Here is a 144,179-nt window from a genome sequence, read left to right as displayed (position 1 = left end):
TTGTTAGAGGAAAATGAAACATAGAGCATAAATTCATGTATTGGAGAAGAAGAAACAACTAAAATCAATAACTTGAGCGTTCACCATAGGAAAGCAGGAAAGGAGACCAATTTAGACCTAAAGTAAACAGGAGAAAATAAATAATAAAAATTAGAGCAAAAATCAAGGAAAGTGTAATCTGGAAAACCATAGCAAAAAGTAATGACACCAAAAGTTGGTTCTTTGAAAAGATCAATTAAGAAAGGTAAACCTCTATCTAGCAAAGAGAAGAAAAAGGGAGAAGACACAACTAACCAATATCTGAATTGAAAGAAGGGATATCACTACTGATCTCATGGGCACTAAAAATATACTAAAGGAATACCACTAACAACTCTATGCCTGCAAATTTGATACATTAGATGAAATGGCCAGATTCCTTGGAAGACACGAACTACCAAAACTCACAGGGAAAAATAGATAACCTGAATAGTTATATATTTATGCACTGGGCCCAGAAATTTTTCCCTGGCGAATTCTAAACAAACATTTAAAGGAGAAATATTACCAATTTGCCACCTTCTCTTCAAGAAAATAGAAGTAGAAGAATGCTTCCTAACTCATTCTTTGAGGTCTGCATTCCTCTACTAGCAAGACAGACAAAGACATTGCAAGGAAGGAAAACTACAGACCAGTATCTCTCATGAACATTGACACAAAATTCCTCAGCAACATATTAGCAAATTGAATCTGACAATGTATAAAAAGAATTATCAAAAACCATAAAATGTGAAATCTTTCAGGCATACAAGACCCCTTCAACATTAGAAAATTAATCAGTGTAGTTTGCCACGTCAGCAGGCTAAAGTAGAAAAATCATATGATCATATCAACTGATGCAGAGAGCATTTGATATCATTCAACAGCATTCAGGTTAAAAACTCTCAGTAAACTAGCAAGAGAGGGGAACTTCTTCAACCTGATAAAGAAGATCTATGAAAAACCTACAGGTAACATAATACTTAAGGGTGAGAGACTGGACGCTTTCCCCCTACAATATGTCTGCTGTCATCACTCCTATTCAACACGTAAGGGAATCTCACTTTGATTAATAAGAAAAGAAAAAGAAATTAAAGAAGTAGAGATTGGAAATATTGTAATAAAAAGATCTTTGTTTGCCAAGGACATGATTAGTTGTGTAGAAAACTCCAAAAAATCTACAAAATTACTGTTGAATTAACAAGGGAGTTTAGCAGGCCCACAGGATCCAAGGTCAACATACACACAAAGATTGCTTACCTATATACGAGCAGTGAACAACTAGAATTTGATATTTTTTTTCAAATTACCTTTTAAAAGAGCAATCTACATACGAAGCACTTAAGTATAAATATAACAAACGTGTCCAGGAATTGTTTGTGGAAAACCACAAAGAGTGATGAAAGAAATCAAAGAAGATCTTACTAAAAAGAGAGATATTTCTTTTTTGTATACATGGACTGGAAGGTTCGTAGTTGTTAAGATTTCAATTCTTCCCAGACTTATCTATAGAAACAACAGAATACCAATCAAAATTGCATCAAGTTCTTTGTAGATATAGACATACTGACTCTCAAATTTATATTGAAGACCAAAGACTTTAGAATAGACAAAGCAATTCCGAGAAAGAAAAGCAAAGTTACAGGACTCTTATTATCCGATTTCAAGACTTACTATAAAGATATAGTAATCAAGACAGGGTGGTGTTGGCAAAGCAGAGACCCAGAGTTCCGTGCAACAGAATAACAGCCTTAGTCATAGATTGCACAGATATTACTCAATTGAACTTGAGAAAGGCACAAGCACAATTTGATGGAGAAAGAACATTCTTTTCAATGAATGGTGCTGGAACAATTCAAAGCCCAAGGTCAGAAAAATGTAACCTAAAAAAAAAAAATGTTAACCTATATGTATATATACATATGTATATGTATAACCGAATCACTTGGCTGTACACCTGGAACTAACACAATCTTGTAAATCAACCATAGTTCAATTAAAAAAAATTAACCTACACACAGACCTTACACGTTTACAAAAAATTAACTCAAAACGGACCAAAGTCCTATATGTAAAATTCAAAATATAAAACGTCTGGAAGAAAACATAGGAGAAAATCAACATGTCTTTGTGTTTTTTGATGAGCTTTTAGACAGAATACCAAAAGAGGGATCCATATCAGAAAGAAAGGATTAGTTGGACTTTATTAAAAATAAAATGTGTGTTCTACAAAAGAGAATGTTAAGAAATGAAAGACAAACCAGAGACTGGAAGAAAATTTTTGCAAAACCCATGTCTGATAATAGGATTGTATCTAAATATACGAAGAACTGATACAACTCAACAATTAATAGATAACTCGATTATAAATGGGCAAAAGGTCCGAACAGACACCTCACCAATTAAGATATACTAAGGGCAAATGAGCATACGACAGGATGCTCAATATAATTTGGCATTTGGGAATTGCAAATTAAAGTCATAATGAGATAACACTACACATTATTAGAATGGCTAATATCTGAAAAGCTGACAAAACCAACTGCTGGAGAGCATGCAGAGCAACACCAACAGCCATTCATTTAAGGCTGGAATTCTAAATCGCACACAGACTTCGGAAGACAGTCTGACAGGTTCTTACCAACTTTACACAGAGTTTTACAGTAATATGGTACAGTAATTGTGATATTAAGTATTTGCCTAACAGATTAAAAAACTTATACCCTGTCAAATAAAATACGAATTCATAATTGGTAAGGAGAAACTTTATTCCAAAGATTATTTTAAGGTAAAGGGTGGGGAGAAGGGACTATGTAACAGGGAGAACACTGAGACGACAGGATCAGCAAGCGTCTCAAGAGTTAGGCAAAAAAGGCACTTTCTTTTATATGGAGGATACAAAGAACCAGTGTGGGGGAATGGAATGAAGGGGTGGTGTGAACCGATAATGAATCAAAGAGCGTTTCATCCCTCAGGAGGGGTTGTGTGCTGGCTCAGGCTGAGGGTGGGTCAAAGTGCAGAAGCCTAGAGGAAGGACGGAACCTTAAGCACAGTCTGATTAACAAGTATTTTGCTCCTGTTGTCCCTTGGACATAAAAAGTACAGCTAATTATTTGTGAGTTGAGGAATGGAAACTTGGAGAGACCCTGTCTGGTGCTATCACAGGTACAAAACGGGGTGGGGGGGCAGTGAATGTTATCTAAGTCATATGAGGCAGGAAGGCTCCTTGCAGTAAGCAGTTTCCTGAAACACAAAGTTTGGGCAGATCTCTTAACTTTCACTGTTTTCCAGAATCACAGTGCTTGGGTAAAGTCCAACGTTGTCAGTGCACACAAAATCCTGCACACCAATGCGTATAGCACATTTATTCACAATTGCAAAAATGGGGAGCAACCAAGATGTGCATCAATAGCTGAATGAATAAACGATCTTGGTACATCCATACGGTGGAACATTATTTGGCAAAGTAAGGGATGGCTTTTCAAGCCACAGACAGAAATGGATAAATCTTACATTCATATTGCAAAGTGAAAGTAGCCAGACGAAAATGGCTGTATACTGTGTGATCCAATTATCAGAAACTGTGCAAAAGGAAAAAAACAGAAATGAGTGCCTTCCAGGAGTTCGGGAATGGGGACTTGAATAGGACTTGAAAAACACAGGTAATATTTTAAGCCTTCGAAACTATTATGTGTGCCTTATGGACTGAATGTTTGTGTCCTCCCACCATTCATATGTTGAATTCTAACCCTCCAGTGTGATGGTATTTGGAGGTGGGGCCCTTGGGAGTCAATTAGTTTCAGATGAATATGTGGCCCTCATGATGGGATTAGTGTCCATATAAGAACAGGAGTCCAGACCTCTCTCTCACTCTGTCAAGTGGACATTATAGCTAGGAGGATGCTGCCTTCACGCCAGAAAGAGCGTATTCATCAAGAACTCCACCACAGTGGCACCCTGATGTTTGCCTTCCCAGCCTCCAGAATGGTTAGGAATAAATGTCTGTTGTTTAAGCCATCCAGTCTATGGTATTTTGTTATAGCTGCCTGAGCAGACTAAGACTGTGTGACATTTTAATGGTGGTTACATGACTCTATGCATTTGTCAAAATCCATGGAGACTTACAGCTTACAGAGTGAAACTTCAGTATCCAAAATTTGAGATCATCATCAAGGTCGGGAATATCAGGATGGAATGCAGAACGTGACAAAAGAAACTAACCATATTTCGAATGTATGAAAAAATTCACTGAAGGTTGTGAGGGAAACAGTGTTGAACAAGTAACCTTGGAAATGAAAGAAACACCACGTTAAAATGATAAAATGACAAGCTACATCCTTAGAGAAAATATTTTCAAACCACATATCTTACAAAGGATTAGTAGTGGAATATACAAAAACTCTCTAAACGCAACAATAAAAATAACATGGAAAAGAATAAAATACTTAAAAATAAACTTAACCCAGGAGGTGAAAGTTTTATACATTGAAACCTACAAAAGAAAATGCTGAAAGGAATTTAAAAAGACATAAATAAATGGAAAGAGATACCATATTCATGGATTTGAAGACTTAATCATGTTAAGATGTCAACAGTGCCCAAAGCATTCTATAAATTTAACAAATACCTGTCAAAACCCCAGTGACATTTTTTTTTTCAGATATAGTCAAAAACATTGTAAGAATCGTATGGACTTTCAAGGACTCCCAAATACCCAGAAGAGTCCTGAAAAAGATGAACAAATTTGGAGGATTCACATTTCCTGATTTCAAAATTTACTACAAAGGTACAGTCATCAGAACAGTGTGGTTCTGGCCTAAAGACAGAAATATAGACTAATGGAATAGAAAAAAGCCCTTATGTATATAGTCAATTGATTTTTTTTGAACAAGGGTGCCAAGGATATTCAACGGGGAAAGGACAATCCCTTCAACAAATGCTTTTGTTGAAACTGGAAATCCACATGCAAAGGAATGAAGGTAGGCCATGTGGTGTATGCATACACTGGATTACTATTTGGCCTTAAAAAAGAAGGCGATTCCGCAATATGTGACATGCCTGAACCTTGAGGGCATTATGCTTGATGAAATAAGCCAGAGCAAAAAGGACAAGCACTGCATGATTCCACTTTTATGAGGTATCTAAAATAGTCACATTCATAGAGTCGAATTGGAATGATGGTTACCAGGGGCTGGGGAAGGGGGAAATAGGAAGTTATCAATCAACAAGGATAAAATTTCAGTTATGTAGAGATCTGCTATACAACATTCTACCTGAGCCAACAGTAAAGTACACTTACAATTGGTTAAGAAGATAGAGCTCACATTATGTGTTCTTAGGATAAAAGTTGCTTTAAAAGGGTTGCACTTCACAAAACAGTCTCACTTGTATTGACAATAAATGCTGACTAAGCATTTGTTCAGTACCTAGTATGTTCTAGGCACTGTGAATTTCATAACCTTCAAAATGTGTTCCCCTCAAGGAGCTCAGATAAATGGAAGAGATGGTTGAATAAATCGATTATTCCAACAGAACATGGAAAGCACTGCTGTGGAGCATGTAACCCTGCCAGCCCATCAGGACGCTCGAGAAGGCTTCCTGAGCAGATGGCATCTGAACTGTCTGGAAAGAGAAATAGAAGTGAGAGCAGTGAAGATCATTTCAGGTGTAGGGAAGAATTGCTTAACCCACAAAACCTGGGTTCTGATTGGAACCTATTCCATGTCATAGTCAAAGAGTTTTTTCCATTATGGATTTTCTGATGTCAAACAAGATGAGATTTCCAGCTGAAGACCTTTTCACACTCTGCATTCACAGGGGTTTCCTCCACTGTGAATCTGATGATGGCAAAGAAGAGGAGATCTCCTCACAAAGCCTTTACCACACGTGTTGCACTCGTAGGGTCTTTTCCCATTATGCATATGCTAATGGTCATTAAGAGCAGAACTCCACCTGAATTTTTTTTTCCGCATGGGTTACACAAATACGTTTTCTCACCACTATGAATTCTCTGATGTCCAGAAAAGGATGAACTCCAACCAAAAGCTTTTCCACATTTATTACAGTCAGGTGTTATTTCTCCACTTTTCTGATGCTGAATAAGATGCGAGCTCCTAATAAATGCTTTTCCACCTCCATTGCACTTATAAGGCTTTCCCCGACTACAGATTTTCTGATGCCCAATAAGAGATGCCCTCTGACTGAAAGCTTTCCCACAGTCATTACATTTATGAGGTGTTTCCCTAGTATGAATGCTGTGATGCCTAGTAAGATGTGAACGTCTGCTGAAAGTTTGACCACATTCATTGCATTCTTAAGGTTTCTGTATATTCAGACCTCTTATGCATCTTAGATACTCCGAATTGGGCTCAAACTTGGATGATGTGAATCATAATCTGGGACTTGATCACACATAGGATCTTCCTCTGATGATACCAGTTTGCCCTCACATCAGAGCTCCTTTGTGGGGCTTAGTCCATAGGCAATCTCTACAATCTCTACAAGGGATGTGTCTTAGTCTTTCCCATGCTGAGTTTCCCAGGGATATCTCTGAACTGCCTTCATCAAGGCTGGGTGCTGAAGAAGGGCTCGTGGGATTCCTTTCAGCAAAATCCAGTTTGCTTTAATCTGTTCAAGTACTTTTTGGTTAAAAAGAGATTCTATATTGTCCATTGGAGGGTTGTCAACTGAAATGATAAAAATAAAATTCAAAATATCAACTGTTTCCTATACTGAGAACAGATCAACAGCTGGTCTGAAATCGTGGGAAAGGGTTTGCCTAATTTAAAGAAATGCCCATTTGCCATCATGTTAAAGGACCGGATAAGCAAGCTAAAAAACAGGATTCTGCCCCTGCCACCACCCTACACACACACACACACACACACACACACACATTGTATGTTGCTTTAAAATTTCCCATATACTATCATATGTTGTAAAGTGTCCAGGGAAGAAAGATTCCGTTTCATAAATCAGGAAACAGAGACTAAAAGAGGATAAATGTTATATACTCACAATGACTAGCAGTGACAATTCTTGGAGTAGATTCCATATCTGATAACTGTTATTTTTTTTTCACAACAGACTAAATTTGCATTCAAATTTGAAAAAGAAAATTTCCTCCTATACCTATAAAACTTGGAAAATTACAATAGAAATTTGAAACTTGTGGGGGATTTTAAAGAGAGAGAGAGGGGCAATAAAGCAAGAGTATTTGCTTTTTGCAATGTAGCAAGCATAAGGAAGCAAAGCTGGATCCCACTCAGCCTTGCGAGTGCATTCCAGTCTGTTAGAGAAGATGGAGTTGGGACTGTGGGTGAAGGAAGTGATGGAGCCTGGGCAGAGTGTCCTGTACAGTTTAGACAATAGAATTATCCTGGGTAGACTTATAGCCTTACAGTCTTGGTTTAGAAGGAAGGTTTCGGCCAAAATCTCACTGTGCACCCTGTGTTCCCTCTTAGATATCCCAAACTATGTTAATTTAAGGTAGCCCAAAAGCGTTTTCCATCTTGTGCATCTAAGTTACTGAGTCTCCAGAGTTAGACTGAACTAGGAGGAAGGAGGAAATCATTATTAGCGTTATGAGCATGTACTAGTCAGGGTCACACCAGGAAACAGATGACACCCAAATTGAGTAATTTGAGGAGAGTTTAATAGAGGAACTCATGACAAAGGTGGGCCAGGGGTATAAGGAAAACAGAAAGGACAATCACATCCCCTGGCTAGTAACTGAAGGATCATTTGGTAATTCTGCTCCTGAAGGGATGGGGCAAAAGAGCTTTACTGTATCTCCCAAGATCAAGAGGGCTGTGTGTAGAGGGCTGTATGTATAGAAGCTGAGACCTTCATGCGAGGGATGTAGCCAGCCAGTGATGGGCCTGCAGAGAGGTGTAAATATCACACCACTCTCCGACCCTTTGATCTCCTGCCAGGGTTGCCCACTGAAAGAGCTCCATCACAAGCCAAAGGGCAAAGTCCCCTCCTGGGGCACAGAGCAGGGTGCAAAAGTGTGGGGAATGGATCTGGAGCGGCAAATGAAAGACATACAGCAGAGGATGTTTAGGTCGTTTGGATAAATTTACCTAGTTTTGTCTGGGTAGGGATTGAACTATATGACCCAGTGATTCAAGCTTTTTAACCACCTCCAAAAGCGATCAATAATCTGCTTCTGTGAAACTTTGACAACATTTGAAACAAGAATCTCAGAGCAAGGCTTAAATACAAACAGTTAAGTTAAGGAGAAAGGACGTAGGAAGGGGAAAAACCATTCCATTTATTACAGTGAAACAATATAAAATATTCAGACATCAATTTAACAAGAAAAGCAGAACGAGAGGAAGAAAACTATAAAATCTGATTGAAAGACAGAAGACAAAATCTGAGGTATTAAAAAGATAAACCATGTTCTTTGATGAGAAGATTTAATTAATATCACAAAGAATCAAGTCTCCCAAAATTAAAATATAACATTCAATAGTAACTAGAATACACGGGATTTATTATGTGGGAATTTTATAAAATAATCAAAAGTTTATCTGTAAAAGTAAATGACCAAGAATAAGCAGGGACACTATGAACAAGAAGAATAGTGAGAGGACTTGCCTTAGTGGATATCATTATATTATAATGCTAATATAATTACGTATATATATATATATATATATATATATATATATATATATATATATATATATAAAATAATTTAAAATAAAGGTGGTACTTGAATTCATGGTATAACTAGTAATAAAACTGAATTGCCATCTTATAGCACGTACCATACAGTACATCACAGAATCCAGATGAGCTAAAGTATTAAATACAGAAAATGAACAAAATAAATGTTGCAAGAAGAACTAGGAAGCTATATGCACAATATAGGAGCCAGAGAAATCTACACTGGAAACTCTGAAGGTAAAAATAAATAAATAAATAAAACTGACACATGCAATTTTAAACTTTTGAATGACAAACAACGTCATTAATATAAAAACAAATCAGGAAATATAATTTAATAAAGATCACAGAGGTTGAATATCCAAACTATATAGAAAGTACTCTTACAGTTTGACTAGAAAAAGGGCAAGAAACCTAAATTTTTTTTAATTGGGAAAAGAATAAGAATCAGGAATTCACAGAGTCGCAAATCTAAATAACCAATAAATCAATAAATATTGGGGGGAGGGAGCTAAAATTCTGTAGTAGTCAGATAAATACAAATTAAAGAAATGATGAGATTACTAGTTTATCTACATGAGATTGGCAAGCACTAAGAGTTATAATTTCAATTATTGGCAAGGATGTGAGGAAACCTTTATTCATTTACATTAGTGGTAAAACCATGAAGCGTTAAGACTTTTGGGACTTAAGAAGGCAAAGTATGGGAAATTATGTATTAAAACTACACACACACACACACACACACATACACACACACACACAGACACCCCTTGAATCAGTAATCTAGCTCCTGGGTATCTATTCCATAGAAATAGAAGCATAGGTATACAAAGTCATATGTGCAAATATATTATTTAGTACTGGAAACGAAATTAAAGCTAATCAAAACAAGAAGGGCTGAATAAAGTATAGTATGTCTACACCACAAATATTATATAACCATTAAGAAATGAGTTAGAACTATACAAGTTGACATGGAGACATTCACACAAGGTTATCATTACATGTAACATACAAGATCCAGCAAAGTGTGATTAATATGACACCATTTTGTTAGCAATGACAGAAAACTGTGTATATGTTTATATACACATGCATGTGTATATCCATCTGTAAAGGACTATAAGAATTTTGAAAAACATGAAACAATACATGGTAGATTGTTAAAATGGGTTATTGAGGCAGCTGTTTTTAGAGAGGAAGGAGGTGAGAAATTCAAGCAAAAAGGTAAGGGAATAATAGAAGACTGAACTAAAACGGGGGGCATGTATATATAACAAAATTTATGTTGTTATACGTGTTTAAATTATAAATAATTAAAAAAATTAAAACAGATGATGATAGGATGATTTCAAAATGAAGTGTTCAGCAACCTTGAAAATTAAAAGTATGATAAATGCCCAGTAGTGGAATTGCTGATCATATGGTAGTTCTATTTTTAAATGTTTGAGGAATCTCCATACTGTTTTCCATACTGGCTGCACCAATTTACATTCCCACCAACAGTGCACAGGGGTTCCCTTTTCTCTACATGCTTACCAGCACTTGTTATTCCTCCTCTTTTTAATAATAGCCATTCTAACAGGTGTGAGATGATATCTCACTGGGGTTTTGATTTCCGTTTCCCTGATGATTAGTGATGTTGAGCATCTTTTCATGTGCCTGTTGGCCATCTGTATGTCTTCTTTGGAAAAATGATTGAGGTCCTCTGCCCACTTTTTAATAAGATTGTTTGTTTATTTGCTATTGAGTCATATGAATTCTTTATATTTTTTGAATATTGACCCCTTATCAGATGTATGATTTGCAAATATTTTCTCCCATTCAGTAGGTTGCCTTTTCATTTTGTTGATGTTTTCTTTTGCTGTGCAAAGCTTTAAAGTTTAACGTAGTCCCACTTGTTTTCTTTTGCTTTTATTGCCTTTGCTTATGGAGTCAGATCCAAAAAATCATCACCAAGACCAATGTCAAGGATCTTACCATGGTGTTTTCCTCTAGGAGTTTTATGTTTCCAGGTCTGACATTCAAGTCTTTAATCCTTTTTTGAGTTAAATTTTGGGTATGGTGTAAGGTAGTGTTCTACTTTCATTCTTTTGCATGTGTCTGTCCAGTTTTTCTGACACCATTTCTTGAAGAGACTATCCTTTCCCCACTGTATACTCTTCCCTCATTTGTCATAAATTAATTGGTCAATACATTCGTGGGTTTACTTCTGGGCTCTCTATTCTGTTCCATTGATCAATGTGTCTGCTTTTATGCCAGTACCACACTATTTTGATTACTATAGTTTTGTAATATAGTTTGAAACCAGGGCGTGTGATACCTCCAGCTTTGTTCTCCTTTCTCAAGATTGCTTTGACTACTTGGGGTGTTTATCTGAAGAAAACGAAAATGCTAATTTGAAAAGATATATGCACCCCCATGTTCACTGAAGCATTATTTACAATAGCAAAATATGGAAACAACGTGAGTGTCTGTTAGTGGATGAATGAAAAAAAGAAGATGTGAGATATATACTGGAATACTACTCAGCCATAGAAAAGAATGGAATCTTGCCATGTGTGGCAACATGGATGGACCTTGAGGGCATTTGCTAAGTGCAACAAGTCAAACAGAGAAAGGCAAATACATATGGTTTCACTTATCTGTGGAAACTAAGAAAACAAAACAAGCAAAAAAACAAATCAAAACAAAACAGAACCAAACCCACAGATACAGACAACAGATTGGTGGTTGCCAGAGGGGAGGGGCGTCGGGGTGGGCAAAATGGGTGAAGGGGGTCAAAAGGTACAAACTTCCAGTTATAAAATAAATAAGTCATGGGGATATAATGTACACCATGGTGACTTTAGTTAATAATACTGTATTCTATATTTGAAAGTTGCTAAGAGAATAAATCTTAAAAGTTCTCATCACAAGAAAAAACATTTTTGCAACTATGTATGGTGACAGAAGGTAACAAGATTTATTGTGGTGAATGAGAGCTCCTGTTGCTCCACATCCCTACCAGAATTTGTGTTTTTATTTTTTAATTTTTTTTTGAATTTTAGCCACTGTAATAGACGTGTAGGGGTATCATAGGTAGAGATGTAGAGCAACAGGAGCTCTCATTCATTGCTGGAGGGAGTGCAAAATGGTACAGCCACTTTGGAAGACATTTTGACAGTTCCCTACCAAGTTAAACACAGTTTTACCATATGATCTAGAAATCACACTTTTATACTTTTAGGTAAAAACCCTGCATACAACTGTGCAGCTTTATTTATAGTTGCCCAAACTGGTAAGCAATCAAGATGCCTTTCAATAGGTGAAGGGATAAACAAACAGGGGTACATCCATACAATGAATCATTATTCAGTGATAAAAAGAAATGAGCTATCAAGCCATGAAAAGACATGAAGGGACCGTTAGTGCATTTTGGTATGTGAAAGAAGCTAGCCTAAAAAGGCTACAACTGCATGATTTCAACTATATGATATTCTGAAAAGGCAAAACTATCAGTGGATAACAGTTTCTCAGCACAGTGGTGGGTGGTGGCTGAGGGATGAATAGGTAAAGCGCAGGAGATTTTTAGGATAATGAGACTATTCTGTTTGATACCGTCATGATGGATGCATGACTTTATGCATTTTCAAGCCCATCAAACTGTACAACACAAAGATCAAACATCAATGCAAACTGTGGACTTTAGTTAATAGTAATGTGTTAATATTGGTGTATTACTTGTAATGAATGTATCACATTAAGGCAAGATGTTAATAATAAGGGAAACTGGGGGAGGCGCTATGAGAACTCTCTGTGCTATCTGCTCAGTATTTCTGTCAATCTGAAAGTATTCTAAAAAATAACATCTTAATAACATGTTTTTTTAAAAAAATAACGTGCTGATTTTAAAAAGTACTGAGTTGTCTGTCACGCTGACATGACACTCACTTCCATCCCAGAGTATGCTTGCATCTCACGCCCCACAGGGAAGTAAGTCCAAACACAAAAGGGCTTTGAATAAGACAGAAAATGGAGGATGATTGGAAAATTGCAACTAATAAGTTCCCAGAAATTCCTCCAGTTTGGCAGCAACTTTGAAGTATCAGTCCCCAAATTCCTACTTAGCTCGGCATATGACTTGGCCTGGAGGAGCTTTCCCAGCCATAGAACTAGTTAACTTTTCAGATATCCCCCCGGCCCAGACACCTCACACCCCCATGCCTCACTGTCTTGTCACAGGGCAACAGCTCACGCTATTGCTGTGACGTGGAATGCCCTTCCTCTCCCATCTCCACTTGCTGAAATCTTAACCTCCTAAGACCAAGTTAAAATACCATATTCCCTAAGGCTTCAAATTATTTATTGACACAGCACCTGCCACATTCCTCTGCCCTTCCTTGACATTCCAAGCCTTGCTGAGAGCATTTGACACATCAGTTGGTGTTCCACACATAACCTATGTTTATCTCTCTCTCCTCCCATTCAATCATCCATCCTCCTTTTATCCCCCAGGGAGGAAAGAGAAACCTCAATAGATGAAATGGATACCAGTCAAAATAACTGAAGACTTGGATGTTGCATTTAGGATTCTCACCACATGCAATTGAGAAAGAAATTAAAATGAGAAATATAGAAGCAGGGAGTTTTAAGGTGGTTCAGAAGAATAGAAGAGAAAAAATGGAGATGAAACATTTATGATATAAGCAGTATTTCCAGAACTGAAGAAATACTTCAGCCTTTATATAAAAGGAGCCCACCAGGTAGGCACCAAGCTTCATAAAAAAGGATCCACACCAGAGAAAAGGGAACCCTCTTGCACTGTTGGTGGGAATGTAAACTGATACAGCCACTATGGAGAACAGTGTGGAGGTTCCTTAAAAAACTAAAAATAGAACTGCCATACGACCCAGAAATCCCACTACTGGGCATACACCCTGAGAAAACCATAATTCAAAAAGAGTCATGTACCACAATGTTCATTGCAGCACTATTTACAATAGCCAGGACATGGAAGCGACCTAAGTGTCCATCGACAGATGAATGGATAAAGAAGATGTGGCATATATATACAATGGAATATTACTCAGCCATAAAAAGAATTGAAATTATTTGTAGTGAAGTGGATGGACCTAGAGACTGTCATACAGAGTGAAGTAAGTCAGAAAGAGAAAAACAAATACCATATGCTAACACACACACACACACACACACACACACATATATATGGAATCTAGATAAAAAATGGTTCTGAAAAACCTAGTTGCAGGGCAGGAATAAAGAAGTAGACATAGAAAATGGGCTTGAGGACATGAGGTGGGAGGGCAAAGCTGGAGCGAAGTGAGTGTAGCATCGACATATATACACTACCGAATGTAAAATAGTTGGCTGATGGGAAGCAGCAGCATAGCACAGGGAGATCGTCTCGGTGCTTTGCTATGACCTAGAAGGGTGGGATAGGGAGGATGGGAGGGAGGCTCAAGAGGGAGGGGATATGGGGACATGTATGCATATGGCTGATTCTCTTTGTTGTGCAACAGAAACTAACACAGTATTATGAAACAATTACACTCCAATAAACATCTATTAAAACAAAAAGATATTTGTTTTTTTTTAACCAGACATAACACAGACTCTTTATTTCTAAATAAAGAAACTCCAGCAGTTGGCAGTCCCCAACCCCCATACCTATTTCTATGCGGGTGAGAGCATTTGTATCAGTGTGAGTGTGTGTATTAGTGCGTGTGTGGGGGTGTTGTTTAAATTAATTTTTGTTGGATTATAGTTGCTTCACAATGTTGTGTTAGTTTCAGCTGTACTGCAAAGTGAATCAGCTATACCTATACATATATCCCCTCTTTTTTGGACTTCCTTCCCATTTAGGTCACAACAGAGCATTGAGTAGGGTTCCCTGTGCTATACAGTAGGTTCTCATTAGTTATCTATTTTATACATAGTAGTGTATATATGCCAATCCCAACCTCCCAGTTCATCTCACCCCCACCTTCCCCCCCAGTAGCCATATGTCCATTCTCTATGTCTGTGTCTCTATTTCTGCTTTGCAAGTAAGTTCATCTGTATCATTTTTCTAGATTCCACATATAAGCGATATTATACGATATTTGTCTTTCTGTTTCTGACTTACTTCACTCAGTATGACAATCTCTAGTTTCATCCATGTTGGTGCAAATGACACAATTTCATTCCTTTCTATGGCTGAGTAATATTCCATTGTATATATGTACCACATCTTCTTTATCCATTCCTCTGTTGATGGACATTTAGGTTGTTTCCATGTCCTGGCTATTGTAAATAGTGCTGCAATGAACACTGGGGTGTGTGTGTCTTTTTGAGTTATGGTTTTCTCTGGGTATATGCCCAGGAGTGGGATTGCTGGGTCATATGGCAGTTCTATTTTAGTTTTTTAAGGAACCTCCATACTGTTCTCCATAGTAAGTTCTTATAAGATACTTGGTATGCAAAGATTTTCTCCCATTCCACAAGTTGCCTTTCATTTGTTGATGGTTTCCTTCCCAGTGCAGAAGCATTTCAATGTGATGTAGTCCAACCTGCTTATTTTTGCTTGTGTTGCCTTTGCTTTTGGTGTCAAATCCAAAAAATCACTGACAAGACCATTGTCAAGGAGTTCATCCCCTATGTTTTGTTCTAGGAGTTTTATAGTTTTAGGTCTTATTTTTAAATCTTTAATCCATATTACACTGATTTTTGTGTATGGTATAAAATAAGGGTCCATTTTCATTCTTTTGCATGGAGATGTCTGATTTTCCAAACACCATTTACTGAAGAGCCTATCCTTTCGCCCTTGTGTAGTCTTGATGACTTTGTCAAAAATTAATTGAACATATAGGCATTTATTGGGTGACTCTCTATTTTGTTTTATTGATCTATGTATCTGTTTTTATGCCAATGCAATAATGTTTTAATTACTATACCTCTGTAATATACTTTGAAATCAGGAGATGTTATGCCTCCAGCTTCCTCTTTTTTCTCAAGATTGTTTTAGCTATTTGAGGCCTATTGTGTGTGTGTGTGTGTTTAATTTTATAATTGTTTCTTGTGTTTCTGTTAAAAATGACATCTTAAATTTGATAGGGATTTCAGTGACTCTCAAGGTCATTTTGGGTAGTATGGATATTTCAACAATATTAATTCTTCTGACCTATGAACATGGGACATTTTTCCATTTATTTGTGTCTTCTTCAATTTCTCTCATCAATATTTTACACTTTTCAGTATACAGATTTTTCACCTCCTTGATTACATTTATTCCTAAGTATTTAATTGTTTTTGATGATATTGGAAATGGGATTGTTTTCTTAATTTCTCTGATAGTTCATTGCTAGTGTATAGAAACACAACTGGTTTTTGTATATTGGCTTTGTATCCTACAACTTTACTGAATTTGTTTACTAGTTCTAGTTTGCCCCTTCAGATGCCTAATGCAGGCTAATTAAAAGGCTGACCTTCAGGATGCTGCTGGGAAAGTCAGGACATTAAATATGCAGTCTAGCCCCTATCAGGGAAAACCTGAGAGCTGGATGTTTGTGCCATCTCTGCTGAGCCGGAGGGAAGAGTTGCTGGGGCTGCCTGTGTGCCATGTAGAAATGCCTCTTTGTTTTGAGTGATCCTGGTAGATTCCTGAATGGCAATCCCTGTTGGCTCCCCAAGCTAGGTGATTTGCGAGCCAGTCACTCAGGTGGCATCCATAACAGGTGGGGTGCTAGATGTATGGACAAGTTCCTTCTTGGGAGAAACTGGAGACTTGGTTTTACTGTGAGTGAGCCAGAGGAAGGAGGTGCCCACCATCTCTTTAAGGAGGATCCTAGTCAGCTCTCAGTTGCAGGCTGATTAGAAGCCAGGTTCTCAGTCACTAGTTGGGAAAGGATGAAATCAAATCCCTTCCAGGAAGAAAGTAGGAAATGGGCATTTTTGCCTGCTCCGTCTGCACTGAGCCCCAATATAGTTGGGAATGCGGGGAGAGCCCTGGGACATGCTCATGCACACATTTAAAAACTGTCTCTTTGTTTACTATGGTCCTGTGGGACTCATGTATGCCAAGCTCTGTCGTGTCTCGGACAAGGTGATTTGCATGCCCATTTCTCAAATAACAGCCTTTGTTGGGGTGCTGTATGTGTGGTCCAACCCCTCTGCTCCTCAAGGAGAAACTGGGAGTTGGGGATTCCTTACCAACTGTAAGGTGCTGTGCTGGGGGGATGCCTTATGGTGAAAATGTATCTCAGCCTTTCTTACCTATTTCTATGTGGGTATTTTTTTAGTCACCCAATGTGTAGGAGTCACTTAACTAGTTTCTGGACTTCTCACAGAGGGAATTGATCTACATGTAGGTATATTCGGTTTGTCCATAGAAAGAGGGAAATATGGGAGCCTTCTATCCCACCATCTTGATTATGTCCCCCTCACAGTATTTTCTAATTTCTAATATTTCTAATTTTATATTTTAGGGCAATGATACTATTACAAGTGCTAATGTAATGGTGGTTACATGAGACTATGCTTTTGTCAAATTCCATAGTAATTTACAGCACAAAAATTGAGATTTAATGTATGCAAAATTTAAACATATTATTAATGATAACAGGGAATATCAGGATGGAATGCAGAATGTAAAAAAGTAACCTAACCATAATTCAAATGTATAGAAAAATTGCACTAAAAGGGGGAGGGAAACAGCGCTGATGTAAGTACCTGTGGAAATGAAAGAAGTTTGAAAATCTAAAGAGAAAAGAAAATTTACATATGCAATAGACTCGAGTGGACAACTTTTCTGCCTATGGTTGTATAGGTTTAAAAAACTGATACCGTTATGCATGTGTAGTGAAATTGGACAATCAATAAATGGATTGTGGATGGTGAGGGGCAGATATCTTACTGCTGGAGTGGGAGATTACAGATAATAAAGGGGCAGAGGCAAGAATGATCCATGAAATAATAGATTAGAGTTGGTGACATCAGTATGAATTCAGATTAATATAGAGGTTGATGCTTACATATAGACATATTTATAGAAATGTACATATACATGAGCTAATATATACACCTATATTTCCTTGTTTTGTCAGCTGAGAGGGACTAGAAGCCAGTTCATCCTACTAGCAGCGCCAACATCTGTTGCATAGATATTGGTTTCTAATATCATTTCCTAATGAAAGGAAACAGTGTTCCTTGGAGAACTGGCTGATTCTAGGAGCCTGAAAATTTGGAAGATGAGACTGGAACATATGCAAGATGAAAATGTGCAAGATGAGTCAGAAAGTAAGTCATTGTTCAAAAAGAAACCCAATGCAAGAGGGAAGAGATATGGGGACATATGTATATGTATAACTGATTCACTTTGTTATAAAGCAGAAACTGACACATCATTGTAAAGCAATTATACTGTAATAAAGATGTTTAAAAAAGACCAAAAAAATTTAAAAATTTAAAAAATTAAAAAAAAAAAGAAACCCAAATATACCAAAGGGGCCTAGGAGCCAACTGGAAGTGCTCCCAATGGCCAAAACTGGAATGATTTAAGGAAAAAACAAAAACCAAACAGAAAAAGAAAAAGAAATGACAAAATATTGGCTTATAGGCCAAATCTTTTTAAAAATCCACTATGATATTAATTAGTTAATTTGTTAATAAATAAGGAAATATAGGTAGGTATTTCATGCAGAAGAATTCCAAATAATTTATATATATGCTCTGCCTTGGTGGAAATATGCATAACTCTCCACCAGTTAAGTGCCATTTGTTCTTAATGACTTCCTTCCAAAGAATAAAGTGTGAAAAAGGGTAATAAGAGTCACTTTACATTGGAGAAACCTGAAAAACACTATTTCAGCCAGGTGATTAGGATCAGCTTCAACACTCAAAAATTATTTTATTATGTATTTGATATGATTTGATGAAAATGGCATTTTACCTCTGTGGGTTTTGTCCCATAACTCATAACGTCAGTTTAATCATGAGAAAAACATCAGACAAATCTCAGATGAATGATATTCTACAAAAGATGTTACCTGTAACCCTCTAAACTGGCAAGGTCATCCAAAACAAGGGAAGTCTGAGAAACCATCACAACCAAGAGGAGCCTAAAGTGACCTGACAACTAAATGTAATATGGTAGGCTGGATGGGATGCTGGAACAGAAAAGAGACATTAGATAAAGATTTTTAAAATCTAAATAAAGTGTAGACTTTAGCTTTTTCTGCCTCTCAGGTACCACCAGCATGGAGCAGTTGGGGCCACAGCAGCACCAGATAAAACAAGCAAGCAATTAGCACCTCAAAGTCTCTGAAAATTATATATTTCTTAGGAACCAGAGCCTCAGAAAGGAGGCCAGGATCTGCATGCTAAACCTAAACAAGGTGACCGTCTTCTAAAATACAATATTTAAGTAGGCTCCAAAGACTCCTATTATAATGGCCAAAGTATCTGGGTTACAACAGAAAACAACCCATGATAGCAAGAACCAGGAAAATCACAACTTGAATAAGAAAAGATAATCAAGTAACACCAACAAAGAGATAAGTCAGATGTTGCAATTACCTGACAAATATTTTAGAGCACCCATAATAAAAATGCTTTAATAAACAATTACAAATTATCTTGAAACAGCTGAAAAATAGAAATCTCAGCTGTAAACAGAGGTTATAAAAACCAAAAAGAAACTATGGAACTGAAAAAAAGAACAGCAACAAATTTTGAAATATTGCTGGCTGGGCTTAAAAGTAAAGTGCAGATTATAGAAGTTAGCATTACTGTACTTGAGGACTGATCAATAGAATTTACCCAATCTGAGCAAGAGGGAGGTAATAAACTGGAAAATAAATGAACAGATCCTCCCTCAGGGAATTTTAGGACAATAAAAAAATTCCAAAATTCCATATAGTCAGAGTCCCAGAAAAAAAGACAGTGGAAATGAAAAAGTGTAATAAGAAAAGAGGGCTCAAAATGTCAAAAATTTAGTGAAAAAATATAAACCATGAGAGTCTAGAAAATGAGTGAACCATATATATGACAAAGCTAAATAAATCTACACCAGTCTAGACTAAATCTACATCATATTATAACTGAAGGCAAAAAAAAATGCAAGCTGTGATACCAATATGGGACATAGATTACAAGGAAACACCAATTTTAGTGACAGCAAATTTCTCATCTGATTAATAGGGGCAAGTAGGAAGTGTCATGACATTTTTTACGTGTTCAAAAAAAGTACTGTCAACTATTAATTTTGTATCCAGTAACACTACACTTGAATTTAGGAGAAATCAAGACATTCTCAGGCAAAGAAAACTAAAGAGATTTTATCACTAGCAGATCTATGCTGAAAGAATAGTTAAAGTAGGTGTTTAAAACAAAAGAAAATGACAAAGGGAGGACTTGCAGAGAATGAGAAAGGAATAAAGTGTGTAGAAAGAGCATATATATGGGACATAAAATAGTCTATCCTTTTCCTCATGAGTTGTAGAAATCATATTATATGATTAAAACAAAAATCATAAAAACATCAGATAATCTAGATGATTTTGTTTAAAAGTGGGAAAAGAGGGCTTCTCTGGTGGCACAGTGGTTAAGAATCCACTTGCCAATGCAGGGGACACGGGTTTGAGCACTCATCTGGGAAGATCCCACATGCCACAGAGCAACTAAGCCCCTGCACCACAGCTACTGAGCCCGTGTGCCACAACTACTGAAGCCCACGTGCCTAGAGCCCATGCTCCAAAACAAGAGAAGCCACTGCAATGAGAAGCCTGCACACCACAATGAAGAGTAGTCCCCACTCGCAACAACTAGAGAAAGTCCATGTGCAGCAACAAAGACCTAACACAGCCAAAAATATATAAAATAAAATAAATAAATTTAAAAAAATAAATAAATAAAAATGGGAAAGGAAAAGGGACCTAAATGGGAGTGAGGTTTCATTATTCAAAGTGATGAAACTTGATACCAGTGAACTCTGGTAAGTCACATATGTATACTGTAAATCCCAGAGCAATCAATGAGAAAATTTTACAAATCAAAACACTCAAAAACACTATAAAGAGAGGGCAGACAGCAGAAGCGAGAAGAACTACAATCCTGCAGCCTGTGGAACAAAAACCACATTCACAGAAAGATAGACAAGATGAAAAGGAAGAGGGCTAAGTACCAGGTGAAGGAACAAGATAAAACCCCAGAAAAACAACTAAATGAAGTGGAGATAAGCAACCTTCCAGAAAAACAATTCAGAATAATAATAGTGAAGATGATCCAGGACCTAGGAAAAAGAATGGAGGCAAAGATCGAGAAGATGCAGGAAATATTTAACAAAGACCTAGAAGAATTAAAGAACAAACAAACAGAGATGAATAATACAATAACTGAAATGAAAAATACACTAGAAGGAATCAATATCAGAATAACTGAGGCAGAAGAACGGGTAAGTGACCTGGAAGACAGAATGGTGGAATTCACTGCTGCAGAACAGACTAAAGAAAAAAGAATGAAAAGAAATGAAGATAGCCTAAGAGACCTCTGGGACAACATTAAATGCAACAACATTCACATTATAGGGGTCCCAGGAGGAGAAGAGATAGAGAAAGGACCAGAGAAAATATTTGAAGAGATTATAGTCGAAAACTTCCCTAACATGGGAAAGGAAATAGCCACCCAAGTACAGGAAGTGCACAGAGTCCCATACAGGATAAACCCAAGGAGAAACATGCCAAGACACATAGTAATCAAGTTGGCAAAAATTAAAGACAAAGAGAAATTATTGAAAGCAGCAAGGGAAAAACGACAAATAATATACAAGGGAACTCCCATAAGGTTAACAGCTGATCTCTCAGCAGAAACTGTACAAGCCAGAAGGGAGTGGCATGATATACTTAAAGTGATGAAAGGGAAGAACATACAACCAAGATTACTCTACCTGGCAAGGATGTCATTCAGATTTGATGGAGAAATCAAAAGCTTTACAGATAAGCAAAAGCTAAGAGAATTCAGCACCACCAAACCAGCTCTACAACAAACGCTAAAAGAACTTCTCTAAGTGGGAAACACAAGAGAAGAAAAGGATCTACAAAAACAAACCCAAAACAATTAAGAAAATGGTAATAGGAACACACATATCAATAACTACCTTAAATGTAAATGGATAAAATGCTCCAACCAACAGACATAGACTGGCTGAATGGATACAAAAACAAGACCCGTATATATGCTGTCTACAAGAGACCCACTTCAGACCTAGGGACACATACAGACTGAAAGTGAGTGGATGGAAAAAGATATCCTATGCAAATGGAGATCAAAAGAAAGCTGGACTAGCAATACTCATATCAGATAAAATAGACTTTAAAATAAAGAATGTTACAAGAGACAAGGAAGGACACTACATAATGATCAAGGGATCAACCCAAGAAGAAGATATAACAATTATAAATATATATGCACCCAACATAGGAACACCTCAATACATAAGGCAACTGTTAACAGCTAGAAAAGAGGAAATCGACAGTAACACAATAATAGTGGGGGACTTTAACACCTCACTTACACCAATGGACAGATCATCCAAACAGAAAATTAATAAGGAAACACAAGCTTTAAATGACACATTGACCAGGTAGATTTAATTGATATTTATAGGACATTCCATCCAAAAACAGCAGATTACACTTTCTTCTCAAGTGTGCACGGAACATTCTCCAGGATAGATCACATCATGGGTCACAAATCAAGCCTCAGTAAATTTAAGAAAATTGAAATCATATCAAGCACCTTTGGAAGCTAAACAATACATTATTAAATAAACAAGACATCACTGAATGTATCAAAGAGGAAATCAAAAAATACCTAGAGATGAATGAAAATGAAAACACGATGATCCAAAACCTATGGGATGCAGCAAAAGCAGTTCTAAGAGGGAAGTTTATAGCTATACAAGCCTACCTCAAGAAACAAGAAAAGTCTCAAATAAACAATCTAACCTTACACCTAAAGAAACTAGAGAAAGAAGAACAAACAAATCCCAAAGTTATTAGAAGGAAAGAAATCATAAAGATCAGAGCAGAAATAAATGAAATAGAAACAAAGAAAACAATAGCAAAGATCAATAAAACTAAAAGCTGGTTCTTTGAGAAGATAAACAAAATTGATAAACCATTAGCCAGACTCATCAAGAAAAAGAGGGAGAGGACTCAAATCAATAAAATTAGAAATGAAAAAGGAGAAGTTACAACAGACACCGCAGAAATACAAAGGATCCTAAGAGACTACTACAAGCAACCTTATGCCAATAAAATGGACAACCTGGAAGAAATGGACAAATTCTTAGAAAGGTATAGGCTTCCAAGACTGAACCAGAAAGAAATCGAAAATATGAACAGACCAAACACAAGTAATGAAATTGAAACAGTGATTAAAAATATTCCAACAAACAGAAGTCCAGGACCAGATGGCTTCACAGGTGAATTCCATCAAACATTTAGAGAAGGGCTAACACCCATCCTTCTCAAACTCTTCCAAAAAATTGCAGAGGAAGGAATACTCCCAAATTAATTTTACGAGGTCACCATCACCCTGATACCAAAACCAGACAAAGATACTACCAAAAAAAAAAAAAATTACAGCCCTATATCACTGATGAATATAGATGCAAAAATCATCTACGAAATACTAGTAAACAGAATCCAACAACATATTACAAGGATCATACAGCATGATCAAGTGGGATTTATCCCAGGGATGCCAGGATTCTTCAATATATGCAAATCAATCAATGGGATACACCATGTTAACAAATTGAAGAAGAAAAACCATATGATCATCTCAATAAATGCAGAAAAAGCTTTTGACAAAATTCACACCCATTTATGATAAAAACTCTCCAGAAAGTGGGCATAGAGGGAACCTACCTCAACATAATAAAGGCCATATATGACAAACCCAACGCAAACATCATTCTCAATGGTGAAAAACTGAAAGCTTTTCCTCTAAGATCAGGAACAAGACAAGGATGTCCACTCTCACCACTATTATTCAACATAGTTTTGGAAGTCCTAGATACGGCATTCAGAGAAGAAAAAGGAATCCAAATTGGAAAAGAAGAAGTAAAACTGTCACTGTTTGCAGATGACATGCTACTATACATAGAGAATCCTAAAGATGCCACCAGAAAACTACTAGAGCTAATCAATGAATTTGGTAAAGTTGCAGGATACAAAATTAATGTACAGAAATCTCTTGCATTCCTATACACTAATGATGAAAAATCTGAAAGAGAAATTAAGGAAACACTCCCATTTACCATTGCAACAAAAAGAATAAAAAACCTAGGAATAAACCTACCTAGGGAGACAAAAGACCTGTATGCAGAAAACTATAAGACACTAATGAAAGAAATTATAGATGATACAAACAGACGGAGAGATATACCATGTTCTCGGATTGGAAGAATCAATATTGTGAAAATGACTCTACTACCCAAAGTAATCTACAGATTCAATGGAATCCCTATCAAATTACCAATGGCATTTTTTACAGAACTAGAACAAAAAATCTTAAAATTTGTATGGAGACACAAAAGACCCCGAATAGCCAAAGTGGTCTTGAGGGAAGAAAACGGAGCTGGAGGAATCAGACTCCCTGACTTCAGACTATACTAAAAAGCTACAGTAACCAAGACAATATGGTACTGGCACAAGGACCGAAATATAGATCAATGGAACAGGATAGAAAGCCCAGAGATAAACCTACGCACCTATGGTCAACTAATCCATGACAAAGGAGACAAGGATATACAATGGAGAAAAGACAGTCTCTTCAATAAGTGGTACTGGGAAAACTGGACAGCTACATGGAAAAGAATGAAATTAGAACACTCCCTAACACCATACACAAAAATAAACTCAAAAGGGATTAGAGACCTAAATGTAAGACTGGACACTATAAAACTCTTAGAGGAAAACATAGGAAGAACACTCTTTGACATAAATCACAGCAAGGACTTTTTTGATCCACCTCATAGAGTATTGGAAATAAAAACAAAAATAAACAAATGGGATCTAATGAAACTTAAAAGCTTTTGCACAGCAAAGGAAAGTACAAACAAGACCAAAAGACAACCCTCAGAATGGGAGAAAATATGTGCAAACGAATCAGTGGACAAAGGATTAATCTCCAAAATATATAAACAGCCCATGCAGCTGAGTATTAAAAAAACAAACAACCCAATCCAAAAATGGGCAGAAGACCTAAATAGACATTTCTCCAAAGAAGACATACAGATTGCCAAGAAGCACATGAAAAGCTGCTCAACATCACTAATTATTAGAGAAATGCATATCAAAACTACAATGAGATATCACCTCACACCAGTTAGAATGGGCATCATCAGAAAATCTACAAACAACAAATGCTGGAGAAGGTGTGGAGAAAAGGGAACCCTCTTGCACCATTGGTGGGAATGTAAATTGATACAGCCACTATGGAGAACAGTATGGAAGTTCCTTAAAGAGCTAAAAATAGAATTACCATATGACCCAGCAATCCCACTACTGGGCATGTACCCAGAGAAAACCATAATTCAAAAAGACACATGCACCCCAATGTTCATTGCAGCACTATTTACAATAGCCAGGACATGGAAGCAACCTAAATGCCCATCTACAGATGAATGGATAAAGAAGATGTGGTATATATACACAATGGAATATTCCTCAGCCATAAAAAGGAATGAAATTGGGTCATTTGTAGAGACGTGGAATGATCTAGAGACTGTCATACAGAGTGAAGTAAGTCAGAAAGAGAAAAACAAATATCGTATATTAATGCATATATGTGGAACCTAGAAAAATGTACAGATGAACTGGTTTGCAGAGCAGAAATTGTGACAGATGTAGAGAACATACGTATGGCCACCAAGGGGGGAAAGTGGTGGTGGTGGGGGTGGGGGTGGAGTGATGAATTGGGAGATTGGATTGACATATATACACTAATATGTATAAAATGGATAACTTATCAGAACCTGCTGTGTAAAAAAATAAATAAAATAAAATTCATAAATTCAAAAGAAAAAAAAATGATCAGGAGAGATATTGTGTCATTATGTGGATTTTGAATATTTGATAAAACTTTATAGGACTACTTACTTCCGTGAGGTGACTTTTGCAAAAAAACATTTATCACTGTTTTGATTTTTCATGATCCACTCATGTTTTCCACTTCTCATGTCAATTTTGAATGTTCATTTTTTAATCAAGAATATTATCCATTTTACCTATATTTTCAAATTTACTGGCAGATGAAAAAGAAGTGCTCTTTTATTTCCCAGAACACATGGGATTTTTAAGCTATGTATTATCATTGATTTCAAATTTCATTGCAGTCTGATCCAATAACATAGCTTTTATATATAAGTTCTGTAAAATTGTTGAGAATTCTTTTATGATTTCTACATGGTCATTTTTTAAATTTGTGTTTGATACAAGTACATTTTCTATTGAGGTATAAAATTCCACTTTTTAAATCATATTATCCAAAATGTTATTGTTGCTTATTTTTATATGCATGTCTCAAAAGTTCTGAAAGGACTGTATAATATCTCAATAGTATAGGTTTTTTTTCTGTATCCTTTCAATTTTTACTTTACCTCAAGGACATAACATTGCTTTTATGTACATGACACTTAAAATGACATCTCTTGTTGCATAATATGGGAGAGGGAGAAACCTAGTACGTGGTCATAAAAAGTGTTGGGTGGGAGGAAAAAAATGACAGCATCATCCCTGGTTTAGTATACGAGTGTTTATCAGGTATTATTGAGTTTATAAAAGATGTAATAGAATTAGCCTCCCTTCTGCAATAGTTAACATTCTGGGCTTAGAGGACAACATTAATCCTGAAATCAATTTCAAAATAAATATAAAGGCATTGAAAAAAAAGTCAAGGAGGGGGGAAGAAGATGGTGGAACAGTAAGACGCGGAGATCACCTTCCTTCCCACAGATACATTAGAAATACATCTACACATGGAACTGCTCCTACAGAACACCCACTGAACGCTGGCAGAAAACGTCAGACCTCCCAAAAGGCAAGAAACTCCCCACGTACCTGGGTAGGGCAAAAGAAAAAAGAAATAACAGAAATAAAAGAATAGGGACGGGACCGGCATCTGTGGGAGGGAGCCGTGAAGGAGGAAAGGTTTCCACGCACTAGGAAGCCCCTTCGCGGGCAGAGACTGCGGGTGGCAGAGGGGGGAAGCTTCAGAGCCACGGAGGAGAGCACAGCCACAGGGGTGCGGAGGGCAAAGCGGAGAGACTCCCGCACAGAGGCTCGGCGCCAAGCAGCACTCACCAGCCCGGGAGGCTTGTCTGCTCACCCGCCGGGGCGGGCGGGGGCTGGGAGCTGAAGCTTGGGCTTCGGTCGGATCGCAGGGAGAGGACTGGGGTTGACGGGCGTGAACACAGCCTGAAGGGGTTAGTGCACCACAGCTAGCCGGGAGGGAGTCCGGGAAAAAGTCTGCAGCTGCCGAAGAGGCAAGAGACTTTTTCTTCCCTCTTTGTTTCCTGGTGCGCGAGGAGAGGGGATTCAGAGCGCTGCTTAAACGAGCTCCAGAGACGGGCGCGAACCGCGGCTATCAGCGCGGACCCCAGAGACGGGCATGAGATGCTAAGGCTGCTACTGCCGCCACCAAAAAGCCTGTGTGCGAGCACAGGTCACTCTCCACACTGCCCCTCCTGGGAGCCGGTGCAGCCCACCACGGCCAGGCTCCTGTGATCCGGGGACAACTTCCCCAGGAGAACGCATGGCGCGCCTCGGGCTGTTGCAACGTCACGCCGGCCTCTGCCGCCGCAGGCTCTTCCCGCATCCGTATCCCTCCCTCCCCCCGCCTGAGTGAGCCAGAGCCCCCGAAGCAGCTGCTCATTAACCCCGTTCTGTCTGGGCAGGGAACAGACGCCCTCAGGCAACCTACACGCAGAGGCAGCTCCAAATCCAAAGCTGAACCCCGGGAGCTGTGTGAACAAAGAAGAGAAAGGGAAATCTCTCCCAGAAGCCTCAGAAGCAGCGGATTAAAACTTCACAAACAACTTGATGTGCCTGCATCTGTTGAATACCTGAATAGACAACGAATCATCCCAAATTCAGGAGGTGGACTTTGGGAGCAGGATATATTAATTTTTCCCCTTTTCCTTTTTTTTTGAGTGTATATGTATATGCTTCTGGGCGAGATTTTGTCTGTATAGCTTTGCTTTATAATAGCTTTATTTTACTTCACTATATTTTATCCTCTTTCTTTCTTTCTTTCTATTTTTTCTCCCTTTTACTCAGAGCCGTGTGGATGAAAGGCTCTTGGTGCTCCAGCCAGGCATCAGGGCTGTGCCTCTGAGGTGGGAGAGCCAACTTCAGGACACTGGTCCACAAGAGACCTCCCAGCTCCACGTAATACCAAATGGCGAAAATCTCTCAGAGATCTCCATCTCAACATCAAGACCCAACTTCACTCAACGACCAGCAAGCTACAGTGCTGGACACCCTATGCCAAACAACTAGCAAGACAGGAACACAGCCCCATCCATTAGCAGAGAGGCTGCCTAAAATCATAATTAGGCCACAGACACACCAAAATACACCACCAGATGTGGACGTGCCCACCAGAAAGACAAGATCCAGCCTCATCCACCAGAACACAGGCACTAGCTCCCTCCACCAGGAAGCCTACACAACCCACTGAACCAACCTTAGCCACTGGAGACAGATACCAAAAACAACGGGAACTACGAACCTGCAGCCTGTGAAAAGAAGATCCCAAACACAGTAAGATAAGCAAAATGAGATGACAGAAAAACACACAGCAGATGAAGGAGCAGGGTCAAAACACACCAGACCTAACAAATGAAGAGGAAATAGGTAGTCTACCTGAAAAAGAATTCAGAATAATGATTGTAAAGATGATCCAAAATCTTGGAAATAGAATAGACAAAATGCAAGAAACATTTAACAAGGACGTAGAAGAACTAAAGAGGAACCAAGCAATGATGAAAAACACAATAAATGAAATTAAAAATACTCTAGATGGGATCAATAGCAGAATAACTGAGGCAGAAGAACGGATAAGTGACCTGGAAGATAAAATGGTGGAAATAACTACTGCAGAGCAGGATAAAGAAAAAAGAATGAAAAGAACTGAGGACAGTCTCAGAGACCTCTGGGACAACATTAAATGCACCAACATTCGAATTATAGGGGTCCCAGAAGAAGAAGAGAAAAAGAAAGGGACTGAGAAAATATTTGAAGAGATTATAGTTGAAAACTTCCCTAATATGGGAAAGGAAATAGTTAATCAAGTCCTGGAAGCACAGAGAGTCCCATACAGGATAAATCCAAGGAGAAACACACCAAGACACATATTAGTCAAACTGTCAAAAATTAAATATAAAGAAAACATATTAAAAGCAGCAAGGGAAAAACAACAAATAACACACAAGGGAATCCCCATCAGGTTAACAGCTGATCTGTCAGCAGAAACTCTGCAAGCCAGAAGGGAGTGGCAGGATATACTTAAACTGATGAAGGAGAAAAACCTACAACCAAGATTAATCTACCCAGCAAGGATCTCATTCAGATTTGATGGAGAAATTAAAACCTTTACAGACAAGCAAAAGCTGAGAGAGTTCAGCACCACCAAACCAGCTTTACAACAAATGCTAAAGGAACTTCTCTAGGCAAGAAACACAAGAGAAGGAAAACACCTACAATAACAAACCCAAAACATTTAAGAAAATGGGAATAGGAACATATATATCGATAATTACCTTAAATGTAAATGGAATAAATGCTCCCACCAAACGACACAGACTGGCTGAATGGATACAAAAACAAGACCCATATATATGCTGTCTACAAGAGACCCACTTCAGACCTAGAGACACATACAGACTGAAAGTGAGGGGATGGAAAAAGATATCCCATGCAAATGGAAATCAAAAGAAAGCTGGAGTAGCAATTCTCATATCAGACAAAATAGACTTTAAAATAAAGACTATTACAAGAGACAAAGAAGGACACTATATAATGATCAAGGGATCGATCCAAGAGGAAGGTATAACAATTGTAAATGTTTATGCACCCAACATAGGAGCACCTCAATACATAAGGCAAATGCTAACAGCAAGAAAAGGGGAAATTGACAGCAACACAATCATAGTAGGGGACTTTAACACCCCACTTTCACCAATGGACAGATCATCCAAAATGAAAATAAATAAGGAAACACAAGCTTTAAATGATACATTAAACGAGATGGACTTAATTGATATTTATAGGACATTCCACCCAAAAACAACAGAATACACATTCTTCTCAAGTGCTCATGGAACATTCTCCAGGATAGATCATATCTTGGGTCACAAATCAAGCCTTGGTAAATTTAGGAAAATTGAAATTGTATCAAGTATCTTTTCCGACCACAACACTATGAGACTAGATATCAATTACAGGAAAAGATCTGTAAAAAATACAAACACATGGAGGCTACACAATACACTACTTAATAACGAAGTGATCACTGAAGAAATCAAAGGGGAAATCAAAAAATACCTAGAAACAAATGACAATGGAGACACGATGACCCAAAACCTGTGGGACGCAGCAAAAGCAGTGCTAACAGGGAAGTTTATAGCAATACAAGCCTACCTCAAGAAACAGGAAACATCTCGAATAAACAACCTAACCTTGCACCTGAAGCAATTAGAGAAAGAAGAACAAAAAAACCCCAAAGCTAGCAAAAGGAAAGAAATCATAAAGATCAGGTCAGAAATAAATGAAAAAGAAATGAAGGAAACAATAGCAAAAATCAATGAAACTAAAAGCTGGTTCTTTGAGAAGATAAACAAAATTGATAAACCATTAGCCAGACTCATCAAGAGAAAAAGAGAGAAGACTCAAATCAATAGAATTAGAAATGAAAAAGGAGAAGTAACCACTGACCCTGCAGAAATACAAAGGATCATGAGAGATTACTACAAGCAACTCTATGCCAATAAAATGGACAACCTGGAAGAAATGGACAGATTCTTAGAAATGCACAACCTGCCGAGACTGAACCAGGAAGAAATAGAAAATATGAACAGACCAATCACAAGCACTGAAATTGAAACTGTGATTAAAAATCTTCCAACAAACAAAAGCCCAGGACCAGATGGCTTCACAGGAGAATTCTATCAAAATTTAGCGAAGAGCTAACACCTATCCTTCTCAAACTCTTCCAAAATATTGCAGAGGGAGGAACACTCCCCAACTCATTCTACGAGGCCACTATCACCCTGATACCAAAACCAGACAAAGATGTCACAAAGAAAGAAAACTACAGGCCAATATCACTGATGAACATAGATGCAAAAAACCTCAACAAAATACTAGCAAACAGAATCCAACAGCACATTAAAAGGATCATACACCATGATCAAGTGGGGTTTATCCCAGGAATGCAAGGATTCTTCAATATACGCAAATTAATCAACGTGATACACCATATTAACAAATTGAAACAGAAAAACCATATGATCATCTCAATAGATGCAGAGAAAGCTTTCGACAAAATTCAAAACCCATTTATGATAAAAGCCCTGCAGAAAGTAGGCATAGAGGGAACTTTCCTCAACATAATAAAGGCCATATATGACAAACCCACAGCCAATATTGTCCTCAATGGTGAAAAACTGAAACCATTTCCACTAAGATCAGGAACAAGACAAGGTTGCCCACTCTCACCACTATTATTCAACATAGTTTTGGAAGTGTTAGCCACAGCAATCAGAGAAGAAAAAGAAATAAAAGGAATCCAAATCGGAAAAGAAGAAGTAAAGCTGTCACTGTTTGCAGATGACATGATACTATACATAGAGAATCCTAAAGATGCTACCAGAAAACTACTAGAGCTAATCAATGAATTTGGTAAAGTAGCAGGATACAAAATTAATGCACAGAAATCTCTTGCATTTCTATACACTAATGACACAAAATCTGAAAGTGAAATTAAGAAAACACTCCCGTTTACCATTGCAACAAAAAGAATAAAATATCTAGGAATAAACCTACCTAAGGAGACAAAAGACCTGTATGCAGAAAATTATAAGACACTGATGAAAGAAATTAAAGATGATACAAATAGATGGAGAGATATACCATGTTCTTGGATTGGAAGAATCAACATTGTGAAAATGACTCTACTACCCAAAGCAATCTACAGATTCAATGCAATCCCTATCAAACTACCACTGGCATTTTTCACAGAACTAGAACAAAAAATTTCACAATTTGTATGGAAACACAAAAGACCCCGAATAGCCAAAGCAATCTTGAGAACGAAAAATGGAGCTGGAGGAATCAGGCTCCTTGACTTCAGACTATACTACAAAGCTACAGTAATCAAGACAGTTTGGTACTGGCACAAAAACAGAAATATAGATCAATGGAACAGGATAGAAAGCCCAGAGATAAACCCATGCACATATGGTCACCTTATCTTTGATAAAGGAGGCAAGCATATACAGTGGAGAAAAGACAACCTCTTCAATAAGTGGTGCTGGGAAAATTGGACAGATACATGTAAAAGTATGAAATTAGAACACTCCCTGACACCATACACAAAAATAAACTCAAAATGGATTAAAGACCTAAGTGTAAGGCCAGACACTATCAAACTCTTAGAGGAAAACATAGGCAGAACACTCTATGACATAAATCACAGCAAGATTCTTTTTGACCCAGCTCCTAGAGAAATGGAAATAAAAACACAAATAAACAAATGGGACCTAATGAAACTTAAAAGCTTTTGCACAGCAAAGGAAACCGTAAACAAGACCAAAAGACAACCCTCAGAATGGGAGAAAATATTTGCAAATGAAGCAACTGACAAAGGATTAATCTCCAAGATTTACAAGCAGCTCATGCAGCTCAATAACAAAAAAATGAACAACCCAATCCAAAAATGGGCAGAAGACCTAAATAGACATTTCTCCAAAGAAGATATACAGATTGCCAACAGACACATGAAAGAATGCTCAACATCATTAATCATTAGAGAAATGCAAATCAAAGCTACAATGAGATATCATCTCACACCGGTCAGATTGGCCATCATCAAAAAATCTAGAAACAATAAATGCTGGAGAGGGTGTGGAGAAAAGGGAACCCTCTTGCACTGTTGGTGGGAATGTAAATTGATAGAGCCACTATGGAGAACAGTATGGAGGTTCCTTAAACAACTACAAATAGAACTACCATACGACCCAGCAATCCCACTACTGGGCATATACCCTGAGAAAACCATAGTTCAAAAAGAGTCATGTACCAAAATGTTCATTGCAGCTCTATTTACAATAGCCAGGACCTGGAAGCAACCTAAGTGTCCATCATCGGATGAATGGATAAAGAATATGTGGCACATATATACAATGGAATATTACTCAGCCATAAAAAGAAATGAAATGGAGGTATTTGTAATGAGGTGGATGGAGTTAGAGTCTGTCATACAGAGTGAAGTAAGTCAGAAAGAGAAAAACAAATACAGTATGCTAACACATATATATGGAATCTAAGGAAAAAAAAAAAAGGCCATGAAGAACCTAGTGGTAAGATGGGAATAAAGACACAGACCTACTAGAGAATGGACTTGAGGATATGGGGAGGGGGAAGGGTGAGATGTGACAGGGTGAGAGAGTGTCATGGACATATATACACTACCAGATGTACAATAGATAGCTAGTGGGAAGCAGCCGCATAGCACAGGGAGATCAGCTCGGTGCTTTGTGACCACCTAGAGGGGTGGGATGGGGAGGGTGGGAGGGAGGGAGATGCAAGAGGGAAGAGATATGGGAACATATGTATATGTATAACTGATTCACTTTGTTATAAAGCAGAAACTAACACACCATTGTAAAGCAAGTATACTTCAATAAAGATGTTTTAAAAAAAAAAAAAGTCAAGATGGAATAGTTTTCAAAGTAAGGCACAGAAAGGCAAGAAACGTGGAACAGTTGAATGAGATACAAGGGAAACAAAAAATAAAATAAAACAAAATAAATTGCCAGACATAAACACTAGCATACCAATAGTTACAATAAGGTAAATTGACTAAATGAATAAATTAAAAGGTAGATATTGGCAGTATCAGTAAGACACGCAACCTAACATTACAATGTTTATATGAAAATCATTTCAATTTCAATGATATAGGTAAATTAAACATAAAAAGGATAGAAAATGTCATATCATGTAAACATTCATTATAAAACAGGTGTGTTTGTCAGGTCTGCCCACTGTAATGTTACCTTCCCCCCCTTTCCATACTGTACCCTTTGGGAAGAATGACTATGGGCAGTCCACACTTAAGGAGTGAAGACTTATGCTCTACCACCTTGAGGGCAGAGTATTTACATAAAATATTTGGAATTCTAATGCACAAGAGGTTTGTCTCTCTCCATTTATTAATTTATTCAGGCATTACTTCTATCAGTATGGACTCATGGATTTTTTATACTATGAATTACAGTAATCCAACACTATTTTTTTTTAAACATCTTTATTGGAGTATAATTGCTTTAAAATGGTGTGTTAGTTTCTGCTTTATAACAAAGTGAATCAGTTATACATATACATATGTTCCCATATCTCTTCCTTCTTGCATCTCCCTCCCTCCCACCCTCTTTCTCCCACCCCTCTAGGTGGTCACAAAGCACCGAAATGATCTCTCTGTGCTATGTGGCTGCTTCCCACTAGCTATCTATTTTACATTTGGTAGTGTGTATATGTCCATGCCACTGTCTCACTTTGTCCCAGCTTACCCTTCCCCCTCTCCGTGTCCTCAAGTCCTTTGGTTGTTTAAATTTCTATTTGGGCCATAAAGACAAAACAAAACAAAAAGCAGGAGTGTCTATATTAATTACATAATGTAGACTTCATTGCAAAGAAAATTAGTAGAGATCAAAACAAAACATTATATAATAATAAAAGAATCAATCCTACAAAAAGTCTTTCCTGATTCTATCCGCTGCTCCTATTAGTGTGTGTGGGTCTTTCTCTGTGTTCCAGACTCACCTGACCTTACTCCTGTCAGAGCGAACATCACGCTATTTTGGTAATTATATATTTTTATAACTGACCCTAATAGATTGTAAGTGCTTTGGAAAGCCTTATCCATCTCCACATCATCAGACTCCAACATGGTACCTGGTGCCCAGCAGGTGCTCAGTAAATTATTGCCTTACTGAGGTAGAAGATAGATAGGCCCCATGCTGAGCAGCTGCAACTAGTTTCCTGCTGCCCTGAGACCAAAAATAGGCACAAATGAGATGACTGGCCAAAGACAACCCAGAAAACTACCCCCATATGAGCAACCTAAGCTGCCCCTATTACACACAACTCACTCCAAATTCACCTGTGTGCTCTTCCATAAGTACTTTGCTTCTAATAACTGTTGTCTCTATTTCACAATCTTGGTCTCTTTGCTGAATTCTTTCTTCAAAGAAGACAATGATTGGGGTCCTTCTTCCAGCCATCTCACCAGTGGAATCATTACCACTGAAATTCAAGCAGTAAAGGTTGTTTCTCTTTTTTTTAATTGAAGTATAGTTGATTTACAATATTATGTTAGCTTCAGATGTAGAGCAAAGTGATTCATTTATACATATATATACATATTTTTTCAGATTCTTTTCTATTATAACTTATTACAAGATAATGATTGTAGTTCCCCATGCTATAAATACTTGTGTTTTTAATCTATTATATGCATAGTGGTGTGTATCTGTAAATCCTATACTCTTAATTTATTCTTCCCTCCCTTTCCCCTTTGGTGACCCTAAGTTTGTTTTCTATGTCTGTGTGTCTATTTCTGCTTTGTAAATAAATTCATTTGCATTATTTTTTTGATTCCACATATAAGTAATATCATATAATATTTGTCTTACTCTCTCTGACTTACTTTACTCAGTATGATAATCTCTAGGTCCATTCAAGTTGATGAAAATGGCAATATTTCATTCTTTTTTATGGCTGAGTAATATTCCTGTGCAGGAAGAATCAGCACCAGACACTTCCTCATCCCAGCATCATGCTTCATCTTCCTCCTGGGTTCTGAGAGCATCACCAGGCATGGATCCCTCACACACAGGGTGCTGCACAGCTTCTGCAACAGGTGCAGGGTGCAGAGTTTCCACACATCAGTCTCTAACCCCAGAGTTTACGGCATCACCCTGCACTGCCTGGACGCAGGCACCGTGTGCAGCATGGTCGTTGAAGAGGTCACCATTAGCGATGTGGGGGAGGAGGCCATGAAGGAGCACAAAGCCGTCCAGAGTGGGTCCACCAAGTGAGCCCCTGCCCCTCTTCCTGAGGAGGGGCAGGCACTGGGCCCACAACACACCTGAATCAGAAGGGAACCACCTCAGTGCTTGTCAAAGACAGTGTGTGAAAGAGGTCTGTTTCTGGACTGGTGAACCCATGATGCTGCTCCAAGCTTCTACCCCTTCCCTGCCAGTATTTTTCAAGGGACTTGCTCATAATAATAATAATAATAACAAAAAACCTGAGCATGAATTTGTCTGGATACAACGATAATAATTTTCCAGTCCAATCAGCAAGTAGTGGCTCTACTTTTTCAAGTCGTCTTTTACATCACCCAGTTCTCACAAATCACTTGCAGATTGTTCATATGTACTGTACAGTTATGGCGCTATTGTGAACAAGATTCTCTTTAGCAGTTGCATCTGGTACATAGGACCACTACATCCAAGTGGTTTCCTAAACATTTTTAGGACGTTTTCTATTGCTTATCCCTGTGTGTGTTCTAGGCAGGCACTCACATTTTTGCTACTTAGACATAGGCTTTATTTTCAGCTATATTGTTTATTTAATGTATTTTATATAGTATGTTTAAGATTCATTAGTGTTACATACCTAATTGTACTTATTTTTCAAATGATGTTGTTATTTTGCTTGGTTTTGTTTTGGAATCTGTCTCTGGGTAGGGGGACAAGGAGACGGAAGAGTGAGAGAGATGTCTGTGTACTGTATGCCCTGTTTGATGTTCTGAAATTCCTACCTTGTACATGTGTTAAGTATTCAGAAATTAGTAAATACTTTTAAAATGAGATTAGGTATTTTGATTTATATACAACAGGGCTTGTCTATGGGAATGGTTGGTTGTTCAATGTATTTGGTCTCAGATTATTTGAGAAAATGGTGGTGTCCAGATCCTCTAAATTCTTGAAAAGGAGAAATAGCAGAATGTTTACAGATTCAAACTCTGGGGCAGACTACCTGTGTTTGAATCCAGGCGCTGCTACCTACTAGTTAAATGACATGTCAAGTTGCTTAAACTCTGTATTCCTCAACTTTATCTTCTGTAAATAATGTTAACAACTAACAGTTTTGTCTTCAGGGTAGCATAGTACTTTGTACTTACTAAGTTGTTAATGAATGCTTGTTTTCTTTTTTCCACTGATTTAAAATCTCAAAACCTCCTCCTATCAAGTCATCCCACAATGTAGGAGCATCTCCATGATAGCTGAGATTTAGCCATAATATTTACACCATCTCATGCTGGGTTAATATTTAGAGCAGAAGGCACAATGATACTAGGTGAAAGTAATTAATATGGCAATATTTTAAAATCCTAAATCCAGACAGAAATCAGGAGGAGGCAATTGTTTCCATAAAGATCATTTAGAGGGCAACAAGGAGGTACTCTCAGAAAAACTGAAAGGAAATAAGATTTTTCTCTACATGTGAAACACAAAAATCAGAACAAAGATATTCAAATTTTCTTTAAGGAATTAGACATATTCACAGTGTGATTGCATGTATAAAAAGATTTTTGAAAACAAGCAATACTAAACTGTATTGTTTAGATGTATATATGGTTGGACAACTCTAATGAACTGCAAGGAAATAATTTAAACAAGGATCTGATTAGGGCTTAAGTCTATGGAGGAGGGATGGCTTTATGACTTGAGTGGGGAACATGTCATATGTTTCTGTTACTCTTGCTATATAGCAAACTACCCCAAACTTAGTCCACAAAAAAAAAAAAAAACATTTTATTATATGCTTGGAGTTTCAGAGTAAGTAATTCAGAAAAAGCATAGTGGATATGACTTATTTCATATGATGTCTGTAGCCTCAGTGGGAAAAAACCAAATGGCTGGGGGCTGGAACCATCTGAAGGCTCATTCATTTGCATGGCTGGCACCTGTATTGAGAACACTGGAAGACTAGGACTGACAAATAGAGTGCCTTCATATTACGTCTCAGTGTAATTTGGCTCCCTCACAGCATGACAGGCTTCACAGTAGTCAGGCTTCATATTTCATAATTCAGGCTCTAAACAAGACTGTTCCAGTAAATGAGGTAGATGTGGCATCACTTTGTATGATCAAGACTCAAAAGTCATGTCATATCACTTCTGTCACACTCTATGAATTACAAGTGAGTCACAAGCCCTTTCAGATTCAAGTAGAGGAATTAGACTTCATCTCTTAAGGCAGAGAGATGGTAACTTTTATAAGAGCATGAGAGGTGGAAGATATTGTTGTGGCCATCTTTGGAAAATCCAGTCATTCACAGTGGGTTTTTAGGTAGCTCTTTATGCTTTATTCAGCTGTTTTCTGTATAATTATTTAACGGTTCACATAGAGTTTAGGTACAATTAGTGTATGATTTAATTAACAATGTAAAAAAGGGTGATTCTGACTCTAATCTCAGAGCAAGATCAAGACCAGGCTACATGTATTACTGGAGTTACAGAGAGAATATGACAGCCAGAAGGAGGCTGGTTGGTTAGGCCTAAAGGAAACCTTGGAAATGCCCATATAAGAACAGTCCAGGGTAGAAAAAGTCTTGTCCAGAGGATTATAAATATTCCTCATCTCACTGGAAAAGTTTAACCTATTACTACTTGGACCTATTGGACTACCTTGACATGATGTCACTGAATGACACTTACTCTGTCCTTTCTAAGTGTTTATTCACTCCAAAAATATTTACTGTTTATCATGTACTAAATAGAATGTTAGAAGGACTCAAGGCTATGGGAAAAAAGTGGAGATAGATAAAGATGCTCAAGTACCAATGCTTAGGGTAAATATTAAATGAGTGTTGGGTTAGACAAACTTAGAAAGTCCATAATGACCACAAAGAAAAATATCTATAGAATACACACAAAAGGAAATGAGAAGGAAATGAAAGTATGTCATTACAAAAAAAAATAAACTAAACATAAAGGAAGGCAATACAGCCAGAAATCAGAGACATTAAAAGCTATAAGATGCACAGAAAACAATTAACAAAATGGCAATTCTAAGTCCTTCCTTATCAGTAATTCTTAAAATGTTAATGGATTAAACTTGTCAATCAAAAGACATATTGGCAGAATGGATTTTAAAAGAAGATTCAACTATATGCTGTCTACAAGAGATTCACTTTAGCTCTAAGAATATCCACAGGTTGAAAGTAAAATGATTGAAGAAGATATTCCATGCAAGTAGTAAAGCAAAGAGAACATGGGTGGCTATATTAATATCAGATAAAATATACTTTATGTCAAAAACTGTCACAAAAGACAAAGAGGTACATTATGTAATGATAAAAGGGTCAGTTCACCAAGAAGGTATAACAATTTTAAATATACATATATCAAAGACCAGAGCTATTAATATATGAGGCAAATAATGACAGAATTGAAGGGATAAATAGGCAGCTTTTTAATAATAGTAGGATATTTAAGTACCCATCTTTCAATAATGGATAGTACAAACAGGCAAAAAATCAATAAGGAAACAGAGACCTTGAATAAAACTATAGACCATTTGGACCTAATAGTCATATACAGAACATTCCACCACCAACATCAGAAAACACATTTTTATGAAGTTTACATGGAACAGTTCTCCAGGATAGACTATATGTTAGTCCCCAAAACAAGTCTTAGTAAATTTTAAAAGGTTAAACTCATACAAATTATCTTTTCCAGTCACAATGGAATGAAACTATAAGTCAATAGCAGAAGGAAAACATAAAAATTCACAAATATGTGGAAATTAAATACTACACACTTAAACAACAAATGGGTCAAAGAAGAACACAAGGAAAATTAGCAAATACCTTGAAACAAATGAAAACAAAAATACAGCATAGAAAAACACAGGTTGAGGTAAAGTAGTACTAAGAGGGAAATTTATAGTTATAAATGCATCCATTAAAAAAGAGGAAAGATCTCAAATCAACAGCCTGACTTTACACTTCATGGAACTAGAAAAATAAGGACAAACTACATCCAAAACTAGCAGAATGAAGGAAGTAACAAAGATTGGAGAAGAGAGAAATGGCTAGATAATCAACAGAACCAAGTGTTGGTTCTCTGGAAAGATCAACAAAGTTGACAAATTTTTAACTAGATTGACTATGAAAAAAAGAGCACTCAAATAATTAAAATCAGAAAAGAAAGAGGGCACATTTCAACCTATTTTGCAGAAATAAAAAGTACTATAAAAGAATACTATAGGGCTTCCCTGGTGGCGCAGTGGTTGAGAATCTGCCTGCCAATGCAGGGGACACGGGTTCGAGCCCTGGTCTGGGAAGATCCCACATGCCGCGGAGCAACTAGGTCCGTGAGCCACAACTACTGAGCCTGCGTGTCTGGAGCCTGTGCTCTGCAACAAGAGAGGCCGCGACAGTGAGAGGCCCGCGCACCGCGATGAAGAGTGGCCCCCGCTTGCTGCAACTAGAGAAAGCCCTCGCACAGAAACGAAGACCCAACACAGCCAAAAATAAATAAATAAATAAATAAATTTATTTTTAAAAAAAAGAATACTATAAAGAACTGTACACCAACAAACTGGATAATCTCGATGCGACAGATAAATTCTTAAAAATACACAACCTATGAAGACTGAATCATGAAGAAATAGAAAATCTGAACAGATCAATAACTGGCAATGAGATTGAATCAGTGATAGAAAATCTCCCAACACAGAAAAGCCCAGGACCAATGGCTTCATTGGTGAATTCTACCAAACATTTAAAGAATTAACATGAATCCTCCTCAAACACTTGCCCAAAAAAATGGAAGAGAAGGGAACATTTCCAACTTCATTATATGAGGCCCGCAATACCCTGACACCACAGCTAAAGACATTACAAGAAAAGAAAATGACAGATCAATATCTCTCATGAATATTAATGTAAAAATCCAGAATAATATACAAGCAAATAGAGTTCAACAGCACATTAAAATGATTATACACCATGACCAAGTAGGATTGATTCCTGGAATGCAAGGATGTTTCAATACAGGAAAATAAATCAAGGTAATTCACCACATTGAGAGAATGAAGAAAAAATTACCACATAATAATATTAATTATACAGAAAAATCATTTGAGTAAATCAATACTTCATAATTAATGCACTCAACAAAACAGGAACAGAAGGAAACTACCTCAACATTTTAAAGGTCATATATGAAAAGCCCACAGCTACCATCATACTCAATGATGAAAGACTGAAAGCTTGGCCCCCTAAGATCAGGAGCAAGATCAAGAGGACTGCTTTCATCACATATATTTAACCTAGTACTGGAACTCCTAGCCAGAGCAACTTTGTAAGAAAAAAGAAGGCATCCAAATTAGAAAGGAAGAAGTAAAATTATCTCTGTTTGTTGATAACATGATCTTATATGTACAAAACTCAAGATTCCACAAAAAATTATTAGAACTAACCAATAAATTTATCAAAATTGCAGGATACAAAATAACCCTCAAAAAACTGTTATGTTTCTAATACACTAACAATTAAAAAAATCTAAAAAGGAAATCAAGAAAACAATCCCATTTACAATATAGCATCAAAAATAACAAAATATTAAGAAAAAAAATTACCAAGGAGCTGAAAAACTTGTACACTGAAAACACAAAGCATTGCTGAAAGAAATTAAAGAAGCACACACAAAAAATGGAAAGACTTCCATATTCATGAATTGGAGGACAATATTATTAAGATATCAATACTACCTAATGTGATCTAAAGATTTAACGCAATCGCTATCAAACTCCTAATGGCAATTTTTTGCAGAAATAGAAAAATCCATGCTAAAATTCATGTGGAATCTCAGGGGACTCCTAATAGCCAAAACAATGTTTAAAAGAGACCAAATTTTGATGACTCACAATTCCTGATTTCAAAGTTTACTACAAAGCTACAATAGTCAAATCAGTGTGATATTGGCATAAAGACAGACATATTGGCCAATGGAATAGAATGGAGACTCCAGAAATAAACCTGAGTCTATTTGGTCAAATCACTTTCAACAAGTGTGCCAAGACCATTCAATAGGGAAAGGGGAGTCTTTTAAACAAATGGTTCTTGGAAAATTCAATACTCCCATGCAAAAGAATGAAGAGGGTCTCTTACCTTACATAAAAATTAACTCAAAATGGATCAATGACCTAAGCATAAAAAATAAAACTATAAAGCTCTAATATGAAAACATACGGGAAAATCTTCATAACACTAGATTTGGAAATGATTTCTTTTTTTTTAACATCTTTATTGGAGTATAATTGCTTTATATTGTTGGGTTAGATTCTGCTGTATAACAAAGTACATCAGCTATATGCATATGTATATCCCCTTATCCCCTCCCTCTTCCGTCTCCCTCACACCCTCCTTATCCCACCCATCTAGGTGGTCACAAACCACCGAGCTGATCTCCCTGTGCCATGCAACTGCTTCCCACTAGCTATCTATTTTACATTTGGTAGTGTATATATGTCAATGCTACTCTCTCATTCGTCCCAGCTTATTCTTCCTCCTCACCGTGTCCTCAAGTCCATTCTCTACATCTGTGTCTTTATTCCCGTCCTGTCCTTAGGTTCATCAGAACCTTTTTTTTTTTGATTCCATATATATGTGTTAGCATAAAATATTAGTTTTTCTCCTTCTGACTTACTTCACTCTCTATGACAGACTCCATGTCCATCCACCTCATTACAAATAACTCAACTTCGTTTCTTTTTATGGCTGGGTAATATTCCATTGTATATATGTGCCACATCTTCTTTATCCATTCACCTGTTGATGGACACTTAGGTTGCTTCCATGTCCTGGCTATTGTAAATAGAGCTGCAATGAACATTTTGGTACATGACTCTTTTTGAATTATGGTTTTCTCAGGGTATATACCCAGTAGTGGGATTGCTGGGTCGTATGGCAGTTCTATTTTTAGCATTTTAAGGAACCTCCATACTGTTCTCCATAGTGGCTGTATCAATTTACATTCCCACCAACAGTGCAAGAGGGTTCCCTTTTCTCCACACCCTCTTCAGCATTTATTGTTTGTAGATATTTTGATGATGGCCATTCTGACCAGTGTGAGGTGATACCTCATTGTAGCGTGGATTTGAATTTCTTTAATGATTAGCGATGTTGAGCATCTTTTCATGTGTTTGTTGGCAATCTGCATATCTTTTTTGGAGAAATGTCTATTTAGATCTTCCACCCTTTTTTGGGCTGGGTTGTTTGTTTTTGTGATATTGAGCTGCATGAGCTGCTTGTATATTTTGGAGATTAATCCTTTGTCAGTTGCTTCATTTGCAAATATTTTCTCCCATTCTGAGGGCTTTCTCTTCATCTTGTTTATGGTTTCCTTTGCTGTGCAAAAGCTTTTAAGTTTCATTAAGTCCCATGTGTTTATTTTTTTAATTTACTTTTCTCTAGGAGGTGGGCCAAAAAGAATCTTGCTGTGATTTATGTCATAGAGCGTTCTGCCTATGTTTTCTGCTAAGAGTTTGATAGTGTCTGGCCTTACATTTAGGTCTTTAATCCATTTTGAGTTTATTTTTTTGTATGGTGTTAGGAGTGTTCTAATTTCATTCTTTTACATGTACCTGTCTAGTTTTCCCAGCACCACTTATTGAAGAGGCTGTCTTTTCTCCATTGTATATTCTTGCCTCCTTTATCAAAGATAAGTGACCATATGTGCGTGGGATTATCTCTGGGCTTTGTATCCTGTTCCATTGATCTATATTTCTGTTTTGTGCCAGTGCCGTACAGTTTTGATTACTGTAGCTTTGTAGTATAGTCTGAAGACAGGGAGCCTGATTCCTCCAGCTCCATATTTCTTTCACAAGAATGCTTTGGCTATTCGGGGTCTTTTGTGTTTCCATACAAATTGTGAAATTTTTTGTTCTAGTTCTGTGAAAAATGCCATTGGTAGTTTGATAGGGATTACATTGAATCTGTAGATTGCTTTGGGTACTATAGTCATTTTCACAATGTTGATTCTTCCAATCCAAGAACATAGTATATCTCTCCATGTGTTTGTATCATCTTTAATTTCTTTCATCAGTGTCTTACAGTTTTCTGCATATAGGTTTTTGTGTCCTTAGGTAGGTTTATTCCTAGATATTTTTTTCTTTTTGTTGCAATGGTAAATGGAAGTGTTTCCTTAAATTCTCTTTCAGATTTTTCATCATTAATGTATAAGAATGCAAGAGATTTCTGGGCATTAGTTTTTTGTCTTGCTAGTCTACCAAATTCATTGATTAGCTCTCGTAGTTTTCTGGTAGTATATTTAGGATTCTCTATGTATAGTATCATGTCATCTGCAAACAGTGAGAGTTTTATTTCTTCTTTTCAGATTTGGATTCCTTTCATTTCCTTTTCTTCTCTGATGGCTATAGCTAAAACTTCCGAAACTCTGTTGAATAATAGTGGTGAGAGTGGCATCCTTGTCTTGTTCCTGATTTTAGGGGAAATGGTTTCAGTTTTTCAACATGGAGAACGATGTTGGCTGTGGGGTGTCATATATGACCTTTATTATATTGAGGTAGGTTCCCTCTATGCCTCCTTTCTGGAGAGTTTTTATCATAAATCGGTGTTGAATTTTGTCAAAAGCTTTTTCTGCATGTATTGAGATGATCATATGGTTTTTATCCTTCAATTTGTTAATATGGTGCATCACATTGTTTGATTTGCATGTATTGAAGAATCCTTGCATTCCTGGGATAAATGCCAGTTGATCATGGTGTATGATCCTTTTAATGTATTGTTGGATTTTGTTTGCTAGTATTTTGTTGAGGATTTTTGCATCTATGTTCATCAGAGATATTGGCCTGTAGTTTTCTTTTTTTGTAGTATCTTTTTCTGGTTTTTGTTTCAGGGTGATGATGGTCTCGTAGTATGAGTTGGGGAGTGTTTCTCCCTCAGCTATATTTTGAAGTTTGAGAAGGATAGGTGTTAGCACTTCTCTAAATATTTGAGAGAATTCTCCTGTGAAGCCATCTGGTCTTAAGGTTTTGTTTGTTGGAAGATTTTTAATCACAGTTTCAATTTCAGTGGTTCTGTTTGGTCTGTTTATGTTTTCTCTTTCTTCCTGGTTCAGTCTCGGAAGGTTGTGCTTTTTAGGATTTTGTCCATTTCTTCCAGGTTGTCAATTTTATTGGCATATAGTTGCTTGTAGTAATCTCTCATGATCCTCTGTATTTCTGCAGTGTCAGTTGTTACTTCTCCTTTTCAGTATCTAATTCTGTTGATCTGCGTGCTCCCCCTTTTTCTCTTGATGAGTCTGGCTAATGGTTTATCAATTTTCTTTATCTTTTCAAAAATCCAGCTTTTACTTTTATTGATATTTGTTATTGTTTCCTTCATTTCTTTTACATTTATTTCTGATCTGACCTTTATGATTTCTTTCCTTCTGCTAACTTTGGGGGTTTTTTTGTTCTTCTTTCTCTAATTGCTTCAGGTGCAAGGTTAGGTTGTTTATTTGAGATTTTTCTTGTTTCTTTACATAGGATTGTATTGCTATAAACTTCCCTCTTAGAACTGCTTTTGCTGCATCCCATAGGTTTTAGGTCATCGTGTTTCCATTGCCATTTGTTTTTAGGTATTTTTTGATTTTCTCTTTGATTTCTTCAGTCACCTCTTGGTTATTTAGTAGCGTATTGATTAGCCTCCATATGTTTGGGTTTTTTACACTTTTTTTCCTGTAATTGATATCTAGTCTCATAGCATTGTGGTCGGAAAAGATACTTGATACGATTTCAATTTTCTTAAATTTACTGAGGCTTGATTTGTGACCCAAGATATGGTTTATCCTGGAGAATGTTCCATGAGCACTTGAGAAGAAAGTGTATTCTGTTGTTTTTGGATGGAATGTCCTATAAATATCTGTTAAGTCCATCTTGTTTAATGTGTCATTTAAAGCTTGTGTTTCCTTATTTATTTTCATTTTGGATGATCTGTCCATTGGTGAAAGTGGGGTGTTAAAGTCCCCTACTATGATTGTGTTACTGTTGATTTCCCCTTTATGGCTGTTAGTATTTGCTTTATGTATTCAGGTGCCACTATGTTGGGTGCATAAATATTTACAATTGTTATATCTTCTTCTTGGATCGACCCCTTGATCATTATGTAGTGTCCTTTTTGTCTCTTGTAATAGTGTTTATTTTAAAGTCTATTTTGTCTGATATGAGAATTGCTACTCCAGCTTTCTTTTGATTTCCATTTGCATGGAATATCTTTTTCCATCCTCTCACTTGCAGTCTGTATGTGTCCCTAGGTCTGAAGTGCGTCTCTTGTAGACAGCATATATACGGGTCTTGTTTTTGTATCCATTCAGCCAATCTATGTCTTTTGGTTGGAGTTTTTAATACATTTACATTTAAGGTAATTATCGATATGTATGTTCCTATTACCATTTTCTTAATTGTTTTGGGTTTATTATTGTAGGTCTTTTCCTTCTCTTGTGTTTCCTGCCCAGAGAAGTTCCTTTAGCATTTGTTGTAAAGCTGGTTTGGTGGTGTTGAATTCTCTTCGCTTTTTCTTCTCTGTAAAGGTTTTAATTTCTCCATCGAATTTGAATGAGATCCTTGCTGGGTAGAGTAATCTTGGTTGTAGGTTTTTCCCTTTCCTCACTTTAAATATGTCCTGCCACTCCCTTCTGGTTTGCAGAGTTTCTGCTGAAAGTTCAGCTGTTAACCTTATGGGGATTCCCTTGTATGTTATTTGTTGTTTTTCCCTTGCTGCTTTTAATATGTTTTCTTTGTATTTAATTTTTTATAGTTTGATTAATATGTGTCTTGGCATGTTTCTCTTTGGGTTTATCCTGTATGGTACTCTCTGTGCTTCCTGGACTTGATTGACTAATTCCTTTCCCATGTTAGGGAAGTTTTGGAGTATAATCTCTTCAAATATTTTCTCAGCCCCTTTCTTTTTCTCTGCTTCTTCTGGGACCCCTATAATTCGAATGTTGTTGTGTTTAATGTTGTCCCAGAGGTCTCTGAGACTGTCTTCAATTCTTTTCATTTTTTTTTTCTTTATTCTGCCCCCTGGCAGTTATTTCCACCATTTTATCTTCTAGCTCACCTATCTGTTCTTCTGCCTCAGTTATTGTTATTAATTCCTTCTAGAGTATTTTTAATTTCAGTAATTATGTTGTTCATCATTGTTTGTTTGCTGTTTAGTTCTTCTAGATCCTTGTTAAATGTTTCTTGTATTTTCTCCATTCTATTTCCGAGATTTTGGATCACCTTTACTATCATTACTCTGAATTCTTTTTCAGGTAGGTTGCTTATTTTGTCTTCATTTATTTGGTCTTGCAGGTTTTTACCTTGCTCCTTTGTCTGTAACATATTTTTTTCATTTCACTTTTTTATTGTTGGGTGGTGTTGTATTCCTGTCTTACTGGTTGTTTGGCTTGAGTCGTCCAGTACTGGAATTTGCAGGCAGTTGGACAGAGCTGGGTCTTGGTGCTGAGATGAGGACCTCCACAAGGCCTCACTCCGATTGATATTCCCTGGGGTCTGAGTTTCTCTGTTAGTCCAGCAGTTTGAACTCGGAGCTCCCACCACGGGAGCTCGGCCCGACTTCCAGCTTGGGAACCAAGATCCTACAAGCTTCGTGGCACGGTAAAAAAAAAAAAAGTAAGAAAGAAAGGAAAAAGGAGCACTACAATATCAAAGAATAAAGAACAAAATAGAATTAGAAAGATAAAAATTATTTTAGGAAAAATAAAACTGTAATTGAAACAACTGCAACAAGGTAAAATAAAACCACAACAGAAAAAAGAAAAAATGGGGGGGAGGGGGACAAACCAAAAGGAGAGAACAATAACAAAGTATAAAGAATAAAATAAAATTAGAAAAATAAAAGATTTATTAGGAAAAATAAAAATATAAAAAATCAACAACAATTAATCAACAAGGTAAAACAGAACCCCAATCTAAAATAGGAAAAAATAAAATAAAATAAAATAGCGTTGGCTGTGGCAGCTTAGTTTAGGTGCAGGTGGAACTTAGGCAGGGGCGGGGTTTAGGGTGGGGTGAGACCTAGGTGGGTGGGGGGGTGATGTTTGAGTGTGGGGTGGGGCCTGGGCAGGATGATGTTCAAGCATGGGGCGGGTCTCTGCTTAGGACCTGCGTGGAAGGGGAGAGGCAGCACATCAAAAGGTGGGCCTCCAGAGTATGGAGTTCCAGAGTTTGGAGGTAGGGCCCTGAGTGAGGGTGTGTGGGTGGGGTTTAGGCCTAACTCATTCAAGGGGGTCTCCAAGTGTAGAGGGAGGGCCCTGAGTGGGGGTGTAGGGGTGGGGGTGGTTCTGCACGGCAGGAGGGAGGCCCTGTGGGCAAAGGATTAGGCCTGGGAGCCCAACAGGCTTCCTTGTGCCTAAGTGGACAGGGAAAGCACTGGCCCCATTCCCTTCCATTCCTTCACGCCCCTCCCCCACTGTCTCCCCTAGGCTCTCTCCCATCGCCACTGGACCCCTAACCATGGGTGGATCCCACTGGGTGTAGGAACTCCTCCCCTCCCCCAGCCACCCCTCAGGGGTGCCGGTCCCAGAGGTCCGGTCTTACTTTTGCTCCCCCTTTCCTCCCTCCCACTCCCTCAGGACCCACGTGGCTGGAGGGGGCATAGGTGGGCACAGGATCAGGCCCAGGATCCCACCAGGTTCCTGGAGGCCCAAGTGGGCAGGGGAAACCTGGCCATGCTCCCTTTTGATCCTCTGCCCTACCAGTGGTCCCCCAATTTCCCCCCTTTGGGTGTGGGATCCCTTCCCCTCCCCCAGCCATCCCTCAGGGGTGCCAGTCCCGTCCCACCTCCACTTCTCCTCCCCCTTCACTCCCCCCATTCCCCACGTCCTACCCAGTCGCTGGGGGTTCCTCCCATCCCCTTAGGTGTCCATGGTCCCCCTCCGGTGCCTGGTAGGTGCCCTAATTGTGAGGAGACATGAATTCCAAGTCCTTCTAGTACACCATCTTTGGCTGACCGTCAGCAGTGATTTCTTGAATATGACACCAAAAGCACAGGCAACAAAAATAAAAATAGATAAATTGGGCTACATCAAAACTGTAAACCTCTGTGCATCATAGGACACAATCAACAAGGTGAGAAGTCAACCTATGGAATGGAATAAAATATTTCTAAGTCATGTATCTGATAAGGGTAATATCCAGAATATATAAAGAACTGCCAGACCTCCTACAATAACAATAGCAACAAAAACCAAACAACCTGTACCTAAGGCTTTAAGAAACCTTGATCTAGCAGATGTCAGCTGTTTGAGAAAAGACCCAGAAGACGTGAATGCTTCTCCACCAAGCAGAAAACCAAAGAAAGTGTGCTAAGAGGCAGTGGTCTAGTGGAAGGTAGATGGGCAAACTGGCTGGAGAACCATAAAGAAGACAGAAGGAGAAAGGAAAACCAGATTGGAGGGACTCAATGATTCTTCTCCAAGGTATTTCTAAATGGGCTTAGGAGATTAACATGCTTAATTTCCAGAATGTTTCTGCAGTGATTTAGTTGTAAGGATGATCCTAGTTGGAGACAAGATGGTGGAGTAGGACGTGAGCTCACCGATTCTTATGAAAACACCAAAATCACAACTAACTGCTGAACAATGATCCACAAAAAAATGCTGGAACCTACCAAAAAAGAGAACCTACTTCCAAAGACAAAGAAGAAGCCACAATGACATGGTAGCAGGGGTGCAATTGCAATAAAATCAAATCCCAGACCCACCAGTTGGGTGACCCACAAACTGGAAAATAATTATACCACAGAAGTTCTCCCACAGGAATGAACGTTCTGAGCCCCACGTCAGGCTCCCCAGCCTGGGGGTCTGGCAACAGGAGGAGGAGCCCCCAGAGAATCTGGCTTTGAAGGCCAGCAGGGTTTGATTGCAGGAATTCCACAGGACTGGGGGAAAAAGAAACTCCACCTTTGGGGGGCACACAGGTTCTCATGCACACCAGAACCCAGGGAAAAACACAGTGACCTCATAAGAGAATGGGCCAGACCTACTTGCTAGTATTGGGGGGTCTCCTGTGGAGGCAGGGGTTGGCTGTGGCTCATTGTGGTGATACAGACTGGCAACAGCAGTTCTGGAGAGTATTCATTGGCATGAGCCTTCCTGGAGGCCACCATTTTCTTAACAAGACCTGGCCTCACCTAACAGCCTGCAGGCCCCAGTGCTGGGATGCCTCTGGCCAAACAACCAACAGGGTGGGAACACAGCCCCACCCATAAGCAGACAGGCTGCTTAAAGTCTTCCTGAGCCCACAGCCCTCTAGGCATGCCCTTTGGCACAGCCCTGCCTACCAGAGGGACTACACCCAGTTCCATCCACCAGTGGGCAGGTCCAGTCCTTCCCACCAGGAAGCTTGCACATGCTTCATAGACAGCCTCATCCACCAGGGGAGCAGAGAGTGGAAGCAAGAAAAACTACAATCCTGCAGCCTGTGGAATAGAAACTGCAATCACAGAAAGTTAGACAAAATGAGACGTCAGAGGAATATGTCCCAGATGAAGGAACAAAATAAAAACCCTAGAAGAACAACTAAGTGAAGTGGAGATAAGCAATCTACCTGAAAAAGAATTCATAGTAATGATAGTAAAGATGATCCAAGATTTCGGAAAAACAATGGGGGCACAGATCAAGCAGATACAAAAAATGTTTAACAAAGACCTCAAAGAACTAAAGAACGAACAAACCGAGATGAACAATAAAATAACTGAAGTGAAAAATACACTAGAAGGAATCAATAGCAGAATAACTGAGGCAGAAGAACACATAAGTGAACTGAAAGAATGGTAGAAATCACTGCCACAGAACAGAATAAAGAAAAAAGAATGAAAAGAAATGAGGACAGTCTAAGAGACTTCTGGGACAACATTAAATGCACCAACATTCCCATTATAGGGGTCCCAAAAGGAGAAGAGAGAAAGGAAGGTCCTGATAAAATATCTGAAGAGAAAATAGCTGAAAGCTTACCTAACATGGGAAAGGAAACAGTCACCAAAGTCCAGAAAGCACAGAGACTCCCAGGCAGGATAAACCCAAAGAAGAACATGCCAAAACACTTATTTAGTAAACAAATTGACAAAAATTAAAGACAAAGAAAAAATATTAAAAGCAACAAGGGGAAAATGACAACATACAAAGGAACTCCCATAAGATTATCAGCTGATTTCTCAGCAGAAACTCTGCAGGCCAGAAGGGAGTTGCATGATATAGTTAAAGTGATGAAAGAGAAGAATCTACAACCAAGAATACTCTACCCAGCAAGGCCCTCATTAAGATTTGATCGAGAAATCAAAAGCTTTACAGACAAGCAAAAGCTAAGAAAATTTAGCACCACCAGATAAGCTTTGTAACAAATGCTAAAGGAACTTCTCTAGGTGGAAAAGAAAATGCCACAACTAGTAAAAAGAAAATTACGAATGGAAAAGCTCTCTAGTAAAGGGAAACAAATGTAAATGTTGGACATAATCCACACAAAAATATGATATCAAAACCAGCAATTGTGAAAAGAGGAGTGCACAAATGCAGGAAATGCAGGATATTGGAAATGCATTTGAAATTAAAAGATGAGCAACTTAAAACAATCTTGTGTATATATAGTCCACTTTATCAAAACCTCATGGTAACCACAAACCAAAAATCTACAATAGATACACACACACAAAAAGAAAAAGGAATCTGAACACAACACTAAAGTTAGTTACCAATTCACAAGAGAAGAGAAAAAAAGAGGAAGGGAAGAAAAAAGACCTGCAAAAACAAAACCAAAACAATTAACAAAATGGCAATAAGAACATACATATTGATAATTACCTTAAACATAAATGGATTAAATCTTCCAACCAAAAGACATAGACTGGCTGAATGGATACAACAACAAGACCCATATACATGCTGTCTACAAGAGACCAACTTCAGATCTAGGGACACATACAGACTGAAATTGAGGGGATGGAAAAAGGTATTCCATGCAAATGAAAATCAAAAGAAAGCTGGAGTAGTAACACTCATATCAGAAAAAATAAACTTTAAAATAAAGACTGTTACAGGAGACAAAGAAGGACACTACATAATGATCAAGGGATCATTCCAAGAAGAATATATAACAATTGTAAATATATATGCACCCAACATAGGAGCACCTCAATATATAAGGCAAATACTAACAGCCATAAAGGGAGAAATCAACAATGACACAATAATAGTGGGGGAATTTAACACCCCAGTTTCATCAATGGACAGATCATCCAGACAGAAAATCAATAAGGAAATACAGACATTATATGACACATTAGACCAGATGGACTTAATTGATATTTATAGAGCATTCCATCAAAAAGCAATAGAATACACATTCTTCTCAACTGCACATGGAACATTCTCCAGGATTTATCACATCTTGGGCCACAAGGCAAGCCTCGGTAAATGTAAGAAAACTGAAATCATATCAAGCATCTTTTCTGACACAATGCTATGAGATTAGAAATAAACTACAAGAAAAAAGTGTAAAAAACACAAACACATTGAGGCTAAAAAAATATGCTACTAAAAAACCAATGGATCACTGAAGAAATCAAAGAGGAAATCAAAAGACATCTAGAGACAAATAAAAATGAAATCAGGCTGAGCCAAAACCTATGGGAGGCAGCACAAGCACTTCTAAGTGGGAAGTTTATAGCAAAAAAAACTTAACTCAGGAAACAAGAAAAATCTCAAATAAACAACCTAACCTGATACCTAAAGCAACTAGAGAAAGAAGAACAAACAAAACCCAAAGTTAGTAGAAGGAAAGAAATAAAAAAATCAGAGCAGAAATAAACGAAATAGAGATGAAGAAAACAATACAAAAAATCAATGAAACGAAAAGCTGGTTCTTTGAGAAGATAAACAAAATTGATAAACATTTAACCAGACTCACCAAAAAAAAAAACGGGAGAGGATTCAAATCAATAAAATTAGAAATGAAAAAGGAGAAGTTACAACAGACACTGCAGAAATACAAAGGATCATAAGAGACTACTACAAGAAACTATATGCCAATAAAATGGACAACCTAGAAGAAATGGACAAATTCTTAGAAAGCTAGAAGCTCCCAAGACTGAACCAGGAAGAAACAGAAAATATGAACAAGCCAATCACAGGTACTGAAATTCAAACTGTCATTAAAAACTCCCAACAAACAAAGGTCCAGAACCAGATGGCTTCACAGGCGAATTTGGTCAAACATTTAGAGAAGAGTTAACACCTACCCTTCTGAAATTCTTCCAAAAAATTGCAGAGGAAGGAACACTCCCAAGCTCATCCTATGAGGCCACCATCACATGATACCAAAAGCAGAAAAAGATATCACAAAAAAGAAAATTATAGGCCAATATCACTGATGAACATAGATGTAAAAATCCTCAATAAAATGCTAGCAGTCTGAATCCAACAACACATTAAAAGGATCATACATCACAATCAATGGGATTTATTCCAGGGACAACAAGTATTTTTCAATATCTGCAAATCAAACAGTGTGATACACTTCATCAACAAATTGAAGAATAAAAACCATATGATCTTCTCAATAGATGCAGAAAAAGCTTTTTGACAAAATTCAACATCCATTTATGATAAAAACTCTCCAGAAAGTGGACATAGAGGGAACATACTTCAACATAATAAACACCATATATGACAAACCCACAGCAAACATCATTCTCAATGGTGAAAAACTGAAAGCATTTCCTCTAAGATCAGGAACAAACAAGGATGTCCATTCTTGCCACTACCGTTCAACATACTTTTGAAAGTCCTAGCCATGGCTATCAGAGAAGAAAAAGAAATAAAAATTATCCAAATTGCCAAAGAATAAGTAAAACTGTCACTGTTTGCAAATAACATGATACTACATATAGAAAACCCTAAAGATGCTACCAGAAAACTGTTAGAGCTCATCAATGAATTTGGTAAAGTTGCAGGATACAAAATTAATACAGAGAAATCTCTTGCATTCCTATAACAAACAACAAAAGATCAGAAAGAGAAATTAAGGAAACAATCCCATTTACCATCACATCAAAAAGAATAAAATACCTAGGAATACACCTACCTAAGGAGGCAAAAGACCTGTACTCAGAAAACTGTAAGATACTGGTGAAAGAAATCAAAGATGACACAAACAGCTGGAGAGACATACCATGTCCTTGGTTTGGAAGAATCAATATTGTGAAAATGACTGTACTACTCAAAGCAATCTACAGATTCAATGTAATCACTATCAAATTACCAATGGCATTTTTCACAGAATTAGAAGAAAAAATTTTAAAATTTGTGTGGAAACACAAAAGACCCCAAAAAGCTAATGCAATGGAGCTAATAAAAATGGAGCTGGAAGAATCAGACTCCCTGACTTCAGACTATACTACAAAGCTACAGTAATCAGAAGAGTATCGTACTGGCATAAAAACAGAAATATAGATAAGTGGAACAGGACAGAAAGTCCAGAGGTAAACCCACGCATATATGGTCACCTTATCTTTGATAAAGGAGGCAAGAGTATACAATGGAGAAAAGGCAGCCTCTTCAATAGTGGTTCTGGGAAAACTGGACAGCTACATGTTAAAGAGTGAAATTAGAACACTCCCTAACACCATACACAAAAATAAATTCAAAATGGATTAAAGACCTAAATGTAAAGCCAGACACTATAAAACTCTTAGAGGAAAACATAGGCAGAACACTCTATGACCTAAATCACAGCAAGATCCTTTTTGACCCACTTCCTAGAGAAATGGAAATAAAAGCAAAAATAAACAAATGGGACCTAATGAAACTTAAAAGCTTTTGCACAGCAAAGGAAACTGTAAGCAAGATGAAAAGACAACACTCAGAATGGGAGAAAGTACTTGCAAATGAATCAAAGCACAAAGGATTAATCTCCAAAATATATAAACAGCTCATGCAGCTCAGTATCAAAAAAAAAACCCAATCAAAAAATAGGCAGAAGACCTAAATAGACATTTCTCCAAAGAAAACATACAGATGGCCATGAGCCACATGAATAGATTCTCAACATCATTAATTATTAGAGAAATGAAAATCAAAACTACAATGAGGTGTCACCTTAGGTCAGTTAGAATGGGCATCATCAACAAATCTACAAACAACAAATGATGGAGAGGGTGTGGAGAAAAGGTAACCCTCTTGCACTGTTGGTGGGAATGTAAATTGATACAGCCACTATGGAGAACCGTATGGAGGTTCCTTAAAAAACTAAAAATAGAATTACCATATGACCCAGCAATCCCACTCCTGGGCATATGCCCAGAGAAAACCATAATTCAAAAAGACACATGCGCCCCAATGTTCATTGCAGCACTATTTACAATAGCCAGGTCATGGAAGCAACCTAAATGTCCATCGACAGACAAATAGATAAAGAAGATGTGGGGGGTGGGGAGGGCAAAGCGGAGAGATTCCCGCACAGAGGATTGGTGCCGAGCAGCACTCACCAGCCTGAGAGGCTTGTCTGCTCACCCGCCAGGGTGGGCGGGGGCTGGGAGCTGAGGCTCGGGCTTCGGTCGGATCGCAGGGACAGGACTGGGGTTGGCTGCGTGAACACAGCCTGAAGGGGTTAGTGCACCACAGCTAGCCGGGAGGGAGTCCGGGAAAAAGTCTGCAGCAGCCGAAGAGGCAAGAGACTTTTTCTTCCCTCTTTGTTTCCTGGTGCCCGAGGAGAGGGGATTCAGAGCGCCGCCTAAACGAGCTCCAGAGACAGGCGCGAGCCGCGGCTATCAGCGCGGACCCCAGAGACGGACATGAGATGCTAAGGCTGCTGCTGCCGCCACCAAGAAGCCTGTGTGCAAGCACAGGTCACTATCCACACCGCCCCTCCCGGGAGCCTGTGCAGCCTGCCACTGCCAGGCTCCCGTGATCCAGGGACAACTTCCCCGGGAGATCGCACGGCACTCCTTAGGCTGCTGCAACGTCATGCCGGCCTCTGCCGCCGCAGGCTTGCCCCGCATCTGTACCCCTCCCTCTCCGCAGCCTGAGTGAGCCAGAGCCCCTGAAGCAGCTGCTCCTTTAACCCCATCCTGTGTGAGCGAAGAACAGACGCCCTCAGGCGACCTACATGCAGAGGCGGGTCCAAATCCAAAGCTGAACCCCGGGAGCTGTACGAACAAAGAAGAGAAAGGGAAATCTCTCCCAGAAGCCTCAGAAGCAGCGGATTAAAGCTCCACAAACAACTTGATGTACCTGCATCTGTTGAATAACTGAATAGACAACGAATCATCCCAAATTCAGGAGGTGGACTTTGGGAGCAGGATATATTATTTTTTCCCCTTTTCCTTTTTTTGTGAGTGTATATATCTATGCTTCTGGGTGAGATTTTGTCTGTATAGCTTTGCTTTCACTATTTGTCCTAGGGTTCAGCCCGTCCGATTTTTTTTAACTTAAAAAATTTTTTTCTTAATAAATTTTTTCTTAATAATTTTTCCTTATTTTTTATTTTAAAAAATTTAAAAAATTTTTTCTTAATAAATCGTTTTCTTAATAATTTTTTCTTATTTTTTATTATAAAAAATTAATAAATTTATTTTAAAAAATTAAAAAAAATTTTTTTCGTAATAAATTTTTCTTAATAATTTTTTTCTTACTTTTTATTATAATAGCTTTATTTTATTTTATTTTATTTTATCCTCTTTCTTTCTCTCTTTCTATTTTTTCTCCCTTTTATTCTGAGCCATGTGGATGAAAGGCTCTTGGTGCTCCAGCCAGGCATCAGGGCTGTGCCTCTGAGGTGGGAGAGCCAACTTCAGGACACTGGTCCACAAGACAGCTCCCAGATCCACCTAATACAAAGCGGCAAAAATCTCCCACAGATCTCCATCTCTGGAGAGACCCAGCTCCACTCAATGACCAGCAAGCTACAGTGCTGGACATCCTATGCCAAACAACTAGCAAGACAGGAACACAGCCCCATCCATTAGCAGGGAGGCTGCCTAAAATCATAATAAGGCCACAGACACCCCAAAACACACCAACAGACGTGGACATGCCCACCAGAAAGACAAGATCCAGCCTCATCCACCAGAACACAGGCACTAGTCCCCTCCACCAGGAAGCCTACACAACCCACTGAACCAACCTTAGCCACTGGGGACAGATACCAAAAACAACGGGAACTACGAACCTGCAGCCTGTGAAAAGGAGACCCCAAGCACAGTAAGATAAGCAAAATGAGAAGACAGAAAAACACACAGCAGATGAAGGAGCCGGGTCAAAACACACCAGACCTAACAAATGAAGAGGAAATAGGTAGTCTACCTGTAAAAGAATTCAGAATAACGATAGTAAAGATGATCCAAAGTCTTGGAAATAGAATTGACAAAATGCAAGAAACATTTAACAAGGACGTAGAAGAACTAAAGAGGAACCAAGCAACGATGAAAAGCACAATAAATGAAATTAAAAATACTCTATAAGGGATCAGTAGCAGAATAATTGAGGCAGAAGAATGGGTAAGTGACCTGGAAGATAAAATAGTGGAAATAACTACTGCAGAGCAGAATAAAGAAAATAGAATGAAAAGAACTGAGGACAGTCTCAGAGACCCCTGGAACAACATTAAACGCACCAACATTCGAATCATAGGGGTCCCAGAAGACGAAGAGAAAAAGAAAGGGACTGAGAAAATATTTGAAGAGATTATAGTTGAAAACTTCCCTAATATGGGAAAGGAAATAGTTAATCAAGTCCTGGAAGCACAGAGAGTCCCATACAGGATAAATCCAAGGAGAAACATGCCAAGACACATATTAATCAAACTGTCAAAAATTAAATATAAAGAAAACATATTAAAAGCAGGAAGGGAAAAACAACAAATAACACACAAGGGAATCCCCATATGCTTAACAGTTGATCTGTCAGCAGAAACTCTGCAAGCCAGAAGGGAGTGGCAGGATATACTTAAAGTGATGAAGGAGAAAAACCTACAACCAAGATTACTCTAGCCAGCAAGGATCTCATTCATATTTGATGGAGAAATTAAAACCTTTACAGACAAGCAAAAGCTGAGAGAGTTCAGCACCACCAAACCAGCTTTATAACAATGCTAAAGGAACTTCTCTAGGCAAGAAACACAAGAGAAGGAAAACACCTACAATAACAAACCCAAAACATTTAAGAAAATGGGAATAGGAACATACATATCGATAATTACCTTAAATGTAAATGGATTAAATGCTCGCACCAAAAGACACAGACTGGTTGAATGGATACAGAAACAAGACTCTTATATATGCTGTCTACAAGAGACCCACTTCAGACCTAGGGACACATACAGACTGAAAGTGAGGGGATGAAAAAAGATATTCCATGCAAATGGAAATCAAAAGAAAGCTGGAGTAGCAATTCTCATATCAGACAAAATAGACTTTAAAATAAAGACTATTACAAGAGACAAAGAAGGACACTATATAATGATCAAGGGATCAATCCAAGAGGAAGGTATAACAATTGTAAATATTTATGCACCCAACATAGGAGCACCTCAATACATAAGGCAAATACTAGCAGCCACAAAAGGGGAAATCGACAGTAACACAATCATAGTAGGGGACTTTAACACCCCACTTTCACCAATGGACAGATCATCCAAAATGAAAATAAATAAGGAAACACAAGCTTTAAATGATACATTAAACAAGATGGACTTAATTGATATGTATAGGACATTCAACCCCAAAACAACAGAATACACATTTTTCTCAAGTGCTCATGGAACATTCTACAGGATAGATCATATCTTGGGTCACAAATCAAACCTTGGTAAATTTAAGAAAATTGAAATCGTATCAAGTATCTCTCTGACCACAACGCTATGAGGTTAGATACCAATTACAGGAAAAGATCTGTAAAAAATACAAACACATGGAGGCTACACAATACACTACTTAACAACGAAGTGATCACTGAAGAAATCAAAGGGGAAATCAAAAAATACCTAGAAACAAATGACAATGGAGACACGACGACCCAAAACCTATGGGATGCAGCAAAAGCAGTTCTAAGAGGGAAGTTTATAGCAATACAAGCCTACATCAAGAAACAGGAAACATCTCGAATAAACAACCTAACCTTGCACCTAAAGCAATTAGAGAAAGAAGAACAAAAAACCCCAAAGCTAGCAGAAGGAAAGAAATCATAAAGATCAGATCAGAAATAAATGAAAAAGAAATGAAGGAAACAATAGCAAAAATCAATGAAACTAAAAGCTGGTTCTTTGAGAAGATAAACAAAATTGATAAACCATTAGCCAGACTCATCAAGAGAAAAAGAGAGAAGACTCAAATCAATAGAATTAGAAATGAAAAAGGAGAAGTAACCACTGACACTGCAGAAATACAAACGATCCTGAGAGATTACTACAAGCAACTCTATGCCAAAAAAATGGACAACCTGGAAGAAATGGACAGATTCTTAGAAATGCACAACCTGCCGAGACTGAACCAGGAAGAAATAGAAAATATGAACAGACCAATCACAAGCACTGAAATTGAAACTGTGATTAAAAATCTTCCAACAAACAAAAGCCCAGGACCAGATGGCTTCACAGGAGAATTCTATCAAAATTTAGAGAAAAGCTAACACCTATCCTTCTCAAACTCTTCCAAAATATTGCAGAGGGAGGAACACTCCCCAACTCATTCTACGAGGTCACCATCACCCTGATACCAAAACCAGACAAAGATGTCACAAAGAAAGAAAACTGCAGGCCAATATCACTGATGAACATAGATGCAAAAATCCTCAACAAAATACTAGCAAACAGAATCCAACAGCACACTAAAAGGATCATACACCATGATCAAGTGGGGTTTATTCCAGGAATGCAAGGATTCTTCAATATACGCAAATCAATCAACGTGATACATCATATTAACAAATTGAAGGAGAAAAACCATATGATCATCTCAATAGATGCAGAGAAATCTTTCGGCAAAATTCAACACCCATTTAAGATAAAAGCCCTGAAGAAAGTAGGCATAGAGGGAACTTTCCTCAACATAATAAAGGCCATATATGACAAACCCACAGCCAACATTGTCCTCAACAGTGAAAAACTGAAACCATTTCCACTAAGATCAGGAACAAGACAAGGTTGCCCACTCTCACCACTATTACTCAACATAGTTTTGGAAGTTTTAACCACAGCCACCATCAGAGAAGAAAAAGAAATAAAAGGAATCCAAATCGGAAAAGAAGAAGTAAAGCTGTCACTGTTTGCAGATGACATGATACTATACATATAGAATCCTAAAGATGCTACCAGAAAACTACTAGAACTAATCAATGAATTTGGTAAAGTAGCAGGATACAAAATTAATGCACAGAAATCTCTTGCATTCCTATACACTAATGATGAAAAATCTGAAAGTGAAATTAAGAAAACACTCCCGTTTACCATTGCAACAAAAAGAATAAAATATCTAGGAATAAACCTACCTAAGGAGACAAAAGACCTGTATGCAGAAAATTATAAGACACTGATGAAAGAAATTAAAGATGATACAAATAGATGGAGAGATATACCATGTTCTTGGATTGGAAGAATCAACATTGTGAAAATGACTCTACTACCCAAAGCAATCTACAGATTCAATGCAATCCCTATCAAACTACCACTGGCATTTTTCACAGAACTAGAACAAAAAATTTCACAATTTGTATGGAAACACAAAAGACCCCGAATAGCCAAAGCAATCTTGAGAACGAAATATGGAGCTGGAGGAATCAGGCTCCCTGACTTCAGACTATATTACAAAGCTACAGTAATCAAGACATTTTGGTACTGGAACAAAAACAGAAACATAGATCAATGGAACAGGAAGGAAAGCCCAGAGATAAACCCACACACATATGGTCACCTTATCTTTGATAAAGGAGGCAAGCATATACAGTGGAGAAAAGACAGCCTCTTCAATAAGTGATGCTGGGAAAACTGGACAGGTACATGTAAAAGTATGAAATTAGAACACTCCCTGACACCATACACAAAAATAAACTCAAAATGGATTAGAGACCTAAATGTAACGCCAGACACTATCAAACTCTTATAGGAAAACATAGGCAGAACACCCTATGACATAAATCACAGCAAGATCCTTTTTGACCCAACTCCTAGAGAAATGGAAATAAAAACACAAATAAACAAATGGGACCTAATGAAACTTAAAAGCTTTTGCACAGCAAAAGAATCCATAAACAAGACCAAAAGACAACCCTCAGAATGGGAGAAAATGTTTGCAAATGAAGCAACTGACAAAGGATTAATCTCCAAGATTTACAAGCAGCTCATGCAGCTCAATAACAAAAAAACAAACAACCCAATCCAAAAATGGGCAGAAGACCTAAATAGACATTTCTCCAAAGAAGATATACAGATTGCCAGAGACACATGAAAGATTGCTCAACATCATTAATCATTAGAGAAATGCAAATCAAAACTACAATGAGATATCATCTCACACCGGTCAGAATGGCCATCATCAAAAAATCTACAAACAATAAATGCTGGAGAGGGTGTGGAGAAAAGGGAACACTCTTGCACTGTTGGTGGGAATGTAAATTGATACAGCCACTATGGAGAACAGTATGGAGGTTCCTTAAAAAACTAAAAATAGAACTACCCTACGACCCAGCAATCCCACTACTGGACATATACCCTGAGAAAACCATAAGTCAAAAAGAGTCATGTACCAAAATGTTCATTGCAGCTCTATTTACAATAGCCAGGACATGGAAGCCACCTAAGTGTCCATCATCGGATGAATGGATAAAGAAGATGTGGCACATATATACAATGGAATATTACTCAGCCATAAAAAGAAACGAAATGGAGGTATTTGTAGTGAGGTGGATGGAGTTAGAGTCTGTCATACAGAGTGAAGTAAGTCAGAAAGAGAAAAACAAATACAGTATGCTAACACATATATATGGAATCTAAGGAGAAAAAAAAGGTCATGAAGAACCTAGTGGCAAGAGGGAAATAAAGACACTGACCTACTAGAGAATGGACTTGAGGATATGGGGAGGGGGAGGGGTAAGATGTGACAGGGTGAGAGAGTGGCATGGACATATATACACTACCAAATGTAAAATAGATAGCTAGTGGGAAGCAGCCGCATAGCACAGGGAGATCAGCTCGGTGCTTTGTGACCACCTAGAGGGGTGGGTTAGGGAGTGTGGGAGGGAGGGAGACGCAAGAGGGAAGAGATATGGGAACATATGTATATGTATAACTGATTCACTTTGTTATAAAGCAGAAACTAACACACCATTGTAAAGCAATTATACTCCAATAAAGATGTTAAAAAAAATAAAGAAAGAAGATGTGGTACATATATACAATGGAATATTACTCAGCCATAAAAAGTAACGAAATAATGCCATTTGCAACAATATAGCTGGACTTAGAGATTGTCATACTGAGTGAAGTAAGTCATAGAGAGAAAGACAAATATCATATCATATCACCTACATGTGGCATCTAAAAAAAGGGTACAAATGAACTTATCTACAAAACAGAAATAGAGTTATGGATGTAGAAAACAAACTTCTGGTTATTAGTGCGTAATGGCAGGTGGAGGGATAAGTTGAAAGACTGGGATTGACATATACACACTACTATATATAAAATAGATAACTAATAAGGACCTGCTGTATAGCACAGGGAACTCTAATCAATACTCTGTAATGGCCTATTGGGAAAAGAATCTAAAAAAGAGTGGATATATGTATATGTATAACTGATTCACTTTGCTCTACACCTGTAACTAACACAACATTGTAAATCAACTATACTCCAATAAAAATTTTTTTAAAAAGAATATTAAGAGGATTGAGTAACCATAGAGGTGAGAGAAACTAGGTGAGCTCCATGAGCAATATACATGTTAGGAGAGTGAAAAGGTTTACAGCCTGATGCTAAAGAAGCTGTATTACAGATTCAAATAGATCACTGCAGAAGACAAGGGGATTTTTTTTCTTTTAACCGTTGGTGCTAGGATGTAGGGCTGCTGACTGGATTTCAATGTCACCTTTGCTGACAGTGTTGAATTGGGTCATTAGAGGAGCATGTTCACGGCCTGTTTGTCGAGGCTCTTGGGGTCTGGCTAGTGAGATCAGATTGAAAGATGTAATAGACTTCACAGGGTGATTTAGTGTTTATTGCCTCTCTTTTTTCAATTCTCAATATACACATATAAACTTCGTTTGGATTGTTTTCTTGGAGAAGAGTACCTTTTGAGATGCATCTGATGATTAACTTTATCTGTCATCATAACAGGGGAAGGGAAAGATGCCCTTTCTATCCACTTACAAGTTCTTTGCCATTTGAAGAGAAAGTGAGGTCTCTCATCTTACAAGTTCAGTGGTGCTACTTACCGCCTGAGCCACTGGAGCAAAAGTATGCAGCAAGTGAAAACATTTCCTCAGATCACGGCAGCCAGGTCAAGAGCATTACAGGGTAATTAACTCAGATCTGTTACTGTATCTAGTGTGTGGATTCTTTTAGCTTATTACTAAGTGTGACATTGTGTAAAAATGGGGAAGGGAAAGTCCAAAATCCAACCTGGCAAAAAATATTAAAAATAAAATAGAAACATATGCAAGCAAATGAGAAGGGATTTATAGTTGATAAAAATGTGGACTAACTTTCAGAGATACATTGTATTCTTTCTACTTCTAGATATTTGTAACTTGGAGGCTGTGACTCATCACTCAAGGACCTGAGAAAAAGAAAAATAGGAGAATTATGGAGCATAATTTTACTGGCATTTTAGATTAACATTTCATGCTTTGTTCATATTATAGACAATATTCATATTCACTCTAATGCATTTTCTATATGAAGTGCTGAGCAAATAACTTCATTTTCCAAGTATTTATAAATACATGATTATGTTCCATAAAGTTAGATCATTTTTAAAAATAAATGACACATTTCATTACAGGATATTTTATTAACTGAGCTTCCTTTACGATTTCATTTGTCAGGCAAGATGAATTTGAATTGCTATGGTATAAATTTTATATCAGAAACTTACTTTTTAACTTACATTGTTCATGGGGGGTCTGTATTTTGTTTACTTGATCACAAAAAGACATTATCTTTAAAAAGAAAACTTACAAATTCAGGTGAATAATAATTAAATGTAATGGTTGAGAAGTTGAAAACTCTCTGTGAATCAAATGCAATTTCCAGCAACTGACAAAGGATTAATCCCCAAAATATACAAGCAGCTCATGCAACTCAATATCAAAAAAACAAATAACCCAATCCAAAAATGGGCAGATGACCTAAATAGACATTTCTCCAAAGAAGATATACAGATTGCCAACAAACACATGAAAGGATGCTCAACATCACTAATCATTATAGGAAGGCAAATCAAAACCACAATGAGGTATCACATCACACCAGTCAGAACGGCCATCATCAAAAAATCTACAAACAATAAATGCTGGAGAGGGTGTGAAGAAAAGGGAACATTCTTGCACTGTTGGTGGGAATGTAAATTGATACAGCCACTATGGAGAACAGTATGGAGATTCCTTAAAAAACTAAAAATAGAACTACCATATGACCCAGCAATCCCACTACTGGGCATATACCCTGAGAAAACCATAATTCAAAAAGAGTCATGTACTCCAATGTTCATTGCAGCTCTATTTACAATAGCCAGGACATGGAAGCAACCTAAGTGTCCATCGACAGATGAATTGATAAAGAAGATGTGGCACATATATATAATGGACTATTACTCAGCCATAAAAAGAAACGAAACTGAGTTATATGTAGTGAGGTGGGTGGACCTAGAGTCTGTCATACAGAGTGAAGTAAGTCAGAAAGAGAAAAACAAATACCGTATGCTAACACATATATATGGAATCTTAAAAAAAAAAAGGTTCTGATGAACCTAGGGGTAGGACAGGAGTAAAGATGCAGATGTAGAGAGCAGACTTGAGGACACAGGGAGGGGGAAAGGTAAGCTGGGATGAAGTGAGAGAGTAGCATTGACATATATACACTACCAAATGTAAAATAGATAACTAGTGGGAAGCAGCTACATAGCACAGGGTGGTCAGCTCGGTGCTTTGTGACCACTTAGAAGGGTGGGATCGGGAGGGTGGGAGGGAGATGAAAGAGGTAGGGGATATGAGGATATATGTATACATATAGCTGATTCACTTTGTTATACAGCAGAAATTAACACAACATTGTAAAGCAACTATACTCCAGGAAAGATGTTAAAAAAATAAAAATAAAAATAAAAACAAATGCAATTTCCATTTGTTGGAAAGAAAAGATTTATACTGGTGACATGTTTACACAAAAATACATTATATTTTAAATTACTAATGGATGCATTACAGAAAATGCTGTAGAAGAAGATGGATTTCACATCTTTTATACATATTAGAATTACATTAAAATTAGTTATTTTAACTTAAAAAAATGGGAGAGAGCTCAAATCAGTAAAATTAGAAATGAAAAGGAGAAGTTAAAACGGACACCACAGAACTACAAAGGATCATAAGAGACTACTACAAGCAACTAGATGCCAATAAAATGGACAACCTAGAGGAAATGGACAAATTCTTAGAAAGGTACAAGCTCCCAAGACTGAACGAGGAAGAAATAGAGAGTATGAACAGACCAATCACAAGTACCGAAATTGAAGCTGTGATTTAAAAACTCCCAACAAACAAAAATCCAGGACCAGATGGATTCACAGGTGAATTCAATCACACATTTAGAGAAGAGTTAACATCTATCCTTCTGAAACTGTTCCAAAAAATTTCAGAGGAAAGAACACTCCCAAGCTCATTCTATGAGGCCATCACCCTGATATCAAAACCAGACAAAGATACCACACAAAAAAGAAAATTAAAGGCCAATATCACTGATGAACACAGATGCAAAAATCCTCCACAAAATACTAGCAATCCGAATCCAACAACACATTAAAAGGATCATAAACCATGATCAAGTGAGATTTATCCCAGGGATGCAAGGATTCTTCAATATCCATAAATCAATCTGTGTGATACACCACATCAACAAACTGAAGAATAAAAACCATATGATCATCTCGTTACATGCAGAAAAAGCTTTTGACAAAATTCAACATCCATTTATGATAAAAACTCTCCAGAAAGTGGGCATAGAGGGAACATATGTCAACATAATAAAGGCCATATATCACAAACCCACAGGTAACATCATACTCAACAGGGAAAAGCTGAAATCATTTCCTCTAAGATGAGGAACAAGACAAGGACGTCCACTCTCACCACTATTATTCAACATAGTTTTGGAAGTCCTAGCCATGGCAATCAGAGAAGAAAAAGAAATAAAAGGAATAGAAATTGGAAAAGAAGAAGCAAAACTGTCACCGTTTGCAGATAAGATGATACTATACATAGAGAATCCTAAAGATGCTACCAGAAAACTACTAGAGCTCATCAATGAATTCGGTAAAGTTGCAGGATACAAAATTAATATACAGAAATCTGTTGCATTTCTATACATTACAAATGAAAGAGCAGAAACAGAAATTAAAGAAACAATCCCATTTACCATTACATCAAAAAGAATAAAATACCTAGGAATAAACCTCCCTAAGGAGGCTTTGTAGTAAGTTTTGAAACCAGGAAGTGTGAGGCTTCCAAATTTGATCTTATTTTTCACCTTTGAATATGATGTTAGCTGTGAGTTTGTCATATATGGCATGTATTATGTTGAAGTATGTTCCCTCTATGCCCAGTTTCGGGAGAGTTTTTATCATAAGTGGGTGTTGAATTTTGTCAAAAGCTTTTTCTGCATGTAACGAGATGATCATATGGTTTTTATTCTTCAGTTTGTTGATGTGGTGTATCACACAGGTTGATTTGTGGATACTGAAGAATCCTTGCATCCCTGGGATAAATCCCACTTGATCATGGTGTATGATCCTTTTAATGTATTGTTGGAGTCGGTTTGCTAGTATTTTGTTGAGGATTTTTGCATCTGTGTTCATCAGTGATATTGGCCTGTAGTTTTCTTTTGATGTGATATCTTTGGCTGGTTTTGGTATCATATATGACTTTTATACTTATGCTTCTATTTCTATGGAACAGATATCCATGTTCCATGAGTTAGATTACTGAGTCAAGGGGTGTGTGTGTGTTTTGGGTTTTATTTATTTATTTATTTATTTATTTATTTATTTATTTATTTATTTATTGGCTGCTCTGGGTCTTAGTTGCAGCATGTGGGATCTAGTTCCCTGAACAGGGATCGAACCTGGACCCCCTGCATTGGGAGCATGGAGTCTTAACTGCTGCACTACCAGGGAAGTCCCCATGTACAGTTTTGGGGTTTTTTTTAGTACATCTTTATTGGAGTATAATTGCTTCACAAGACCATGTTAGTTTCTGTTGCACAACAAAGCAAATCAGCCATATGCATACAAATGTCCCCATATCCCCTCCCTCTTGAGCCTCCCTTCAGTCCTCCCTATCCCACCCCTCTAGGTCATCACAAAGCACCGAGCCAATCTCCCTGTGCTATGCTGCTGCTACCACCAGCCAGCTATTTTACATTAGGCAGTGTATATACGTCAACACTACTCTCACTTCACCCCAGCTTCGCTCGCCCACCCCATGTCCTCAAGTCCATTCTGTATGTCTACCTCTTTATTCCTGCCCTGCAACTATGTTCATCAGCACCATTTTTTTTTTTAGATTCCATATATATGTGTTAACATATGGTATTTGTTTTTCTCTTTCTGACTTACTTCACTCTGTATGACAGACTCTAGGGCCATCCACCTCACTACAAATAACTCAGTTTCGTTTGTTTTTATGGCTGAGTAATATTCCATTGTATATATGTGCCACATCTTCTTTATCCATTCATCTGTCGATGGACACCTAGGTTGCTTCCATGTCCTGGCTATTGTAAATAGAGCTGCAATGAACATTGGAGTACATGACTCTTTTTGAATTATGGTTTTCTCAGGGTATATGCCCAGTAGTGGGATTGCTGTGTCATATGGTAGTTTTATTTTAGTTTTTTAAGGAAGCTTCATACTGTTTTCCATAGTGGTTGTATCAATTTACATTCCCACCAACAGTGTAGGAGGGTTCCCTTTTGATCACACCCTTTCCAGTATTTATTGTTTCTAGCTTTTTTGATAATGGCCATTCTGACCGGTGTGAGGTGATACCTCATTGTAGTTTTGATTTGCATTTCTCTAATAATTAGTGATGTTGAGCATCTTTTCATGTGCCTCTTGTCCATATGTATGTCTTCCTTGATGAAATGTCTATTTAGGTCTTCCAACCATTTTTTAACTGGATTGTTTGGTTTTTTGATATTGAGCTCCTTGAGCTGTTTGTATATTTTGGAGATTAATCCTTTGTCTGTGTTTCATTTGAAAATATTTTCTCCCATTCTGAGGGTTGTCTTTTTGTCTTGTTTATGGTTTCCTTTGCTGTGCAAAAGCTTGTAAGTTATACTAAGTCCCATTTGTTTATTTTTGTTATTATTTCTGTTACTCTAGGAGGTGGGTCAAAAAAGATCTTGCTGTGGTTTATGTCAGGGTGTTTCTCCTATGTTTACCTCTAAAAGTTTTATAGTGTCTGTTCTTACATTTACATCTTTAATTCATTTTGAGTTTATTTTTGTGTATGGTGTTAGGTAGTGTTCTAATTTCATTCTTTTATATGTAGCTGTCCAGTTTTCCCAGCATCACTTATTGAAGAGGCTGTCTTTTCTCCGTTGTATGTTCTTGCCTCCTTTGTCATAAATTAGGTGCCCATATGTACGTGGGTATATCTCTGAGCATTCTATCCTGTTCCATTGACCTATATTTCTGTTTTTGTGCCAGTACCATACTGTCTTGTTTACTGTAGCTTTGTGGTATAGTTTGAAGTCAGGGAGCCTGATTCCTCCAACTCCGTTTTTCTTTCTCAAGATTGTTTTGGCTATTCGGGGTCTTTTGTATTTCCATATGAATTGTAAGGTTTTTTGTTCTAATTCTGTGAAGAATGCTATTAGTAGTTTGATAGGGATTGCATTGAATCTGTAGATTGCTTTGGGAAGTATAGTCATTTTCACATACTGATTCTTCCAATCCAAGAACATGGTATATTTCTGCACCTGTCTATGTCATCTTTGATTTCTTTCTTCAGTGTTTTATAGTTTTCCGAGCACAAGTCTTTCGCCTCCTTAAGCAGGGTTATTCCGAGCTATTTTATTCTTTTTGTTGCAATGGTAAATGGGAGTGTTTCCTTAATTTCTCTTTCTGATTTTTCATTGTTGGTGTATAGGAATGCCAGAGATTTCTGTGCATTAATTTTGTATCCTGCAACCTTACCAAATTCATTGATTAGTTCTAGTAGTTTTCTGGTAGCATCTTTAGGATTCCTATGTATGGTATCATGTCATTGGCAAATAGTGACAGCTTTACTTCTTCTTTTCCAATTTGTAATCCTTTTATTTCTTTTTCTTCTCTGATTGCCATGGCTAGGACTTCCAAAACTATGTTGAATAATAGTGGCGGGATTGGACATCCTTGTCTTGTCCTGATCCTAGTGGAAATGCTTTCAGTTTTTCACCATTGAGTATGATGTTCACTGTGGATTTGTCATATATGGCCTTTATTATGTGGAGGTAGGTTCCCTCTATGCCCATATTCTGGAGAGTTTTTATCATAAATCGGTGCTGAATTTTGTCAAAAGCTTTTTCAGCATCTATTGAGATGATCATATGGTTTTATTCCTTAATTTGTTAATATGGTGTATCACATTGATTGATTTGTGTATATTGAAGAATCCTTGTGTCCCTAGGATAAATCCCACTTGATCATGGTGTATGATACTTTTAATGTGCTCTTGGATCCTGTTTGCTAGTATTTTGTTCAGGACTTTGCATCTATGTTCGTCAGTGTTATTAGTCTATAATTTTCTTTTTTGTGTGTGATATCTTTTTCTGGTTTTGGTATCAGGGTGATGGTGGCTTCGTAGAATGAATTTGGGAGTGTTTCTCCCTCTGCAATTTTTTGAAAGAGTTTGAGAAGGATCGGTGTTAGCGCTTCTCTAAATATTTGATACAATTCACCTGTGAAGCCATCTGGTCCTGGACTTTTGTTTGTTGGACAATTTTTAATTATGGTTTCAATTTCATTACTTGTGATAGGTCTGTTTATATTTTCTAATTCTTCCTGGTTCAGTCTTGGAAAATTGTACCTTTCCACGAATTTGTCTATTTCTTCGTGGTTGTCCATTTTATTGGCATATAGTTGTTTGTTGTAGTCACTTATAATCCTTTGTATTTCTGCAGTGTCAGTTGTTATTTCTCCTTTTTCATTTCGAATTTTATTGATTTGTTTCCTCTCCCTTTTTTTCTTGATGAGTCTGGCTAAGGGTTTATCAATTTTGTTTATCTTCTCAGAGAACCAGCTTTTAGTTTTATTGATCTTTGCTACCTATTGTTTTCTTCATTTCTATTTCATTTATTTCTGATCTGATCTTTATTATTTCTTTCCTTCTACTGACTTTGGGTTTTCTTTGTTCTTCTTTCTCTAGTTGTTTTATGTGTAGGGTTAGATTGTTTATTTGAGATTTTTCTTGTTTCTTGAGGTGAGATTGAATTGCTATAAACTTCCCTCTTAGAATGGTTTTGCTGTGTTCCATAGTATATCCTGCCACTCCCTTCTGGCCTGCAGTGTTTCCACCAAAAAATAAGCTGATAACCTTATGGGGATTCCTTTGTATGTTATGTTTTGTTTTTCCCTTGCTGCTTTTAATATTTTTTCTTTGAATTTAATTTTTGTTAGTTTGATTAATATGTGTCTTGGTATGTTTTTCCTAGGGTTTATTCTGTATGGGACTCTCTGTTCTTCCTAGACTTGGGTGACTATTTCCTTTCCCATGTTAGGGAAGTTTTCCACTATAATCTCTTCAAATATTTTCTCAGACCCTTTCTTTTTCTCTTCTTCTTCTGGGACCCCTATAATTCGAATGTTGGTGCATTTAGTGTTGTCCCAGAGGTCTCTGAGATTGTCTTCAATTCTTTTCAGTCTTTTTTCTTTATTCTGCTCCTCGGCAGTTATTTCCAACATTTTGTCTTACAGCTCACTTATTCGTTCTTCTGCCTCCGTTATTCTGTTATTGATTCCTTCTAGTGTGTTTTTCATTTTAGTTATTGTTGTTCATCTCTGTTTGTTTGTTCTTTAGTTCTTCTAGATCTTTGTTAAACATTTTTTGTATTTTCTCAATCCGTGCTTCCATTCTATTTCTGAGATTCTAGATCATCTTTACTATCATTACTCTGAATTCTTTTCAGGTAGATTGCCTATTTCCTCTTCCTTTATTTTGTCTTATAGGTTTTTACCTTGCTCTTCATCTGTGACATATTTTTTTGCCATCTCTCTTTTTTTAGTTGGATTCTGTTCCTGTTTTACTGGTTGTTTGGCCTGAGGCTTCCAACACTGGAGTTTGTAGGCTATTGGGTAGAGCTGGGTCTTGGTGCTGAGATGAGGGACTCTGTGAGACCTCGCTCCAATGAATATTCCCTGGGGTCTGAGGTTCTCTGTTAGTCCAGTGTTTCAGACTTGGAGCTTCCACTGCAGGAGCTTCTGCCAGACCCCGGGTGGTTCACTCTGGGGTTCCTCTTGTCTCCTTTGGGGTCAGAGTTCCCCACCAGCGGCTGGCATGCACCCTAGTTGTGGGGAGACACTAGCTCCGCATCTTCCCACACTGCCGTCTTGATTCTAAACCCATGTGTAGTTTTAATACATGATTTCACCAGTTTTGCCTTCTTAAATCCAAAAGTCTTAACACTCCGTAATATTACCACTAATATATATGAATAAAGTCTTCCTCAAATCCTTGCCAATAATTGAAATTATAACTCTTAGTGTTTGCCAATCTCATGTATGTAAAGTAGTAGTCTCATTATATTTTTAATTTGCATTTATCTGACTACTATAGAATTTTAGCTTCCCCCCTCCCAATATTTATTGATTTATTGGTCATTTAGATCTGCGACTTTGTGAATTCCTGATTCTTAACCTCCTCCCATTTAAAAAAAATTAGGTTGCTTGCCCTTTTTCTAGTCAATTTGTAAGAGTACTTTCTGTATAGTTTGGATATTAACCCTTTGTCATCTGTATTAAATTATATTTCCTGATTTTTTAAAAAAATATTTATTTATTTATTTGGTTGCGTCAGGTCTTTTTTGTGGCAGGTGGCTCCTTAGTTGTGGCTCCAGGGCTCCTTAGTTGCGGCTCACTGGTTCCTGGGCTCCTTAGTTGCAGCACGTGGGCTCGTTAGTTGTGGCACATGAACTCTTAGTTGTGGCATGCATATGGGATCCAGTTCCCCGACCAGGGATCGAACCTGGGCCCCCTGCATTGGGAGCATGGAGTCTTATCCACTGTGCCACCAGGGAAGTCCCCCTAATTTTTTTTGTTTGTATATTAATGATATTATTTGTCATTCAAAGGTTTAAAATTGCATAGAGTCAAATGTGTCAGTTTTTATTTATTTTTTTTAACTTTCAGAGTTTCCAGTGTAGATTTCTCTGGCTCCTATATTATTCATATAAAACTTCCTAGATCTTCTTGCAACATTCATTTTGTTTATTTAAAACTTTTGTTGATTTAAAACTTTTCTATATTTAAACTTTAGTTCATCTCGATCCTGTGATGTATGGTATTGTACATGTTGTAAGATTACAATTCAATTTTATTAATAGTCAGTTATACCATGAATTCAAGTACCACCTTTATTTTATGTTATTACATATATATAATGATATTAGCATTATAATATAATGATATCCACTAAGGCAAGTCCTCTCACTATTCTTTTTCATAATGTCCCTGTCTATTCTTGTTAATTTATTTTTACAAATAAACTTTTGATTATTTTATAAAATTCCAACATAGTAAATCTCATGTATTATAGTTACTATCGAATGTTACATTTTAATTTTGGGGGACTTGATTCTTTGTGATATTAATTAAATCTTCTCATCAAAGGACATGTTTTATCTTTTTAATACCTCAGATTTTGTTTTCTGTCTTTCAATCAGATTTTATAGTTTTCTTCCTCTCATTCTGATTTTCTTGTTAAATTGATGTCTGAATATTTTATATTGTTTCACTATAATAAATGGAATGTTTTTTTCCCCTTCCTACTTCCTTTCTCCTTAACTTAACTGTTTGTATTTAAGCCTTGCTCTGAGACTCTTGTTTTAAATGTTGTCAGAGTTTCACAGAAGCAGATTATTGATCACTTTTGAAGGTGGTTAAAAAGCTAGAATCACAGGGTCATATAGTCCAATCCCTACCTGGACAAAACTAGGTAAATTTCTGCAAACTACCTAAACATGCTCTGCTGTTATGTCTTTATTCCCCATGCTTTTGCACCCTGCTCTGTGCCCCAGGAGGGGACTTTGCCCTCTGGATTCTTTTTTTGGTAATTTTTAAATTGAAGTATAGTTGATTTACAATGTTGTGTTTCAGGTTTACAGCAAAGTGATTCATATATATATATATATTTTCTTTTTCATATTCTTTTCCATTATATGTTATTACCAAATATTGACTACAGTTCCCTGTGCCATACAGTAGGTCTTTGTTGTTTACCTATTTTATATATATAGTAGTGTGTATCTGTTAATCCGTAACTCCTAATTTATCCCTCACTGCCCCTTTCCCCTTTGGTAACCATAAGTTTGTTTTCTATATCTGTGAGTCTATTTCTGGTTTGTAGATAAGTTCATTTGTATCATTTTTCTAGATTCCACATATAAATGATATTTGTCTTTGTCTGGCTTACTTCACTCAGTGTGATAATCAGACTGGTGCTCTGTAAGAATGAGGCTCTATAACCAAGCCTACTCTTCATGCTTTCCCTAGGAAAGAATACGTGGAGATCCAAACAGACCTGCTGCAGTTCAGCAGAACCTTTAATGCTGTCCTTTGTATAAGCCATCACCAATATGGAGAAGTAGCAAGTCGAAACCCCTTGGGAGAGGAAGCAAGATTGCCATTTTTATCATTTTCTTTTTGTCCTCTCATCCAAGGCACAAATATGCTTTCTTTCTTAGGTGGTCTCTGCTAGGAAAGCTTATAAAAATAAGCTATAAATTATTCAAGTTAGCCCTAACAGTTCTTTTTGTAGTACCTAGTAACAGCGGTGACTTTGCGCCCTCTGGTGGATTTTGTAGGAACAGACACAGCTCTGTGCAGTTACGGATCTTTGGTAGACATCAAAATGCACAGAAGAGAATTCTGGGAGCATCATCAGAAGTCAGCAGGCAGCTGATTCTTGTTTTCATATGGTACAGGAAGAAGGTCCTTGGCATCTGGTTAATACTTCAGTTATATTAGTTTCATCTATAGTAACAGTTTCAGGCATCACATCCAGGCAAAGCAGAGTCCAACAGAAAAAAGAGGAGCTTTTCCCCCTTGGGTATAGTTCTTGAAGAATGAGAAAATGTGTTCTATATCATTTGCCCCCAAATTCAGATTCTGCTTACCTTTCCCTAATTCTGATTGTGATCTTGATTCATTCAGGATAATAAATCTTATCCTCCATCATTTTCCATCCCAGGAAATCCTTTCACTATACCTTTACATCCATGTTTGAACTAGACCTAGGTGAATAGGAAAAGGATGTTGGCGAATTTCTCCTATATTGCCCTAGTACTCCCATCATAACTACCTGATCTCACCTCTTGGATCTCTGGACCTCGCACTTCTGTGCAGTGGATATTTGGGACTTCATGGTTGAGAAAGGCAGACATGGACCTTACTTTTAGGGAATTCACAGTCAGCTGGGAAGGCAGACAATAAATAAATAAATAAATAATCTTCAACTGTGATGAGTGTACTGTGTAATGGGCAGAATTCTCCTTCCCTCTGGAAGGAGAATGGCACTGGCAGCATATGGCAGGGGACTATAAACCTTGTTTAGGATGTGTCATCTCCCTGAGTGACCAGTAAGTTCAGATATAAAGGATGAGTAGGAGTTAGTCCAAGGAGAAGTGGGTAGAATTGTCAAAGCAAAGGAACAGCATGTATGCGGTCCCAGGGGCCAGAAATAGCATGGCGTATTCAAGGAACAGACTTCATCCCTGACCCCAGTAGCAGATCGTAGAAAATATTGGTTTACCGGGCTCTTAAAAACTATGAAGTTCCCGTCGAATTAATGTGAATAAGTTAAAGAGCGTGAGCACAGGGCCAGACCACCTGGGTTCAAATCCCCTCCCCACCCCTTACTAGCAGTGTAACCTTCAGCATATAACCTGAGATGTCTCAGCAAGTGCTTCTTCTTCCTCTACTGTGGAATTAGGAAAACTGTATCACCTATCTCATGTCAGAGAATAATTCATAATGCTGCTGTGAGGATTAAATTAGTCAATTTAAGCGCTTAAAACAGTGCCTAGTACACTGTAAGGACTCAAAATAGTGGTGTTATTATTAATATTTATGTGTAACTAGGTTGGGAGTTCCAAGGTGGAACAGATAGTTCCAACATTAACAGTATGTAAAACTCTTTTTCTAGAGTGTGTGTGTATGGGGGTGGGTGTAAACATATGCTCCCATTTAGGCAGCCTGTGATGTAGGATTAGGAGTACCTCTGATTTTTGGAACGTTTTTATGTTAGTTAATTTCAAACTTATACAAATGTTGCAAGAATAGTACAAGGAATTCCCCAGTTGTTAATATTTTACCACCTTTGGTTTATCATTCTCTCTTTCTCCCTCTCTCTCTCTCTGTCAATAGTTACACACACACGTAACTATATTTTTTTCTGAATCATTTGAGAATAAGTTGCAGACTTCATGCCCTTTTATGCCTATATATTTATCATGGTTCCTAAGGACAAGTATAATTATCAAAATAAGGAAATGTGCATAAATGAAAATAATATTATTAATAAATAATGAAATAATGAAATAAAATATTTCATTATTTTACTTAGTCTACAGATTTTATACAAACTTCACCAATTTTCCCAATAATACCTTTTATAGAATTTTTTCCTGATCAATGATCCATTTCACGGTCATGCATTGTATTTAATTGACATGTCACTTTAGACTCCTTCACTCTGGAACAGTTTCTCAGGCTTTCTTCATCTTCCACACCTTGACAATTTTCAAAACTTTGGGCTAATTATTTTGTACAGTGTCATTTGGGGATTATCTGATTGTTTTCTCATGCTTCAACTAAGGTTAGGCAAATTTGACAGGAACATCACAAAAATGATAGCATGTCTTTCTCATTATATCATAAAGGCAGGTTTGTCCCAATATTGATTCTGATCACTTTGTTAAAGTGGTGTCCAATAGGTTACTCAAATGTAAATTTACTACTTTCCTTTGTAGCTGTTGAGTTTTCTTTGGGGAGCTAATTTGAGAATATGTACATATTCCTTTGATCATAAAACTTCCATGTAGCAATTTTAGTGTTCAATGATGATTCTTGTCTTTGACAGTTATTATATAATAGGTACAAAATGGTGCTTTTCAAACTCCAACATTTCTTCTATATTTATTAGATAGCACTCTTCTGTAAGGAAGAGCTTTTCTTTTATTTATGTATTTATTTATTTATAGTACAGATTCACAGATTCTTATTTTATTCAATTAGATATAAAACATCATTATTATTATTTATTCTCATTTTGGTTTTTTTATTTCCTCCTTATTTTATTTTATTTTTTCCAGTTTAATTCAGATATAATTGACATACAACACTGTATAACTTTAAGGTGTACAATGTGATAATTTGCCACATATGTATATATTTATTTAACATCTTTATTGGAGTATAATTGCTTTACAATGGTGTGTTAGTTTCTGCTTTATAACAAAGTGAATCAGCTATACATATACATATATCCCCATATCTCCTCCCTCTAGCGTTTCCCTCCCACGCTCCCTATCCCACTCATCTAGGTGGTCACAAAGCTCCGAGCTGATCTCCCTGTGCTATGTGGCTGATTCCCGCTAGCTATCTATTTTACATTTGGTAGTGTATATATGTCCATGCCACTCTCTCACTTCGTCCCAGCTTACCCTTCCCCCTCCCCGTGTCCTTAAGTCCATTCTCTACGTCTGCATCTTTATTCCTGTCCTACCCCTAGGTTCTTCAGAATCCTTTTTATTTTTTAAGATTCCATATATATGTGTTAGCATACGGTATTTGTTTTTCTCTTTCTGACTTACTTCACTCTGTATGACAGACTCTAGGTCCATCCACCTCACTACAAATAACTCAATTTCGTTTCTTTTTATGGCTGAGCAATATTCCATTGTATATATGTGCCACATCTTCTTTATGCATTCATCTGTCAGTGGACACTTAGGTTGCATCCATGTCCTGGCTATTGTAAATACAGCTGCAATGAACATTGGTGTACATGACTCTTTTTGCATTATGGTTTTCTCAGGGTATATGCCCAGTAATGGGATTGCTGGGTCGTATGGTAGTTCTATTTTTAATTTTTTAAGGCACCTCCATACTGTTCTCTAGAGTGGCTGTATCAATTTACATTCCCACCAACAGTGCAAGAGGGTTCCCTTTTCTCCACATCCTCTCCAGCATTTATTGTTCCTAGATTTCTTGATGATGGCCATTCTGACTCGTATGAGGTGATATCTCAATGTAGTTTTGGTTTGCATTTCTCTAATGATTAGTGATGTTGAGCATCCTTTCATGTGTTTGTTGGCGATCTGTATATCTTCTTTGGAGAAATGTCTATTTAGGTCTTCTGCCCATTTTTGGATTGGGTTTTTTGGTTTTTTGATATTGAGCTTCATGTGCTGCTTGTAAATTTTGGAGATTAATCCTTTGTCAGTTGCTTCATTTGCAAATATTTTCTCCCATTCTGACGGTTGTCTATTCATCTTGTTTATGGTTTCCTTTGCTGTGCAAAAGCTTATAAGTTTCATTAGGTCCCATTTGTTTATTTGTTTTCATTTCCATTTCTCTAGGAGGTGGGTCAAAAAAGATCTTGCTATGATTATGTCATAGAGTGTTCTGCCTATGCCTTCTTTTATCGTGTCTGGCCTTACATTTAGGACATTAAACAATTTTGAGTTTATTTTTGTGTATGGTGTTAGGGAGTGTTCTAATTTCATTCCTTTACATGTATCTGTCCAGTTTTCCCAGCAACACTTATTGAAGAGGCTGTCTTTTCTCCATTGTATATTCTTGCCTCCTTTATCAAAACTAAGGTGACCATATGTGTGTGGCTTTATCTCTGGGCTTTCTACCCTGTTCCATTGATCTATATTTCTGTTTTTGTGCCAGTACAATACTGTCTTGATTACTGTAGCTTTGTAGTATAGTCTGAAGTCCAGGATCCTGATTCCTCCAGTTCCATTTTTCTTTCTCAAGATTGTTTGGCTATTCGGGGTCTTTTGTGTTTCCATACAAATTGTGAAATTTTTTGTTCTAGTTCTGTGAAAAATGCCAGTGGTAGTTTGATAGGGATTGCATTGAATTTGTAGATTCCTTTGGGTAGTATAGTCATTTTCACAATGTTGATTCTTCCAATCCAGGAACATGGTATATCTCTCCATCTGTTGGTATCATCTTTAATTTCTTTCATCAGTGTCTTACAGTTTTCTGCTTACAGGTCTTTTGTCTCCTTAGGTAGGTTTATTCCTAGATATTTTATTCTTTTTGTTGCAATGGTAAATGAGAGTGTTTCCTTAATTTCTCTTTCAGATTTTTTGTCATTAGTGTATAGAAATGCAAGAGATTTCTGTGCATTAATTTTGTATCCTGCTACTTTACCAAATTCATTGATTAGCTCTAGTAGTTTTCTGGTAGCATCTTTAGGATTCTCTATGTATAGTATCATGTCATCTGCAAACAGTGATAGCTTTACTTCTTCTTTTCCGATTTGGATTCCTTTTATTTCTTTTTCTTCTCTGATGGTGGCTGTGGTTAAAACTTCCAAAACTATGTTGAGTAATAGTGGTGAGAGTGGGCAACCTTGTCTTGTTCCTGATCTTAGTGGAAATGGTTTCAGTTTTTCACCATTGAGGACTATGTTGGCTGTGGGTTTGTCATACATGGCCTTTATTATGTTGAGGTAAGTTCCCTCTATGCCTACTTTCTGGAGAGTTTTTATCATAAATGGGTCTTGAATTTTGTCAAAAGCTTTTTCTGCATCTATTGAGATGATCATATGGTTTTTCTCCTTCAATTTGTTAATATGGTGTATCACATTGTTTGATATGCCTATATTGAAGAATTCTGCATTCCTGGGATAAACCCCACTTGATCATTGTGTACGATCCTTTTAATGTGTTGTTGGATTCTATTTGCTAGTATTTTGTTGAGGATTTTTGCATCTATGTTCGTCATTGATATTAGCCTGTAGTTTTCTTTCTTTGTGACATCTTTTTCTGGCTTTCGTATCAGGGTGATGGTGACCTCGTAGAATGAGTTTGGGAGTGTTCCTCCCTCTGCTATATTTTGGAAGAGTTTGAGAAGGATAGGTGTTAGCTCATCTCAAAATGTTTGATAGAATTCACCTGTGAAGCCATCTAGTCCTGGGCTTTTGTTTGCTAGAAGATTTTTAATCACAGTTTCAATTTCAGTGCTTGTGATTGGTCTGTTCATATTTTCTATTTCTTCCTGGTTCAGTCTCGGCAGGTTGTCCATTTCTAAGAATCTGTCCATTTCTTCCAGGTTGTCCATTTTATTGGCATATAGTTGCTTGGAGTAATCTCTCATGATCCTTTGTATTTCTCCAGTGTCAGTTGTTACTTCTCCTTTTTCATTTCTAATTCTATTGATTTGAGTCTTCTCCCTTTTTTTCTTGATGAGTCTGGCTAATGGTTTATCAATTTTGTTTATCTTCTCAAAGAACCAGCTTTTAGTTTTATTGATTTTTGCTATTGTTTCCTTCATTTCTTTTTCATTTTTTTCTGATCTGATCTTATGATTTCTTTCCTTCTGCTAACTTTGGGGTTTTTTGGTTCTTCTCTCTCTAATTGCTTCAGGTGTAAGGTTACATTATGTATTTGAGATGTTTCTTGTTTCTTGAGGTTGGATTGTATTGCTATAAACTTCCCTCTTAGAACTCCTTTTGCTGCATCCCATAGGTTTTGTGTCATCGTGTTTTCATTGTCATTTGTTTTTAGGTATTTTTTGATTTCCTCTTTGATTTCTTCAGTGATGTCTTCGTTATTTAGTACTGTATTGTTTAGCCTCCACGTGTTTGTATTTTTTACAGATTTTTTCCTGTAATTGATAGCACTGTGGTCGGAAAAGACACTTGATACGATTTCAATTTTCTTAAATTTACCAAGGCTCGATTTGTGACCCAAGATGTGATCTATCCTGGAGAATGTGCCATGAGCGCTTGAGAAGAAAGTGTATTCTGTTTTTTTTGGATGGAATGTCCTATAAATATCAAATAAGTCCATCTTGTTTGATGTATCATTTAAAGCTTGTGTTTCCTTATTTATTTTCATTTTGGATGATCTGTCCATTGGTGAAAGTGGGGTGTTAAAGTCCCCTACTATGATTGTGTTACTGTCGATTTCCCCTTTTCTTGCTGTTAGCATTTGCCTTATGTATTGTGGTGCTCGTATGTTGGGTGCATAAATACTTACAATTGTTATATCTTCTTCTTGGATTGGCCCCTTGATCATTATGTAGTGTCCTTCTTTGTCTCTTGTAATAGTCTTTATTTAAAAGTCTATTTTGTCTGATATGAGACTTGCTACTCCAGCTTTCTTTTGATTTCCATTTGCATGGGATATCTTTTTCCATCCCCTCACTTTCAGTCTGTTTGTGTCCCTGGGTCTGAAGTGGGTCTCTTGTAGACAACATATATATGGGTCTTGTTTTTGTATCCATTCAGCCAGTCTGTGTCTTTTGGTGGGAGCATTTAATCCGTTTACATTTAAGGTAGTTATCGATATGTGTGTTCCTGTTACCATTTTCTTAATTGTTTTGGGTTTGTTATTGTAGGTCTTTTCCTTCTCTTGTGTTTCCTGCCCAGAGAAGTTCCTTTAGCATTTGTTGTAAAGCTGGCTTGGTGGTGCTGAATTCTCTTAGCTTTTGCTTGTCTGTAAAGGTTTTAATTTCTCTGTCGAATATGAATGAGATCCTTGCTGGGTAGAGTCATCTTGTTTGTAGGTTTTCCTCTTTCACCACTTTAAGTATGTCCTGCCACTCCCTTCTGGCTTGCAGAGTTTCTGCTGAAAGTTCAGCTGTTAACCTTATGGGGATTCCCTCATATGTTATTTGTTGTTTTTCCCTTTCTGCTTTTAATATTTTTTCTTTGTATTTAATTTTTGATAGTTTGATTAATATGTGTCTTGGTGCGTTTCTCCTTGGATTTATCCCATATGGGACTCTCTGTGCTTCCTGGACTTCATTGACTATTTCCTTTCCCATATTAGGGAAGTTTTCAACTATAATCTCTTCAAATATTTTCTCAGTCCCTTTCTTTTTCTCTTCTTCATCTGGGACCCCTATAAGTCGAATCTTTGTGCCTTTAATTATTGTCCCCGTCTCTGAGACTGTCTTCAATTCTTTTCATTCTTTTTTCTTTATTCTGCTCTGCAGTAGTTATTTCCACTATTTTATCATCCAGGTCACTTATCCGTTCTTCTGCCTCAGTTATTCTGTTATTGATTCCTTCTAGAGAATTTTTAATTTCATTTATTGTGTGGTTCATCATTGTTTGTTTGCTCTTTATTTCATCTAGGTCCTTGTTAAACGTTTCTTGTATTTTCTCCATTCTATTTCCAGGATTTTGGATTATCTTTACTATCAATACTCTGAATTCTTATTCAGGTAGACTGCCTATTTCCTCTTCATTTGTTTGGTGCTGCATATTTCTCTGTCTTCCCATTTTGCTTTAGTTATTGTGTTTGGTGTCTCCTTTTCACAGGTTGCATGTTCATAGTTCCCGTTGTTTTTGTTGTCTGCCCCCAGTGTGTAAGGTTGTTTCAGTGGGTTGTGTAGGCTTCCTGGTGGAGGGGACTAGTGCCTGTGTTCTGGTGGATGAGGCTGGATGTTGTCTTTCTCATAGGCAGGATTGCATTTGGTGGTGTGTTTTGGGGTGTCTGTGACCTTATTATGATTTTAGGCAGCCTCTCTGCTGATGGGTCGGGTTGTGTTCCTGTCTTCATAGTTGTTTGGCAAAGGGTGTCCAGCACTGTAACCTGCTGGTCGTTGAGTGGAGCTGGGTCTTAGCATTGAGATGGAGATCCCTGGGAGAAGTTTTGCTGATTCGTATTATGTAGAGCCGGGAGGTCTGTGGTGGATCAATGTCCTGAACTCAGCTCTCCCACCTCAGTGGCACAGGTCTGATACCAGGCCCCAGCACCAAGACCCTGTCAGCCACATGGCTCAGAAGAAAAGGGAGAAAAAAAGAAAGAAAGAAAGAAAAAAATAAAATAAAATAAAGTTATTAAAATACAAAATAAAAAATTATTTAAAATAAAAAAATTAAAAATTAATATAAAAAGAAAAAAACAAAAGAAAGAAAGAAGACAGCAACCAAACCAAACAACAAATCCACCAATGATAACAAGCACTAAAAACTATACAAAAAAAGACAGACAGAACCCTAGGAGAAATGGTAAAACAAAGCTATACAGACAAAATCACACACAGAAGCATACACGTACACACTCACAAAAAGAGAAAAAGGAGAAATATATATATATCTATATATTAAAAAAAAGGGAGAGAGTAACCAAATCAATAACCAAATCTACCAATGATAATAAACTCTAAATACTAAAGAAAGATAAACATAAAACCAGAAACAAATTATATGCAGAAAGCAAACCCCAAGTATGCAGTTGCTCCCAAAGTCCACCGCCTCAATTTTGGGATGATTCATTGTCTATTCAGGTATTCCAGAGATGCAGGTACATCAAGTTGTTTGTGGAGATTTAATCCGCTGCTCCTGAGGCTGCTGGTAGTGATTTCCCTTTCTCTTCTTTGTTCCCACAGCTCCCAGGGTTCAGCTTTGGATTTGGCCCGGCCTCTGCGTGTAGGTCGCCTGAGGGCGTCTGTTCTTCGCTCAGACAAGTCGGGGTTAAAGTAGCAGCTGATTGGGGGCTCTGGCTCACTCAGGTCAGGCAGAGGGAGGGGTAAGGATTGTGGGGTGAGCCTGCAGCGGCAGAGGCCGGTGTGACGTTGCACCAGCCTGAGGCGCGCCATGCGTTCTCCCTGGGAAGTTGTCCCTGGATCATGGGACCCTGGCAGTGGTGGGCTGCACAGGCTCCCGGGAGGGGAGGTGTGGATAGTGACTGTGCTTGCACACAGGCTTCTTGGTGGCTGCAGCAGCAGCCTTAGCGTCTCATGCCCGTCTCTTGTGTCCGGGCTGATAGCTGCAGCTCGTGCCCTTCTCTGGAGCTCGTTTAGGCAGTGCTCTGAATCCCCTCTCCTCACCCACCCCGAAACAATGGTCTCTTGCCTCTTAGACAGGTCCAGACTTTTTCCCGGACTCCCTCCTGGCTAGCTGTGGCACACTAGCCCCCTTCAGGCTGTGTTCACACAGCCAACCCCAGTTCTCTCCCTGGGATCTGACCTCCGAAGCCAGAGCCTCAGCTCCCAGCCCCCACCTGCTCTGGCAGGTGAGCAGATAAGCCTCTCAGGCTGGTGAGTGTTGGTTGGCAGCGATCCTCTGTGCAGGAATCTCTCCGCTTTGCTCTCTGCACCCCTATTGCTGCGATCTCCTCCTTGGATCCGAAGCTTCCCCCCTGCCATCCCCCATCTCAGCCAGTGAAGGGGCTTCTTAGTGTGTGGGAACTTTTCCTCCTTCACAGCTCCCTCCCAGTGGTGCAGGTCCCGTCCCTAATTTTTTGTCTTTTTTTTTCTTTTTCCTTTTGCCCTACCCAGGTATGTGGGGAGTTTCTTCCCTTTTGGAAAGTCTGAGGTCTTCTGCCAGCGTTCAGTAGGTGTTCTGTAGGAGTTGTTCCACATGTAGATGTATTTCTGATGTATTGGTGGGGAGGAAGGTGATCTCCACATCTTACTCCTCCAGCATCTTGAAGGTCTCTCCCACACATGTATATTTTAAAATGATTACAAGATAAGGTTAATTAACACATCTATCACCTCACACAATTACATTTTGTGTGTGTGGTGAGAACATTGCAGATCTAGTCTCTTAGCAACTTTCAAATATTTAGTACAATATTGTTAACTATAGTCACCATCATGAATATTAGATCCACAGACTTATTCATCTTATAATTGGAAGTTTGTAACCTTTGACCAACATCTACCCATTTCCCCCATCCCCTAACCCCTGGCAACCTCCATTATATACTTCGTTTCTATGAGTTCGGCTTTTTTGTAGGATTCCACATATGAATGAGATCATAAGTATTTGGCTTTCTCTGTATGGCTTATTTCACTTAGCATAATGTCCTCAAAGTCTTTCTATGTTGATGCAGATGACAGGAATTCCTTATTTTTATGGCTGAGTAATATTCCATTGTGTGTGTGGGCATGTGACACATTTTCTTTATCCATTCATCTGAGGATGGACACCTAGGTTGTTTCCAAATCTTGGCTATTGTGCCTAATGCTGAAATGAACAGGTGGGGGCAGATCTCTTGGAGACCTTGATTTCATTTCTTTTAATATATACCCAGAAGTGGGATTGCTGGATCATATGGTAGCTCTCTTTTTAATTTCTTGAGGAACCTCCATTCTGTTTTGCATAGTGGTTGTACAAATTTACATTCCCACCAACAATGCACTTGTGTTCCCTTTTCCCCACACCCTTGACAATGTTTCTTATCTATTGCCTTTTTCTATAATAGCCATTCTAACAGATGTGAAGTGATATCTCATTGTGGTTTTGATTTGCATTTCCTTTACGATTAGTGATATCAAGCAGCTTTTTATGTACCTGTTTGCCATTTGTTTGTCTTTGAAAAATTGACTACTCAGTTCCTCTACCCATTATAAATTTGATTATTTGTTGGGTTTTTTGTTGGTTTCTTTTTCTTTTTTTTAATGTTTACTTATTTATTTATTTATTATTAGTCATCCATTTTATACACATCAGTGTATACTTGTCAATCCCAATCTCCCAATTCATCACACCACGATGCCCACCCACTGCCGCTTTCCCCCCTTGGTGGCCATACCTTTTTTCTCTACTTCTGTGTCTCAATTTCTCCTCTGCAAACCAGTTCATCTGTACCATTTTCTAGGTTCCACATATATGCGTTAATATACGATATTTGTTTTTCTCTTTGACTTACTTCACTCTGTATGACAGTCTCTAGATGCATCCACATCTCTAAAAATGACCCAATTTCATTCCTTTTTATGGCTGAGTAATATTCCATTGTATATATGTATCACATCTTCTTTATCCATTCGTCTGTCAATGGGCATTTAGGTTGCTTCCATAACCTGGCTATTGTAAATAGTGCTGCAATGAACATTGGGGTGCATGTGTCTTTTTGAAATGTGGTTTTCTCTGGGTATATGCCCAGGAGTGGGATTGCTGGGTCATATGGTAATTCTATTTTTAGTTCTTTAAGGAACTTCCATACTGTTCTCCATAGTGGCTGTATCAATTTACATTCCCACCAACAGTGCAAGAGGGTTCCCTTTTCTCCACACCCTCTCCAGCATTTGTTGTTTGTAGATTTTCTGATGATGCCCATTCTAACTGGTGTGAGGTGATACCTCATTGTAGTTTTGATTTGCATTTCTCTAATAATTACTGATGTTGAGCAGCTTTTCATGTGCTTCTTGGCCATCTGTATGTCTTCTTTGGAGAAATGTCTATTTAGGTTTTCTGCCCTTTTTTGGATTGGGTTGTTTGCTTTTTTAATATTGAGCTGCATGAGCTGTTTATATATTTTGGAGATTAATCCTTTGTCTGATGATTCATTTGCAAATATTTTCTCCCATTCTGAGGGTTGTCTTTTTGTCTTGTTTATGGTTTCCTTTGCTCTGCAAAAGCTCTTAAGTTTCACTAGGTCCCATTTGTTTATTTTTGTTTTTATTTCCATTACTCTAGGAGGTGGTTATAAAAATATCTTGCTGTGATTTATGTCAAAGAGTGTTCTTCCTATGTTTTCCTCTAAGAGTTTTATAGTGCCTGGACTTATATTTAGGTCTCTAATCCATTTTGAGTTTATTTTTTTGTAGGTGTTAGGGAGTGTTCTAATTTCATTCTTTTATATGTAGCTGTCCAGTTTTCCCAGCACCACTTATTGAAGAGACTGTCTTTTCTCCACTGTATATCCTTGCATCCTTTGTCATAGATTAGTTGACCATAGGTGCGTGGGTTTATCTCTGGGCTTTCTATCCTGCTCCATTGATCTATATTTCTGTTTTTGCGCCAGTACCATATTGTCTTGATTATTGTGGCTTTGTAGTATAGGCTGAAGTCAGGGAGTTTGATTCCTCCAGCTCCGTTTTTTTCTCTCAAGACTACTTTGGCTTTTCGGGGCCTTTTGTGTCTCCATACAAATTTTACGATTTTTTGTTCTAGTTCTGTAAAAAATGCCATTGGTAATTTGATAGGGATTGCATTGAACCTGTAGATTGCTTTGGGTAGTATAGTCATTTTCACAATATTGATTCTTCCAATCCAAGAACATGGTATATCTCACCATCTGTTTGTATCATCTTTATTTTCTTTCATCAGTGTCTTATAGTTTTCTGCATACAGGTCTTTTGTCTCCTTAGGTAGGTTTATTCCTAGGTATTTTATTCTTTTTGTTGCAATGGTAAATGGGAGTGTTTCCTTAATTTCTCTTTCAGATTTTTCATCATTAGTAGGAATGCAAGAGATTTCTGTGCATTAATTTTGTATCCTGCAACTTTACCAATTCATTGATTAGCTCTAGTAGTTTTCTGGTGGCATCTTTAGGATTCTCTATGTATAGTAGCATGTCATCTGCAAATAGTGACAGTTTTACTTCTTCTTTTCCAATTTGGATTCCTTTTATTTCTTTTTCTTCTATGATTGCTGTGGCTAGGACTTCCAAAACTATGTTGAATAATAGTGGTGAGAGTGGACATCCTTGTCTTGTTCCTGATCTTAGAGGAAATGCTTTCAGTTTTTCACCATTGAGAATGCTGTTGGCTGTGAGTTTGTCCTATATGGCCTTTATTATGTTGAAGTAGGTTCCCTCTATGCCCACTTTCTGGAGAGTTTTTAACATAAATGGGTGTTGAATTCTGTCAAAAGCTTTTTCTGCATCTATTGAGATGATCATATGGTTTTTCTTCTTCAATTTGTTAATATGGTATATCACATGGATTGATTGTGCATATTGAAGAATCCTTGCATCTCTGGGATAAATCCCACTTGATCATGGTGTATGATCCTTTTAATGTGTTGTTGGATTCTGTTTGCTAGTATTTTGTTGAGGATTTTTGCATCAATGTTCATCAGTGATATTGGTGTGTTATTTTCTTTCTTTGTGATATCTTTGTCTAGTTTTGGTATCAGGGTGAGATGTCCGCATAGAATGAGTTTGGGAGTTTTCCTTCCTCTGCAATTTTTTGGAAGAGTTTGAGAAGGATGGGTGTTAGCTCTTCTCTAAATGATAGAATTCACCTGTGAAGCCATCTGGTCCTGGACTTTTGTTTGTTGGAAGATTTTTAATCACAGTTTCAATTTCATTACTTGTGATTTGTCTGTTCATATTTTCTATTTCTTCCTGGTTTAGCCTTGGAAGGTTATACCTTTCTAAGAATTTGTCCATTTCTTTCAGGTTGTCCTTTTTATTGACATAGAGTTGCTTGTAATATTCTCTTAGGATGCTTTGTATTTCTGCCGTGTCTGTTGCAACTTCTCCCTTTTCATTTCTAATTTTATTGATTTGAGTCCTCTCCCTCTTTTTCTTGATGAGTCTGGCTAATTGTTTATCTTTTTGTTTAACTTCTCAAGGAACCAGCTTTTACTTTTATTGATCTATTGTTTTCTTTGTTTCTATTTCATTTATTTCTGCTCTGATCTTTATGATTTCTTCCCTTCTGCTAACTTTGGGTTTTGTTTGTTCTTCTTTCTCTAGTTCCTTTAGGTGTAACGTTAGATTGCTTACTTGAGATTTTTCTTGTTTCCTGAGATAGGCTTGTATAGCTATAAACTTCCCTCCTAGAACTGCTTTTGCTGCATCCCATAGGTTTTGGATCATCGTGTTTTCATTGTCATTTGTCTCTAGGTATTTTTTGATTTCCTCTTTGATTTCTTCAGTGATCTCTTGGTTATTTAGTAACGTATTGTTTAGCCTCCATGTGTTTGTGTTTTTTACGTTTTTTTCCCTGTAATTGATTTCTAATTTCATAGTGTTGTGGTCAGAAAAGATGCTTGATATGATTTCAATCTTCTTAAATTTACTGAGGCTTGATTTGTGACCCAAGATGTGATCTATCCTGGAGAATGTTCCGTGCACACTTGAGAAGAAAGTGTAATCTGCTGTTTTTGGATGGAATGTCCTATAAATATCAATTAAATCTATCTGGTCTATTGTGTCATTTAAACCTTGTGTTTCCATATTAATTTTCTGTTTGGATGATCTGTCCATTGGTGTAAGTGAGGTGTTAAAGTCCCCCACTATTTTTGTGTCTGTCAATTTCCTCTTTTAGAGATGTGAGCAGTTGCCTTATGTAGGTGCTCCTATGTTGGGTGCATATATATTTATAATTGTTATATCTTCTTCTTGGGTTGATCCCCTAATCATTATGTAGTGTCCTTCCTTGTCTCTTGTAACATTCTTTATTTTAAAGTTTATTTTGTCTGATATGAGTATTGTTACTCCAGCTTTCGTTTGATTTCCATTTGCATGGAATATCTTTTTCCGTCCCCTCACTTTCAGTCTGTATGTGTCCCTAGGTCTGAAGTGGGTCTCTTGTAGATAGCATATATCTGGGTCTTCTTTTTGTATCCATTCAGCAAGCCTGTGTCTTTTGGTTGGAGCATTTAATCCATTCACGTTTAAGGTAATTATCGATATGTATGTTCCTATGACCATTCTCTTAATTATTTTGGGTTTGCTTTTGTAGGTCCTTTTCTTCTCTTGTGTTTCCCACTTAGAGAACTTCCTTTAGCATTTGTTGTAGAGCTGGTTTGGTGGTGCTGAATTCTCTTAGCTTTTGCTTGTCTGTAAAGCTTTTGATTTCTCCATCAAATCTGAATGAGATCCTTGCTGGGTAGAGTAATCTTGGTTGTAGATTCTTCCCTTTCATCACTTTAAGTATATCATGCCACTCCCTTCTGGCTTGTAGAGTTTCTACTGAGAAATCAGCTGTTAACCTTGTGGGAGTTCCCTTGTATGTTATGTTATTTGTCGTTTTTCCCTTGCTGCTTTCAATAATTTTTCTTTGTCTTTAATTTTTGCCAATTTGATTACTATGTGTCTCAGTGTGTTTCTCCTTGGGATTATCCTGTATGGGACTCTCTGCACTTCCTGGACTTGGGTGGCTATTTCCTTTCTGATGTTAGGGATGTTTTTGACTATAATCTCTTCAAATATTTTCTCTGGTCCTTTCTCTCTCTCTTCTCCTTCTGGGACCCCTATAATGAGAATGTTGTTGTGTTTAATGTTGTCCCAGAGGTCTCTTAGGCTGTCTTCATTTCTTTTCATTCTTTTTTCTTTATTCTGTTCCACAGCAGTGAATTCCACTATTCTGTCTTCCAGGTCACTTATCCATTCTTCTGCCTCAGTTATTCTGCTATTGATTCCTTCTAGTGTATTTTCATTTCAGTTATTGTATTATTCATCTCTGTTTGTTTGTTCTTTAATTCTTCTAGGTCTTTGTTAAACATTTCTTGCATCGTCTCGATCTTTGCCTCCGTTCTTTTTCCGAGGTCCTGGATCATCTTCACTATCATTATTCTGAATTCTTTTTCTGGAAGGTTGCCTATCTCCACTTCATTTAGTTGTTTTTCTGGGGTTTTATCTTGTTCCTTCATCTGGTACATAGCCCTCTGCCTTTTCCTCTTGTCTATCTTTCTGTGAATGTGGTTTTTGTTTCGCAGGCTGTAGGACTGTAGTTCTTCTTGCTTCTGCTGTCTGCCCTCTGGTGGATGAGGGTATCTAAGAGGCTTGTGGAAGTTTCTTGATGGCAGGGACTGGTGGTGGGTCGAGCTGGCTGTTGCTCTGGTGGGCAGAGCTCAGTAAAACTTTAATCTGCTTGTCTGCTGATGGGTGGGGCTGGGTTCCCTCCTTGTTGGTTGTTTGGCCTGAGGCAACCCAACACTGGGGCCTACCCGGTGTCTTTGTTGGGGCTAATGACGGACTCTGGGAGGGCTCATGCCAAGGAGTACTTCCCAGAATTTCTGCTGCCAGTGTCTTTGGCCCTTGGTGAGCCACAGCTGCCCCCTGCCTCTGCAGGAGACCCTCCAACACTAGCAGGTAGGTCTGGTTCAGTCTCCTATGGGGTCACTGCTCCTTCTCCTGGGTCCCGATGCGCACACTACTTTGTGTGTGCCCTCCAAGACTGGAGTCTCTGTTTCCTCCAGTCCTGCTGAAGTCCTGCAATCAAATCCCACTAGCCTTCAAAGTCTGATTCTCTAGGAATTCCTCCTCTGGTAGCCAGACTCCCAGGTTGGGAAGCCTGACGTGGGGCTCAGAACCTTCACTCCAGTGGGTGGACTTCTGTGGTATAAGTGTTCTCCAGTTTGTGAGTCACCCACCCAGCAGTTATGGGATTTGATTTTATTGTGATAGTGCCCCTCCTACCATCTCATTGCGGCTTCTCCTTTGTCTTTGCATGTGGGATATCTTTTTTGGTGAGTTCCAGTGTCTTCCTGTCGATGATCGTTCAGCAGTTAGTTGTGATTCCGGTGTTCTCGAAAGAGGGAGTGAGAGCATGTCCTTCTACGCCATCTTGAACCAAATCCGGGTTTTTTGTTGTTGTTTTGTTTTGTTTGTTTGTTTTGCTATTGAGTTATATGAGTTCCTTATATATTTTGGGTATAAACCCCTTATCTGATATATGGTTTCCAAAAATTTCCTCCCATTCTGTAGTTTGACTTTTCATTTTGTTGATTTTTTCTTTTGCTGTGCAAATGCTTTTTAGTTTGATGTAGTTCCAAATTTTAATTTTTGCTTTTGTTGCTTGTGCTTTTGGTGTCGTTTCCAAAATCTTATTGACAAGACCAATGTCAAAGAGCTTTTTCCCTATGTTTTCTTCCAGGAGATTTATGGTTTTGGGTCTTACATTTAAGTCTTTAATCCATTCTGAGTTAATTTTTGTGAGTGGTATAAGATAGGGGTGCAATTTCATTCTTTTGTATGTGAATATCCATTTTCCCTACACCATTTATTGACTGCCTTTTCCCCATTGTATATTTCTATATTCCATGTTAAATATTAGTTGAACATATATGCATGTGTTTATTTCTGGGGTCTAAATTCTATTCCACTGGTCTATATGTATGTTTTTATGCCAGTACTATACTGTTTTGATTATTAGAGCTTTTTAGTATATTTTGAAATTAGGAAGTGTGATGCCTCCAGTTTTGCTCTTCTTTCTCAAGATTGCTTTGGTTACTCAGGATCATTTATGGTTCTATACAAATTTAGGATTGGTGTTTGTATTTCTGTGAAAGATGTCACTGGAATTTTAATAGAGAATCTATAGATGGCTTTGGGTAATATGTACATTTTAAAAATATTAATTCTTCTGATTCACTAATGTGGGATATATTTCTATTTATTTGTGCCTTCTTCAATTTCTTTCATCAATGCCTTACAGTTTTCAGTGTAGAGATTTTTTACCTCCTTGGTTAAATTTATTCCTAAGTATTTTATTGGTTTTGATGCTATTGTAGATGGGATTGTTTTCTTTATTTCTCTTTCAGATATATTATTGTCAGTGTATGGAAATGCAACTGACTTTTGTAAGGTTGATTTTGTATCCTGCAACATTACTGAATTCATTTGTTCGTTCTAACAGTTGTTGGTGATGTTACAAATCATGCCATCTGTAAAAAAAGACAATTTTTCTTCTCTTCTGATTTGAATACCTTTTATTTGTTTTTCTTGCCCAATTTCTCTGGCTAGGACTTCCAGTACTACTTTGAATAGAAATGGTGAGAGTGGAAACCCTTGTCTTGTTCTTAATTTTAGAGGATAAGCTTTCAGCTTTTCACCATTGAGTATGATGTTAGCTGTGGGCTTGTCATATATGGCCTTTATTATGTTGAGGCATGTTCCTTCTATATCAAATTTGTTGAGAGCTTTTATCATTAAAGGATGTTGAATTTTGTCGAATGCTATTTCTGCATCTGTTGAGAGGATCATATGATTTCTGTCCTTCATTCTATTAATGTGGTGTATCACATTTATTCATTTACATATGTTGAACCATCCTTCCATCCTAGGGATAAATGCCACTTGGTCATGGTGTATGATCCTTTTAATGTGCTGTTGAATTTGGTTTGTTAGAATTTGTTGAGAATTTTTTTCATTTAAAAGACTTTATTTTTTATTGACATATAGCCGATGTACAATATTATATAAGTTATAGGTGTACAACATAGTGATTCACAGTTTTTAATGGTTATACTCCATTTATAGTTATTATAAAATATCCCTGTGTTGTACAATATATCCTTGTATTTTGCATCTGTATTCATCAGGGATATTGGCCCATTGTTTTCTTTTCTTGTAATGTCCTTATCTGGCTTTGGTATCAAGGTAATGCTGGCCTCACAAAATAAGTTTGGGAATGTTCTCTCCTCTTCAATTTTTTGGAAGAATTTAGTAGGATTGGCATTAATTCTTCTTTAAATTTTGGTAGAATTCACCGGTGAAACCATCTGGTTCAGGGCTTTTATTTTGGGGGAGGGTTTTGATTATTGCTTCAGTATCCTTAGTCATTATTGGTTCAAGTTTTCTATAGAATTATGTCTTGTAGGTTATCCAATTTTTTGGTATATAATTGTTCATAGTAGCCTCTTATGATCCTTTGTAATTCTGTAGTGCCAGTTGTAATGTCTCCTCTTTCATTTATAATTTTGTTTATTTGAATCCTCTCTCTCTTTTTTCTTGGTTAGTGTAGATAAAGCCTTCTTAATTTTGTTTCTTTCCAAAAAAAAAAACAACTCTTAGTTTCATTGATTTTTTTCTATTGTCTTTCTAGTCTCTATTTCATTTATTTATGCTCTATTCTTTATTTCCTTCCTTCTGCTAACTTTAGGCTTACTGTGTTCTTCTTTTCCTAATTCCTTGAGGTATAAAGTTAGGTTGTTTATTTGATATCTCTATATTTTTTCTTATGTAGGCATTATTGTTATAAATGTCCCTCTTAGAACTGCTTTTGCTGCATCCATTATGTTTTGGTATGTTGTATTTTCATTTTCATTTGTCTCAAGATACTTCCTAATTTCTCTTTTGATTTCTTCTTTGACACATTGGCTGTTCAGCAGCGTATTGTTTAGTTGCCACGTATATGTGGATTTGTCAGTTTTCTTCCTGTTTCTAGTTTCGTACCATTTTGGATAGTAGACATGATTTCAATCTTAAGTTTGTTAAGGCTTGCTTTGTGGTGCAACATATGATTTATCCTAGGGAATGTTCTAAATCATTATCTATTCTAATCCTCATATTGTGCAGACTTAGGCAGTGTGAGCCCCATTCAAGCTGCCTCCTGTGTTCTTTTGACAACCTCACATAATTTTTTTGAGCACTCCTTTATTTTCTGTCCTACACTAATCTTAGACTTTCCATATGCCTTCGCAGGAATCAATGATTTGTCCAAGGAGCTGTGATTCCTTTCATTAGGAAATAGCATTCAGAAACAATGATCTGGGTGCTAGATGTTCTCATGGCAACTGGAATACAGCCATTTTTATTACATTCCATGTTTCCTGCCTTACTGTGTCCTGGAGCTGCAAGTGTTTTTATAATAAAAATGAACTAGCTCCAGTATAATACTTAGAGAACTAGTTGAATCTTGGTTTTCCTTTATTGCTGGAGTAGAGCAGACCCTGGAGAATTAAACCAAAATGTTTTTAGATACTTGTTGTATGACTTACCACTGATTTCCACTTGCATTCCAGGAATAATTTCCCTTTGGGACTGAGAGTTTTATTTTGTCTAAAAAGCAAAACCTTTCTTGGCTGGAGCCAAGAGAGTAGAAAACAATGATATTTAGATCATAGTATGTCAAAATTAGTCATTATAGTCTGTTTCTGGGACAATGGCATGGGCTCACTTTTCTCTGATCCTCCTCTCTAAATACAACTAAAGATCCTGAAAATAATTCAAGAAACTCTAAAAGATAGAAGAAGATGGACTGAATAGTGAACTCAGAACTTGAAGAACGACAGCACAGAGAGTTCCCTGGGTTTTCTTTATATCATTCCCATAACCCAGACTGGGTCTGCAGCCCCCAAACTGCCAACAGGTACAGACCAAAAAAATCTCCACAAAAAAAAAAAAAAAAAGGAAACGGAAAAAAAGCTTTTTCTCTCTGAACAAAGATCTGGGAAAGGGAAAGCTTAGCAGGGAGATCCATACCTAGTGGCAGCAGCTGGCTTATCTGTCTGTGGTAGCTTCACCAGCTGAGTTGGGAGAGAGAGGACAGTCTATCTCCCATGCTTCACACTAGCCAGCAGCAGCAGCAGCAGAATCTGATCTACTCTAAGCAGTAACAGCAGAACTAGGGAAAGCTGACACACTCCCTGCTCCACATCAGGAGGCAACAGATGAGCCCTTACACCTGCACTGGTAATGCCAGTTGCCTTAGTGTCTCCCAGTCCTCTACTGAAATGCAGAAGGCAGCCCAAGGCAATGTTTCCTGATCTTATACTCACTGGCAGCCAGCCGCCTAGGTCCAGGGGTCCTGGCCTCCCATCCAACGGCTGAACGCATCCTAGGCCTGGTGCCTCCTGGGTCTATACTCAGTGGCAGAAAATGAACAGGGCCAGGGTCTCCTGACCCACCACCCAGACCCATGGCTCTGGCCTTCCACACAATGGCAAAAGGCAGCCCATCCCTGGCTGCACTATCAGAGATAGAGTGGGAAGCTCCTGGCAGTGAGTGGCTGGAAAACAGGTCAGGAGAAATGTTTTCTGTCCTATGGGTCTGGACTTCCCCACAACTCACTTTAACTACACTGGGAGATGAGGAAGCACCTTCTTTCCCTGCATGTGGTAACAATGGAAGCTCAAGCAGAGTCAGAAGAATAAAGCAGATCAAATGGCATTGAAAAATCTCAGGAAACTAAATTGTCATTGGAATTACAGTCCACAATAGTAGGCCAGAACCTATACACTAAAACTAACAGCGTGGTTGCCTGATAAAATAGAAGATATAAAAAGGGCGAAGAGTCTCTTAACCTAATGTTTAAAATGTTCAGAAAACAATTGAAAATCACTTATTATACCAAGAATCAGGAAGATAAAAACTTGAATAAGAAAAGACAATCAAATGACACCAAATACTGAGATGAATTAGATGTTGGAACTATCTCATAAAGATTTTAAAGCAGTCACTATAAAACTGCTTCAAAAAGTAATTACAGGTAACCTACAGAATGGGAGAAAATATTTGCAAATCATATATCTAATAAGAGGTTAATATCTAAAATATATAAAGAACTCACACAACTCAATAGCAAAGAAACAAGCAATCTTATTAAAAAGCAGGCAGAAGATCTGGATAGACAATTTTCCAAAGAAGACATACAGATGGCCAACAGGTACATGAAAACATGCTCAACATCACTAATCATAAGGGAAATGCAAATCAAAACCACAATGAAATACCATCTCACACCTGGTAGAATGGCTATTATCAAAAAGACAAGAAATAACAAGTGTTGGTGAGGATGTGGTGAAAAGAGAACATTAGTGCACTGTTGGTAGGAATGTAAATTTGTGCTGCTACTGTGGAAAACACTATGGAGATACTTTAGAAGTTAAAAATAGAGCTACCGTATGATCCAGCAATTTCACTTCTGAGTATTTAGTCAAAAAAGAAAAAAAACCCCACGAACTTGAAAAGATACCTGCACTCCCATGTTCATTGCAGCATTGTTTAAAATAGCCAAAATGTTAAAACAACCTAAATGTACATTAACAGATGAATGGATAAAGAAGATGTGGTACACATATACAATGGAATACTACTCAGCCCTAAAAAAGAATGAAATAATTCCATTTGCAGCAACATGGATGGACCTAGAGATTATCATATTAAGTGAAGTAAGTCAGACAGAGAAAGACAAATGTCATATGATATCACTTATATGTGGAATCTAAAAAAACAAAACAAAACAATAAGCTCATAAGTGTAGAGAACAGGAAAACAGATTGGTGGTCACCAGAGGTGGGGGGGAGGAGAGAGTGGGGAGGTGAGTGAATTGAGTAAAGGAAATCAAAAGGTACACATTTCCAGTTATAAAATTAGTTAATAATAATGTTCTGTATATTTGAAAGTTGCTAAGAGTAAATCTTTTTTTTAAAGATCTTTATTGTACTATAATTGCTTTACAATGGTGTGTTAGTTTCTGCTTTATAACAAAGTGAATCAGTTATACATATACATATGTCCCCATATCTCTTGCATCTCTCTCCCTCCCACCCTCCCTATCCCACCCGTCTAGGTGTCACAAAGCACCGAGCTGATCTCCCTGTGCTATGCGGCTGCTTCCCACTAGCTATCTATTTTACGTTTGGTAGTGTATATATGTCCATGCCACTCTCTTGCTTTGTCCCAGCTTACCCTTCCCCCTCCCCGTATCCTCAAGTCCATTCTCTAGTAGGTCTGTGTCTTTATTCCCGTCTTGCCCCTAGGTTCTTCATGACCTTTTTTTTTTTTTTCTTAGATTCCATATATATGTGTTAGCATACGGTATTTGTTTTTCTCTTTCTGACTTACTTCACTCTGGAGAGTAAATCTTAAAAGTTCTCAATACAAGAAAAAAAATTATGTAACTATATGAGGTGATGGATGTTAACTAGAATTATTGTGGTGATCATTTCTCAATATATACAAATATCATATCATTTTGTTGTACACCTGAAACTAACAGAAAGTTGCACGTCAATTATACCTCAATAAAAAGTTAATTTTTAAAAAGTAATCAAAAATTTGCTTGAAAAAAGGAAAAAAACCTAAGAAAAGAAGTACAAGTATATAAGAGTCAAATAGAAATTATAGAACCAAAAAACATAATAACAGAACAAAAAATTCACTGGATGGGCTCAATAGTAGTGTAGAGATGACAGAAAATAGAATCAGTGAGCTTGTGGAGAGATCAATAAATTTTACTGAATCTAACGAACAGAAAGTATATTCCTGAAAAAATGAAATGAGCAGAGTATAAAGGAATTGTTGAAGTCTAACAAAAAATCTAATATTCATATCACTGATGTCCCAGAAGGAGATGAGAAAGAATGTGGGGCTGAAAAAGTATTTCTATTAGTCAGGGTTCTCCAGAGAAACAGAACCAATAGGGGGTGTGTGTGTGTGTGTGTGTGTGTGTGTGTGTGTGTGTGTGTGTGTGGCCTTATTATAAATAATTGCCTCACACGATTATGGAGGCTGACAAATTCAAAAAATGCAATGTTGGCTGGCAGGCTGGAAACACAGGAGAGCTGATGGTGCAGTTCCTGTCTGAAGGCCAGCAGGTGGAGACCTAGGAAAGCCAATGGTGCTTAAGAGGTCCAAAGACAATCTGCTGCAGAATTCCCTCTTGCTCTGGGAGGCCAGTTTTTTTGTTTTATTCAGGCTTTCAACTGATTAGGTGAGTCTTACCCACATTATGGACGACAATTTGCTTACTCAGAGTTCATTGATTTAAATGTTAATCTCATCCAAAAACACCCTCCAGGTTGACACATAAAATTAAGCATTACAAGTTCACCCCATGTCAACTTGGCACCTGTATGCATCTCCTTAAACCATACTTAATCTCCAAATAAAGACAATAACAAGGTCATCCTTCTACCTAACATGATACAGCTATCCTGCCTACAACTGAAAATGCACTAACCTTTTCCTCAGAAAAAGATACAAACTTCTTGGGTGATGGTTACTCTTCTCCTTGATCACCCATACTTAAATACCATGATGTATTAGTTTCTGCTTTATAACAAAGGGAATCAGTTAAACATATACATATGTTCCCATATCTCTTCCCTCTTACATCTCCCTCCCTCCCACCCTCCCTATCCCACCCCTCTAGGTGGTCACAAACCACCGAGCTGATCTCCCTGTGCTATGCGGCTGCTTCCCACTAGCTATCTATTTTACGTTTGGTAGTGTATATATGTCCATGCCACTCTCTCACTTTGTACCAGCTTACCCCTCCCCCTCCCCGTGTCCTCAAGTCCATTCTCTAGTAGGTCTGTGTCTTTATTCCCGTCTTGCCCCTAGGTTCTTCATGACCTTTTTTTTCCCCTTAGATTCCATATATATGTGTTAGCATACGGTATTTGTTTTTCTCTTTCTGACTTACTTCACTCTGTATGACAGATTCTAGGTCCATCCACCTAACTACAAATAACTCAATTTCATTTCTTTTTATGGCTGAGTAATATTCCATTGTATATATGTGCCACATCTTCTTTATCCATTCATCTGTTGATGGACACTTAGGCTGCTTCCATGTCCTGGCTATTGTAAATAGAGCTGCAATGAACATTGTGGTACATGACTCTTTGAATTATGGTTTTCTCAGGGTATATGCCCAGTAGTGGGACTGCTGGGTCGTATGGTAGTTCTATTTGTAGTTTTTTAAGGAACCTCCATACTGCTCTCCATAGTGGCTGTATCAATTTACATTCCCACCAACAGTGCAAGAGTGTTCCCTTTTCTCCACACCCTCTCCAGCATTTATTGTTTCTAGATTTTTTGATGATGGCCATTCTGACCGGTGTGAGATGATATCTCATTGTAGTTTTGATTTGCATTTCTCTAATGATTAATGATGTTGAGCATTCTTTCATGTGTTTGTTGGCAATCTGTATATCTTCTTTGGAGAAATGTCTATTTAGGTCTTCTGCCCATTTTTGGATTGGGTTGTTTGTTTTATTGATATTGAGCTGCATGAGCTGCTTGTAAATTTTGGAGATTAATCCTTTGTCAGTTGCTTCATTTGCAAATATTTTCTCCCATTCTGAGGGTTGTCTTATAAAGCAATTATACTCCAATAAAGATGTTTAAAAAAAAAAGATTCACACACACACAAAAAATAAATAAATAAATAAATAAATAAATAAATAAATAAATAAATAAATAAAATATTATTCAACCATGGGGAAAAAAAAAGAATAATACGACTGCATTAGGAGGTTATGGGTTGAATTATGCCCCACCCCCAAAAAAAGATCTGTCAAAGTCCTAACCCCCAGTATCTCAGAATGTGACCTTATTTGGAAATAAGGTCTTTGCAAATGTAATCAAGTTAAAATAAGGTCAGGATGGGCCTTAATCCAATATGACTGATATCATCATATGGAGAAATTTGGACACATAGACAGACACAGAGGGAAGACAATGAGAAGACACCCAGAGAGAAGGCCATGTGAAGACAGAGAATTTTAGTGATGTATCTACAAGCCAAGGGATGCCAAAGACCTCTGGCAAATCACCAAAAGCTAAGAAGAATCGAAGCCTCCCCTATAGGTTTTAGAGGGAGCATGGTCCTCCTAACACCTTCATTTTAGACTTCTAGCCTCCAGAATGGTGGGACAATGGAATTCTATTGTTCCAAGTCATCCAGTTTGTGACACTTTGTTATAGCAGCCCTAGGAAACTAATATAGGCATCTTACGCTTGCTACCAGGAGTAATAATGACAGATCTGGCTACATTTTTCTGTTGTTTTCTTGTCTCCACTCCTAGGCATTTAGTTGTAAGGCCAGAAGTCTTGTTTAGGGCCAGATTGTTGAATCTGTGGTTGAAAACCAAACTCTCATTTGCCTATATTTCTCTGTCCTGTGCATTTTTACCACACCCCTAAGGATATTTTCTAAGAATAACTGTGAATTCATAAAGACCATATGGCAGTAACCAGACATAATCAGAAGGGGCAACAAAATATACATTTTATAGCAGCTTTTGGTATTCCAGCCAGATTTCCTAGAGCCAGCAGATCTCCCATGTAGAGGGAAGGACGGTTTGGAATACATTTATATAAAAGCTCTCCCCTGTAGGCAAATTCAAACTTAGTGTGTAACTGTCCTGATTTTTTGCTCAAAACCCATGGAGTTTAGGTAGCATTCCACTGAACTATGGCCATGACGATCTTGGTCTTCCAAATAAAATTAGACTGGTTTCTGCTCAAAAAAAAAAAAAATACCATGATGTAAAATTAAAAACATTTAAATATTATCATATGAAGTTAATACATCTTGTGTCATATGATAAGGAGGTAAGAAAGGAAAGAAAAAAGATACATGCTTATATTATGTATATATACACAAAAAAATATTCATAACAAAATAAGGAGAAAATACTCATGACAATTACAGTCCCCATTTCTGTAACTGGTCACATGGTTGTAGTTGGTATTTGCAACTTCCTTCTTCTACTACCCATTCCATATTCCCTATGCCTTCAGCAGACACCTCAGCTGGTCATGGTTATTTACATGGTGGGGTGACCCAAACTTTTGTTCCTGAAGGGTCTAGGCAATTAGCAATCCTGTCTGAATTGGGTTTTTGTAATTCTTCATTGTCCTTAATCACAGGGTGTGGAAATACTAAAGGATCTCCTGTGTTGCAGACATGCTCTTTCTTTTTTTTCTTTTTCTTTTTTTTGCTATTTTTTTAACATCTTTATTGGAGTATAATTGCTTTACAATGGTGTGTTAGTTTCTGCTGTATAACAAAGTGAATCAGCTATACATAAACATATATCCCCATATCTCCTCCCTCTTGCGTCTCCCTCCCACCCTCCCTATCCCACCCCTCTAGGTGGTCACAAAGCACCAAGCTGATCTCCCTGTGCTATGCGGCTGCTTCCCACTAACTAAAGTTGCAGATATAGAGAATGGACTTGAGGACACGGGGAAGGGGAAGGGTAAGCTGGGATGAAGTGAGAGAGTGGCATGGACATATATACACTACCAAATGTAAAATAGACATGTTCTTTCTTACCTCCGTTATAGAGTAGTGGTCCAATGTCCCCTTGGTAGTCAGGATCAGCCAGCACAGTAACTCCCTTCTTTACATTGATTCAGAGGCACAAAAAGATCAAAGTGGTGGCAGCAGTCTTAACTTACAGGTCAGAGGAATCATTGTTGTGTCTCCTGGTGGAAGCATTCTTCCCTTTGGAACTAAGGCCTTTAGGCCAGCTGAGCATAAGGTCACAGGAACAGGGAGCAAAAATTTTACTAGTGGGTCACTAGGGGTAACAGTGTGTGTTGCCACTCCCATTTCCACCCCCTTATTCCTGAACCCATGAATCCTGGCTATGGGATAAACAGCACCACATATTGGACTCTTATTCAGAGCATATACAGCCTTCTTGAGAAACTTGCCTTAGCTCTGCAACGTATTGCCACTTAGCTGGAGTTGTAACTGAGTCATTCCACTGTTCTATCAAAATAGAACAGCATGGTGTGAAACATGGTAAGACCAGTGAATTCCATGAGCATGGGCCCATTGCTGCACTTCATTTGCTATAAAGTTAGTAACTTAATCAGAAGCACAAGCATTGTTATGTAGAATACCATGACAGTGGATAAGTAATTCTGTAAGCCCACATGTGATAGTTTTGGGAGAAGCACAGCATGCAGGGAATGTAAATCCATATCCAGAGTAAGCGCCTCTTCTGGTAAGAACAAAACACTGCTCCTCCCATGATAGAAGGGTTCCCATTTAATCAACTTGCCACCAGGTAGCTGACTGGTCACCCTAGGGAATGGTGCCATGTTGGGGACCATTGGTCTCTGCTTCTGGCAGATTGAGCACTCAGCAGTGGCTGCAGCCTGGTCAACCTTGGTGAGTGGAAGTGCATGTGGCTGGGACCATGCATAACGTCCATCCCTCACACCATGGTCACTTTGTTCATGAGCCCAATAAACAATGACAGGGATTGTGGTGTGGCTGGTGAAGTAGGCTGACTGGTATTTAGAGAATGTGTCAGTGGATTATTAAAATCATCCTTTGCTGAGGTCACCCTTAAGAGGACACTGACAAGGGACACAAATAATTTTGTATTTTTTGCCCATTCAGAGAGGTCTATTCACATACCTCTTCCCCAAATTTCCTTGTCAACAATTTTCTATGTTCTTTCTAAATCCCTGACCATCCAGCCAAACCTCTGGCCATAGCCCATGAATTGGGATATAATCACATATCTGACCATCTCTCCTTCAAGCCAAATGAACAACGAGATGCACTGCTCTAAGTTCTGTCTACTGGAGGATCCTCAAAAAAATTAAAAAATAGAACTACCATATGATCCAGCAATTGCATTTCTGGCTGTATACCCAAAGGAAATGAAAACAGGATATCAAAGAGATATATGTACTCCCATCTTTGTTGTAGCATTATTCACAATAGCCAAGATATGGAAACAACCTAGGTATCCATCAATGGATGAATGGATAAAGAAGATGTGAGATGTGTGTCTGCTATATACATAATGGAATATTATTCAGCGATGAGAAAGAAGAAAATTCTGCCACTTGTGACAACATGGATGGACTTTGAGGACATTATGCTAAGTGAGATAAATCAGACAATGACAAATGCTGTATGCTGTCACTTACATGTGAAATCTAAAAAGGCCAAACTCATAAAAACATAGGGTAAAATGTTGGTTATCAGGGGTTGGGTAGTGGGGAGAATGAGAGAGATGTTGTTTAAGGGTACAAACTTGCAACTAGTAGATAAATAAGTTTTGGAGATTTAATCCACAGTGTAGTGAATATAGACAACAATATTGTGTTATAATCATCTAACTTGCTAAGAGACTAGATCTTATTTATTCCCACCACAAAAAAGAAATGATATTAGGTGATGATATAGAAGTGTTAACTATTGCTACAATGGCAGTCATATTATACTATATAAATGTATCAAATCATCATGTTGTACACTTGCAATGTACAGTCATATGTCAAATAAATTTCAATTTTTTTAAAAAACTGAGGGAAAAACCAAACCTCTAAGCAAGTTAAGAATAGAGGGGATGAGTACCTGAACTTGGTAAAGAGCATCTACAAAAAAACTACTTCCAACAAAATAGTTAATGAAGAAAGACTGAATGCTTTCCCTCTAAGATTGAAAAGGAGGCAAAGATTTATGCCCTCGCCACTTTTATTCAACATAATACTGGAATTCTAGGTAGTGCAATAAGGCAAGATAAAGAAAAAATTATAAAAATTAGAAGGAAAAATAAAACTGTCTCTATTTACAGACGACATGATGGTCTATGTGTAAAATTCCAAGGAATCTACCAAAAAGGCCTACTATTTAGTTATAAGTGAGGTCAGCCATGTCACAGTATAAAAGATCAATGCATTAAAATCTATCCCATTTCTTTATACTGACAATGAACCTGTGGAAACCAAATTAAAAATACAATACCGTTTACAATTACGCCAAAGAAAATGAATTACTTAGTTCTATGGCCTGAATTGTGTCCCCACCCAAATTCATATGTTGAAGCCCTAAGCCCCAATGTGACTGTATTTGGTGATAAGGCTTTTAGGAAGTAATTAAGGTTAAATGAGTTCAAAAAGTCAGAGTCCTAATCCAGTAAGATTCGTGGCCTTAAAAGAAAAGGAAGAGATCTCCCCCTTCCCCTTCACATGCATGCACTGAGGAAATGCAATGTAAGCACTTGAAGAGAACTCTAACCAGAACCTGACCATGCTGACATCCTGATCTTGGACTTCCAGCATTCAGAACTGTGAGAAAATAAATTTCTGTTGTTTAAGCCACCCAGTCAATGGTAATTTGTCATGGCAGCCCAAACAGACTAAGATACTTAGGTATGTATTTAACAAAACATGTACAGTATTTTTCTGCTGAACATTAAAATACACTGATGAAAATAATCAAAGAATAACTAAATAAATGGAGAGGCATACCATGTTCAGAAATTGGAAGACTCAACATAGTAAAGATATCAATTCTCCCCAAACTGATCTTTAGGTTTAATGCAATTCAATATCAAAATTCCAGCAAGGTTTTTGTAGACATAGAGAAGCTTATTTATCAGCTCCATGCTTTGCAATGACTTAGAGGGGTGGGACAGGGAGGGTGGGAGGGAGGTTCAAGAGGGAGGGGATATGGGGATATATGTATGCATATGGCTGATTCACTTTGTTATACAGCAGAAGCTAACACAGCATTGTGAAGCAATTATACTCCAATAAAGATGTATAAAAAAAATAAAAGCCATCTCCCTCCAGGTTCTAAAAAAATAAAAATAAGAAAATAAATCATCTAATTCTCAGGCTTTTTTTTGGAGAAGAAAAAAATTTGTATGGAAGAGTTGCCTGGTGGTCCAGCGGTTAAGACTCCGTGCTCCTACTGCAGGGGGCGCAGGTTTGACCCCTGGTTGAGGAACTAAGATCCTGCATGCTGCGCGGTGTGGCAAAAAAAAAAAAAAAAAAAATTGTATGGAAAGGCACAGGCCTTAGAATAGCATAAATCATCTTGAAAAAGAAGAATAAAGTGCAAGGAATTAGTCTATCTGATATGAAGCCACACTATATAGCTACAATACTTAATACTGTGTGGTATTAGTGTGAGTATAGACACATAGATCAATAGAACAGGATAGAGAACCCAGAAAGAGACCCACACAAATATGTTCATCTGGTTTTTGACAGTGGTGCAAGAACAATTCAATAGAGGAAGGATAGTTTTTCCATAACCTTTTCAAGAAATGGTGCTAAAAAATAAAAAAATATTTTTTTTTGAGTTTTGATTTCTTTATTTAAATATTTTAAGAAAGGGATCCCAGAAGAGTAAAAATACTTTACCCAGGGTAGTACCTACTAGTGCTAAGATTTCCTCTCTGACTTAGAATATTTCTTCTGTCTTTTTTTTTTTTTTTCCACACACACTGTATTTTATTTTTACAAGAGATAAATAGACTGACACCAAGCATTGTACATGGATGACCACAACAAAAGCAACAATGATTGCAATTACCAAACGTGAAACACACTCATACTATGTCATAATATTGACATTCAGTCCAGTAATCCTCCACTGTAACAGCTCCTTTACTTTGCAGTGAAAATTGATTTGTATATTCTTTGCCTCTGAGTTCTTGTGGGATTTTTTCTTTTTTTAAATTCAACCAGAAAGTCACAAAAATTATACTCATCCTCATCAGTTCACTCAGTCCCATGTAATTAATTTTTTTTTTTCATCTTGATCTTTTGTTAGTACTTTTATGAGCTCATCAGTTTTTCATTAGAGTTCTGAAAATGCTTATTCATTCAGTTCATAAAATAAAATAAAATAGTTTTAGAAAAAGAAATGGTGCTGAAGTCATTGGACATCCATAGACAAAAAAAAAAAAAGAAACCTTAACCTAAACCTAACACTTTATATAAAAATTAAAGCAAATCACAGACTTAAATATAAAACTTTAAAACTTTGAGGACAAAACTTAAGAAAATCTTTGGGGTTTAGGGTCAAAGAGTTCTGAGGCCTGACAGCAAATCATGATCAATAAAAGAGAAATTGATAAATTGGATGTCATGAAAATCCAAAACTTTTGCTCTGCAAAGCACATTGTAAACAGGATGAAAAAATCAGAACAGACTAGAAGAAAATATTTGTAAACCACATATCCAACAAAAAACTATCCAGAATATATAAATAACTCTTAAAACTCAACAGTAAAAATGCACAACAAAAATATCCCAACCAAACCCAATTAGAAAATGGACAAAGACATGAGGATACACAGATGGCATATAAGCACATGAAAAGATGTCCAATATCATTAACCATGAGGAAGATGCAAGTGAAAACCACAATGAGATATCACTACACACCTATCAGAATGGCTAAAATAAAAATTAATGACAACACTAAACACTGGGGAGAATATGGAGACATCATCGGATCACATGCATTACTGGTAAAATTGTAAAATTGTACAGCCACTCTGGAAAGTAGTTTGGCAGTTTCTTATAAAACTAAATATACAACTACCATACACCCCAGCAAATGAACTCTTTATCTTAAAGAAAACTTATGTTCATACAGAAACCTGTACATAGTGTCCATAGATTTATTTGTGATAACTAAAAAATGGAAACATCCCAGATGTCTTTCAACAGGTAAATTTTTAAACAAACTGTATAAAACAGACACCATGGAATACTGCTCAGCAATAAAAAGAATGAACTATTGATACTCCCAACAACTTGGACGTTACCCAGAGTATTATGCTGAGTGAATAAAAGCCAATCTCAAATAGCTACATATTGTTTGATTTCATTTATATCAAATTTTGGAAATGACAAAATTTAGAAATATTAAACAGATTTATCATACCAGTGGTTAATAATTGTGATGATGGGATAATTACCTATATATGTGATATAATTGCATAGAACTTGTTTTGTGCTGGTCTCAACCTATCAATAATCAATGTTGTGGCTGGACTGGCCCTTGTGGTTCTTATTATAATCACAAGACACATGCAGCAATAACCATCAAGAAACTTTGAAAAAAAGGTTTATTACTTACAGGTCCTAGAAATGACATAGCACACCTGGGGCCACACAGCAAGGTCACAGGTAGAGAGAGAGGGCAAGATCTGGGGTTCTGCTTTTAGAGGTCTAGAGTGGGGGGCCTTGTGTTTTATGGGCTCCCTCTTGTCGACGGAAGAAAAACACACAACCTAAAAGTCATGAGTTATGTTTTACTCAGGGAACTTACTGAGGACTATTGCCTGGGAGACAGCCTCTCAACTCTGAGGAAGTGTTCTGAAGAGGTAAAGGAGGAGCCGGGATATATAGGAGTTTTTGCTGAAAAAAAATATAGTCGAACATCAGAAGATTACTGCTAATCACAAAAACAGACATCTCAAGTTGATTTTAGTGTTTTTCTATGTAGGGGAAGATGCAAGAAACTGGGGTCACTGAAATTTTTCCTTAGATATATATGCATCTTAACTATCTAGGGTCAGTATCCTGGTTTTCTCCATCCTGAATTCCCCTCAGTGTGCACCATTGCGGAGGTGCGGGGGGGGGGGGGTTGGCTGCAGTGGCTGATGGCTTGGTCGTGGGCAACATTTGTTGTTTACTGAAATGGCAAGAAACATTATTTGTCCGCACTTTATATTGGTGAATTTAAAACGTAAGAGTGGGAATTTAAAGGTCGGGAAGAAAAAAAGACAAGCGGCCCAAACGGTCAGTTATAAAAATCATCCAAGATCTCTAAAAGGAGTTTGGGGTGACTGTGGGGTTCAGCCAGGTTCTTTATGTAGTCACATAGGTGGCAATTGTGTTTATTGAGATAGCCACCTTTGAAGTGGATGCCTAGACAATCAAAGCTTAAGTCAGGTACTTGCATTACAAAAAGAAAAGCCAACTGTCAGGCTTATACTATAGGACTATCAATAAATACACACACACACACACAAAAGAGTATACATAAAACTGGGGAAATCTGATGGATTTTATCAATAAAAATATCCTAGTTGTTATATTATAGTTTTGCAAAATGCTATCATTGGGGAAAATTGGGTAAGGGGTACAAGGAATCTTTCCATGTTATATATTACAACTGTATGCATATCTACAATTACCACAATAAAAAGTTCAGTAATAAAAAGTGTGTCATGATGTACCCAGGCATTGTTCTGAATACAATGCTCCACTAAAAGAAACCAGAGCTCTTTGTAGAAATGTGTAATTCCAGGGCCAGGATAGTAAAAGTCCAAGGAGAGCCTGGGGCATCTAGTTGATTTGGAAAACAAAGAAGTGCCCAAAGATTAATGAGTAAATGCAAAAGGATACAGGAAGGAGCTGGTTTGAAAGGGTTCCCGTGGGCCAAAGTTGGGACAATTTAAACTTTAAAAAATTGACTGTAAATTACTGAATAAATAAAAATCCATGAGTCCAAAATAATACCCAGAGGAAAACAGAGAAAGAGACAGAGACAGGGAATAATTTTCAGTAATTGGAAATAACTATTACTGCTACTCTTTTTAAATTTTTATTTTATTGAAGAATAGTTGATTTACAATATTGTGTTAGCTTCAGCGTACAACAAAGTGATTCATTTATACATATTTTCTGGTTATTTTCCATTATAGATTATTACAAGATATTGAATATAGTTCCCTGTGCTATACACTAAATCCTTGTTGTTTATTTTATGTATAGTGGTGTGTATCTGTTAATCCCGAACTCTTAATTTATCCCTCCTCCCCCTTCCCTTTTGGTAACCATAAGATTGTTTTCTGTGTCTGTGAGTCTGTTTCTGTTTTGTAAATAAGTTTATTTGTATTATTTTTTAGGTTCTATATATAAGTGATATCATATATTTGTCTTTCTCTGTCTAGCTTACTTCACTCAGTATGATAATCTCTAGGTCCATCCATGTTGCTGCAAATGGCATTATTTCATTCTTTTTTATGGCCGAATAAAATTCTATTGTGTATATATATACACCACATCTTGTTTACCCATTCATCTGTCGATGGACATTTAGGTTGCTTCCATGTCTTGGCTACTGTTAATAGTGCTGCTATGACATTGGGGTGCATGTATCTTTTCGAATTAGAATATTACTCCTACTTTTTACCTATAATTATCAGTTTGCAGAGTAAAGAATAAAGTACATACCCTGCCTTTAAAGGAGAAATAGTCCATCTGCAGTTGATGAGAGAAAGCTCATCTTTACGGATGAATGAAAGCTAATAAAAGTAGAAGGAAATTTAGAATCAGAAAATCACTATTTTGTAATTTAACAATAAAACAATTGGTTCAATCAAAGGTTATCAATGGATTCTTAAACCATTAGGCAAAAGGTTGGAAAGGAACAAGACAGTTACACAGTGTCAAAATAACACCTCTCAGATTACTTGTTTATTGCAAAGGAAAAACTGTACCTTCACAATGGAGAAAGCTGGCAATCATCATTTTAATGAAGAGTAACATTTAGTGTCATTACTACTGGGATAACTTGACATTATGAACCTCTGATGTGATGCAGTATGATGTATGCAACAACATCTTCCAAAACAACATACTTGCCAAAATGTGTAACTTGAATCTAATCAAACCTTTAGCCCTGAGTTTTAGCTGTATAGGAAATATATTGGGTAGAAGAACAATCTAAATGACATCACAAGGAAGCAATCAGGTAAAATCAGCAGGTAACTGACCTGGTCTGTTAAAAAAAAAATCAGTATCATGGAGAGAAAAAAGGGTGGTGAGATTGTTCTAGATTAAACAGACTAAAAAGACATAACCAAATTTTTTTTTTCATAACCAAATTTAATGTGTGGTTTTTAATAGATCCTGTGTTGAGGGGGGAAATTTTAAAAACACATTTAGGAAACAATTTGGAAATTTAAAATATATACTGGTGTTACTGAGTCCAAGCTTGTGCTGCTCACCGCACGACAGGCCAGTAAATTGAGAGATGAGTTGTTGGGTGGGGCAAAGAATAGCAGCTTTATTCGGAAAGCCAGCAGACCAAGAAGATGGTGGACTAGTGTCCCAAAGAAACACCTTCCCTGAGTTAAAATTCAGGCTTCTTTTATACTAAAAGGGGAGGGGGTAAAGCCCTGGTTCCAGCCAGACTCCAGAGGGGATGTGTTAATTTGTTCCTTTGTACAGCCATTCACAGGTGGGCCTGGTCAGAACATTGCCTATGAGCTAAACAAAAGTATTTTAGCTTAACACTCATTACCTGGGAGGCAGGGTTCCCAGAGATGGGCCATTATGTATAATTTAAGCTTTATAGGCAACATCCCTTTAGTGATTAACTTGTAATAGACTACAAAAGTTCTTCCCTATTACACTGGAAGTTAGATGAAATTAGGAAATTATCATTGACTTATAGGTGTAATAATGATATTGTGGCTATAAATTATGTCTTTATTCCTAGGCCAGGAGTGCTGAAGTACTGAGAGACGAAATGGCACTGATATGTGTATCTTACTTTAAAATGTTTTTGAAAAACTACATACATATATGCATGCATATAGATATGTGTATATGACAAAATGTTAAGAATGACTGAATTTAGATTGCGGGTGGATTTGTGCATCTCTGCTTGCAGCCAATATGTGTAGATGTCACTACTTAATTCAGGAAGCAATTTTTTGAAGACTCCTCACTGTTTCACTGTTACACCTCAGGGTATAGGATCTATGTTCATTTTGTGGGGTCTCTCCTCTGGCCATGCCCAATGATCACATCAACCTCCAGAGAACGGTTCAGCTTCCTATCTATGCTTCCCAGAGCTGTTAATTTGTTCTTGGTACAGATGGACAAATTAATGTATTGTTTCTTCTTTTACTTCCTGTTCTTAGAGAACGAATTTAAATAAGTGACTTTTTGTCCTATATTGAGGTTAACATCCAGTTTCTCTATGGATCCACTGGTGTGTTGTAACACAGTATTGTGGGTCATCACCTTTACTACTCCCAACTTTAGCACAACTACTCACACACTACACACTCTCATCCCTGAAAGTCTTTTTGTATGCCTCAGTTTGACTCTACTAGGTGAACAATGCTTATTTTGAACTGTTCTGCCTGCTGCTGCATGCTAGCTAAAAGGTCTGCAGTATTTTCAGTGTTTCAATATTTTAAGGTTAGGCTGCTGATTTACATCGACAATAGAAAACAGTAGTTAGGAGGAGCAGCTGATAGGCTCAGCCAGAATTTCAGGCCAGTAAAGGCTGTTTCATAGGGTCAAGGGAAGGGTCTCTTCACAGCACAAGTGGTCAATCAGGCTGATGCAATGAGGCTGCTCAGTAACTTACTGGGAAACCAGGGGCGGTGGGCACACACTTGAAGGCTGCAGGCACTTTGGGCAGAGTGAGGAGCAGCGCGAACGTTCAGCCGCGGGTCCGAAAGGAAACCGGGGACCCTGCCGCCGCCTGCGCAGCCATCCGGTCAGGGACACGCGGTGCCTACCTATCCAAATCCGGGTGGGGAGCCACGCGGCGGGGAGGAGGCCAGCGGCGGCCAGGTGGGATGTGGTAAGGATTCAGCAGAAGCGCTGGTGGCGGCGGGCCCGGGAGGCGGGCTCCAAAGGTGTGCCGCAAGCCCCGAAGCTGCCGGCGCCCTCCGTGTCCCCCTCAACGAGATACACCTGGGCGTGCAGCCAGAGCGCTGGAGACATTGGGGAAGCTGTGAGGCCTCAGCTGCATGCATACGGCCAAGTTTGTTGGACACCTTCGAGTCCCCAGGCCTGGTGAACTACACTGGGGGTGAACCACTGCCGCACGGTTAAATTTGAGCCTGGGCCCCTGCAAACCTGTGAGTTCTGGTTTGCAGCTGCAGGCTGTGCAGGAAGAAGCAGCACCCACACTTCCTCGTCCCAGTCTCGCGCTTCATGCTCTTCCTGGGCGCCAGGAGCATCATGACGTACCGATCCCGCACCCACCCAGCTCTGCACAGCTTCTGCAGCAGGTGCGGGGTGCGGAGTTTCCACGCGTTAGTCTCTCACCCCAGAGTTTACGGCGTCGCCTCACACTTCCTGGACGCGGGCACGCACTGCCTGGACGCGAGCACCGTGCGCAGCGTGGTCGTCGAGGAGCTCAACAGTGGCGATAGTGGGGGAGGGGGTCATGAAGGAGCACAAAGCCGTCCAGAGTGGGTCCACCAAGTGAGCCCCTGCCTCTCTTCCCGAAGAGGGGCAGGCACTGGGCCCGCAACACACCTGAAACACGAGGGAACCACCTCAGTGCTTGTCAAAGACAGTGTGTGAAAGAGGTCTGTTTCTGGACTGGTGAACCCATGATGTCGCGCCAAGTTTCTACCCCTGCCCTGCCAGTGTTTTCCAATGGACTTGCTCATAATGACAGTAAAAACAAAAAACCTGAGCACACATTTGTCTGGGTACAACGATAATGATAATTGTCCAGTCAAATCAGCAAGTAGTGGCTCTACTTTTTCAAGTCGTCTTTTACATCACCCAGTTCTCACAAATCATTTGCCGATTGTTCATATGTACTGTACGGTTATGGCGCTATTGTGAACAGGATTGTTTTTAGCAGTTGCATCTGGTACGTAGGACCACTACATCCAGACGGTTTCCTAAACATTTTTAGGACGTTTTCTATTGCTTATCCCTGTGTTTTAGGTCGGCACTCACATTTTCGCTACTTAGACATAGGTGTTATTTTCAGCTACATTGTTTATTTAATGTATTTTTATATACTATGTTTAAGATTTATTAGTATTGCATACCTCATTGTGCTTATTTTTCAAATGATGCTGTCATTTTGCTTGGTTTTGTTTTGGAATCTGTCTCTGGGTTAGGGGGACAGGGAGACAGAAGAGTGAGAGAGGTATCTGTGTACTGTATGCCCTGTTTGATGTTCTGAAATTCTTGTCTTGTACATGTGTTAAGTATTCAGAAATAAATACTTAATAAGTAGAAAATATGTATTACTATGTTGTTTATGACAAAATCAGCATTAATTTATATGTAATTTCTTGATACTGGAGATTTTTATCAAACAATAGGTGGTCTGCGTCTTTTCATGCCAAATGATATGTATAAACATCATCACTTAATGGCTTCATAGAATTTTAAAATATGGCTCTTCCATAACTTATTTAACCAACTTCTGATGGATGTTTAGTTTTTTTCCAGCTTTTCACTAAGGTAATAATATTTCATAGGAGTAAAGTTCCAATAAATATCTTCAGTGTTCTAGCACTTGGGTAAAAGGGTCTGGAGTTCTTTCAATTTGTCATTTTCTTGCTGTTTCTCTTCTGTACATATGTTTCATTAGATGGGCATACAATATGCATTGAATTGCTTAACTTGACTTATCAACAAAATTAAAACCCAACTCAGGGGAATTCCCTGGTGGTCCAGTGGTTAGGACTCCTTGCTTTCACTGCCGAGGGTCCGGGTTCGATCCCTGGTCAGGCAGCTAAGATCCTACAAGCTGCACATGGTGCACCCAAAAAATATAATAATAATAATAAAAGCATTTAAATGTATTTTTTAAAATAAATAAATAAAATCCAACTAAGTAGATATGTTTCCATGTATAATTGTGAGTAACATGACTGTGCCATCACACAGAGAAGCTATCATCCTTCAATCCCTACCCCTCATTTTTCCATCATCCCCCACCCCAAACTGGAGGGAGGGAATTTATGACCTGGTTTCTCTAACATGTCCCCCTACTCCGCAAGCTTCCTCCTTTGTTATTTGGAATAGCTTGTCCCTTCACCATCTAGAGGTTGAGTTGAGCTAGAAAAGGTAGAAAGGGAGGGAGAACATTAACTTACATATATGCCCCAGGAGATTCCATCATCTTGGTGGTCAGAAAATACTAAATTGCACTTAGAGTTACACCTATATGACACTCCATTGCATGGATGGGATCCAGAGAGAGAAAGAAAAAAAAAATGGTTCAAGACTTCATGCTTCTATCATGTTAGTGTTTTTGTACAAAGAAATGTGTATATATGATTTTTCTCTTTTCCTCAGAGTGACTTTTCTTTCAAAGTGAATGTTGACTATTTTCTGCTTCTCTATGCCGTGTGCAAATCATTCATGAGTTTATTTGGTTAAAAACCCATGTTCAGGAGCTTCAGACAGCATTGTTAAGCTGGCATACAATGTATGTGTCCTGGGCTGGTGTGAGAATGAAAGTCGAGAACTGTTGTGCTGGTGAAAAGGGATGAGAGAAAGTGCTAGAACCTGACACTGGACAAGCTGTTGGGGCAAGGGGATGACCTCCCAGGTGTTTGGGGATGGGGAATTGGAGGGAAAGAGAAGCGATAAGCAGCTTAGACCCAGTGGGGAAAGGACAGAGGTGTTCAAGGGAGTCTTTAAATGGTCTTGCACAGGCTGTGTGATGTCAATGTTTTCCCCCCTGCCTCCGAAGAAGTCCTCAATATTTCTTCATGTGTTAGCTGTCTTCTCTTCTATTGCACAAAAAATATAATACACTTTAAAATTGTATATGAGATGTTCATCCATGTACCATTAAAGTCATTGTGGACACTTAACAGTGGTCTATGTGCCATGCTTTAGGCATCTCTTACTTCAAGGAAAGAGCAAGGACTTGGCATTTGGGCCTGGGCTGAAATCCCAAGTCTTCTACCTACTGATGTCTGGCTTTGTAAAGTCTGGAAAAACCCACACTCAACTTCACTGTGAGGTTTAAATGAGGTCATGCATATAATCTCTTGGCACAGTGAGTGACACCTAGCAAGCACGCAATAAGAATTTGCTAGTGTTGTTGCTGTTATTATATCAGGGCATTGATAAGAAGGATCAATGATCATGATTGTAGTTGGCTCTAGGATCCAGATAATTTAACATACATTCTCTCAGGTGCCATTTTTGGCCACTTAAAGTGAGAGTCAGAGCTGTCTAGCGATGGGATAGAAGAAGTAATAGGCTACAAGTCTGCAGGAAGCTAGATGCTCCTTCCCCATTTAATGGACTCATCAGACAACATACATCATTTCTTCTCTGCCCTCTCAGACATACTCCTGTCTTCATTCATCCAAGCCACTAACAGAGGAATCATGTCAGATAGAACCTCATCCTACCCCACCTCATACCTTATTATCTCTCCAGCTTTACTCCATTTTATGCCTACTAGCTGCCTAGCACTGCTCTCCACGCTAGGATAGAGCAGTGAACAAAATGCAGTCCCTACAGAAGCATAATTCGAAAAGATACATGCAGTCCTATGTTCATAGCGGCCCTATTTACAATAGCCAAGACATGGAAGCAACCTAAATGTCCATCGACAGATGAATGGATAAAGAAGATGTGGTATATATATACAGTGGAACACTACTCAGCCATCAAAAAGAACGAAATAATGCCATTTGCAGCAACATGGATGGACCTAGAGATTATCATACTAAGTGAAGTAAGTCAGACAGAGAAAGACAAACACCATATGATATCACTTATATGTGGAATCTAAAATATGACACAAATGAAACAAAACAGAAACAGACTCATGAATATAGAGAAAAGACTTGTGGTTGCCAAGGAGGAGGGGAGTGGGAGAGGGATGGATTGGGAGTTTGGGATTAACAGATGCAAATTATTATATATAGGATGGATAAACTACAAGGTCCTACTGTATAGCACAGGGAACTACATTCAATATCCTGCGATAAACCATAATGGAAAAGAATATAAAAAAGAATGTATATGTATATGTATAACTGAATCACTCTGCTGTATAGTAGAAATTAACACAACATTGTAAATCAAATCATACTTCAATAAAATAAACTTTTAAAATTTTTAATAAATTTTTTAAAATGCAGGGACTTCCTGATGGTGCAGTGGTTAAGAATCCGCCTGCCAATGCAGGGGACACGGGTTTGAGCCCTGGTCCGGGAAGATCCCACATGCCGCAGAGCTAAGCCCGTGCGCCACAACTACTGAGCCTGTGCTCTAGAGCCCGCGAGCCACAACTGCTGAGCCCGTGTGCCACAACTACTGAAGCCCGTGCGCCCAGAGCCCGTGCTCCACAACAAGAGAAGCCACTGCAATGAGAAGCCTGCTCACCGCAACTAGAGAAAGCCCACGCGCAGCAACGAAGACCCAGTGCAGCCAAAAATAAATAAATAAATTTATATATATATTAAAAAATTTGCATTTTTAAAAAATGCAGTCCCTAGGCATCTATCACTTCCATCTAGTGGATGAGAAAGACAAATAACAGTCAGCTTACAACAGAGTGTGGCTAGGGAAAGAACAGGGTGCTGTGGGAGCACAGAGATGAGGCCCCTATTCTTGGACCAGATAATAAACTTCTCTGGGCTTCAGTTTCAGGGTCCTCATCTCTAAAATGGTTACAATAATAATACTCATCTCCTAATCTTGTCCTCTCTCCAGGATGAGATACAAAGGAGCCTAAGAAGACCAGCTATACTCCAGGGGAAACCATTAACTCTGTGCCCTGTGTCACACATCAGTGTGGAACAGAAGCATTCCAGGACCCCTGGGAATCTAGTCTACCCTGGGACCATGGGTAAGGAAATGGGAGTGGGGGCAGGATTGGTGCCATTTACATCTTTTCCTCTATGTCTTTACATATATCGAAGGGGCGTCTTTTATTTTACTTATTTAATTTATTATGTGTTCTTAATACTATAAGTAACTAAAGTTAGTCCTCGCAGATTATGCAACAGGTGGTATCAGTAGGAGCATATCGCCCTCCGGTGGACATTGTAAGTAATGTCACATTACTGGATGATTTTGTTGCAACACTTGAGAAATTCAAAGGGAATGGGTGAAGCTTTCTTTCTCAGAGTCTCTGGGAAAGAACCCCAGTGGGTGGCATGCTTTCCTCTACAATAACTGTTCCAGGAATTACAACCAGGAAAAACAGTGTCAAGCAGAAAAAGAAGACCTGTCTCTTTCTGTGTGTCTCTTCTCATGAAATAGGAAATCTTTAATAAAATCATTGCTCCCAGATTCTATTTTCAGTTTTCTTTTTCTGGCTGAATAAGATCTTGCACTACTTAGTATCTTAAGAAAAGAACCCCTATCAATAAATTTCCAGTCCTTAGCCATGTCTGTTCATCCAGCTTTGCCTGTGACATGTGAATAAGAAATTGATGTGGATGCATTATTTCTATCTGCTTTTTATCCTTACCCTATAAACTCAGACTTCCAGCTGTCATAGTGCCTTTTTTTAATACTAGTGTGGTATGTACTTGTCGACTGAAAAAAATGCACAACCTAAAAGTTGAGAATTAAGTTTTATTTGGCGGACAAAACTGAGGACTTAACCCTGGGACACAGCCTCTCAGATAGCTCTGAGGGACAGCTCTGAAGACGTAAGGGAGGAGCCAGGACATATAGGAGTTTTTGCAACAAAGACCAGGTAGTTGGAACTTTAAAAGATTACTGTTAATCAAAGAAAACCAGACATCTCAAGTTAATGAATTTAGTGCTTTTCTATGTATGGGAAGATTCAAAATTCTGGGCTCAATGAAATCATTCCTTTGATATGCACCTCAGCTATCTGGGGCCAGTATCCTGTGCTTTCTCATCTTGAGTCTCCTGAGGGTGCACTGTTGGGGGGTGGATGCAGTGGTTGATGGCTTGATGGTGGGCATCCTGTTTCTATCCTGAGTTCCCTCAGGGTTCACCGTCAGGGTGGTTGTAATATAGTGGCTTGATGGCTGCAACATCTTTTGTTTCCTGATATGGCAAGCGACATTTTTTCATTGACATCCTGAAATAGGCTCTGGGATTATACCTGGTCTCGGTCCTTGCCAAGCTTGCAGCTTGTTGGAGGAGACAGAAACTACAACAAACTCTGGTAGGTGCTCACAGTGATGGGGGAATTCAACATGTCCTGATAACACAGATCAAGATGGGGGCAAGCTATAGACTTTCAAAGAAAGAGACTTGCCATGTGAGACATAAGAAGTAAACAGGAGTTGGTCAGGTGTAAAATGGAACTAGAATTTTCCAGGGAAAGGAATAATATATATGATGTCTTAGAAGTTGGAGAGAGTGTGATGCACATGAGGAACAGACTTCTGGCCTCAATATCCGATCATAAATTGTATTTGTTTGCTGTTCTCTGCAAGCATTTTGAGGGTAAGGATCCTAACCAATTCTTTCTAAAGCCCAAGTGCTCAGTACAGCATCTGATACATCACTATTCAATAAATATCTATGTATATATAAACTAAGAGCACCCACAACGTGCCAGACATTGAAGTAGAACTACTACTGGCTTTTCATAAAATTCAAACTTATTCAGAAAGTATGTAAATTAAAACATAGCTATTTCTTGCCAATGGTAAGAAATTCTGAAAAATGTATTTACCATTTGAGTACAAAAAATGGGGAAAGAACCAACCAGTGTTTTTGAAAATTCTTGAACATTTACTGTAAAAGCTGCCATGTCTATGCTTTAACTTATTTAAAAATGAACAAATAAAATTCAGTACATCTATCATATTTATATGCTTGAAATCTGTGTGTACATTTGTGTACATGTATATCCTTGGATCTGCATAGAATATGCTTTGAAGTTTGTAAACAAACAAATCTAAAGTAAACATTAGATATATATTCTCACACAGGTTTACTCATAGAAATGGCCTAACTCCTCCCCCTCTTCCTTATTTTCTCCTTCCTCCTCCATTTGTACCCAATCCCCACCCCTTGCTTCAAGACCTTATGGCTCATTTTCTCTAATCATCTCTTCCGATGTCACCTACACTGCTCCGGAACCACTAGTCAGTGCTGGGAGGCCAGGTTATTTTGTGTGTGTGTGGGGGGGGAGTTAAGGGTACTGACCCAATAAATACTGGTAAATACTTAACATGTGTCGCTCCAAGTGTAGTTCTGACATGAATTTTGGTTTTTGTTTATGTTAACTAGTAAGACAAAACTCAAACAGAGGTGAAGACCTATATCAGAACTTCACTAATTCATTAATGACTTCCACGATTTCCTTACTGAATTGCACAATAGTTTTTCAAATACTAAAAGACTAGTTCCTCAATTCTGTGTGCTATTCTATTCACAATGTAATGGCTACAGAAACAAAACACATTTAAATTTAATCTGCATTAACATATTTTAAGGAATTCCCTGGTGGTCCAGTGGTTAGGACTTGGCGCTTGCACCGCTGTGGGCCCGGGTTCAATGCCTAGTTGGGGAACTAACATCCCCCAAGTCTCACAGACAAAGAAAACAAAGATCCCCCCACAAAAACAAAAACATATTTTACATCACTTTCTTAATTCTAGACAATCAACATAACAATCGATCAAACCCTGATTTCCTGATCTCTATGGTGTGCTGTAAATACCCTCACCGTGGCCTGTTTCCAGCTACCAATGTAAAGGCACTGGATACATATCTAAGTAGAGATATGCAGTTGCATACCATTATATAACATTTCCACAATACAGATACAAAAGATATAAATAACTTCAAGAACATAGATAATAGTAAAATGTAATAAAATAATTAGGAAGCAATAAGTTTTGAGTATTTTTACCTTTTTATATAATTAATTTATTGTTAAGTTCAAATAATTTATTTTTAATCATCTGCTCTGAGTTGGTATGAGCTGCCTACAGCACACCACTGGTCTTGACTCCCTTACTCCAGGCAGTCACCATCATCTGTGGGTGTATTGGACCAATGCAAAGACTCTACTATGCTTGGTGCTCTGTTCTCTATGGTTTTAACCCTTGTCTTTGCAGGGGCAGTCCTTTACCTCATGGCAAAAGAATGGTAAAGGAGCTCTCAGTAACATTCTGAGAATTTGCATATGATATGAGAGAGGAAGAGGAGATAGAGATACAGGTACAGATACACATAGAGTTAGAAATAGAGATAGAGACAGAGATAGAGATAAAGAGATAGAGAGAGAGAAGCTAAAAGTAGGTTGGATGTTTGTTATTATTTCAGCAATGTCAGTGTTTCTGGATTTGAAAAAAATTCTGTATGCAAATCTTTCTCAGTGAGAACTGTACTTTTTTTTAATTGAAGTATAGTTGATTTACAATACTGTGTTAGTTTCAGGTGTACAGCAAAGTGATTCAGTTTTATATATATATTCAGTTTTATACAAATATAAATATATATATTCAGGTTATTTTCCATTATAGGTTATTAGAAAATACTGAATATTTTTCTGCATGTTATACAGTAAATCTTTGTCGCTTATCTATTTTATGTACAGTAGTTTTTATCTGTTAATCCCATAATCCTAATTTATCCCTCCCCCAATCCCTTTCCCCTGTGATAACCATAAGATTGTTTTCTATGTCTGTGAGTCTGTTTCTGTTTTGTAAATAGATTGATTTGTATTATTTTTTAGATTCTGCATATAAGCAATATCATATGATATTTGTCTTTCTCTGATTTACTTCACTTAGTATGATAATATCTAGGTCCATCCATGTTGCTGCAAATGGCATTATTTCATTCTTTTTGATGGCTGAGTAATATTCCATTGTATATATATATACCACATCTTCTTTATCTGTTCATCTGTTGATGGACATTTAGGTTGTTTCCATGTCTTGGCTATTGTAAATAGTGCTGCTGTGAACATTGGGGTGCATGTATCTTTTTGAGTTAGTGTTTTAGTCTTTTCTGGATATATGCCCAGGAGTGGGATTGCTGGATCATATGGTAGTTCTATTTTTAGTTTTTTAGAACCTCCATACTGTTCTCCATAGTGGTTGTACCAATTTACATTCCCACCAACAGTGTAGGAGGGTTCCCTTTTCTCCACACCATCTCCAGCATTTATTATTTGTAACATAAATAATGATAGCCATTCTGTACTTTTTAATAAAGAACTGTGTAACTGTGAGGACTAGGTCAGATAGTAGATGTGAAACACTTAGAAAAGTAGTCCCTAGTAGGTGTTAAGTGCTGAAATCAGAGTGCCCGGGTTTGAATCTTGACCCATTCCTTCACTGACTGTGTATTTCTGGGCAAGTTCAGTAGCCTCTGAGTTTTAGGGTTTGTGTTTTTCCTGTAAATGGGGCAAAATAACAGTACCTACCACATAATGTTGTTCTAAGGATTAAAATGGATGTCGGAACATAGTTAGTCCTCAAAAATATACCTCTCATCCTTATTATGATTAGTTCTGACCCCAGTGGCAAACCCCTGACCAAATTATTGGGTTGCTAGACCTTGAGTTTCCTGGGGCTAATAAGACCATCACAGTGTTAGATCAATATTTAATCTGTTCTAAGGATTTCTGCTTGTCCTCTGTGTATGGATCATATTGCATTTAATTATTTCCCACTCCCATTTTCTGACCATAAAAATGTAGATCAGTAACAATGCCTAATATATATGGATAGCTCTGTGCTAATCCCTGATGCTCACAATGTACGAGACCAATACCTGATTCTACGATATACAGCAGTAATTTCTGTTCTTCCTGGTAACTTTGGGAGATAGTTTTATTTTCTCTAATTTACACATGAGTAAACAAGCTCAGAAAAGTTCAGGGTCATGTCCAGAGTCCCCAAACCAAGAACTGGTAATCAAGGGTACATTATGAATCTGGATCCCATATCCTTCACCTGAATCCAAACCGCCTTCAGTTTACCAGGGTAGGAGGTCAAGATGCACTGTCTTCCCAGCTGGGCTATAGGATCATTACAGGCAGAGAACATGATTTAGCATTCTTTTGTGCCCCTGGTACCCAATTTGATGTTAAGCCCACCGTAGGTATACATGAAATACCTGTTGAGTAAACTAGTGACTCAGTTTGTATTTAAAATTTGACATAATTTGACAAGACTGAATCCATAATGATATCACAGCTAGAAAAAGAATGTGTCAGTCAAAAGTACTCTCCACTAAAGAGTTTTTCTGCTCTCAGAAGCTGTGCGAGTTGGTGAAGGAGACTTGAGGCACTGGCTATTTAATCAGATATTTGTTCCAAAAAATCAAGGCTCTTTATACGATTTTACTTGCACAGTCTTGTTTTTAATTCAAAAATATCACTTGCCTTTAATTGCATGTATAAAAATAAATAACAGAATATTATGCTATTTACTATTATTTATTTAATTCCTTTGCAATGTGCTAAGCACCTACCTTGTTATAGTAATTAATCCTCAAGGAGCACTGTTAAGTGAGCATTGCTATGTATTTTGTGTTTATTTTCTGCCTCCTTGAACTAGAATAAAGCTTCAATAGAGGAAGGGCATTGTCAGTTTTCTTCACTGCTGAATACCGTCACCTACAGGGGTGCCTAGTCATTTTAAATGAATAATAAATACTTGTTACAGGAATAATCTGATCGATGAACCAGCTTTGGATACAAGGTCCATCCTAAACAAGGATGAATTCTGAATTCTGAGTAGCATGGAAAGTGGCCAAGTTAAGCTGTAGGGAGTCCCACAGTCTAGTAAAACCAATACAACAAAGAGTGCACGCTTCCTGCTTTAGGCAGAACTGGGATGGAATTCTGCCTCTCTCACTTGCAAGTTGTGTGACATTAAGATTGTTTTAGGAATACTCTTAGCCTGTTATCTCCTCTGCATAGTTGTATAAAATTCACAAAAGCTCTCATTCATTTATTCAAGAAGCATTTATCAAATGTCCTCTATGTACCAGGAACCTGTCATGGGTGCTGGGAATAAAAAGAGGAATAAATACATTTCATTGCCTCTGGAAGGTCACAATGGTGAGATAGACAAGTTACCACTGTTTACAGTGCAATGGGATTAGGGCTCTGACAGGGATATTATAAGAGTGCCCCTGGCAGATGGAGTAAAAGAAGCTGCTGCTGTTCACATCCTTCCAACCTTTCTGGTAATAAAGTCATACACCTCTAAAAGGCCTCCAGCCTGCCTCTTGAATCATCTGTGTATAAAATTTAACATGGCAGAGAGAGTGACAAATTGTTTCTGGCTCAGCTCCATCCAAGTGTAGCTCAATAACTCAAATGACAGCAAAAGTCACAATGGAGCAAAATATACTTTCGTCTGTGGAGATGACCATCAATGTTGGCACATGAAAAGTTTCCATAGACCTCTAGGACACAAGAAAGAAACTCCAAGATATGCAAGAAGGAATCTTCAAGATAAGCATTGTCACTTCGGAGCAGAAGCAGCTGAAACCTGGTTCAGAAAAATGGCACGAGAAATTAGACATAGTGGCTGTACTGGGCTGGACATATTTCTGGGAATTTTCAGGTCACAGAGATGACTCAGAAAAGGTCCCTACCCTCTGAGAACTTACAGTCTAACAATACAGAAACATAAACAGATCATCTTAATATGTGGATTTTTTTCTTTCCCAACTACTCTGAGAGGTATTTTTCGATACCCACCCCCTGCCTTCTACAGATGAGGAAACAGGCTGAAAGATGTTAGGTAACTTGGGTGGTAAGTGATGGAGTTGGGACCCACATCCAGGTTTGTCTGTCTCCAAAGCCAAACCTTCATCCACTCACTATGACATTTCACTTACATTTTACTTACTGAGTTATACCTGTCCTTCCTGATGAGACATGCATTATGTTTTCTGATAGGCTTCACACGTGCAAAATCTAGGAACCCATCAGGGAAGAGTATCCCTGTAAAGTGCTAAGTTAGATCTCAAAATTGCTGCTCTGAAACCAATAGGCCTGAAACCAACAACTTTTCTCTATAGTGAGTCAGGAAAGAGAAGGCACCATGGAAGTGACAGCAGAGCGAGGGGGCAGTGTACATTTAAGTCCTGAATTAAAAGTGATGACACTGTTATAGGTGGGAGCTTGGGGTAATGTAAATTGCATGGACCACTAGTGATGAGAACTGACTACACCACTATGTCCCTGACCAAGTTAAGCCTTTTTACAGCCTGATCACATTTGCCCACCCCTCAGCCTGGTGTTTAGAAGCCTTACTCTGTCTCCAGTGCTTTTTCTTCCTAACCCTGTCAAAGCCCTTGTCAAATGTTTGGTGATGACATTTCTGTATAACTGTCTGTCCACTAGACTACAAGTATTTGTAGCCTTGTCTTGGTTCCTCTCCATGTCTAGAAAGCCCAGTTGTGGTACACACAGGTGCTCAGTAAACATTTACTGTGTGACCCATCCATCAGCAAAGGACAGCTGTTATCCCACCACTGTACTCAAACTTCCTTTCACTTAGAGGGAGATTTGTAGTTTTCATCATTACATCATGTTTAGAACCCTCCGGACCTTCCACTCCTGACTTATTTGCTTATTAATGAATCTTGGACAATTTGGTATCATCCTATCCACTAATATGGCCTCAGGGTGAGAGCACCTTAGATGACTTACCGAAACTTTCCCAAATACAAACGGTGTTATACACAATGAGTCTTTAATAAATCCTTGTCGGGTGAATAAACTGCTGAATTCATGCAAGCCTAACAACTGTATTATTTAATTTTAGAATTTAAATTCATAAATAGAATTTTGAAAGAATTAAATCCTGGCAGAATTAAATTCACCAACCTAATGATTAGTGAAACTGCCAATATAAGTGAACATTTTCACACTCACAAGGAGATAACTCTCCTGGTTTTCCTCCTACTCCTTTGGCCGCTCATTTTCAATCTATATGAATTAATCTTTTTCTTCCTGCTGTACCGGGTAAAGACTTCTAACTCATCTCCTACAGTCCTGTTTTTATGCTGTCCTGTGCATCCATCGGCCTCACCCAGGAAATCCAGACTGAAATATAGTAAGCATCATTGAATGTTTGTTGAAACCTGTCTTCCAATCTGGAATTAGTAAAGTCGGTACCATAATTTGGCTGCTGTGTATTAGGTGCCAAGTAAAGTTCTCTACTGCGCTATGAGGTACAACAGAGAGGGGAATTCTGACCCATTTTCAGTGTCATCCTTCATTGTAGCCAGCAGTCCACACCACAGGGCATAAGTTGGGTTAGCATTTCTCACAACTCAGTCACTCATTCCCCACTTTTAAGACTCTGACATATCCGGATGCCACTGTGCTGATTTTTTCTAATATTTTCAGGAAAATTGAATGACTTTTAAGATTGAAATGAAAAATCATGGTAATTGAAAGATAACTATAAAAATAAATACAATAAGATGTTTAAAAGTTTTTTTTTACATTTTCATTTTAAATTTTAAACTGAAATAAAAAGAGTGAAATGAATTGATGTCCGTACTACTTAACATTTCAAACGTATTCTCTCATCTAATTCTCATAAGACAATCCAGAATGCATAATACCATTTCCATTTTTCAAGATGAGTAAACTGAGATCTGAGAAGTTTGGAGACATGCACAAAGTAAGAGAAGTGCTATGTCACAGACTTAGGATGGAAACCCACAGTCACACGATGCCAAGGCCCACAAAGACTGCTGAGCAGGCCGTGCAGGCGCTCCTCAGCTTAATTATCTACCAACAATCGTCCCTTTCCTTTTCTCTCTGACACAGTTTTATGGAGTTTACATCCCATTTCCTCTCAATACTATCAGCCAATTTATCACCCCTGAGACATCTCCCCAGATCCTGTGGCAAGATGTTCACGACACCCCAATGAGATTAAGTATGGCATTCTTCTTCCCGAAATGTAGTTATGTTTTCTGTCTTTTGGGGACAGGGTAATTTATTTGAATACTTTCTAATAGGGAAAATTCATTGCTGTTTACAGTTGCCCTGCTGTCATCCAAAAAACTGTATCCTGAGGAGAGTCCTTTACTGCAGAAATGGTTTCTGGTAGAAAGTATGCAAATGAGAAGCTTAGAGTTGGCTTCTGGAAAAACAGATGATAGAGGGGAAGGAAGGAGAGGCAGCTTCTATTCCTGGAGAATCAAGAAGTATGATAAGGGATGGAGGATTGAGAGGAAGACAGGGAGAGGGAGTGAGGGTGGGGAGAGAGAAACTGGGCAATTGCCAATAAAGGAAGAAATCTGGGAGAAAGAGCAGAGATATTTAGAGGAAAATTTATGGTGATATTCCATGGAGTGTGTAATGTCAACGCACTCCCCATCATCCCACCAAGGCTTTGAAGTGGCTGTGATTAGCTATATGTTTACTGCCAAATAAAACACATATATTACTATTAAATTTTTTTTTTGGCCATGCCACACACGTGTCCCCTGCAGTGGGAGCATAGAGTCTTAACCACTGGACCACCAGGGAAGCCCTACTATTAAATTTTTAGTGTCCAAGTAGCACTAAAATTATTCTGGGTGTCACCAGTTTTCTATGTTCCACACTTCTGAGAGCTCTTACTTTCAGGAAAGAGAAAGGGCTTTGCAGTTAGGCCTGGATTGAAAAGTTACACATGAAAGTGGTGGAATAGGTGAGCAAACAGTTAATAATCTTGTCTAGAATAAGCCATTTTGCACTTCACAGCTGGAGATAATCCCTCAGTCCTGGATTATGGCATCCTTTAAGTAGAGTTACTGAATAGTACACGCCATTCCAGGAAGAGCATTCACACTGTGCCTCTGTCAGCCATGCATGAGTGTGGAGGGAAGCATGCCAGGACCCCAGGAGTCTTCAGGCCAGGGATGGGGGAAATAAGGCCAGTGGCAGGAACATTACAATTTCTATTTTATCTTTTTGTCCATACAACTAAATCCTGGACCTATTTTATTTTACATTTATGTGCTCTGTGCTATGAGGACTTATAATAAATAATAGGCTGTAAATGATTCACATTTACTCTCACTGGAAAATGGCAAATGATAGCAGCAACGGAGTAGCGACCTCCAGTGGCTATTGGGGGGAATTGTACAATCCTGGATAGGTTCCTTGTGAAGCCAAAGTTTTGGCTGGCTCCTTTTCAGCAAGTCTGGAAAGATTCCCTGAAGCTGGCAGATAGATGGTTTCTGTCTCCAGAGGGTCAAAGAACTGAGCCTTCTGACATCAAAAGATACTTCAGTTATGACACTTTCCTCTGCCATAAGAGTTCCAGGCATCAAGTCTAGGCACAACTACATTCAGCAGAAAAAGAAGCCTGCTCTCTCCTGTGTGTCCTTTCTGAGGAGCAAGAAAACCCTTCACAGAAATCCCAAATTCTATTTCCAATTTAATTCTTCTGAGCCCGAATAAGATCTTGGTCTTATTTGCTCATTTTTTAATTCTGTGAAAGACTTATAATCAGAAATAAAACAATCAAATATGCAATTTGTTCACATGGTAGCAAACATAAACATAACAAAATGCACATAAAAATGGCAAAATATAGCATCTATAACGCCTTCACTCAGAGATGTCCACAGTCAGCCATGATTGTGTTTGTGTATCTTTCCAAACTTCTGGCTATGCACATGCATGCACACTCACACAGACACAGACACACACACACACACACACACACACACACAAACACATTTCTCTATTTCAAAAGCCACTTTTTTCATTTGGCTTTAGAAGGTGAATATACTTTTACGTCAAGTAATATATGCCTGCATCATCACTTTTAATGTTTCCATGATATCCAATTTCATGGTTATAATATAATTCATTTAATCATCGCCCACATTGGTAAACATTTAGGGTTTTTTTCTGGTTGTCTACGGTTACAGTGCTAATTCCAAAGAGCAAGGTACAGAACAGTGTGTACAATGTGCTACACTTAGGTAAAAATGGATGGAGAATCTATTGATCAATACACTTAATTCCCTTGGAAAATTACTAAATTCTTTACCAAGTGAATATTATAAACTATTTGTAAAAATCCATAAAAATTCAAATGAAGAGTCATTTATTCCCACATGAGCATAGTAAAATAGAAATAACCTATAATGCCAGTTACACAGAGAAGCCCATCCCCTTCAACCCTCCCACCTTCCTCTGCCTCCCAAAGTCCCTGCCTGCCACCCAAAGAATTAAAAAAAAAAAAAAAACAGGTTCTCCAACCTGTCCCTTTGCTGTAACTCCATGTCCAGTACCCTGTAACCTCCTGTACTTTTTCTTCATGAATCACCTGTCATCACAAATCACCACCCCAGGAGTGGCAGCCCTCTACTGTGCAGACACTGTCCAGTGCCAAGGGATCTAGTATTTTTGGAATCCAAAGAAGTAGTGATGTATTTTGTGTGGGGTAGAATCAATTAAGCCCTCACGCCCATCACACAGAGATGCCCACCTTCCCTTTATATCTGCCCCCCACCCTCTACCCTCCATCCCTGCTCCTTTATCCACCCCTGACTTAAGAATGAATTTAGGATTCATTTTCCCTAATACACCCCTTGCAGGTAATCTGACAACCAAGACATTTTGTTTTCAGGAGAAACTGCTATAGTCAATCACTTCCACTTTCTGGAGAGCCTCCAAGGGCTACAGCTCCTTTAACATGCCAAAAGGGCTCTTTGTCTCTGGTATTAACCGTGTCTCTCCCAGAGTATCCACTTATTTTGAGGTTGTAGTCAAAGAATGTCAAAGGAGCACTTGAATTTAGAAGTGTGCAATATCACATAGCATGGATTTGATGGACTGTGGCAGCAAAGGGGAGGGAAAGAGAATGGTTTAATAAGAGAAAGTGTTATGTTCTTACCATGTCTGTATTTCTGTATTAAAATGTCTTTCTGTTTCTTCTTTTCACAAATAAGAAAGAAATAGTGTACTGTAGTGGGCTAAGATTGTGGATATGGGGACCAGACTAATGCTTGGATTCATATCTCAGCACCACCATTTGCTGGCTGTGTAAATCGATTAAGGTTCCCCATGTACCCATGTGTGATATTTAAAAAGTAATAGTGCCCACATTGCAGTAAGGATTAAGTCAGTCCCTGAACATGAAGTACTTAAAGCAGTGCTGGCATATCCTAAGTAGTCAATAAGTATTAGTATCAATATTTCTGTGAAAATCAGTTCAGAGGTAATTGGTTTAAAATCAGTGTTCAGATGTTTCCAACATCCCTGTTTGCTTAACACAGCATCTTCCATAAACAAACATTCCCAACGTAGAATTTATATGAGATTCTTTTGCTGTAATGCACATGTGTGTGTGTGTGTGTCCATCCAGGCTGTCTGGAATGAATGAATAGACAATGTTAAATTTTTAAAAATTATTTCTGTGCCTCCGGTCCAAGTCTGTCCTGGAGCTACACATTTTGTCAGTAAAATTTCTATGCTCCAGTATAATATTTAGGAAAAATAGTGGAACCTTGGATTCCAAGTTTGGTGAAGTGAAATGGATACTGGGAAACAGAACTATATTGTTCTTTAAAAGTATACTTTATGCTTAGCCACTGATTTCCGTTTGCATCTTGCCCTTGGATACAAGAAATTATTTTGTTTAAAAAGAAAGTTTTCATGACTAACTGTAGATAGCGTGTTCCAGAAAGAGAGAAAAAGATAAAGATTTTAAATTGCAATATATCAAAAAGTAGTGACCATCAGGATTATTCTCAGAGAGGCTATTGTAGAGAGTCGGGGTGGGGGAGAGGTTACAGAGTTTAAATTCTAGCTCAAGGACTTAGGCATGAGGAGGAGATACCTGCTGTAGACTCATGTAAGGGGATATTTTTCCAAATTAGCTTTTAATATTGAGGAAATTAAAAATATATATTTAATTATTTGAAAATGGAAACAGATTTTATTATACTGCTAGATACAATTTTTTTGTCATGCAGTTAAGAACTTGAGTGCAATGCATCATTTTCTATTTCACAGCATGTAGATAAATATTCAGTTTTGGATGATAAAAGCAATTCAGTTATGTTAGAATTGCTGAGATACAAATGTCTTTGTTCCTAAGATAGTCATCCATTTCCAATACTATTTTTCCTGAAAAATATAGGCATCTCACAGGGCATAGCATCCCTATAAAGTATTCTTGACCAAAACTAAAAGGCTCTTCTTTGAAACCAACAAGATTGGGCTCTATCTTTCCAAATTTCCATTGGTGAAGATGGAGCATGTGACCTAAACAACAAAAGTAAAAGACAGTACAAGATGTATGGGTACCTTACAGAGTTTAAAGGACTTGGGAAACAGAGCCGCTTCTTCTGTTCTGCCCTTCAAATAGGGTCCATTCTTCAAAGAGAGCAGCTTCTCAATAACAGCTGTTATCTGGGAAAGAAGAGGTCATGTCTTACCTGAAAGCCCTGTGCCACTCACAGCTAGAGAACTGTCATCCACAGAATTCCCCTGTGGTGGCATGGGTAATTAAAAACCCAAGAGAACCTCTATCTTTCTGGACAGAAGATTAGTTACAGGGGCCTTTGGAAGCCAGAAAATATGGAGAGGGGAATCTTGGAGAGGAGAGTGTGCAAGAAGGGAATATCCTAATTCTGTGAATGAAATTTCTATACATTTCAGGCTTATTGTTAAGTTGCACATGCACAGCATAGACCCAAAGCAGCATAGTAAGATACTTTGAACTTAACTATGCCATAAACCACCACTCAAGTCTCAGACTAAATCCTGAGAGGTGCATGTGTGAGACAGTCAAAACAGCATAGCAATTTCTTTGCAAATTGAACTTAAAATGGAATAATCATCCAAAGGTGAGACAGGATTTTTACTTTAAACCTAACCAGGTTGATTTCTAGCTAAGCCAACCAACCAAACAAAAAAGTATTCTCCAGAGGATATTAATAGGACCCAAAGTCAAACAATATAATATTCAGAATACAATACAACTATATAGTCAAGAATACAATCCAAAAATATACTACATATCAAGAACAAGGAAAGTTTGAAAAGAAGTGTAAGGGAAAATTCAACATGTGCCAACCTCAAGGTGACCCAGATATTGGAGTTGTCAGATAAAGATTTTAAAGAAGGTATTACAACCATCCTCCATGAGTGAAGGTGGAGTGAAGGTAGATGCTGTTGAAATGAAAGGAAAGACAGATGTTCTAAGCAGAGAAATATAAATTATTTTAAAAGTCAAATGGAAATTTCATAAATCAAAAATACAATATCAGATATTTAAAAGTTCACTAGATGGGCTCAATAGAAGAATAGAAATGATAAAGACAGACTGAGTAACATCCAATCACATAAGCAAAGAGGAAAAAAAGATGGAAATAAAATGAGCAGAGACTCATAAATTGTGGTATTCATTGGACTCTAAAAAGGAGAGGGAAAAGATACTAGTGCAGAACATACATTTCAAGAAATAATTTCTGAAAATTCCCCAAATAAGTGAAAGACATAAATATACAGATTCAGGAAGCTCAGTGAACCACAAAGATTATAAACTCAAAGAAAATCATGCCCAGAAAAATCAAAATCAAACTTCTAAAAACCAAAGGTTAAAAAAAAAAACCTTGAAAATGGCCAATAAAAAATAATGCAACACATATAAGGGGATAATGATTCAAATAACAGTGCACTGCTCCTAGGAAACCATCGGGGCCAGAATACAGTGTAGCAATACCTTGAAAATGCTGAAAGAAAATAATTGTCAACCTGGAATTCTACATTCAGCAAAAAATACCCTTAAAGGAATGACATTTAAATAATGACCTTCTCAGATAAAGAGAACACTAATAGAGTTTGCTGCTAGAAAAACAAGTCTAAAGTAAATGCTAAGAAAGTTTTTAGACTGAAAGAAAATGATAGGAGTAGAAAACTTTGAACTTCAGAATGAATAAAAATAGAAATGGTAAATTTCTGGATGAATATAGTAGACTATTTTTCTCTTCTTAAATTTTTCAAAATATGTATGGCTATAAAAAGCAAAAACTTGTAACATTAACTGGTGGGGTTACCATAGTATGTAGATGTAAGACCTACAACAACTATAAAGGGGAGGTGATTTTACTTGAAATGGTAAAACATTAACTGAAGTAGATTTTTTAAAGTAAGGTATATACATTTTAATCCCTAGAACAACCACTAAAAATTTTAATATAAGGAGACAGTTAAAAAAAACAAAAGATAAATAAAATGGCATATGAAAACTATTGAAATAACATAAAATAAGGGAGGAAATGAACAGAAAAATTTAAAACGCATGGGAAAAACAACAACAAAAATACAATAAAATAGTAGAGCTAAATCCAATATAACAATAATTATATTAAATATAAATGTTCAAAACAAATTAATTATAAATAGATGTCAGATTAGGTAAAGGAGAAAGGATTAAACTATATGCCTTTTATAAGAAACACTCCTTAAATAAAATGACATGGGTGGCTAAAAGTAAAAGATAGAAAAAGGATGCCATGCAAAGTCTAATCAAAAGAGAGCTGGAATAGTTAAAATAATATCAGTCAAAGCAAATTGCAGAACAAGAAAAAGTATCAGACATAATGAGGGACAGTAGCTAATGATAAAAGGGTTAATTCACAAAGAAGGAATGACAATCTTAAATATGTGTGCACTAAGAACAAAATTTCAAAGTGCATGAAGCAAAATCTGATAGAACATGAAGCAGAACTACAGAAATTCATAATTAAACTTTCAGAATTGGCACTCTTCTCTCAGAAATCAATAAAACAAGTGGTTTGAAAATCAGCAAGGCTGTAAAAGACCCAAACAATATCACTGACCAACTTGGCCTAATTGATATTTGTAGAATGCCCCACCTAATAACAGTATAATAAACAGTCTTTTTAGGTACACGTTGAACATTTAAAGAAGACAGGCCTTCATCTGAGCCATAAAAGAGAAAAGCTTAACACATTTAAAAGAATAGAAAGAATATAAGATATATTCCTCAACCATAGCACAATTAAACCAGAAATTAATAACAGAAAGGTATCTGGGAAAATCTCTAACTATATTCAAACAAAAGTACACATTTATAAATGACCCATGAGTCAAAGAGGAAGTTTCAAGACAAATTTAAAAATATTTGGAACTGAATAAAAATGAAAATATAATGTTTTCAAAATTTGTGATATATGCAAGATGGAGCAGCCCCACTGCTTTAAGGTTCTCCTTCTTATAACTACAAATATCTAGACATAACACTGTAAATATGAAAACACCTGAAAGGTGGAAATAAATCAGGCTGCCTAGGGACCTTGAGACTCAAGGAACGACACGGGTAGTGATTTCCCGAGTTTCCTTATTGCCTCCATTATATTCCAGACAGACAGAGCTCTGCAGAAGCCTCCAACCCAGAACTGCTAACAGGCATAGACAAAAAGCTTCAAGAAAAAAGCTGTTCCTCTTAGCCAAAGGACCAGAAAAGTGTGCCCTAACAATAGAAAACCTTTTTAGCAATATCGGCACTACTCCAGCCAAACATCAAAGAAAAAACTACACCCTCCTCCCCCTACAGTGACAGTCCTGTAATTCTCTAACCCAGTGGTATTGGTGAAGCTGAGCAGAGAGCTAATGTTACATTTCCCACCTGGAAGAAGCAGGTAGTGCTCTTATTGCCCCACTGAATAGTTTCAGTGTGCCAAGAAGTAAAATGATCCTCCACTTCTATTTGAAGGGAGCAGGCTGTGATGTTCTAATGATTCCCATGCAGGGCTTGTACTTCTGGATGGTGTGAAGGGGAGCTGATCTCCCACCCCTCACTTGGTGGAAGCAGGCAATGCAGACTCTCCTGCCAGGATGTTGTCAGTGGGGTCCAGTAGTGAGCTGGATGTCCAACCACATACAGAAGCAAAGAGACTTAACAAGGGAGTTCAAGGTAGAGCTAGTCACCACTATGCTTCACCTGCCATTCCTGCCAGTGTCAGCAGGGCTGGCTGAGGAGCTGAAGCCTCCACCTCCCCACCCAGCATCAATGAGACAGAATGATATTGTGAGGTGAAGGTAGTTGGCACTTCACTTTCCTGCTACCCATGACATTGTGTCAAAAAGGCCAAATTGGGATCTGGGTTTACACCAGCACTCAGAGGAAACAGATACAATGAAAGTTGGTACCCTATTACCATCATGAAGAAGTTAGTGGGATCAAAGGAGGAAGCTGAATTTCCACTCCAGCAGTTTGCAATGAGGCAGTGTTAGTGAGTACTTACTTTTGCCAGGATACTATAGGTAGGGCCCAGCAATTGCTGAACATACACACTCACCTGGCCCTTGTGCTATACTTCGACAGAAGCTACACTAGGTTTAAAAGGAGGAGGATTAAATAAATAAGATCTAGTGCCTCACAATATAATATCTAATATGTCCCATATACAACAGAAAATCAAATGTCATACCAAGAGCCAGAAAAATCACAACACAAATAAGAAAAGACAATCAATAGACAACAAGACTGAGATGAACCAGATATTGTAATTTTCTAATAAGAATTTTAAATCAGCCATCACAAAGATGCTTCAACAAAAAAATAATAAATTCTCTTAAAACAAATGAAAAAATAGAAAATCTCAGCAAAAAAAATAGAATTTATGAAAAGGAAATAAATAGAAATTATAGAAATGAAAAACACAATAAACAAATTTTTAAAAAACCTCTCACATTCAGTGAGTCTCTCCAGGGCTCAAAATTAGAGTGGAGATGACAGAAGATAGAATTAGTGAAATTGAAAACAGATCAATGGAATTTACCCAAACTGAACAACAGAGAGACATTGTGCTGAAAAAATGGAGAGTTTCAGTGGCCTATAAGACAATAAAACAAGAGCTAGCATTTGTATCATCAGAGTCCCAAAAGGAGAGGAGAGAGAGAGAGGGACTGGAAAGTATTCAAAGAAATAATGGCTGGAAACTCCCCAAATTTGGCAAAAGATATAAACATAGAGATTCAATAAGCTTAGTGAACCCAGAATAGGATAAACCTAAGTGCATATGAAACATTCTCCAGAATATACAATATGTTAGATCACAAAACAAGTCTGAATTAATTTTAAAAGGTTGAAATCATACAAAGTACTCTCTCTGACCATAATGGAATGAAAGGAGAAACTAATACAAGAAAAACTGGAAAATATACAAATACCTGAAAATGAAACAACACACTTTAAATAGCCAGTGAGTCAAAGGAAAAAATCACAAGTGAAATTTTAAAATAGTTTGAAATGTATGAAAATGAAAACACAACATACCAAAAATTATAGTGATGCAGTGGAAGCAGTGCTCGGAGAGGAAACTTATTGCTGTAAATACCTATACTAGAAAATAATAAAGATCTCAAGTCAATAGCATAACTTTCCACCTTAAGTAATTAGAAAAAGAAGAGAAAACTAAACCCAAAGTTAGCAGAAGTTAGGAAATGATAAAGATTGACTAGACATAAACAAAAGAGAAAACAGGAAAACAAAGGAGAATCAATGAAATCAAAACCGGTTCTTTGAAAAGATAAACAACTTTGAAAAACTTACATTGACTAAGATAAAAAAGAAAGACTAGATATGAAACTAGAAATCAACTACATAAAGAAAAATGGGAAATGAGCAAACATATTGAGACTAAACAACATGTTACTAAAAAACCAATGGGTCAATGATGAAATCAAAGGGGAAATCAGAAAACACCTTGAGACAAATGAAAATGGAAATACAACTTTCCAAAATCTATGGGATGCAGCAAAAGCAGTTCTAAGGGTGAAGTTTAGAGTGACACAGGCCTTCCTCAAGAAACAAGAAAAATCTCAAATAAACAACCTACCCTATCACCTAAAAGAAGAACAAGCAAAGCCCAAAGTCAGCAGAAGAAAGGAAATAATAAAGATCAGAAAGGAAATAAATAAAATAAAGCTAAAAAACAATAGAAAAGATCAATAAAACCAAGAAGTGGTTTTTTTGAAAAGATAAACAAAATTGATAAACCTTTAGTCAGGCTTATCAAGAGAGAGGACCCAAATAAACAAAATAAGAAATGAAAAAGGAGAAATAACAACCGATACCACAGAGATACAAAAAAATCATAAGAGAATACCATGAATAGTTATACGCCAACAAACTTCACAACCTAGAAGAAATGAACAAATTTCTAGAAACATACTATCTGACAAGACTGAATCAAGAAGAAACAGACAATTCGAACATACCAATTACTAGAATTGAAATTGAATTTGTAATTTTAAAATGCCCAGCAAACAAAAGTCCAGGACCAGGTGACTTCACAGGGGAATTTTACCAAACTTATAAAGAAGCACTAATATCTATCCTTCTCAAACTATTCCAAAAAATTGAAGAGGAGGGAACACTCCCAACTTCATTCTACTAGGCCACCATTACCCGGACACCAAAATTCAAGTAGTCTTTTTTACAGAAAATGGCAATCTGATTCAAAATACAGAAAACAAGAGATCTAAAATTGGCAAAATGATATTGAAAAAAAAGAAAAAAGTTGGAGGATTTATATTACTCAGTTTAAAAGGTTTTTATAAATCTACAGTAATAAAACACTTTTACTGGCATAAAGACATATAGTTCAATGGAATAATTTTGAAAGTTCAGAAATAATCTCTTACATTTATGATTAATTTTTAACAAAGATGCTAAAGCAATTCAATGGGGAAAGGACAGTTTTCTCAACAAATGGTGCTGGGAAGAGTGACATCAGCAAAATGCCCGAATAAGATGTCCCTTGCTCATATCCCCCCCTCAATAACAACAATTTGGCATCCACCCACAGACAAGAGTGCTTCTGTGGGAGCTGTAAAATCCAACACCATACACCAAGGAACCTGAGAGTGTATTTGCCCATTTGTGCATTGGGTAATAGGCATATAGACCTTGGTCCTGATTGCGGACCCTACAGTGGCCCATGAACTGGCACCAGTCCCTCTCAGCCATAGTTTATAGGCCCTTGGAATACACTGTGTTAGACAATCATGCATAGAAAGGGAGCCTTCATGGAAGTCCATGAGTGCAGGAGTCCAGCAGAGAAGTTCCAACACACTGTTAGAGAAAAAAAAAATGAGTTTAGATGCACTGGAGAGGTTAAGAGGAACAGTTTGACTTTACCTGTGTCCCCTGTCTCCTAAGGCAGCACAATTGAGTGCCAAGAGAGACTTTCTCAGCTTGTGATTTCTCCCATGGGGGAATGTGAGACCATGTGAGTAACTGTCCAGCTTCTCCAGCTGTGTCGGATGCTGCCAAAGAGGCCCATTTCTCTCTTGCTGCATCCAGAGCACTGAGATGTTAATTTGATGACTGCAGGGGAGGGGGAAGGAGGAAGCTGGGAGAGCAGCAGATAGGACTCTCAGAGGGCATTAAACAGGAACAGATTCTACTAACTACATTGCAGACTCCATTAAGAAGTCTGACTATGAAACACTGGTGAAACCTGACTTGCTGATCTCCCCCAATGAAACATAGGCACCTCCAGCACTCCACACGCCTCACGTACACAATCCCCCACCCTGTGGCCAGCTCCCAGTGTGTACACCTGAATGTGGCAAGAGCAAGCCTGGCAGATGGCTAGTGAGCACATACAGAAAGATGGCCCAAATGTGTGAGCCAGGGAGAGACCACAAACTTCAGATTTAGCACCGCCCTTGAGAAAGCAAAGGGAGGATGTCAGCACTCAGCCTGGTATGTTGCAGAATTAAAAGAAAGCATATATGCTCAATATTCTGTGACAGAGGGAGCAAGAAGTGTGGAGCAGGCATATCCATAGAAGGTCTGAGAAAAATTCACAATCACTAGCAGAGCAGACGGAAGGTACTTCTCTCCCAAAGACAGTCAGAAAGACTGGAGGAGGTGACAGCTACTTCCTATGTGAAGACAGAAATGCAAGACTTCAAGGAGTATGAAAAATAAAGGTAACATGACACCACCAAAGGATCACAATTATCTTCCAGTAACTGACATAAAAGACATAGAGATTTGTGATTTATTTGATAAAGAATTCAAAATAGCTGCTTTATGAGCTACAAGAAAACACAGAGAGACAATTCAATGAAATCAGGAAAACAAAATGAACAAAATGAGAAGTTTAACAGAGATAGAAATAATAAAAAAGAACCAAACAGAAATTCTCGAGCTGAATAGTACAGTGAATGAAATGAAAAATGCAATAAAGAGAATCAACAGCAGAATGGATCAAAGAAGAAAGAATCTGTAAGTTGGAAGACAGGACATTTGAAATTATCCAGTCAGAGAATAAAGAAAAAACAATGGAAAGAGTAAAGAAACACTATGTGATTGATACAAAATCATTTTTAAAAATCTGCATATTAATGGAGTCATGGGAGAAAAGAGGGAGAAGGGAGTAGAAAGCTTATTTAAATAAATGACAGCTGAAAACTTCCCAAATCTGGGGAGAGATTTGAACATCCAACTTCATGAAGTTCAACTGTCCCCAAATAAACGCAACTGAAAGAGATCTTCTCCAAGACATATTATAATAAAACAGTCAAAAATCAAAGACAAAGAGAGAATCTTAAAAGCAGCAAGAGAAAAGAAGCTTGTAACTTACAAGAAAACCATCATAAGCCTATCAGAGGATTTCTCAGTAGAACCATACAGGCCGGGAGAGAGTGGAATGATATACTCAAAGTGCTCAAAGGAAAAAAAAACAAAACTGCCAACCATGAATACTCTATCTGGCAAAGTTGTCCTTCCGAAATGAAGGAGAGTTAAAAAATTTTCCCAGACAAACAAAAGCTGAGGGAATTCATCACCACTAGACCTGCCTTATAAAAAGTGGTGAAAGGAGTTCTTCAAACTGAAATTAAAGGACAATAATCAGTAACATGAAAACATATGCAAATACACAACACACTGGTAAAGGTAAGTATATGCTCAAATTCAGATACTTTAATGTTTTAATATGACAGTGTGTTAACCACTTAACTCTAGTATAAAGGTTAAAGGACAAAATATTTAAAATAAACCATAGCTACAATAACTGGTTAATGACTACATAATAAAAAAGAGGTAAATTGTGAAAGCAGTAACATAAAAAAGGTGGGGAGTAAAACGATAGAGTTTTTGTATGCAATTAAAGTTAAATTTTTATCAGTGTAAAATAACTATTATAAGATGTTTTATGTAAGCCTCATGGTAACAACAAAGTAAAAACCTAAAGCAGATTCACAAAAGATAATGAGAAGGAATCAAAGCATACCACTACATAAAATTATCAGTTCACAAAGGAAGGTGGCAAGAGAGGAAAAAAGGAACAAGGGAACTACAAAACAGCTAGAAAACAATTAATAGGACAGCAATAGTAAGTCCTTACCTATCAATAATTGCATTAAATGTAAATTGATTAAATTCTTCAATCAAAAGGCAGAGAGTGGCTGGCTGGACAAAAATACAAGACCCAACTACATGCTACCTACAAGAGACTCAGTTTAGCTTTAAGGACACGCATAGGCTCAAAGTGAAGGGATGCAAAAAGATATTCCATGCAAGTGGAAACCAAAAAAGCACAGGAATAGAATACTTATACCAGGCGAAATATACTTTAACTCAAAAGCTGTGACAAGACACGAAGAAGGTCATTATATAATGATAAAGGGGTCAATTCATCAAGGGTATATAATAAGCATAAATATATATGCACACAACATTGGAGCACCTAAATATATTAAGCAAATACTAACAGATCTAAAAGGAGAAATAGACAAAAATACAATAATAGTAGGGGACTTCCATACCCCACTTTCAACAATGGATAGATCATACAGATGAAAATCAATAAGGAAACATTGAACTTGACCAAATGAACCTAACAGACATATACAGAATATTCCATCCAAGAGCAGCAGAATAAATATTCTTCTCAAGAACACACTTGAGGATAGATCATATAATAGGTCATAAAACAAGTATTAGCAAATTTGAGAAGACTGAAATCATACCAAATATCTTTTCCAACCACAATGGTATGAAACTAGAAATCAAGAAGGAAAACTGGAAAATTCACAAATAGGTGGAAATTAAACAACACACTCCTGAACAACCAATTGGTCAAAGAAAACAAAAGAGAAACTTGAAATCTTGAAGAAAATGAAAACACAGCATACCAAAACTTGTGGAATGCAGCAAGAGCATTTCTAAGAAGGAAGTTTATAGCAATAAACACATACATTAAGAAGAAAGAAAGATCTCAAACAAACATCCTAACTTTTCACCTCAAGGAACTAGAAAAAGAAAAACAAACTAAACCAAAAGTTAGCAAAAGAAAAGAGATAACAAACATCAGGAAAGAAACAAATGAAATAGAGACCAGAAAAACAATAGAAAAGATCAACATACCTAAGAGTTGGTGTTTTGAAAAGATAGCAAAATTTACAAACTTTTAGCTAGACTAAGAAAAAGAGAAGATGCAAATAAGTAAAATGAGAAATGAAAGAGGAGACGTTACAACTGATACCACAGAGATACAAAGGATCATAATAGAAAACTATGAATAACTGTATGCCAACAAATTGGATAGCCTAGAAGAAATGGATAAATTCTCAGAAACATACAACATACCAAGAATGAATCATGAAGAAATACAAACTATGAGCAGACCAATTACAAGTAAGGACATTGAATTGGTAATCAAAAACCTCCCAAAAAGAAAAGCTCAGAACAAGATGATTTCATGGTGAATTTCACCAAACATTTAATATTTCATCCATATTCCTGGATGAATATATTTGTAAAAATTATCAACAAAATATTAACAAACCTGACCAAAGTCATATTAATCAAAACAGTATGGTACTAGCATGAAAACAGACAAATAGACCAATGGAACAGAACTGAGAGCCCAGAAATATGTTCAACAAATATTTGACAAGGGAGCCAAGAATACTCAATGGGAAAAGGGCAGTTTCTTCAATAAATGGTGTTGGGAAAACTGGATAACCACATGCAGAAGAATGAAGTTGGAACCTTATCTTATACCACTCACAAAAATTAACTCAAAATGGATTAAACACTTAAACATAAGACCTGAAACCATAAACCTGCTAGAAAAAAACATAGGGATAAAGCTACTTGATACTGATCTTGGCAAAGAATTTTTGGATACGATACCAAAAGCACAAGCAACAAAAACAAAAATAATTAAGTGGTACTACACCAAGCTTAAAAGCTTCTGCACAGCAAAAGAAACAATCAACCAAATGAAAAGGCAACTTATGGAATGGGAGAATGTCTTTGCAAACCTTATATCTGATTTGGGATTAATATCCAAAATATATAAGGAACTCATATAACTCAACAGCAAAACAAAAACAAATAATGTGATTTTAAAATGAGCAGAGGAACTGAGTAGACATTTTTTCCACAGAAGACATGCACATGGCCAATAGGTACATGAAAAGATGCTCAACATCACCAATTGTCAGGGAAATGCAAATCAAAACCACAATGAGATATCACCTCACACCTCACAATGGCTATTATCAAAAAGACAAGAGATTACAAGTGTTAGCAAGGATTTGGAGAAAAAGGAACCCTTGTGCACTGTTGGTGGGAATATAAATTGGTACAGCACCACGGAAAACAGCAAGGAGGTTCCTCAAAAAAAGTAAAAATAGAACTACCATATGATCCATCAACCCACTTCTGAGTCTACATCCAAAGAAAACTAAATTAGGATCTTGAAGAGATACCTGCACTCCTATGTTCACTGTAGCATTATGCACAACAGCCAAGATATGGAAGCAACCTAGGTGTCTTGTCTATAGATGAATGGATAAAGAAGATGTGGTGTGTGTGTATATATATACATACACAATGGAATATTATTAGACCATGGGAAAGAAGGAAATCATGCCATTTGTGACAACATGGATGAACCCTGAGGGCATTATGCTAAGTGAAATAAGTCAGACAGAGAAAGACAAATACTGTATGCTATCACTTATATGTGAAATCTAAAAAAGCTGAACTCAGAAACAAAGAACAGAATGGTGCTTGCCAGAGGTTGGGGGCAGGGGGAAATAGGGAAATGTTGGTCAAAGAATATAAGGTTCCAGTTATAAGATGAATAAATTCTGGAGAGCTAGCTACAGCAGGGTGACTATAGTTCATGATACTATCTTATATACTAGAAAGTTGCTAAGAGAGTAGATCTTAAATGTTCTCACCATAAATAAGAAATGGTAATTATGCAAGGTGATGGATGTGTTCACTAATTCTACTGTGGTAATTATTTTCAATATATAAGTGTATCAAATCATCACGTTGTACACCTTAAACGTACACACCGTTATATGTCAATACTACCTCAATAGAGCTGGAAAAAATGGTGCTGGGACAACTGGAAATCCACATGCAAAAAGACAAATTTAGACCCTTACTTCATACTATACAAAAAGTTAACTCATAACAGATCTTAACGCTACATGTAATAGCTAAAACTATATATAATGTTTTTTGAAAAAAAAACAGATTCATCTCTTCATATCCTAGGGTTAGGCAATGAGCTCTTGAATACAACACTAAAAACCCAATCCACAAAAAGAAAAAAATGATAAATTGTACTTTGTCAACCTCAGTAGAGCTGCACTTCAGAAGAGTAAGAAGAAACAAGCCACACACTGGTAAAATATTTGCAAATCATATATCTGATAAGGGTTTGTATCTTAAATATATAAAGAATTTATATGACTAAATAGCAAAAGGACAAATAAGCCAACCAAAATTGATCAAACATTTTAATAGTTTTTCATTGATGACAATATATGAATATCCAATAAGCACATAAAAAGAAACTCATCTTTACTCATTAGGGAAATACAAATCTACACCACTTCATACCCACTAGAATATGATTATAATCAAAATGACAAACAACAAGAAGTGTTTATGAGGATGTGGAGAAATTGAAACTCTTTTACATTGTAGGTGGAAATGTAAAATGAAGCAGCCATTTTGGAAAAGAGTTTAGCAGTTTATTAAATGGCTAAACATAAATTTACCATATGACTGTACCCCTAGGAATTTACTCAAGATAAATGAAAACATACGTCCTTACAAAGACTTGACGAATGTCTACAACAGCATTATTCTTAATAGTCAAAAGCTGAAAACAGCCCAAATGCCTATCAATCTGTGAATGTTTGCAACCTGAATTATATCCATGCAAAATGCTGTTCAGCAATAAAAAGATCTCAGGATTGTTAAATGTTACAACATAGATAAATCTCATAAACATTATGCTAGTAAAAAAAAAAAAACCAGACACAGAAGAATACATATTGTATTACACAATTTATATGAAAGGACCTTAAAAGGCTAAAAGGCAAGACTACAGAGATTGAAAGTAGATTAATGGTTGTCTGGGGCTGGGATGAGAATGGAGATTGAGTGCAAATGGGCACATGGGATTTGGGGGGTGTGTGTGAAGAAATGTTCTAAAATTTGATTTTGGTGATGGTTGCATAACTGTAAATTTATTAAAAACCACTGATTGGACACTTAAAATCAGTGAATTTCATGGTAAGTAAATGATACCTCAAAAGTATTAAAGCAAGAACAACATAAAACTCAAAGAAGGCAAAAGGAAGGAAAAAGAGTAGAAATCATTATCATTGATAACATAATACTAAAAAAACAATAAAACTAAAAGCTGGTTCTTTGATAAGGTCAATAAAATTGACAAACCTCTGGCCAGACTGATCAAGAACAAAAGAGAGAACACACGAAATACCGATACCAGGAATAAAAGAGGGGCTATTGCTACAGACTCTATAAGGTTTATGGGATAATAAGTAAATATTATAATAAACTCTATGCTCAGAAGTAGTATTCAATCCGATTTTTTGCTTGTGTACTCAAGACTTGCATAGCCAGCCCGTATCTTGATTATTGTCCCAACAGTTAGCCTTGATTCCCTTCTCTTTTCTCACTAAGAAATTCCCCAAAGTTTGTAATCTAATTTCCTCTTAAGAGTTTCTACCAGCTCTTTATTCCAGAGACTTCTCAGAACCTCCAGCAACTGTCTGGTTAATTTAAACTAGTTTTCAACCTGAACCATATCAGTGTTTTAGTTATATTGTGTCAGGGAAATTTGTTTTCAACTTTTGTGAGAGTGAGAAAGAATTATGTTTCCAGGTGCCTCCTATAAGAAGTAAAGATTCTGAGAAGGATCCCTTGTTGAAGACCTAGTTTGGGAAGTGATCATGCAATATGGGGCTTAGACAGAGATATAAATTGGTCATCTATTAACAGAGATGAGTGAAAAGTCCTGAAGATGCAGTGGATATAGGGAAAAGAATGAAGCTATCAGTGGATGATATTTAATATGTGGAATTAGGTGAGTGAAATTGATAGAAGGTTCATCTCTAGTTTTCAGGTTCTTTGCCACAGAATTGAAAAAACAGAAGTTTCTGCTATCACCCAGAGATCAGAAAACTGTAGCAAACTCCATGAATCCTTTGCATTTCTGAGGCAGATGGCTGATAAGGGAAAACAGAAGCCCCTGCAAAACCCATGTTTACCAAAACCAATGTATAAGCCACTGTAGCTGGGGAAAAAATGGCTTCTGCTTCCCCTGCACCTTCCAAATCTCATAAGAGGTCATCTTTTTAGCTGAACACATAAAAACATTGACATTCCTGCTGACAAGGAGGTCGAGGTCTAGGAAAAATATATATTTTCCAGGTCTCCAGCCACTGAGATTCAGGGGAGAAAAATAGAAATGACTGGGAATGAATGTTCATTGCAAGGAAAACACAATACCTCTTTCAAAGCATTTT

General features: G+C 37.6%; 1 pseudogene; it reads left to right on the top strand.

The window, feature by feature from the left end:
• The first annotated feature begins 35,977 nt into the window (after nucleotides 1-35,977).
• On the top strand, nucleotides 35,978-111,926 carry LOC133081780 (centromere protein V-like protein 3; annotated as a pseudogene).
• The last annotated feature ends 32,253 nt before the right edge of the window (nucleotides 111,927-144,179 follow it).

This window comes from Eubalaena glacialis, chromosome X (assembly GCF_028564815.1).
Source record: "Eubalaena glacialis isolate mEubGla1 chromosome X, mEubGla1.1.hap2.+ XY, whole genome shotgun sequence".
Classification (NCBI taxonomy): Eukaryota; Metazoa; Chordata; class Mammalia; order Artiodactyla; family Balaenidae; genus Eubalaena; species Eubalaena glacialis.
Note: the sequence above shows the minus strand (reverse complement) of the source record. Positions and strands in the feature narration are given on the sequence as shown.